The sequence below is a fragment of the Mus caroli genome, unplaced genomic scaffold, assembly GCF_978045245.1.
Source record: "Mus caroli unplaced genomic scaffold, Mus_caroli_1 scaffold_9, whole genome shotgun sequence".
In the NCBI taxonomy this organism is placed as follows: Eukaryota; Metazoa; Chordata; class Mammalia; order Rodentia; family Muridae; genus Mus; species Mus caroli.
In genome coordinates this window covers 85299826-85443464 of record NW_028227264.1, presented here as the reverse complement: position 1 = coordinate 85443464, position 143639 = coordinate 85299826, and the positions used below count along the sequence as shown (strand labels likewise).

Below are 143639 nucleotides of genomic sequence, written 5' to 3'. Positions count from 1 at the left end.
AGTACTACATGCATGTGATGCATACAGATCCATGCATGCAAACTACACATACACATAAAATATAAATAAAAGCTTTTAAAAACAATTTTCTAAAAGACATAGGGAGGAGAAGATCTGTTTTGGCTTCCAGGTCACAGTTCATATTGAGAGAAATCAGGAAAGAAACTTGACCAGGTACTTGACATAGTAACTATGGAAGAATGCTATTTGCAAACGTGCTCACTGACCCATGCTTAGCTAGCTTTCTCACACAGCCCAAAAACCACCTGTCCAGTGAATGATGCTGCTTACAGAGGCTGGAGCCTCCTGCATCTATCAACAAGCCAGGCACTTCTCCACAGACATGCTCAGGGACACCTCTGATCTGGACTGCCACGGACCCTCAACTGAGACAAGGGCTCTAGAACAGGAACTGCCTGACTTCTCAGCTAATTCTGGGAAATCTGAGGGGAAAACTGGAGTCTGGTCTATCCAGCTGTGGCTGACATGCCCCACAGAACACAGAGCAACCTGGGATGGAGGGAAGCTTATAAGCAGTGCATGCTCCCTGCTTCTTGCTAGAAGGCCTATCTAAGCCAAATACTTGTCTCTAGGAACCCCAATTTCTGTACCTAAGAAGAAGGACAATACTATGCACGATCTAGGCTAGCATCATGCACACACTGTAATGCCTGACTTCTGGTCTCACCATCTTTTAGTGACCCCGTGCTCAGCCAGCAGGCTTCAGGGCCAGCCCCAGACTCATTCCCTTGGGAGCTCCAGCCTTGACCATCTCAACCTTTTTGCTTTCTGTTTCAGCAAATCTCAGTCCCTGACTAACAGCCTCAGCACATCAGATACCTCCCATCGAGGGACCCCAAGTGAAGATGAGGCCAAGGCTGAGACAATCCGCAACCTGAGGAAGTCCTTCGCCAGTCTCTTCTCTGACTAGCCCCTATCCAGGCTGGAAGACAGGCAGGCAGGCAAGAAGACTCAATCACTGGAGCCTTTCTCTGGTTCCCTCCTTCTCAGCCTTGATTCCTAACAGAAATATGCTTCCTAGAGACGCAGAAACTGACGATCTACATCCATTCCCCCCTCCTTGACCATGACATTCCAATGCTGTCTGACTGAACGGTAGCCTTGAGAGCCCCTAGGTTCCTCAATACGAGCCCTCTAGACAGACAAGGCATCACTACATCTACCATATGCCTGCTCCCCTGCCGCCGGTACCAAGTGAGATGTCTGTGTGGCTTGTTTTTGCAGTCTTATTAGTATGTTGCTTGCCTTTGGGCAGAGGCCCCCTTCTAGGCCTTGACTCACCTTCATCAAATGCATACATTGTAGTCGGTCCTCAGCAACACAAGAGGCAATACTCTTTAATGGTGGTTTTGCAAACAGAAATAGGGAAGCCCAGCCTGGGAGCCCACTACTCACCTGAAGCTAACTAATGCCATCCTTGCTGGGAGTAGGCTGGCAAAGGCCCCCATCACAGCTGGCCCTCATGGTGACCTTGATGTCAATAGAAAGAAGCTAGATCCTATGCAACAAGTGGAACCTTTCAGACCAGGACAGAGGAAACCCCACAGAGCCAACAGCAGGAATCCAGAAGAGAGAGCTTGTGTTCCCAGGGGAGAGGGACACAGGAGGATTGTGCCTGTGTGACCTCACACAGAATCTGTTCTTTTTCATCCTTAAGGCTAGATGGGAACCCAGAGAAAGTGAATGGCTCCCTGTCACAGGATCAGAAGACACAGTGATGGTTCAACACCCTATCTGCTCTGAAAGAGGAGTTAGTAGGTCACTCAATTTATTGTGGGAGATCCTTTAAAAACAGGGTGTGTGGTTTTCTTTAGGAGCTACTGAAGCCTTTTGGAATTTCTTCCAGAAAAAGTTCCACTCTAACCTTGTTTTCGGCGTAGCCACAATGACTACGATGGTTTGCTGCAGAGCTAGGCAAAGTGGTCCTGATTCCCTTTTTAGTGGTCTTTCCCCTGTACCAGATGGCCTCCCAGGACCACATCACCAAGCACCTGGTGCTAGAAACATTGTAGGTGCCAGAAGCCGCCTCCTGGTCCCCAGACAGACCCAGAACATCAGAACAGAGCCATGTCCTCTCTCTATACAGCCCCTGTGGCCTCCTGAGGCGTGCCCTCGCTGCACTGTCTGAGGGAGGAAAGAGTTGTTAACTGAAGAAGCATCTGCTTATGCTTCAGTTCTGCATATGGCCTGGTGATCATCTGAAGCCTCCTTGGGTCTCCAGGAGCATAGAGGCCATCGCTATGATTTCTGGGGACTTTGTTTTCTTGAAACAATCTCACTCAGCAACTCAGGCTGGCATAGAATGTATTATGTAGCCCACACAAGTCTCAGACTCAGCGATTCTCCTGCTTTATCAGCCTCCCAAGTGCTGAAATTACATTTATGAACCACCACACCCAGCAAGCAATCCATCACTTTTGGGTCCTCCCAGCCCAGACATGAGTGGCAGAAACAAAGGGTAGAGACCCTGTCCTGCCTTGGATCACTTAGACCCCTGTATTTCTGCAGAATGCACCTTTCAGCTGGTTTCCAGCAGGGATCAGCTCAGTATAAAAAGTGGTAGCTTTGCCATTGGCTGCTAGAGATCCGGTTAGCCCTCAAGGTCATCCTCTTTCTCCTTACCTCTTCCCTCTCCCTCTTGATCAAGTCAGTGTTGAGAGCAAGCGTACTGGAATTATTTCAGAAGCCCTCCTTGGCCTCCCTTTCCATATCCTTGGTTTGGAGTGGTAAGTTGCAGCTGTGATGTAAGATCATGTAGGTCCAGTGACCGCTGAGGCCATCATTTGGAGCTGGACATACAGGACTTAGGCCTAATTGAAATTGACCAGAATCAACAGTAAATAGGCTGTGGTGTGAAGGTGTAGAGGCCCTCCCAGTACCAAGAAAGCCCGGCCTGTTTTATTGCTAACCTCCAGAAATTCAGTGTGAGGAAGACAGTCCCCAGGCATGGCCACACCCAGAGTGCCCACATCTCCCTCATTTTACTCAACTGCTCTCCTGTCGCAGGATGAGGCTGCAAAGGCTTCCGGAATGCTTCTGGAGGCTAATGGGGATGACCCAGCACGTGGTGAGACACATGGCACAACTGTCAGTGCATTCTCCTAGACACATCTGCTCCCTGGTAAGGGAAGAAGTCTTGAGGCCAGCACCCCCCAAGCCATGCTTTAGGTAGGTCAACCAAAGGAGAAAAAAGATCAGTCTGTGAGTCCGCAGAACGCTGCTTCTTCCTCCTGCCCCTCCCTCCCTCCTCTGCTCTTAGCTCTTGCACCTTTCTCTAGAGCCTCTGAAGAATGTGAGGGGAGACAGAAGGAAGGAGTGTGGTGTGGGAAGTAAGATTTGAAATAACAAAAGAGAGTCTGTGAAGTGAGCTCCACAGAAGAGGATGTGGATGCTAATGCCTGGCTAATGACCTGAATGAGTACATTAGGATGTAACATCCTAAAGCCCCATTACCTCATTTCGAACGGTAACTCTTTCTAGTTCCTGATATTTGCTTCAGTGACAGTCTGCTTCCCCACCAGACCCTGAGAAGCCAGGCCTTGCTCATGGGGCATGTGTGGAGGAAAATCAGAACACCAGCTGCACAGAAGCTCCTGACAATGACAGTTGAAGATGCTCCTGAAGCGCACTCCCATGCACACACACACACACACACACACATATACTGACAGACACAGAGATTAAAAACAGAGACAGACAGGCCGGCAGGCAGACACAAACAGACAGGCAGGCAGGCAGACAATGGACGGACAGACAGACAGGCAGACAGGAGAACTTTGCATTCTGAACAAGGGTGAGAGGCATCACAGAAAGCCACGCTTTGAGTGACTAAGAACACAGGGAACATAGGTGGCAGCCATCACTCTACAGCACTCTTAACCTTGTCTAAATGATAAAACAGCTCCTGACACACAGTGGAGTAAAAACCAACAGCAGGAAGTTTCTCAAAATGTAGGCCATGGCCCTGGACATAACTACTTATAAATGCCCAGAAAACTTTGCTTTACAGCACAGCACTGTGAACTTGTAGTTAGAGAACTCAGAGCCTGCAGTTGGATCAGCCCGCTGAGACTGGGCTGCATTCTGAAGCCCGGCTGGGAGGAATATATGTCAATCACCAGTCTTGCTAAGGACCCGCTCCTTTGACAGGCAAAACCAGTGGCTCCATAAATGACCATGTGGCCAAAATACTCTCATAGTCTGCCCTTTAAAATATCTCAGCAATCAATGACATCCCTCCAGGATCTCAACTACAGTAACACAAATGCCTTTCAAAATCTAAACCAGGCCAGGCATCCTGATTTTTACAACCATGCAAGTATGTCTACATCCATGATGCAACACTAAACTGTAGCCAGCACTTTTATCTAATTTCCAACTGGCCTGAGAATGAAAACAGAAGCCAAGAATATAGATACATGTCTGTCCAATGGAGCCCACATCTCTCTCCAATGGACTGTTTTTCCCACAGCCTAGTACATGTCGTTAACCCTCAGTAACTGTGACATTTAGAGGTAGAAAAGGGCAAAAGGAACAGGGTAGGGCCATTGTAAATAGAATCTTAAAGGTTTTATTTATTGGGTTCTGCTCTTTTACAATTTTGACCCAAACAATAGCATTTTCCTTCCAAGCTGACCTAATGAAGCCGAGACACAACAAAGACCTATTCAATTTGTACACAATGACCAGGGACTTCCAAACACGACCCCAAAAGACACCTCAAAACAGCCACAGCACACTTCCTCCAGACCTGTCCCATGATTAGATGATGCTGCATGGACTTTGGCTGGTGGCAAATCAACTTTCAAGGTACAGAATGCCCACACCATTTCTCTTTCCCCAAGGCTTCTGGGCTGCTGCGTCCACTGTAGCATGCACTTAGTCTATTCCTCAAGTATCAGATGTGGCAGTTCTTCAGTATAACTTTAAAAGAAAATCAACTGAAAACTCCATGTAATGGAATCGCCACTGCCTCCAGGAAGTTCTCATGTGAATATCCATAAAAGCAGCACCAGGGAGGTGAGCTGGCTGAGCACCTGGGGGCTGGCACAACAGCACCAGGGGTGCGAGCTGGCTGGGCACCTGGGGGCTGGCACAGGAGCTTGGAGCAGCTGCTCAGTGTCTGTTAGGTACTCAGGACTCTCTTTAGGTTACTCTCCTAGAAAATTAGGAAAATAATGACATGTATGTGACAGATTAAGATTGGAAAATGGATGGTTTCCTAAATTGAGGAACTCACCTGGAATTAAACAGAAATATAAGTAAAAAGAGAAAATAGAAAAAAAAAACCAACAACAAAACAAAACCACTACCAGACCCAGGAAAGGAAGCGGCCTTCTACAGGAGAGCCTCACAGACTATACTGATCAAATGTAGCGCGGCTTTGTAAACAAGGCCCCAGGGCCATGCGTGAGGACCAGCTCCCAGCAGCAGGCCCTTCTCTTCTGCCTCATAAAACGGCTTGGTGGTTCATTTAGTGTCTTGAGAAGTGGTGAACGGCTGCAGGTTAGTCACAGGCACCGGTTAAGCCAGCCTTGCAAGTACGTACAAGGGGTAACATAACTATCACCAGGACCAGTCCATTCCCTTCAAGAGAGCTTGCACATGCATCTCTAGGCTTCTTATCCCAGAGCCAAGTCAGCTGATAGAATTAACCTGGTGGCAGATGCTGTCCTAAACCACAGTAGCTGATTAAACTGTTTAATGTTTAGACTTTAATAGGAGGCAGCACTTTGGGCTTGATTGAAGACAAATGGGAAGGCTGGGTGACAAGCAAGCCAAACTCGTCTATTTAGGAGCATAAAAGACGCAGAACCTCTTTTGTGTTCCCACACCCAGGCTTCCTATGCAGATCTAACTGGTAGACCTAGAGAAGAAAGCAAAAACACCCAGAGGTGGTCATCAAGTCTTGAGAAGTTAAACACTTTTCATACCCAACATTTCCTTTTACTGTGGAGTATCAGAAAAACAAGGGTTAACAACTCGCATGGGATTTCCAATAGAGAAGAAAAGAAGTCATATCAAATCAAATCTTTAGGGTCTCGATAGATCGGTCAGTGTTTGCAGTACAAGCACAAGGACCTGCATTTGATTCTCAGAAGCCATGCTGAAAAGCCGGGCAGGACGGTGAGCACTTAGAATCTCAACCCTGGGAACATAAAGAGAGGTGGAGACTTGCCTAGCATACTGCAATACCCTTATCCATACAAGAATTTACAAAACGCCGCCAGCACTAGAGCACAGCAGAGCACCTATCTAGCTCTTCTCCAAGGCTCAAATAGGCAGATAGGAAGAAAACAGACCTTGGAACCAACTCTGAACAGAAGAAGGAGAAGGAATATCCAACTCTGCCAGTTAAGAATTACAGAGATATGTATGGCCTCAGCAACTGAGAGGAACTAGGAAAAAAGAGCTACAGAATTCAGGATTTTTACACAGGGAGTCACAAGTTGGAAAGGGTTCTTCCCAAGACTCAATTATTACCAGCCATGACAAATGGGCATTTTCCACTTACAGTGGCAAGGGAAGGAGAATCAAGATCCTATTACTAAAAAGTGACGACTGGAGAACTTAGGGGCCGAGAAAGATGTGAGGCCAATGCACTGGGGCTGCACCATTCTCAAGCACTTACCATGGGCTTCTAGGCTGTCCTGCTCCCGTTACAGTGCATGGAGATGACATCAACAAAGCCATGCAGTGAACAAGCTACTGCCAAGCCATGATCTCACTCAGTATCAGCAATACGTAAAGCTCCAAAGCCCAATGACAAGGATGCGTGCGAGACGTTCAAAGCTTCTCAATATAAAATTAACTGCTAGTCAAGAGGAAATGTTTTGAGGACTCTAATAAAAATTTTTGAGAGGTACCTAAGTTTAGGTTTAGAGCACTCTGCCAATTATCTTAAACTCAAGACTTGCAACATCTGCCAGTTAAGCCCAGTGAGGCTGACACCAGCACCATCAGAACCTCCCAGGGCCCATTTGGAAATGACTTATATTCTGAAAACTTGTATTTGGTGCTCTGGTCATCACTGCTTCCCATGCTAACATTCAGCCACACACACACACACACACACACAAACACACATGTACACATACACACATACTACATGGGGCAACCTAACATTCAGCCACAAAAACATGTTCTGAAATAGACTCTAGATCAATCAAAACTTCAGGGTGACCCCTTTAGCCACACTCAAATGAAGCCTATGGCATTCAGTGGACATTAAGACTGTCCTGTAGATCATAGAAACATAATGTTAAAGGTCACATCACCTCTGGCCTCTAGAATATCAAACAGAATTTTCTTCACTGTGATGCAAAGACTCAAAACACATGTAGCAAAGTCTCACTCGCATAGAGGACTCAAAATATCCCTGCAGCACATATTCCAAGCCATTTCCTAATATGCAAACAGGTTTTTAAAAACAGGAAGACATTGGCACTATTCCTATTTTCTGCAGATGCTAATAGCATTTTATTCCTGTGCAGCAGTTCCAATTTAAATGTGTCACTACAGCATGTTCCTATAGTTATTTGTATTAAGTGTTTGGGCTTTTTCTTGTTGTAGAATAAATAAATGTTGAATTTTGAGTATTTTAAGTCTAAAAATCATAATCTCCTAGCAAGAGGGGGCTGTCCTTGAACAAGCACATAAAGGACGTTGCTGTTAAGACTGTCTCTGATACCAAAACAGAAGGGGGAAGCTTAGGTGGTGATGTGTCTGTCAACCCAGTGGTCTTCGGAACCCTTGAAGTTCCTCACAGAACCCAGAAAGCTGCTAAGGAAAGGGTTGGGCTCACTGAGTTCAAGCGCACTAGTTCCACTTGTATCATGCTGTAAGGTGAGCTTTCACCCGACTGAGCACCAACGATAAAAACACACTTCCTATAATCAACCACCCTTCACACTGAGAAGCATCCTGATAATTTTCAAATACACAAATTCATGGTGTGACTAATGTTTTCCTACTAAATACATCCTTAACAAAAGTCAAGTCTGCCATACAATTTTTACTTTTATTAATATAACACAAAACATTATCAATACCACAATCTCCATCCCAGAGGTGAATCCAGAGTGGAGAGACCAGCAGTTGCCTATTCCCAAGCTGACCCCTCTTTGAGCAACCTTGTCCTTGGTGCCCACAGAACCAGAAACCAACAGCAGAGATCAGCATCCAAGGAAACAGCATCCAGTTTCCATAAAGTCTCCAAATTGGTCACAGGAATGGCAGCCGGCTGTCAGTTGACCTACCCCTGCCGGGTCTGAAGGGAAATCTGTTGTTGGGGATAGCTCTTCCTGGCAAGAGGGAGTGAGGTCCTGGAAGTGGGTCAACAGGATCAAAACGTGGTCTGAGTGGGTGGAACTGGCCAGGAAGCTCCCCAGGCCTTGGGATGAGTGAGGTGACTGGGTCTCCAACACTAGGCAGTATCGGCCTCTCATCATATTCACCACCAATGATTCCTGGAGGAAGCAGCGAGGTGGGAAGGTAGGCCCTGGGGTAGACGGGAATGGGACAAAATGGGATAGGGTGGGCTGATGGTAGGAACATTGCATGCCGCATCCTCTGAGCCTCTTTTCTTTGTATGTGCTTCTTTCTATACAACTGTAGAAAAAACCGGGGGGGGGGGGGCGGGAGGGGAGAGACACAAGATATGGTGAGCAGTGGAGGTCATCCCAAGCTCTAAGCTATGTCACTGCATAAAGTCATCTGCATTTCTCTTTCTCACACTCTATGCAAACACGGCAGACACATGATAGAACGGTTGCCAGCTTCTACCACATGGAGAGCCTGGACTCCAGATGCAGTGAGCTCTGATCTTTACTTTGCTGCACAGTGACTGTCTAATCTGAGGTATCAATAAGCCCAAAACAGGAAAACTCAGTGGCATATATTTTTAAGAAAAAAATCTAGCATTCCATGGCTAACACAGGCTTAGCTGAGCCTTTCTGGGCATGCAATTTAAGGGTTTGTTGAAAACATCATGTTATAAATAATATTCAGGTACAACAGGCACCTTCTTGTTTTTCATCCCTAGTAGATTGCAATTTAAAGCATGCATAAGTGGCCATTTAAAGGGCAGAACATAGACTAAAGAACAATACTGTACATTCTGCAAGCAGCTGAGGGCTTTCATTCAGTTATTTTTTTCTTGAGTCCTTCAACCCAAAGAGTTTTCCTCAGGCCTATCAGTGATTTTTATAGTCACATTCTGCAAATAAAACCATGTATCTTATTCTTTTCACAATGTAGAATGGTATTAGATTACCCAAACACAATAAGATTTTTGTGGGGAAAAAAAAAAAAACCACCTTGTTATACTTCAATGAAAAATGTATTGACTTTTCTTTGAAAGCAAGGACTAAGCCTAAAATTAAAGACATTTTCATTACCAATATTTAACAATAAATTTAATTTTAATTGACTTTATCATATCACTCTAAAAGTAAAAGGAACCTTTCAATCTTGACTCACTACTTATCTGAGTCACAAAGCATTAGTCTTCATATTTAAAAGTACCTACTTCTTTCCAATCTGTATCAGGACCTCTGACAGTACCATCTGAGAAAGTAAAACAAAATAGAAATTATTACAAACCACTTCATGCGTCCAATATCAAACAGTGCAGACATGGGCGTCTGTCCGCACCCACTGCACATCATTATTTCTACAGTGAGTCAAGTGCTCTTCACTGCTATGTGTACTGCTAATGGTAAGCAATGACCCTCAGGACACTGTGGGACAGCATGTGCCTTCTGCCCCAGGCTCATGAAGGTGTGCCAGCTGCTTCTAAGCTGTGTCTTGAGTTACACTAACCTGGCCAACAGCATCTCTAACTAACTGGATTACAGCCCACATTCATTCCTGAAATCAAACTGAGCAGACTTTCTTTTCTAGGTAGGTTACATATTTCCTGACCACCAAAGAGTATGAGCACACAAATGAAATGAGGAAAAAATTTAATCAACTTCAAATCTAATAACTGAGGGAAAAGCTGGCCAAGCCTTCTCTACAAGTTATTAACTAGCCTTGAAGTTAATGAAAACTCTAGCCCAGTAGTCCTCAGCCTGTAGGTCATGACCCCTTAGGGAGCTGAACAACCCTTTCACAGGGGTCCCCTAAGACCATCATCAGAAAACACAAATATATTATGATTCACAACTGTAGCACAATGACAGTTATGAAGTAGCAACAAAAATAATTTTATGGTGGTGGGGTCACCAGAACATGAGGATTGAGGATTAGGAAGGCTGAGAACCACTGTTCTAGCCCCATACAACTTTTACACAAAACAGCTGACTAAGGAGCTGTGATCCACTATTCGAAATGAACCAGACCAAAGGCATTTAAATGCACAGAGGAGGGGGCATTTGCTCCCCTTGTATGATTTTATACTATAGCCCGCCTTTTCTTGTCAGTTGTTCCATGTATGTTGATCACAATGTCTTTTTTTTTAGTTACTTGTCTGTAAGATAAAGTTTTCCTGGGAACACAGACTAACTTGAGACTAACTTACAGCAACCTTCCTGCCTCAGCCTCCCACATGCTGGGAATACAGGCATACACCATTCCTGGTTTATGCAAGGCTGGAGATGGAACCCAGGCTCCATATATGCTAGGCAACCACTCTACTATCTGAGCCACATCTCCAGCCCTGTCTTTTCTTTCCAACTATGATTTTCTTTTTGTATCACACTTGTTACCTACTGTCACAAAGTAACACCTTAAGTTTGGGATGTAAGGACAAAAAGCAAGGATCAAGGTCACCACCCAATTTTAAGACTACATGACTGACTCCATGATATTCTACTAAAAGGGGGCCTATCTGACAGATTTCCATAGCCAAAGTAGTACGTTAACTAACAGTATATGCACATTTTCATTACAATGTTTTTGACATGAAACACACAGAAAGTATGTTCAGCACAGTAAGTACCTACTTGAGACCACACACTCTTATTTCTACTATAGTTGTGTTGCTCTCTGCCTGTTTTATAAACGGATCCATCAAGTCAATTTCATGACCCACCCTACAGTTGAAAACACCAGCTTCAAAGATACCAGACGTCAGTACTAGCAAAGAAAAGCTCACAGCCAGGCTCTTCTGGCCTTGATCTGGAAATCGTGGTACACAAGGTCTAGCATCTCATCACTGCTGTAGTGACCACCAGTCACCACTGTGACCACCACAAGCAGCACACTGAGGGTGACACTAGTCCCAAGGCAGTGGGTAGCAGTGCAGTTCATTTAAGTCAGAGACAGAAAATGCTCGCTGGTCTTCTATTTTATATCCTGACATAATAGTTTATTGCAACTAAAGGGTTGTATTGCAGAAAATATGACCAAAAAAAAAGTACACAGATGGTGTTTGTGGCACAGGCCAGCATCAGAAAACCTAGAGCTTCTTTACTCAAAAGCTACTCCTTAGCAAGCTGCAGACTGGGGGACAGGGACATCCTTGTGGAGGAGGGGTGAGAGGAGATTATTATGGGATGTGGAACAGTCAGAGGGTGGACTGGGAGGGAGATAAAATCTGAAGTGTAAAAAGAAAAGATTAAATAAAAATTAAAAAAAAAAGAAAAACAAAACAAGCTGCAGACCAAAACAGTAAAGGAAAAAAAACATACAAAAGTATACTTAAAATTTTAGCCAGCTGAGTAACACCATGGCAACCATGACAAAGAGCCTTTTTTTCTCCCATCAACATGTCATTATGTCAATCACCTCGAAAATCCCGCAGATACAAACACCTCCACAGCAGTGGGTCATTTGAGGCAATGAGGAGGTCATGACAGACTGCAGACAGGGCCAGGACAGAATGAACGTCCAAAAGTCGGAAGATGCGTAGTTTCAGCTCCAGTGGAAGGACAACCAGCCCAAACACATCTGGAAGGTTCAGTACTAGAGGGAAAAGGAGCACCAGGAGTTACTGAGTAAGGAAGAACAGCACCAAAAGCTGTCACCACTGCTCTCTGAAAGGTGACAGGGCTGGACCATGGCTGTCTCTGTGACTGTACTTTCACCCACTACCATCACGCTTCACTTAACTCACTCTGGGCAACACACTGGACTTCAGCACGGACTCTTCTGAGAACCGGCACGTGGCTGGGCTCTGACACGGAAGCTCCTTATGCAGGTCACTCCGCCAAAGCAAACCCACATGCACACGCACATGACTAGAAATAAGTGCCTCACTATGACACACAGGGGAGAAAGCTGACTTATAAAAGGTCTTCTGAAAAATATGAAGCTTGCTGAATAACAATCTCACCATATAAGATAACCATAATAAAATCTAGTTCAAAGTTACTAATATTTAACATCACCAATGTAAAGATATCTAGTGCCCAATAAACGTTGCTTCCAAGCACTGAAGGCAGTAAAGCTGGAGAGAAGGCGCAGCCGTCAGGAGCACCACTGCTGCTCTTGCAGAGCATGCAGGCTTGTTTCCCTGCACCACATGTGCATCACCACCATCTGCAACTCCACCTGGCCTCTCCTGATCTCTGCCAGTGCTGCAAGCACACAGGGAACACACATATCTACAAGCAAATTACTCATACACATAATTGTGTGGGTTTTTCTTTCAATTTTTAAGATGCTTTAAAAAAAAAAAAAAAGATCCAGTTATGACTTAATAGATAAAGGTGCCTGCCATTCAGGCTGACCTGAGCTCAATTCTCTGGGATCATATAATGCAAAAAAGAACCAATTCTTACAAGTTGTCCTCTGACCTCCATACAAGTGTCCTGCATAGTGACCCAAATGCATATGTGAACACATGTTCACATACATGTATACATTCACACACTCACTCACACACAAATAAATATAATAAAAAACTTTAAGGAAGAACACTCATTTTACATGCTATATATATATATATATATACTTTTATTTACTGATCTGGCCTATTATGGGCCAGAAAGTGAGATACAAAACTGATTAAGACACATTCTTTACCTTCAAGTCACAACCTTACACTGAAAAGAAACCATGTCAGCCACTAAGGTACAGTGCAAACACTGCCATGGAAACAGGTGTGGCAGGGAAGCTGAGCCAGGAGGATCACAATGCAAGGCAAAGCCTGGGAATACATAGTGCAGGGACTTAAAAGCAGATTTTCAGTAGAAGGGAGAAAGACAAGTCAGATCTCTGCGTTAATGGGAACACTGCGCTCTGGCCACTCTTTCAGTCACTCAACAGTAACAGTTTACCCTATCTCCTCACCTTGCCGTGTGAAAGCCAGAAGAGGGTACACCAGCTGGTCTTTGAAGAGACGAGAGAGCTTCTTAAGATCTTTGTACACTTTGGCTGCGCTTTCCCCTAGAGTGTTTTTACAAAGTAGAAGTCAAAACCAAATAGAAAAACCTGGAGTGGCATCTGTCTTCCAATTCTGCCAAACAAAATCCAAGTGTTAAATATTCATGAGTAGCTCCTACACAGGATGGGAAACTGAAATCCTTAAAAGAGGAGGCGCAGTGCATGACTGACAAAAGTCAGTCTCAGGTGCAAAAATTAATGTCCCACTAAGAAGAAATAAACTCAAATACAGCTGAGAAGCTTCAGAGAAAAGGGCATCTGTACACACTACCAAGATTTACCAACTAGCTAACAGTCCGTTCTGGGCACTATTAGTGTAGAAATGCAGCATGAAGCCCAAGAAAGGGACAGCACCTATTACACAACAAACATGTATCAAAGCAGTGCCAGGCAGCTCTCCGGGTCTCTCACGTCAGCAGTTTCCTCCAAGAGAAACTGTACCACTTCACCCTTTCTAAAAACCTGGTAGAGTCTATCCTCAGTCCCAGGAGTGATGGGGCCAGAAGGATACAAACCGAACTGTGCCTGATCCAAAATACTCATGTTTAAAGTATCCACAATCACAGAATAGCCATCTGTGCTGGTTTAATGCCAACTTAACGTAAGCCACAGTAAGTTTAGAAAAGGGAACCCCGACTGAGAAAATGCCCCCATCAGACTGGCCTGTGGTGTATTTTCTTGATTGACATGGGGCCCAGCTCACTATGGGTAGTGTCACCCCTGGGGCTGAAACTATGGGACAAGCAAGAAAGCAGCATTCCTCTCTGGGCTCTGCATCAGTTCTTGCCTCCAGGTTACAGCCTTGAGTTCCTACCCTCACTTCCCTGGATGATGGATTACAAGCTATAAAATGAAATGAACAGTGAATGAAGTCTGTCTCCACCAGAGCCCAACTATTCTACCACAGAAGACCCTGATTACTCCAACATAGCCGAAGGATGAGAAAACGACCTTAAAACCAAATATACAGAGGTCCTTTAAGACAAAATGAATAAATCCTTTAAACAAATTCAAGAGAAAGCAAACAAACAACTGGAGGAAATAAATAATTTCCCCGAGGAAATCTAAGACAACGCAGACAGTGGAAGGAAAGGAGTAAAACTGCTCAAGACTAGAAAGAAGAATTAGAAGCAATAAAGAATATCAAATGAGTGCTCACTTCGGCAGCACATATACTAAAATTGGAATGATACAGAGAAGATTAGCATGGCCCCTGCGCAAGGATGACACCATTGCATACACTAGCAAGATTTTGCTGAAAGGACCCAGATATAGCTGTCTCTTGTGAGACTATGCCGGGGCCTAGCAAACACAGAAGTGGATGCTCACAGTCAGCTATTGGATGGATCACAGGGCCCCCAATGGAGGAGCTAGAGAAAGTATCCAAGGAGCTTAAGGGGTCTGCAACCCTATAGGTGGAACAACAATATGAACTAACCAGTACCCCCCAACCCCCCCGGAGCTCGTGTCTCTAGCTGCATATGAATCAGAAGATGACCTAGTCGGTCATCAATGGGAAGAGAGGCCTATTGGTCGTGCAGACTTTATGTGCCACAGTATAGGGGAACGCCAGGGCCAAGAGGTGGGAGTGGGTGGGGGACTTTTGGGATAGCATTGGAAGTATAAATGAAATAAATACCTAATAAAAAAAATAAGATTTAGTCCTAGGTGTCACAGGTATGTGACTATTCAAGGAGATGCAAAGGGGCATGGTGGGAAGCCACGGTGACTGCTGCACTTGTGCTTTGCAGATGGATCTGGAGTAGATCTCCATCTTCCTATTTCTGAAGCACAACTGCCCACAATTGTCTTTCCCAGGTGTTGCTATTGGTTCTGATACTTGGCTGCTAATCCACTTTGATGTCTAGAAAGGCACTCTTGACTTGTGTTCCCTTTCTACTGATGTTCTCACCTCTGTAGGGTTAGTGCTATAAACTTTATACCTCCTTTGGGGCTCTGGATTCCTCTTCCTGTCCTGGACCTCCTTATTTACTAATGTCTCATATAAGTCAGCAGAAGCCAAAGGAAAAAGATACAACCCTAAATAAATTTTAAAAAGAATATATATTCTCCTAAAAAAGAGAATATTTGTCTTAAGTTATAATTTTTTGCTAGAAATTAAACAGAATTCTTGATTGAAATCAATTTTGAGTTTCTTCTTCTAAATAAATATAACTAATGAAACCCAGTTAAATAAATCAGAGAAAGTTTAAAATATTAAAGCGTTACCCATGTGACCTGTTTGATAGTGATCAAGCAGCAGAACATAAGAAATGTAAATTTTATAGAAATCTGAACAGGAAATGCTCCACAGTTTTGTCTGTTGTGCTGCACTTTTTATCATCTGCAGAAGAATGTCTACAAGGAAGGAGCCCAAGTTCTAAGCATGTGCCTCTGTAGAGGTTGAAAACTGAAAACAAACAAACAAACAAACAAACGAATTCATCATAAGATTCCTATATACCTAAAAAAAGTTATGGATTCCTTTGGAGGACTTTTTTCTTTTATCCTCAATTGTTGGTCTGCAATTACTTCTGTTAATAGCAGCAACTGAGTAGACATGTTCAAAACAAACAAATAAAACAAAACAAAAACAAAACAAAATCCTTGGACTTGAACACTTCATGTATGTGTGACTGATTAAAATCTCCAACCTTAAAAAAAAAATCAAATGAGAGAATTCTGGAAATGAAAAATTTAGGAATGCTAATAGGAACTGAAGATGCAAGCATAACCAACAGAATATGAGACAGAAGAGAGAATCCAAGGATACATGGCTCAAAGAAAATGTTAAAAAACATTCCTAAGACAAAACATCCCAGAAATCTGGAACACTATGAAAAGACCAAACCTAACAATAACAGGAATAGAGGAAGGAGAAGAATCCCAGATCTACAGTGCAGAAAATATTTTCAATAAAATTGTAGAATTCAAAGAAGGAAATGTCTATAAAAGTAGGAGCATACAGAGCACCAAGTGGATTAGGCCAGAAAATAAAGTCCCCTTGCCACATAATAATGAAAACATTAAGCATACAGATCAAAGAAAGAATATTAAAAGTTACAAGGAAAAAAGACCAAGTAACATATAGAGGCAGGCCTATTAGAATTATGACTGACTTCTCAATGGAGATTCTAAAAGTCAGGAGGTCCTGAATAAATGTGCCTAAAAGACCAGAGATGCCAGCTCAGACTACTATACCCTGCTAAACTTTCAACCACCAGAGATGGAGGAAATAAGATACTCAATGATACAGCCAAATTTAAACAATATCTATATACAAATCCAACCTACAACAGGTGCTAGAAGGAAAACTTCCCCTCCTGAAAAGGTTAACTACACCCATGAAAACAAGAAGAAAAAAAAAAATCTCACACCAGCAAAATTTTAAAAAAAAAGCAAGTGTACATGCACGCACACATACACACACACACACACACACAAATATAACCACCACCAACAACAAAACAACAAAAGAAAAGAAATCAGTGATCATTGGTCATTGATCTCTCTCAATATCAATGGTCTCAATTTCTTCAATAAAAGACACAGACTAACAGAATGGATGTGAAAACAAGATCTCTGATCCTACTGCATCCAAGAAATAATACTTCAACATCAAGGAAAGATATTACCTCAGGTTAAGGGTTGGAAAATAATATACTAAATGGACCTAAGAAACAAGCCATTTTAATATCTAACAAAATACACTTCAAACCAAAAATAATCAAAAGAGATGGGGAAGGACACTATATACTCATCACAAAAGAAAAAAAAAAAATCCACCAAAATGACATTTCAGTTCTTAACATCTATGCCCAAACACAAAGGTAGCCAAGATTGTGAAAAGAAACACTACTACAGCTTAAATCATATATTGACCCTTACACACTAATAAGGAGTGACTTCAATAACCACACTTAAACCTGGACAATTTATCTAGACAAAAACCAAACAAAAATGTTGGAGTTAACAAATGTTATAAACCAAATAGATCTAACAGTTACAGACATTTCACCCAAACCCAAAAATTATACCTTCTTCTCAGCACCTCATGGAACTTTCTGCAAAATTTACCTCATACACAAAGCAAGTCTCAATAGACACAAGAAAACTGAAATAACTCCCTGCCATGAATCAGACCACCACGAGTTAATGATAACAACAACAGAAACAACATAAAGCTTACAAACTTGTGGACAACTCTCTACTGAATGAAAAATGGGTCAAGACAGAATGAAAAAAGAAAGTAAACACTTTCTAGAATTCATTTAAAAAAAAAAGTTGGATATCTCATATTAACAATTTAACAGCTCACCTAAAAAATCTAGTAAAAGCAAACACCCAAAGGGTTCTTTAAGAAAATCAGCAAAACAGACAAACCCTTATCCAAATAACTAAATGAGACAGAATAGCCAAGGTAATAAAATGAGAAACAAGAAGGAGAACATAATAGATACTGAGGAATTCCAAAGAATTATAAGGACATACTTTAAAAAGCTGTGTTCCATCAAGTTGGAAAATCTAAAAGAAATGGACAATTTTCTCCACAGGTACCACTTACCAAAGGTAAGTCAAGATCAGATAAATAATAAACCCCTAGTGAAATAAAAGAAGTCATTAAAAGTCTTCCAATCAAAAAGACCAACTTGCCAGTCAGTGGTGGCACACGCCTTTAATCCCAGCACTTGGGAGGCAGAGGCAGGCGGATTTCTGAGTTCGAGGCCAGCCTGGTTTACAGAGTGAGTTCCAGGACAGCCATGGATACACAGAGAAACCCTGTCTCAAAAAAAAAAACCAAAACACCAAAAAAAAAAAAACAAAAAAAAAACAAAAGGACCACTCCACATTAGACAGGGGACTAATAACCAAGATATATAAAGAACCCAAGAAACTAGATATCACAAAACCAAGTAATCTAATTTTAAAATGGGGCGCAGGCAATCAGGCATTTTGACACATACCTTTAATTCTAGCACTCAGGAGGCAGAAGCAGATGGATCTTGGAGTTCAAAGTCAGCCTGGTCTAAAAAGTGAATTCTAGGATAGCCAGGACTACATACATACATACATACATACATACATACATACATACATACATACATATTGGGGTACAGATCTAAATCAAGGATTGTTATTAAAGAAATCTCAAATGGCTGAGAAACACTTAAAGAAATGTTCAACATTCTTAGCCATCAGGGAAATGCAAGTCAAACCTACTTTGAGAATCTATCTTAGACCTGTCAAAATGGCTAAGATCAGTAACACTAGTGACAGCTCACTAGTGTGGAGCAAGGAGAGCACTCCTCCATTGCTGGTGGGAGCACAAACTTACCTAGCCACTACAGAAATCAATATGGCAGTTCCTCAGAGAACTATCTGCCTCAAGATCCAGCTACACCTCTCTTGGACATCTACCCAGAGGATGTTCCATCCTACAACAAAGACACTGTTCAACTATGTTCATTGTAGCTTTATTCATAAGAGCCAGAAACTAGAAATAACCTAGATGCTCATCTTCAAAAAAAACAGATAAAAAAAATGTGGTAAGTGCTCACTTCAGCAGCACATATACTAAAATTGGAACACTACAGAGATTAACACGGCCCCTATGCAAGTTTGACAGGCAAATCTGTGAAGCATTCTGTATTTTTGAAAATTGGGAATAGTTCTAACTCAAAACTCAGCTATACCACTCCTGTGAGTAAATCCAAAAGATGCCCCACCATGCCACAAGGACACTTGCTCAACTATGTTCATAGCAGCTTTATTCGTAAAAGTCAGAAACTGGAAACCTAGATGTCCCTCAGCCATGGAATAAATAAACATTTACACAATGGAGTATTACTGAACTATTAATAAGCAATGTCATCATGGAATTTGTAGGCAAATGGATGGAACTACAAAAGATCATCCTGAGTGAGGTAGCCCAGACCTAGAAAGACATCATGATATGTACTTGCTAATAAGTAGATATTAGCCATAAAGTACAGGATAACCATGTTACAATCTAGACACAAAGTAGTTAAGTAACAAGGAGGGCCCAAGGAAGGATGCTCGAATCTCACTGAGAAGGGGAATAAAATAGATATGGAGGTGGACAGAGGGAGGGATCTGGGTGGGAGAAGAGATGAGGAGGAAAGAGGTTCAAGTGTGGGGAGGATGGAGAGAGAGAGAACTGGAACTGCTGTTGGGGGCATCTCTGGGGTGAGCTGTTTCTAGCTGTTCCTCAGACAATGGAAACTCCCAGGAATCTATGAGGGTGCCCCCTAGCTAAGTCTACTAGCAACTGTGGATAAGGAACCTGAAAAGGCCACTCCTGTAACAGGCAAAAGGTCCAACTGAGGGACTTGGACACCAACCCAGCTACAAAACCTTTGACCTACAATTTGCCCTGCCTATAGTAAGTGCAGGGGTAAAGATGGAGCAGAAACTGAGGGAAAGAATAACCAATGACTGGCCCAGCCTGAGACCCATACCAAGAGAATGAGTTCACCCCTGACACTGTTCATGATACTCTGCTGTACTTGCAGACAGGAGCCTAACATGGCAGCCCTCTGAGAGGCTCCACTCAGCAGCTGATGGAAACAGATGCAGAGACCCACAGCCAAACAGTAGGTGGAGCTTGGGGAATCTTGTGGAAGAGGGGAAGGATTAAAGGAGCCAAAGAAGTCAAGGTCACCACAACTAACCCTACAAAACCAACTAACCTAGACCCATAGGGGCTCACAGAGACTGAGTCACTAACCACAGAGCATGTATAGAACAGACCTATGACCCCTACACATATGTAACAGATATGTAGCTTGGTCTTCATTTGGGACCCAGGGCTGTCTCTGATTCTGCTGCCTGCCTTTGGATCCCTTTTCCTTAGCTGGATTGCACTTATCTGCCTCAATAGGAGAAGATGCACCTAGTCCTACTGTAACGTTATATGCCAAGGCAGACTGGTAACCATGGGAGGCCTCCCCTCCTCTTTAGAGAAAGGGAGGAGAGGATGGGAAGTAAGGGGAGAGGGGGGACTGGAAGTGGAGGAGGGAGGGGAAGCTGCAACTAGGATGTAAAATAAATAAATTAATGGGGGAAAAAAGAAAATGCCATACCTTTACACATGAGTATTATTCAGCTGTTAAAAAAATGACATGAAATTTACAGGCAAATGGGTAGAACTAGAAAAAAATCATCCTGAGAGAGGTAATCCAGACCCAGAAAAACAATTGTGGTATGTATTTATATATAAATGGATATTAGCCATAAGTAAATGATAACCAAGCTATGATCAATAGACCCAGAGAGGTTAGGTACAGAGGAAGGGTCTAGGGGAGACACATGAAACTCCCGGGAAGGGGAAACTGGAGGCAGGCAGGGGACAGGAACAGGAGGATCTGGAGGGTACAGGGAGGGGAGATTGGGTAGAGGGAGAGAATACAGGACGAGAGATAGAACTGAGGAGCATCTGAGGGATGACATGAAAACTAGTGCATTGGAAACTTCTTATATGAAGATGTGAAGATGGTCCTAATAGAGTTCCCCTAATAACTGAGATAGGGAGTCTCAAAGTCTCATTACCAAACAAGGCTTCCAGTATCGAGACTGGGTTGCATTCAGTTGAGTTGTTAGCCAGGGTACTCCATAAAAACTCCCAAACAATCCAGAGTGTTCCTAAGACAATGATGGCTCTTTCTGAAAACAGACAGTGGGACTTCACTGCCAAGGACACCTCACACCTCACTGACCATGTAGAAACCGAGCTGTGCCTGCATGGAACCTTCACCTCTACCTTCCAGTGTTTATGGTATAGGAAGGAACTCTGCAGGCTGCCAAAAGAGAAGCAGAAACACCAGCCTGGCCACAAAACCTCTGCCCTATAATTCGTCCTGCTTACAAAATATGCTAGCGCAATGGTGGCATAGAACTTGTGTCTGATTTGACTTAAGGTCGACTCAAGGAGACAGAGCCAATACCTGACATTGTAACCAAGAACTCGAGACTAGAGAGCCCAGAGACCTAGAGTAAAACCAAATACTAGTAACCTTAAAAGTGAAAAAGAGTGTCAATAAAATCACTCCTAATGGTGTTTTGTTATACCAGAGAGGCTTCTTCCAGCAGCCGACGGGAACCGATAGAGACCCACAGGCAGACATGAGACAGAGAAAGCTAAATGAGATGTTACCATCAAATCCCTCCCCTCAGAGCTCAAGGCTGTTATCTCTTAGAAAGGGAGTAGACAGGAGGTAAGGTGGGGAACTTGGAAGAGTAGAGGAAAGGGAAACTAAAATCAAGATTATTATATGAGAAAAAATAGTTTCAATTTAAAAAAAAATCAGGGATAGCATTTGAAATGTAAATGAAGAAAATACCTAATATAAATAAATAAATAAATCATTTTGGGGACCTGGGGCAGAGGGATCAGGTGTAAGAGGGGGAGAGACGAAAATCGTCAGCAGGCAAAGAGGGCATCTCTAGGACATGCCAGAGATCTGGGATAGGGGAGGCTCCAGACAGTCTATGGGCGTGACACTAGCTAAGACTTCTAGCAGTGGGGGGATATGGATCCTGAAGTAGCCACCTCCTACAGCCAGGCAGGACTCCCAGTGGAGGGATAAGGACACCAATCCACTCACAAAACCTTCAACCCAAAATGTGTCCTGCCTACAAGCTGCATAGGGACAAAGACAAAGCAGAGGCAGAGGGAAAGGACAACCAATGGCTGATCCCAACTGAGACTGGCAAGAACCAATCTCTCTGACACTACGAATGATACTGTCCTGTTTACAGGGTCCTGGCATGGCTGTCCTCTGAAAGGCACTACTCAGCAGCTGCTGGAAATAGATGCAGAGACCCACGGCCAAACATTAGATGGAGCTTATGGAAGAGTTAGGATAAGGACTGAGGGACCTGAGGAGGATAGGGGCTCAGCAGGAAGACCAACAGAGTCAATTAACCTGGACCCTAGGGGGCTAACAAGAGACAGAACCACCAACCAAAGAGTGAGCATGGGCTGGACCTAGCCCCCCACCCCGTATGTAGCAAATGTGCAGCTTAGTCTTCATTAGGGTCCCTGAATCTGTTGCCTGCCTGGGGACCCCATTCCCTTAACTGGGCCACCTAGTCTTGCAGTGACTTGATGTCCCAGGGTGGGGTGATATCTGGGGGAGAGAAGGGGAGCCTCACCTTTCTCAGAGGAGAAGGGGGGTGAGTGTTAGGAGGAGCTGTGGGAAGGGGGATTGGGAAAAGGATGGGCTGATACTGGGATGTAAAGTAAATAAATCATGAAAAAATCAATTTGGTTCAAAGTGTTTTTTCAAATGTGAAAATCAATTTTCTTTAAATTTTTTTCTCTCAATAATGTTGTTCCTTTGTAAGGGAGGGAATTTTTACTTCTCTTACATTGTTGAAGCATGGTGGTATGTTTCATGTGTATATGGTGTCTGATTCGTGTCTAAGAATGATAGACACAACATAGTGTGTAGAGAAAAGTCACTTTCATAGAATTGCTCTTCAGATCTTCAATACATTTTTTTCTTTAAATTCCGTAACAAACAAATAAACAAGCAAAATCAAGCCAGTGCTTGACTAGGAACTTGGAAGAGTAACATGAGCTTCTGGGGCTAACCTCTGAGCCACAATAAAACTGACTTGCCAGTGAACTCAATACAAAAGTACTGCAGAAAACTACTCCACTAAAGCCTGTAAACTTTTCCAGAGAAAGAACTTCCTCCCTCCCTTCCATTTCTTTGTTCCATATTTAATAAAGAACAAGAATCTAAGCTAGACCTCTACATAAGGTTGTTTTTAAAAGTCAAATGATATACTCTACTGATTCCCTCAACTACTCTACTGAAATGCTTTAGCCTTATCTACAACTATTTCCTTATCTTTAGTAATATGAGCATAAAACCTGCTTTAGAGTATGAAATATTTACTCATGGCAAGCTCCTTCCTAGTACAAAGATAAATACGGTTCTGAGGAACTTTTAAGTTCTCTGATCATGACAGAAAACATATTACAGATTTATGAGTCCAGCACACATTCTCAATAGGGGCAAGATCACCCTAACAGTGGCAAAAACTGGTTCCTGGGGAATACAAATCTGAACCCTCAAAAAAGGTCACAGTATTGACACAGGGAGTATATTTGTGGTACTGAAATTCCACAGGAAAGACTGACTGTATGGCAAAGAATAAGGGGGCTAGGAGTCCTTAAAGGAGCGGCAGTAAGGAAATAGTAGGCTCACTAAAGAGTGGTCCAGGGCCAAGATGTGGATGAGCGTCCAGCCGGAGAGCACTGTAAGGACACGCTGTGCTGGCCCTCTTCCCAACAGCTTCCTGGGGCCTCATCTCCCTCTAAATTCACAAGAATCTATCTTCAGAGGAGCAGGCTGCATCAAACCAGACTTAACTCAGATGCTACTATCAGCACCATCCCTCCCCTCTGCTCAACACTCCTCTTACTATTTACCACAAGGACTAAAAAGACTGTACACACCCAGAACAAAACAGAAAAGAAAAGATCACTCTTTCTTCTCTCCACCCATCACTCCTGTAGACCACATGGTCTTTCACAATTAAGGTTTAAACAAAAATAGTAAAAAGAGAAACCTGACTTTTTTACTTCTATTAATAATTTTATGGGATATAGACAAAGCCATACTAAGAACCCAAATTTTAAGGAAATTCTAACATTAAATAGTAGCATTTATATTTAAAATATTCAAGTAGTTTTTCCTCTATTAATATTCAATAAACAACTACATTGAATTACTTGTAAGAAACATAGATCTTCTCTGTTAAACACACGTAGAAAGATCTCCATAGATAAACACAAGAAACCAGGAGGGAGCATGAAACATCAGTGGGACAAATGATGCCCAAGCGTTAGTTCTTAACAGTATGAACATTAACTCAGTGCTCAGAGACCTCACGAACTGTAAAAACCAAATTCAAACTGTAATCAAATCCTCTGCTCCACCCCCCCCCATTTATGTTTGCAGAGGGGACTCCCGGGGCCTTGTACATGCTAGGCAAATGCTACATCACTGAGCCCTAAACACCTGAATTCTTGGAAGCAATACTGCTTTGGAATTCGCTTTAATGTACTTAGAAACAGTCAGGCTTCGTGTTTCAGTGAGCCTCTCAAAAGCTTCCTTCCAAAAGTTAAGGCAGAGAGTTACATCACCTGGTTCTACTCCAGCAACGTAGGATCCTGGCTGCAGCTGCACTGACTTCACGTTTTTAATCCCACCGTTGACTTTTATTGTAGCTGTAAATAAACAAAAGAAAGATGGTAACTCGACCCGTCACGTCCTGAATGGATTCCCTTTTCCTTAGTGCAGGTCCTTTTCCTTACCTCTGTATACTATGGGTACATTATTCCAAACAAACTGCTCTGAGCCCATTCTTCCTCTCAAAGCACGGTCAAAAGGCTAAACCTGCCATGAAGGAATCAGCCTCAAACACCACCTTTTAAAGACTACAGTAAGTCTCTTCGTACAGAATCCACAAAGTATCACCAACAGCAGCTTATTAGTAATTGACAGATCTGCAACAAGGTCAGTAAGAAGCAGGCAAGCACAAAAGAGCATTATTTCTAATCAAGTCACTAAAACACGATGCATTTTTTTAAATCCTTGGCAATGGTCAAGCCTTGTTCATTAACAGGATCCTGCTAGTTTTCACAGCACCACTGCTTTCTGGACCCAAAAGACCAATATTCTTGACATCATCAGAGGGTTCAATTTTAGTTTTGCATACAAAGGCGTACTTCATCTCCGCTTATGAAAGAGCTAGCGATGGGCTCATGCACATGTGCCCAAGCCATGCCCTGGGTGAAGGAGAGATTTAAAGACACTGTTCCTTTTCAAAGGCTTAAGTCTGGTATCCCAGCTACTGGGAGAGCCTGCAAGGCATTGGTCTGCAAGCAATTAAAGCACAAAATACCGTAAATTAAAATCACCAAAATTCTTAGTGAAGAGAGGGTAGTGTATGCATATCATTAGGTACCTTTATATGCAACTGAGGTAAAACTCACCACCTCACGTTTGTTATTCTTCCCAGGTGTGATGTGGTCAATCAGGATGACTAGACAGAAACAGAAACCGCTGCCACTCTGGACACAAAATGCCAAACTACAAGCTACACAAACTAACTGTGAGAACTAACAGAGACACTACTCAGCCTCATGCTGTCAGTCACATCCTGACTAACGTGCAGTGTCACAGGCTGAATGCTCAGACAGTTAAGAGATTCAGGCAATTAAAAGGAAATGGGGGGGGGGGATTACATGAAAGGCCCAAAAATTATCTTCTAATTCTAAAATCAAAAATGCAATGTTAAAAAAATTTAAATGTAATGTTAGTGTTTAAAATAAATTTTAGTAGAAAACTGTTTTCTAACACTGGACCTCAATAACAACATCATCTCAACAAAACAAGTAGCTGAAGGACCCAGTGAAAACCCAACCCAGAGCAGCAAAGCAAGACAATCTGTTATACAAACACTACAGTCCACTTCAACTCACTAGCGTAAGTGTCTGAGAAGATCACCTCAGAAAGTAAAGTGTTAGTCCAGTTAGGTGGTACACACCCACAACACCAGAACTTGAGAGACAGAGACAGAAGAACCACAAGTTCAAGGCCAGCTTCAGCTACATAAAGAATTTGAGTTCAGTTTGGGCTATACAGACCCAATTTCAAAAGTATAAAAATAAAACAAAAGATCAGAATGAGATGTAAGATCCTGGTCACCCAAATGGATCTCCTACTGTGAGATCATGAGAACATTCCAGAAACCAGTGGTGGTTGGGAAAGACCTGTGTGACATCATGACTAACATGAAATGCAACCACAGGTTAAGATTTAAAGAAGTAAATAAAAGGAGACATTCACAGACATGCACAAAAGAACACTCTTCTAAGTTTCTACACAGTAAAACTCATTTTATTTCTATTACCACAGCTCTCACAGAACCAAGTGTTCAAAAAATGAGACATCGCAAAAAAGAGCTGAGGCTGGAGAGGTGGCTCAGCAGTTAGTTATAGGCACTGGCTGTTCTTACAGAGGAGCCTAGTTCAATTCCCAGCACCCACATGGCAGCTAGCAGCATCTGTAACACCAATCCCAGGGGATCTGACACCTCTTCTGGCTTCCACAGGCACTGCATGCATGTGATGATGCACAGACAGATAGGTAAAACACTCAAAACGTAAAATAAAAACAAACACTTAAAAGGAAAACAAGGGGGCTACCCTGAGAGTGAAGGGTGCTGTTCTAAACCAACATCCTCTCATTTGAAATCTTTCAGGCATATGTCATCAGTGGTATAGGAATTAAGTTGTGAACAACTCGGACAGCCACTCAAGTGGCTACAGAATGTTTAAAAAGAAACTACTTAATTCATAAGGCAGCAACCATGACTGCTCCGTCCCATTACCATTTATAATGATTAGGTTTCCCAAAGGCACACAGGTAAGCACGGCAAAGCCACCCTCGCAGAGAGGATGTGTGTACTGCAGTTTGTATACACCACTTGACTTCCATTTCTCAGGCATTGACACTGCTTTGGTTTCAGTCCCCTGAGGAATGAAATGAAAGGAAAAATAATGAAGAAAGGCGTTGTGTTGAAAAACCTGAAAATCAGTTACACCCCTAACTTACTGTCCAACATAGCCCCCTTAAGCCACTGACACGGCTCAGCAGATAAAGTGCTTTGTCACAGGAGCCTGATACTCAAGGTTGAGCCACAGAAAGGTGAAGGCAGAGGACCAACTCCACAGATCTCTGCTGACTGCCACACATGCTACATGGTATGCACACGTCCCACAGACACACATCACACACATTTTTATAAAGATGCATAGCCTCAACATAATATGCACATCATTAACACTGCAACTAAAGGAGGATAATATTTTTCTATCAAAATATTCACTTTAATAGATAAGATGACATCATAGAAATAAGGGTTAATTTTTCTCTTCTAAGGCTCACATTTTCTACCTAGCAAAGACATACCATTACTCAAGACTGCAGGGTGAATAGCACTTCCTTCATACAGCACTTTTTAGAAAAGTTATTTTCTAACATTTACTCACATTTCTATCACTGCATATTATGCTTTGTCAATTTACACTGTTATTTATAATATGCCATATTTGTCTGGTCTTTTGTGCTCCTTTGTGAACTCTGAGAAATGTGTGCACAGGCGTTCCCTGATCCTGGGTTACTCTCCACCTTTGTGTTCCATCCCATGGCCACAGGAAATGTGTACAGGCCAGCAGTGTAGGGGTCAGGCCAGAGTACACAAGAAGCTCAGCTCCATCCTCAGCTTACAAGTCAGAGTCTAGGCTCTAATACGGTCCCATGGATTCCCAGCTCTACTCTAACTCTTCTTCCAGAGTCCCTGGCACTCTGGATGTGCAAGTGTCTCTCCTAGAATTTACACATTATACTGTAATGGTCTAAATTCTTGTCTACTCTCAGACTAACAGTAACTTAGACAAAGACCTAAGACCAGGAACAGAAACAAGTCACTGCATTAGTAGATACTTAATAAACCCATGCTGAATGACGATAAGCAACCACAGCACAAGCCTATGAACACGAAACATTAGTCAGCATTCAGTCATACTCAGTCCACACTGCCACACTTTATCTTAATATTATAGTATATAACCTTGTGTCTTTTTTCCCCCTTTTGGACCAGTTGCCATTATCTCTGGGCAATACTAAATGCTAACAAGGGAAATGATGGAAAAAGTAGGAATGCTGGAAAGGGCACATTTACTGAGTACCTGTGACAACTCCTCACTGTGTCTGACACACTGTATTCAAGAACCAATCACATTTAGTAAAGGAAGATAGACTATCACAATGCCCTTGTGAAGCACCCAGGGAGACATCATGACTTAGTTAGGGCTTTACTGCTATGAACAGACACCATGACCAAGGCAACTCTTATAAGGACAGCATTTACTTGGGGCTGGCTCAGAGGTTCAGAGATTCAGTCCATTATCATCAAGACAGGAACATGGCAGCTACCAGGCAGGCAAGGTGCAGGAGGAGCTGAGAGTTCTACATCTTCATCTGAAAGCCGCTAAGAGAAGACTGGCTCCCATGTGGTTAGGAGGAAGGTCTCATTGCCCACTCCAACAGTGACACACTTCCTCCAACAAGGTCACACCTCCTAATAGTGCCACTCCTTGGGCCAAGCATATTCAAATCAGCACAGCTCCTAAGGTATTTGGGTTGCACTCACCTGAGGTATGTAGCCTGACTCGAGCATAAGGAGATGCACCAGCACTATCAAGGCATCACTGATGTTGGAGCAGCCGGCTGACTGGTACAGGGTCTCTAGAGAATGTGGTACCTGCCCATCCTCTGTTTCATTACAGAGCATTGGTTCCAATGGATGGAAACCAGAAACCTCTTCCATACTCATGGCATCCTGAATTGACTCAGCTTCAACATTTTGACTAGGCCCTTCCTAAAAAGGATGATAATAGATTCATTAATTTTACATAGGACATTTTATAAACTGAGCAGAGATTAGTGCTCAAAACAAAAGCCAGCATGAGGTTCAGATATAGAAAGCTCTTATAAATAAATGACACTGCAACCTACACCTCCGTCCTGAGTCCCACAACTCCAGGCTACAAACATGGAGCTCATCGGTAAGTCTCCATACACTTACTAAACAGTACCTAAATGTGCTATGCTCATAGCTCCAACCACTACCATGCCCAGATCTCTCTAAAGCTGTGCTTCCTGTGCCACTGGTACTTCAGACCCCATTGTGTGTCTCCTGACTTCCAGGAACAGCACCTCCTCAGAGTGCCTGCCTCTCCTTCTTGTCTCATATACACCATGTACTCCTGCCAGTTACCCAAAAGTTAAGGATCCAATCACATCTTATGTCCCAGTTGAAAACTCAGGATTTCCTCAAGTCAGGCAGTACTGTTTCCCACAATTGTACTTTAAGACTGTGTCCCTGAATGTTCTTAGAGAAAAATTGGTACAGAGTCAAGCAGAAAAACACTACATGCTATGTCTGCCTAATCCAACCCTCTACATTCACAGGATCCGGTAGTACCTTCTGAGAGGTCTAAAAATAGGAGTCATGTGTTCATTTAACGAAAACGCATTTGCCTTCTTCCTCACACTTAGCATCTTTGCTACACTTATTACAAATGCATAAAACAAGTTCTTCAGAGACAGGCAGTAGAGTGCAGGCCTAGAAAATTAAGTCCAGAAAATGTAGGCATGTAAGGCCGTTATCACCCCACTCCCTGACTTGTCATCTGTTCACTGTCTACCAGCCCTTTCCTGCCACTGCAAAATTCCCACTTTTTCAACAGACCCAAGGGATACCACCCACAGCCTTTATACACTTACCTCACCACACTGTATTGCTATTTTTCAGTTCACATATCTGCATCTCTCCATGACTGCACATTTGTGTAAAGTACAAGACTACACAGGCTGTCCATTTTGTAAAAGAACACACTACCTGCCACATGGTGCACATTCAGGGAAGGCTTGTGACCAACTGCCGAAGGATGACATTCTACACTTGCCTGGTTTTGTTTACCAGGTACTCTCTCATGTAACTTAAACAGAGAAGAGGACAACACCTTTCTATAAATAGTATAATTTTTAAGTCAAATAAATAAGTGACTAGTCAAGATAACCAGTTTATACAACTTTGAAATGAACCAGGTCCTTAGATTCACCATTAAGGCTTTTAAATATAAAAAATGCTTTAGTAAAGCTAAGTTGCTACATTGATTTTATTCAGAAAGCTTGTTTCCTAGTTTGTGCTCAACTCTTAATACTAAGTAATTTTTTTCTTTTTAGGATTGTATTTCCAAAAGAATCAGAGCAGAAGAATTTAAAGTTATATAGTATAAGGCAAGGTTGAAGGACTGGTATAGAGCCACAGCTGACATTTATCCTTTCAAAATCAGCAGAGCTAAAGCCTAATGGCTATAGAAAGGTCAAACTTGTTAACTGAACTCTAGGCAAGTGCAGTAACACACACCTATAATTCTTGTACTGGGGAAGCTAAGGCTGAAGAATTTTAGAGTTCAAGGTCAGTCTGAGCTATGTGACAAGATCCTGTTTCAAAAACACAAAACAAACAAACAAAAATTAAAATTTAAAAGACTACCTGAGCTATATGACAAGATCCTGTTTCAAAAACAAAAACAAACAAACAAACAAGCAAAAATTAAAATTTAAAAGACTACCTAAAAGATGTTACTGCTCAGCACTATATAGCTGTCCTGTGGGAGGCTCTGCCAAAGCCTGACCAATACAGATGCAAATAAATGCTTATAGCCAAACAGCTGACTGACACAGGGACCCCAATGGAGAAGTTAGGACAAGGACTGAAGGAGCTGAAGGGGTTTGCAACCCCATAGGAAGAACAATAATATCAACCAACCAGACTCCCCAAAGCTCCCAGGGACTAAACTACCAACCAAAGAGTACACATGAGGGGACCCATAGCTCCAGCTGCATAGGTAGCAGAGGACTGCCTTATGAGGCATCACTGGGAGGGGAGCCCCTTGGTCCTGTGGAGGCTCAATGACCCAGGATAGGTAGGGGAATGCTAGAGCCCTGAGGCAGGATTGGGTGGGCGGGTGGGGGCGCACCCTCAGAGGCAGAGGGGAAGGGGAGGGAGTAGAAGGTTAGTGGAGGGGAAACTGCGAAGGGTGATAACATTTGAAATATCAATAAATAAAATAACCAATAAAAAATTTTTTAAAACGATGCTACTGCTCAAAACATTTCTGATTTTCTTTGACCAAACAAAAAATATATTAAAAAGCAACATATCAAGTCTAAATTATGAAAATAATCTCTTCACTTTTCCCCATTATCCCTACTTTAGCCATTTATTACTTAGCTAGTAGCATGGGACAAAACGTGTAATTTTTAAAAAAGCATTACCCTAAACTGCTAACTACATACCCACTGAGGGCTTATCAAACCATATCCCTAAGTCCAAGAAGCACTGGTACCCTCTGATATGAGTGTTATCATCTTCCATGTGCAAGAACAGAAAAAAGCTAAGCATCACTTCTACGCAGTCCTGTACAGGCCACTGACAAAAAATAAAAGCAATTGGCTAAACTGCATTCCACGTCCTGTCAGGTCTGATACAGGTTATCCCTTGCTGTCATTAACAGTAACTCCCAAGAGCAATGAAATAAAACTAACCTATATTTAGTTACAAAATAAAATTCCTCTCCTCTGGTTTTGAGTCTTACCCATCCATTTATCTTCCTTTTCCACAGTTCCCTTCTATACTGAACTTGCAGGTCATATAGATTCAAGGACTGCAAGCTCAGTCACCCCAGCACGGTTTCATAGGCACCCCGTAAAAACCTTACAAGACAAACGGTATGCTCTGAGAACTGCTCTTAGAACTGGAATCACTACCTTCAGGCACTAGGAACTTCTCAAAAATTTCCAAAGAAAAATTAACAAGTTATCTCACACTGTTGAACTCCATCTTACTAGAGGATTTTTAGACCACTCCTAAGTAAAGAGCAGGCTCTTTTCCCCAGGTTTATCTCTGAAAGAGCCAGCCTGTCAGTAAATACAGACTCTGGAGTAAAGTTTAAGTACGCAGTCACATATGCTTATTCATCGCACACATTGCCCTATGAAGCAGAAACACACAAGAGATACAAGAATGATTTGAAAGACAAATTAAAATTACTGTATGTAGAAATTATTTTAACAATTTATAACCTATTAAGTATTTTAATAACCACCTATTCGGAATAGCTGCCTATTCTATGTCATGGATCAATGTTTAAGTCTTGCAAAAGAAATTAAATTGGGGTGATAAGAATATACAAAAACGGTTAAGAATGGTATATGTTGTCAGTATTGATTGTTTCATTCAAGGCCAGCCTGGTCTACACGCAAGTTCTAGGATAGCCAGGGCTGTTATACAGAGAAACCCTCTCTCAAAAAGTCTAAAACAAATAAAGAATCATTTCACAAAAAACATAAAACAATTAATTAGGGGCTGGAGAGTTGGCTCACTGGAAGGGCACTGGATGTTCTTATAAAAGTCCTGAGTTCAACTCCCAGCAACTACATGGTAGCTCACAACCATTAATAATGGCACCGGTGTGATGCTCTATTTTGACTATATACATAAATAAATAAATCTTAATAATAATGATGATAATAAGGAACTTACAAAGTAACAAAGATCACCATTGTGTGAGTATGAAAATGGAAGAATGGGAACAGTCAGGAATCTGTACTAACTAGAGACAGGAAAAGAACAGAAAGTGACCCTGGAGAGGTAGGGTGGGACAACTCTCAGAAAGCCTGGGTACAGGACAATAAGGGATTTTTCTCCTCTGTGAAATAACACAGAATAGAAAAATTAGCGTCAAAAGAGACAGAGCTAGTACAGAGCAAGAGAATGCCACAATGAAGATGCAGGAAGCAGACAGCCTGAAAAGTAGAGTGAAGAACAGACTGGCAGCCTGTGGTACAAGAAGTCACTAGGCACAGGAGACCAGTGGTCCTCTGAGGAGCAGAAGAGCTCCTATGTCGGGGACCATGCAAGTTAGAGTGCTAGCATATCATTAGTGCAGACATTCAACAGTTTAAAAAAAAAATGTTCAAGCAAGGCAGTGGTGGGCACACCTTTAATCCCAGTACTTGGGAGGCAGAGGCAGGCCGATCTCTGAGTTTGAGGCCAGCCTGGTCTACAGAGTGAGCAGCAGAGGAGAATAACCAGTACTACACAGAGAAATCCTGCCTTGACAAACCAACCCAAATCAAACCAAAAATGTTCACAAAGGGCACAGTCTACAGTTTACTGATGCTAGTCATGCTGACTGGTGTAGAATTCCTCTGAAGTAACAATATACCTTATCAATCACTCTATCCCATCTCTTCATCTTCAATACCCACCATACTGTCATCAGTCCAGGCATCAAATTGGGTGGCCTGTCCTTGGGATGACTCACTCCCTTGTTCATCTGGGATGTTAGTCTGACTTGAGGTCGCAGCCAAAGAAGGTTGGTCATTATCCTGGAGTGAGGAATGCTCTGTATCTGTAGATGAAGGTAAGTTAGGTGCCGGCATGTCATCTTCAAGAACCAAACATATCAAGTCCCCAGAAACAATCCCATATGAAGCCAAGGTCTCTTCGTCTCCAGTGAGGGCATCCTTGTTGTTCAATGTAATTGCAAATCGGGTATCAGAACTGCCAAGAAAGACGGATGAGCACAGTAAGAGCTACCTACCAATATTCCAAATAGTACATTTGGAATAAATTAAAGTACATGCTATGTTCCCAAAAGCACTATATAATATTAAAAAGAAAGAAAGAAAGAAAAAAGCAGGAGACAAAATTACTTGCTCTCATCAGATGCCTGGGTCATAGACTTCTAACTGAAACTTTAATAGCCAGGGAGGTGTATCAATAACCTACATTTTCACCAATTCTAAAGCATAGACCTTGCAGTACTTCAACATCTCTGAACATGAGCAGCTGCTTAAACCTAACCCATCAGTTTAATCCACAGCTTTGCTCCCAGCTTTCCATCGTGCTGGGGCTTCAAACTCCAGTGTCAGGCTGCTGCATCAAACGCTTCAGCCAACCCGCCAACCCCCAACCCCATTCATTTTTCTTAAGACACATCCATTTTCTTCTTACCAATTAAAGAGACATTACTGGAGTTAAAACTATTCCTACTCCTCAGGAAATAAGTTGCTCTGATGCTTGCAAAATGTTCTGATCAACAAGAAGCTGAAAACCTGCCAGGGGCCCAGGGACACACCATGTCAGCCTTGGCAGAAAGGGGACTCCCCAAGCAAACAATTCGTTCTGTAGATGGGATAAGGAGCAGTCTGTTTAACAGAAATGCCAGTTTTCCCTCCCACTTTTCTGAAGTGTTTTCCAAGGCCCTATTTTCTGTCATTTCAGGGGTCAGGTGATTTCACCAAAAATAATACAATTTTAGAAGCTTCAAACTTTAAATATATATATTAGCAATCTTTGATCTGCTTACTAGAAAATACTCTTTAAGAATAACAAATGTAGCCGGGCGTGGTGGCGCACGCCTTTAATCCCAGCACTCGGGAGGCAGAGGCAGGCGGATTTCTGAGTTCGAGGCCAGCCTGGTCTACAAAGTGAGTTCCAGGACAGCCAGAGCTATACAGAGAAACCCTGTCTCAAAAAAAAAAAAAAAAAAACAAAAAAAACAAAAAAAAAAGAATAACAAATGTGTCACATGAACACATTTTAAAGCTTCTCTTCTGTTCCCCGAATGAACAAAATTTCAGAGAAATGAGTTTACTTTCACAAGCTGAGGTTTAAATTCCATCCACCTAACCAACTGCAACTGTGAAAACAGCATGCAAGAGAAACTAACCTGAGCTCTTGGGTTTCCAACCCTTTCAAAACTGCCCCACGTAACCGAGAAGTAAGACAATTGGTAAATACCTTAAAAATTGAATTCTCAGCCGGGCGTGGTGGCGCACGCCTTTGATCCCAGCACTCGGGAGGCAGAGGCAGGCGGATTTCTGAGTTCGAGGCCAGCCTGGTCTACAAAGTGAGTTCCAGGACAGCCAGGACTATACAGAGAAACCCTGTCTCGAAAAAAAACCAAAAAAAAAAAAAAATTGAATTCTCAAAGTGTGAGGAGAGATAACTGTTATCAACATTGAAAACACTTGGTTTTACACCAATAAGTAACATGTGGGTAGGTCACCATTATATGGAAATAGATATAATATATAATATGGCAATATATTATTTTCTTTTAATATGGAAAAGGCTCTTTTTTTAATGGTTTGGCTAACATTATTATTTTATTAGACACGGTCTCACAATGTAACACTGGCTGGTCTGGAACTTGCTACGTAGACCAGGCTGATCTTGAACCCTGGCCTCTTCCTCCAGAGCGCTAGAATATAAGTGTAGCTCAGGCTCACTTAATGGGGGGATGGGAGCAGGGAGGAAGGGTGAAGAAATCTATTCAGGGTCTCACTTTGCTTAACTCCCTACAAATAAAGTGAAAAGGCTTATTTAAAATGCCAATTAATGGGAAAGGTTTTTCTTTGAAAAAAATTCCCTTTAAAAGCCCCAGAGCCCATCTTTTTAATTTTTTTTTTCTTCACTAGTTCAAATTTCTAGCTCAGCACTTGAAGTGGGTCGTCCATACAGTTATGTCTCTACGTCCTGAAACTATCTTCTGCAGAAACACAGACGCTTCATCTGCAACCCCATAAATTAGTAATAGAACCTAGTCCTTTTTCAACTTGCCATGAAACTGTAAGCTCTCTGGGGTCATGCCTCTATTCTTGAGAAAAAGCAACATCCTCACCCAGAGAATGCCCCCCGCTGACAGGCGTACTTCCTGAACCCTTACAGTGAGAAAGTGAGAAAGTTACGGTTAGGTGCAGTCTGCCACTTGCACGCTCAGCTGTTTTCAAAGTTACTGTAGCCTTGGGCAGTGGCACAAATTACAGTGACCTAGGGTGTCAAGACTTTTGTCACCTCGGGCATGATGCTTTTCCGATTTAACCACTGATCTATCCCAACCGCAGAGGTAAACTCAAGTTAACACCGGGAGATTTAACGCAAGCCAAGCTTCCCGAGTTTCCTTCCCGCCCTCGGGGCCTCGGCGACCGAAACCCCGGAAGTGACTACTCACCGGGGAGGACAGCGGCACCCGGGGGAGGCTGGGCCATGGTCTCCCGGAGCCGGACCCCGGCCAGCACCCAGCTGCCGAGCGTCACAGTCACAGGCGCCCAGTGCAGCTACACCCGGGAGGCCCGGGCCTCACGTGACCGCTCGAAGCGCGCCATCCCCCGATCCCCAAGACTGCGACGCGGCTCACCTGAACCCCAACGTGGGCAGCAGGACTTGGCTGAGGTGCGCGCGCAACTGCCCGAGCGTTGGCTCCGACTCCGGCACCTCGAGCGGCTGGGTCCGCTTCTGAAGCCGCACGCGCAGCTTCATGGCGAGAGTCGGACCGCAAGCTTCGGTCGGCCCTGGGAAGAAACCGAAAGCAAGAAGCTCCGGGCCTGCGCTCCGGAGGAATCCCCAGCGCTCGCCGCTCGGTCGACTACGCCCCCTAGAGCCTTCCGCTCGAGCGGAGGGCCGAGCGCCTGCGCTTCCCTATCGGTGGCTCGGCGCGCGACATCGCCACCTGGAGGCGAGGCGCGCACGGCGCAGGCGCTGGGTTTGCTTGGGCGCACTTGAGTCTCCAAGCTTCTGCTTCTGCTGGGGTGAGCGAGTTTGTTCCTTCCCTCCCAACAAGCAGAATCTTTAGCTCTGGAAGGAATGTTGCCAACAGTGTGGAGACATGACAGACGGCCCTAACCTGATGGCACTGGTTTTGCCTGCCCAGAAATGAACTGCTCTATCCCTGTCATTAGAGTGCTCGGACCTGCCTGAGAAATAATGTACACAGGTCCCCTGTGATGACTAAAGAAAGTTAATGTGGAGCCAGGGATCCCTTAAGGGCTGTTAGATGCCTGGGAGGTACTAGAGACCTGCAGGTGAGATAAGAATAGGATAATGGCTGTGAGGATAGTAACTGCTGCCTTTGCTTCTTTAAAACTATCGCTATGGGAAAGGGATGAAATGATCTTTTAATTACTATATAGCGGGAAGGTGAGAAACAACTGAGGAAAGTAAAACAGTTTTCCTGCCCAGCTTGTATTTCGTGGTTAGTTGTAATATACACCTTTCTGATGTCCAATTTAAAATCCCATCTTATCCTTAATCCCCCTTCCCTGTGGAATGCTGTTTGGGCTCTAAAGCTGCCTTCCTTCTGCTAGCAGTAAGAATCAACTCGTTTTAATATAAATTTGAATTAAGCCTAAGTCTTTGGTTTCTCCCAGTGGATTTGAAGGCCACAACAGTATAGCTCTTCACTTCTCACAATAAATCTTGATAAACCAGACTGCCTCCATCTCAGGCTTAAAAGCCATCTTATAGTAAAGACAAACTAGGTTTCTCAAGGATTGGGCTATGTCCCACCTGTAACCTTAACTACAAATGGCTCGGTACTGCCCTATGCCTTTATTTAAAAAGGCTATTATGGTGACCCTGTTATAACCACCTTGCAACCATGTCTTTGTTTCAAGAGGCTGTTATAACCAACTTGGTATGCTTATGTTCTGCTTCGGTAATACGTGCCTATTTGCCTGCCAAATCCTCATCTGGAAACCCCCTACTCCTGAACTATTAAAATCTTTCCTTACCTATGTCCAGCCCATGTACACATACCAAGAAAAGCTTGCATTAACTAGTTTGGCCATGGTGGTTTGAGGTTGATGGTCTTTCTCCTCGAATCTGTGGGACTGGTTATTTTTTTCTGTGGGATTAATAGCATTTACCACCTTTCTTCCTTGGCACTGCTCTTAGAAACTTGAAGCTGACGCCAACTCCTTTAGCTCCTTCATGTTACCACAAAATTTAAAGCAGCTTTTAGTTGTTACACAGTGCTTACTAACCTACATCAATAAACATTTGTTGGCCCACAGATTCTGTAGATTGGGAATTTGGGTATAGAGTGGTTAGGTAGTTCTGTCTCAGGGTCTCCTGCCAGAGCTGCCTGAAGACTTGACTACACATATCATCAACCAATTGGCCCCAGTCTTTCACAGATTTTTTTTTTCCAGAGATCTGCTTGAATGTCCACATAACATGATACTTGGATTCCCTGAGAGTAAGCAACCCAAGCATTACCAAGACAGAAACTGTGAAGTCTTTTACAACATAGCCTCAGAAGTTACATATTTATTTCTATCTTTTTTTTTTTGCTACAAGCCAACATTTTAGCATAAGAATATCAAACCAAAAGCATGAATACTGATAAATAAATCAGATCACTATTGGTTTGAGACTGGTTGTAATAGAAAACCAATTTTTATGAAAGGATATTCTTGAGCTGGGCAAAAAGTTTGAGACACATTCTAGAATACATGAGAAGCCATTGGAAAGTTGTGAGGGGGTCTCCAATATCACGGACTTTAGTTCTAAACAGTGGAAATTGACTCTGGGCAACTACCCAGGAAGGGGTGAATTAAAGGGATAATATATGGCCCAGCAGATTCCAGGAGGGACTGGAGAAAACTCATAACCACACCAAAGACCTGTCCTGATTCAGAAAATATCAAAGCTGGGTCTGGGGGAAATTGCTGTCACCACTGCTAGGGAAGACTGGGGAGTGATTGATCCTGTCTCTGCTCCCCTCAGATTCCTCGTGGGTTTTGCTCTGTCCTGCACCAACAAAATGACAAGCTTCCAAAAGATTCTATTTTCTCACCTTACTTCCCAATCAAGGGTTTATAGGGTGCCTTAGTCAGGATTTCTATTCCTGCACAAACATTATGACCAAGAAGCAAGTTGGGGAGGAAAGGGTTTATTTGGCTTACACTTCCATACTGCTGTTCATCACCAAAGGAAGTCAGGACTGGAACTCAAGCAGGTCAGGAAGCAGGAGCTGATGCAGAGGCCATGGAGGGATGTTCTTTACTGGCTTGCCTCCCCTGGCTTGCTCAGCCTACTCTCTTATAGAACCCAAGACTACCAGCCCAGGGATGGTCCCACCCACAAGGGGCCTTTCCCCCTTGATCACTAATTGAGAAAATGCCTTACAGTTGGATCTCATGGAGGCATTTCCTCAACTGAAGCTCCTTTCTCTGTGATAACTCCAGCTGTGTCAAGTTGACACACAAAACCAGCCAGTACATAGGGGTACAATCTGACTAAGGAATTTTGGGCCCCATACCTGAGTCCTCACTGCAAAAGAAACAAAATCAGAATCTGACTCCTTTTAAGGAACTTATTAGAATTTCCCCAGAAGCATAAGGAAGGTGTTCAAAATTTGAGAAGAAGCCATGAATTTGACAGATGTACTAGGGCCATGCTCTAATCTGAAGTGTATGACTTGTTTTAAAAAAAAAAAAAGGGGTTGGCGGGGAACTGTTGTGGTAAATCTCCAACTCAAATATGCCCCGGCAATGAAAACACAACTCAATTAATATGAATACATGTTGTGCGCCAAGATTGGGCAGATCTACCGCTACACTACCATCTTGCCCATAGAAGAGACCCCTTAGAACTTTCAGTTTCTCCAGGCCAAATCCTTCTGCTCCACTTTCCTGCTTTCCTCCTCCGCTCTCCACTCTTTCTCTCCCAAAACCTTCAGCTCCACCTTCCCCTCTCACTCTGCCCAATCGCTGGCTCTAGCCTTTATGTTATAAATTAAGGTGGGAAGAAGGTTTACAGGAAAGCACCAGAGTGCTGACTCATTCCTTGTTCGCAGCCCCAGGGGACACTTGTAGGGCTGCGGCATCATCTCAGGGGCCAGGGAGACTTGCTACGCTTCTGGCAGACTTGGATTTAATTCTCAGCACCCACAATGCTGCTCACAGCCATCTGTAACTCCAGCTCTAGAGGATCCAGATGCTTGCTTCTGGCCTTTATGGACACCAGGCAAGCCACATGGTCCACAGGCATGCAGGAAAAACACCTACAGACTTTTAAACTTTAAAATAGGGGATCTGTCCAACTCATTGTAGGTGGGGGTATCTGTATAGATTGTTTGGGCTTAGGTTGGGAATATAGTTCAATGGGTAAATATTAGTCTCAGGAAAACCCACATCCCAAGAGAGCAGGCCTACTAACTTGGTCCACAAGGACCATCTTGGCTCAGATGATGCTGGACTGTAGGATTTGCTGGCCAACTCCTTCAGCATTCCTCAGAAATTTGTGAAATGGGTCTGCTAAAAAGGAGTCATTTCCATTAACCTGCCCTTGACTCTGGCAAAAGGGACCAACTGACATATACCTGTATTTGTATATCAATGCCCATACAGGCCTTCTGGCCCATTCAGTCCCTATTCACACATATTGTTATGCATTGAAAAGCCCATACTAGCATCCTGGCCCCTTTCATCACTCTAAAATCATAGGCTGTTCCAGTTCATAGTTTCCCTCCCTTGAGCTACTCATCCCCCTTATAACTAGAATGGTTTTCCCATGCTCCACTACCCTAGCTCTAGCCATGCCCCGTCTGCTTTCTTCTCTCTGCTTCTGACTCTTGCAAATGCCTGTGGATCTCCTTTCTCTCTTACAATAAAAAGCCTTCCTCCTCATAATGGAGCAGACATTTGTGTGATTTCTTGGCTGTCCCTCTGATGACAGTAAAGTGCTTGCCACGGGGCTTGTCACAAAACCCCGTGCTTCATCAGCAACACCATGCAAGCTAAATATAGCGGTGCATGCCTTAGTCCCAGCACTTGGGAGAGGTGGGAGAATCAGGAGTTCAAGCTCACCCCTGGCTGCTTACTAAGCCCAAACCAATTTAGGTTACATGAGTCCTGATATAAGTAATAGCCAGGCATAGTGGTGCCTGCCTTTAACCACAGCACTCGGGAAGCAGAGGCTGAGCCATCTCTATGGCTTCAAGGCCAGCCTGATCTACATTCCAGACCAGCCAAGGAGAGCTCTTGTCTCATTCATAAATAAATAAAAAGCAGACACTGGCCACCAGGTTCTCCCAGCACCCATTAGCCCCTCCCTGTCACAGGGCCCTCATGGTTGGCATATCCCACCTCCTACATGAACTCTCCAGCCCAGGGGCTAGGCTGCTCTTCCCTATATAATCCAACCATTTTGGTTACCCACCCTCTTTGTATGTTTGGGCCTCCTGGCTGCTGCTTCTGGTTCCCCTGCGCCTCCCCCTCCCCCTTCCACATGGCACAGGTCAGTCTGATCACTGTCTACTCTGGCTATGTCCCTGTGTCTCCCATACATCCGCAATAAAGCCCCTCCTCCATAGTGAAAAGTAGTCATGCTTCCTCTTCCTTTTTCTTTCTTTCTTTCATTCAATAAATAAATTTGTTCTGTCTTAGTCTACATAGGGCATTTGTCTATTTCTTCATTCAATCACTTAGATTAGCATGAGCTTATAAATACTTACTTGACAGTTCGCATCATAGTCTAATACCAGTTCTTCATCACTGCTGCCGCTGCCCAGTGTTACCCACCGGAAGAGTCTTCCATTGGCTCTTGTATCCATTTTCCATCTCTGGATTTTTCCTTCATTGTTTTATTCAGTTCCATTTTCTAAGCATTTTCTTACTTTCTACAGCCATGAGGTGCTGTGGGTTAATTTTGTATGTTTCCTGCCCTAGCACCAAAACCAGCTGTTTGTTTTTCTAAGAATCCTTACCCACTGCCTTTTTTTTTTAATGTTATTTGAAACCAAGACCTGGGTGCTGATTATATTTATTGTTACTGAAGTGTCTTTGTTTCTAAGCCTTCCTAGCTGACTGAGCAAGGTATATCACATTTCCATAATGGAATATGTACTTCTATGCATCACCAGATATATCATTTTGATGGACCCGACTCTGACCCATTCACATATGAATCACAACCCACTCCTGCCTCAGCCAGTTCAGCACAACCTAAAACTCGGGAGTTTCTGGGAGAGGAGAACAGTGATTTGTGTAGAGAGACATGCAGTCTCTCTTGGTTTCCTTGACGTGAAGAGAGAACCACTTTATTTTATAATTCGGTGTATTGAAAGGGAAAGTCAGGGTTACTGGGAGTACCAGGCCTTCCCTAGAGCTTCAGGTTATAAGGACTAAGAACTAACTGTGACATTTTCCTTCCGGCTATCAAATTGCCCTACAGTTTTCCACAGAGATGAGGGGACACCAAGGCGAGTGTTTAACTAAGTCCCATGACTTAGTTAAACACTTGAATATGGGTTTGTCCCTGATAGAAGCTATACCAGCCTTCTGTATAGCAACATCCTCCCTTGATTGCCTCCAGCTTCCCAGTCCCACTATAAGACACCTAGCTACAATTATCTGCTACCTGTGTACTTCATTGCTGAGTTGCTTTGCTGTATATGCACACTGCCTTCAGAAATATTAACCCATACCCTATGCATGGACTAGACTACACAGTAGGTCTATAGATGTCATTGCCTTTAGACTTACACACTCCATTCCTTCCCACAGGTAAAGTCTATACCTTTTCCGCCAAAACTCTTCAGTTATGCTATTTCAAACATTTGCAACCTCCGAAACAAAGCATGGAAGAGAGATGGAGATGATGCCAACGGGCAAGGTCATCCTACCAGACTGCAGAGTCACTTATCTCTCTTAAGAGCCAAGCAAATTCCAGGCAGCTTCCTCCAGAAGTAATTTAAAACACAAATCTGTATTGCTCACACAAATTCAATTAGCTAGTGAGGAAACCAGATGGGTTACCAGGTAACAGCATTCTTCTCTCTACCTGGCCTTCCACATACCCTGAACTGTGGGTTGCCCTTCAGCAACCTTCCTAAAGCAATAGCATAAGAGATGCCTAGACGCATAGCACCCACATCCTGAATGTCAGCCCTGATGCCAAGCTTCACTTCAGCCTTGACCTCAATGTCTTCATCTGTAGCATGGAGATAGTATTTGTTCCTTGCATGGTTTTGGCGGGGGTTTAGGGAGTTCATATATGAAAAGCACCCAAAGCATAACAAATACATGATAAATATTAGGTCTCATTTTGAATACCCTTTATGTCTCCTTTGGGGGTTCCTTTTTAATCAGACTTCATTAGCACAAGTGCTGGAGAGACAAGGAACAAAGCTTGAAAATTGACTTTTGCCTCCAAACTGCCCCTCTGGCTCTCCCTTACCCCACATACATATACCATCCCTTCCCATCAAAGCAGTGTAATTTATCTTCAAGTCAAAGAAAAGGAAAAAAAAAAACTTGCAGTGTCTCCTTCTACATGGAAATATAGTTCCTTCCATAAGGAGACACAAACCATGTCCACTGAGCCTCAGACAGTCTCAGGGACAAACCAAAGCTTGCCTTGGGAACACAGTGAGTTTGGGAGACTTCCTTACAGAGCAGAAGTGAGGAGTTACTGGCGGGGAGCATGGGAAACCCCAAATCAGCCAACTGGAAAGCCAGCATGGATTATGGCTTCCCAGAGCTGCATAATGGAGTTCCTGCAATTAATTTTACCCAACTTGTATGTTCCACACCTCCTGAGAACCTAAGGTCAAAGGCAAGCAGAACAGAGCTACATATAAATGACCCACATGAACAGCTGGAATCTCAACTCAAGGTCCTGCAACTCTCCTCTCTGAGGGAACAGTCAACAGATTCGCTCCTGTAAGTGTGCACAGCTGACCTGATAAAAATGGTGGCTTTGCTCAGAGTATCAACTTCTACATGCTACACATTCTAGAAACCAGGAACTGGGGATGCTTTATTCCTTTCAAGTGGATCTTGGCATTTTTCTTTAACAAATAATTATTCTGCCTAGTTAATTATTATTTTTCATCTGGAGCTTTAATTAAAAATTACTCCTTGATCTGAAAAGGCCAAGTCCCTGTCAGTCATTAATAAATGAAATAAGTAATCTTGTGTTTTAGATTACAATCATGAATAGCCTGGATAAGCAGGAATTACTGGCAGGGTTTTTTTTTTTTCCAGTTAAATGTAGAAAACCAAAAAAAACAAAGTAATTGGGTGGGACAGTGTTGGCTTTTGTTATTTTCTTGGTAAACTTGGAAACTTTGCCTTAAAATGATTCCTTGAACAGAGGAGAAAACTAGCTTAGCAAATTTCAAATGTCCTTTCCAAAATCAATAAAACAAATCTTGCCCTTCCTTAGCCTATGATAAACTTGTCACCTATGATGTGAGAGCACATGATGTGTCTGTGATGAGCAAGGGGCCAGGCTGTGGAGCCAGGTCTGTGCCTTTGCCTGCGTCCCAGGAATTGAACTTAGGTCTCCAGGCAAGAACTGCCTGCCGAAATCATCTTTCCTGCCTCCTTTCATTTTTTAAGCTCCAATTCTTTGTGTCCCTCTTAAAAAACTATTCTACCTTTCATGTAAGCTATACAGTTGTTCCTATAAATGGTCCATTTCTTGAAATGTTTTTGAAGTTGCTCAAAAAGAGGAATGTCATGTTTTTTAGAAAGAATATATAAAGCTACACGCAAGGGCAGTGGTGGGCACACCTTTAATCCCAGCCCTTGGGAGGCAGACGCAGGTGGGTCGTTGAGTTCGAGATCAGCCTGATCTACAGAGTGAGTTCCAGGACAGCCAGAGATGCACAGATTTGGGAACCTGCATGGGATTTGGAGCCAATACCCTGTAGTCATGGAGGGATGACTGTAATCATGAAGACCAAATTAGCATAATTTTCAAGGAGGAGAGTTGGAATAAGAAAGGAACTATTGGTGCCATCCTGGGAAGATGCTAAAGAAAGCATAAATGTTTAGAGCTATTTTATGAATTTTTCAATATGATATATGACATCATCCATCTTCCAAATTCTTCATTTTTTTCTAATTCACCAAAAAGGGCCACAGTATAATTTGATATGCTTGTCTGTGTGCCACCTGGCATTATCTCCCATCATGCATCAAAGAAACCCATGCCCAGATGATGTCTTTCACTTCTGGGTAATGACTCAAAATCCATGCTTCCAGAGACCTCGTCACTGAACTCAAGCTACTCTCTCTCTCTTTCTCTCTCTCTCTCTCTCTCTCTCTCTCTCTCTCTCTCTCTCTCTCTCTCTCTCTCTCTCTCGCCCACCCCTCATCTCCATGACAACGCCTATCCCTGTGTCCATCCTCACACCACTCCCCTGGCTCACTTTTCTCAGTCCACCTCCACTGTTTCCCTTCAGTGGCTTCTAATAGCCAGAGCTCAAGCCACACATTACCTCCTCAGAGAGATCAGCCTGGACCATCCTGACAAAGTGAGCTGGCTTCCTGCAAGTACATCACTCTACCAATTAAAAGGTTACCTCACCAGCTACACTCCCTTATTTCCTTCACATATGTTACTCAGCTTTCCATCACTATAAGAAATTACCTGAGACAATTAAGTTATAAATAATAGAGGTTTCTTTGACTCACAGTTTTAAAGGTTCCAGTCTGTGACAGTTTGGCACCGTTGACTTGAGCCTGAGACAAGGCGGGAATTTGGGGTGGAAGAAAATTGCTTGCCTAGGATCAAGAGAACAAGAGAGCATTAAAAACGGGGTGGGGGATCTAAAGGTCCCACAGTCCCCTCCAACAGCATGCCTCCAATAACCTAAGGACCTCCTATGAGTTCCTACACTCAGATTCCACCATTTCCTCACAATGCCACAGTGACAAATCAGCCATTAATACCTGGGCCTTGGAGGGGACACTCAGCATCCAAACCACAGAACAGTACATGTCCAAGTCTGTGCAACTGTGCTCTGGTTGTCCATACTCACTTTGTTTCTGTCTGCTGGAAGATGCGTTGCGTGGTGGCCAATGTTCCTCTTGTCTTTTCTGCTAATGAGACCTTCACCCACAGTAAGCCCTTGATAAGTGTTTGCTGACTGAATAAGTAGGTTTATCTACAGTGACTGTCTCCAGGCCCATTCATGATGCCATTGACAAGGCCATTAAAACTGTATGGCTTTAATGGCATATTCTCGTGTTATCAGGGTTTCCTGTTGATGTACAGAGCCAGTTCACGTAGAACCTCATTTTGCTCAAAATTTTAAAAATCAAGTTAAGGAGATGAATAGAACTCAAGGTTTATTATTATTATTATTATTATTATTATTATTATCTCATTATTACATCCCATCTGCAGTTTCTCTTCCCTTCTCTCCTCCCAGTGCCTACCCCCAAACTTTCCTCTCCCCCAGAGCCACTCAGGGTATTTTTTTATGACAAAATTGCAACCGCGTCAATAGTAGGGATATGTAAAGTGAACATGTCTGCTGCCCTCTCTAGAGAAAATAAATATCCTGATTTGGCCCAAGCTATCCTTACTTTCATATTGAAAAATGACACAGTAATTCTATCATACCCAAGACAACTTCTAATGTACATAAAATATGACGTATCATGCAATCCAATCCCTGGTCATTCAGAATGCACTAACCAGCTAAGTGTGGGGGCACACAACTGTAGTCTTCACACTTGGTAAAGGATTGTGAATTTGAGGCCAGCCTAAGCTACACAGAGAGACCCATGGCAAGAAAGAAAAAACATAAATGCATTGGCTGAATCGTGTAAACCATGGATATAGAGGAGCTGATCACCACCTCCAGCCTGTGTCAAAGAAATGCTGGGGCAGGAAGTCATAGCATTCTGAAGAGGAGCAGCCGCATAGAGATGCCACCTGTGGTCCTGCCTTGAATGACAAAGATGCTAACTATGCCAGCCTGGTTATCAGCCACATGCTCTTACACTGAATCCCTTGATCTACCTCAAGTCCAAAAAAATATCCTATGCAGTGGTGGGGCCAGTCACTGCAGGCACCCTGGTGGGGCTATACTGTCCCAGAGCTGCTGCTGCTGTTGCTGCTGGTGCTGCTGCTGTTGCTGCTGCTGCTCTTCATTCTCTTCCTTTTCCTCCTCTTCTTCCTCCTCCTCTTCCTCCTCCTCCTCCTCTTCCTCTTCTTCCTCTTCCTCCTCATCTTTCAACTCAGTATTTCCATTTTTCCCATGGTACTGGGGATGAAACCCAGGGCCTGAGACATGCAACGTAATCACTCTATTACTTAGCTGCATCCTGAATCAATTCAATAAGAATTAAGGCCTCTGAGGCCTGGAGAGGTGGCTCAGTGGTTAAGGACACTGGGTGCTCTTCCAGGGAATGGCAGGTTCATTTCCCAGCGCCTACATGGCAGCTCACACCTGTCTGTAGCTCCTGTCCCAAGGGATTTGACACCTTCATACAGAGATACATTCAGGCATCAATGTATATAAAAAATAAACTAATTTTAAAAAGGAATTATCACCTTCTTAAAAAGTAGATCAGGCCAAGCGGTGGCACATGACTTTAATCCCAGCACTCGGGAGGCAGAGGCAGGCAGATCTCTGTGAGTTTGAGGCAAGCCTGGTCTACAGAGCAAGTTCTAGAACACCCAGAGCTAAAACAGAGAAACCCTGTCTTGGAAAAAATAAAAAGGACAGATCTGAAGTCTTTTCTTAGTCACTTTGGCAAAATAGCCAAATACTTTCATAAGTATGTTGTGTGTGTATTTGGCATGTTAACATGCATGTGTTATAAGACAGTAATGATTGCATAGGTAGCCTTGTCTGTTCATCTCAGGAGAGACTATAGTATTCATTCATGCCATTGGGTAATTGTAGTGAGGCAATTGTGTATCACATTTTGAAAGAGTCACCTGAAAAAAAAGTTCATGGCTGAGATGACTCAGACTTAATTACCTTGATGTTTCGGCTTCTGCGCTTAAGGAGCACAGCAGAGAACACTCCTGCTTCAAAGGTGAAGGGAACTGAAGGGACTCTCCAGCTTTGGACTCATCCTGCGCTTGAGGTAAGAATCCCAAACAAACTTCAGGTCTCTACTGGCCCAGGGCCTCGGGATGGGGACCTTCGATGCAGACATTCCAGATTTGACGCTTAGTAGTCAGCTGTCACGCATTCTGAATTCTTACTGACTAGGGATTTTCTGTGCTGGGTTCGTTTGTCATCCTGGTTCACCTGGAACCCTCCTAGGGAGGAGGTTTAGTGAAAACTGGGGTGCAGAAGAAGAGAGAAGAGTCAGTCTAGACTATACATCCACCTTGAATTGGTTCATAGTGACATGGACTTTGGGCTTTTGATTGCTTGATCGAGCCTCCATTTGAGAGAGGGATCTATCCTCCTCCTGTGCCTCAGTCATTGTGGTCAGGACTAAGCAGCCATTGTGATCCCTATGCTTTGGAGCTGTGTCTCAAATCACACCGGTGACCTAGATCCTGTCACCACAAAACTGCCCTCCCACTTGTCTGAACGGTTGAACTTGTCAGTGCTAAACTCCATGTTTGGAAAGGAACAACTTTGTAAGAAATTTCAGGGCTCTCTGGCCTTGGAAATCTTGCTATACCACACATGTAAAGATAGAGTCCCTTGAAAGATCTCCCAATTCTGCCCATATTCCAATATACTGGAATACCCTAGTGGAGACATCTTCAAACCCGCTGAACTCAAGTTTTCAATGGGTGCCTCTGTTTAGAATGCTGGCTGACTCCTTGCTCCCCTAATCAGGGTTTCCAGATCCATCTTGTTATTAATAGAAGTGGGAAGCTGAGCTGTGAGTCTCTAGAATGTTTTACACAGTTCTGGTGTTTTATTATTCCTGGTGTTTGGGACAGCCAGACCATTTAATCTAGGGGCGTTTTTCTCTCTGTGCATTGGCAAGGAAATGTTGCTGTGGAGGCTTTGAATCTTAGAAAGAAACAGTTCCTGAGAGGCAACAAAATAGGGAACTAGCTGGGAGGGCTTGTGAGCTGTCCTGGATGCTTTCCTAGAGCGGGCAGCTCACCCTGCCCTTACTTGTCAGACAAATTACTTAACCTTTCCGGAGTCATCAGCTCGTCTGACAGGGTTGCTATCCTCTGCCCATAAATCATAATCCTAGGCAAACAATTCAACTGAAAGTTATGGACAATCTGGCCCTTTCTACTGAGTAATTTCATTCTCTCATAAGACATCTGGAGGAAAAATATGTTTTTCTACACAGGATTTGAGTTCCTGGGTTGACATCAAAGTATGCCGATTCAGGCACTTGCCTTTAACCAAGGAGAGAAAATAGGTTTTTTTGTTTGTTTGTTTGTTTTGTATTGGTTTTTTTTTTTCCACCTCTGAAGGGGAACTTTAAACTCCATTTGTGCCCAAGAAAATATAAAAGAGGGGTGCTCAGAAATGCTTGAAAACTTCCTGGTGCTGGTTGGATTTCTCCACATTGAAGATGTCCCCCAGGAATTCTTACCTAAAAAAAAAAATCTCTAGATGAAAATGAAAACCTGGTATCTACCAACTCATTTGATGGGGAAAAAAGTCAATAATTCTAGAATTAGGAAGCAGAAGCAGAAGATATGATTCTCAGGTGCCTGTGGAACTAAATGAGTCTCTATTTCTGTGTGCCTCTTTTGTCCCCTTTTCTAGACCATCTCATGTAGTTAGGATCTTACTGAGGTCTTGTTACCTCAGTTTCAAACAGTTGAGTTGGTTCAGGCTTTTCTCGTCGCTTCTCTCTACTATGAAAAATAATTTGCTCTTTGACAAAAATCCCTCTGGTCCCCACTTCAGAGGGACATTTCCACTTCCAACCTTTGCCTCTAGTCATACTAATGTGGTCACCAACAGCATGGCCTCCCCATTTGGTAAAATGTGGAAATACTCTGTAGCAATTGGTAAACAGCCACTAATCTAAGGGCCTGGCATGTTCCTCTCACTGCCACTAGCCCATCCCTCTGGGCCCAATCTGCACTCCAGAATCCCTCATGTGTGTGTGTGGGTGTGTGTGTGTGTGTGTGTGTGTGTGTGTGTGTGGTTTAAATGTGAGTGTGTTTTCACCTTTGTGTGTATACATTGTAGAGGCAATAGGTTGGGTATTTCCTATCTCTCTCCACCTAATTGTTTGGGCAGAATCTCTCACTGATGGAGCTCACATCTCAGCTAGACCTGATCCTCGGGTCTCTACTCCATGCCCGACATCTATCTCCCCCTAAGCGCTGGGGTTACAAATGTACCCAGCCACATTTGGCTTTTATGTGGGTGCTGAGGATCCAAGCTCAGGTCCTCATGTTTGCACAGCAAGCATTTTACCCAATAGTCCATGTTTCCAGCTCTCCAGGAGCTCTTGACTGCCCTCTCTCCAGGACAATTATAGGATAAGAAAGGCTTAGAAGATCAGGAAGCCACAGGACCTGCCTCCATCCTGAGTACAGGATACTGTTACAACCTACCCTATATTCTGCTTCCCAAGATATGAAACCTTCACACCTGTTTATCCTTCCTTACATTTCCTCCAACCATCAGATAGCTCCTTGCTTGGCCAGGAGTCTGTCTCTCCTACTGAGTGTATCTCCATCAGCTGGGTCTCCCTTTCCTCATCATGGTGTCTCTTCTACTGAGTGAGTCTCCATCAGCTGGGACTCCCCTTCATCTCTTCCCTCTCTCAGCTCTGCTTCACAGGCTCCTCCTGGAGATCGCTCTGCAGAATCAAAACCAGCTGTGCAGGGCTGAAACATCACACTAGATTCACAAGGCCATACCAGTGTAAAATACCAAAATGCCTGAGACGACTAGTAAGGAGCCACTACTCTGTGCCCCACAGTGTCCCCAACTGCTCTGAACAGTCCTCCAAAATGCCCTATCCTCCCCATGACCCAGACCCAACTTTCTGGACCCTGCTACAAGACTGTACCCAACATCTGATTGGTTCCTGTACTCTACTAGTTTATAATGCTGTGCTAGTCATCCCTGCCATGAACTGTATAGCACAATCCAGTGTAAGATAAGAGCTATTGCTTCTTTTATTCACTCATAAACTCATTTTACCACACTGATCAATCACCCACTGTGTCCTAGATTTGGAGCCTCCAAACTATGTGCTTTCCTTCTGGTAGATGAAGCTGATGATTTTCAAAAAAATAAACACATATACATAAATAAATAAATAGACTTTCTCACCTATAGTTCAGAAAGAAATGACATGAGCTCCAGGAATTCAGAAAGGCCTTTGGAAAGAATGCTTGACACACACCTTCAGGGGGCTGTGAAGATGGCTCCAGTGGATAAAGCACTGCAAGTGTAAGGACCAGAGTTCAGATTTCCCAGAAGCTATGGGAAGACCAGGTAGGGGCTGGTGAGATGGCTCAGTGGATACAGGCACTTGCCACCAAACCTAAGGACTTGAGTTCAATCCCCAGAATGTACATGGTGGAAGGAGAACCAACTCCAATAACTTGTTCTCTGACCTACACACACGTACAGAGACACACAGACACACAGACACTCACATGTGTGACATTGTGTACTCACATTCGTGCACACCACATACACATACCCAAACAAATAAAAATAATAAACTGGACTTCCATGGAGCATAAGGTTTCTGCAGCCTAGATAAAGAAAACCATGAGCAGTGGTTTGGTTTGGTTTGGTTTGTCTTGTTCATTTGCTTATTTGTCTGTTTGTTTATGAGACTGGTTTCTCTGTGTACCTTTGGCTATCCTGGAACTTACTCTGTAGACTAGGCTGGCTTCTAACTCAGAGGTTTGCCTGTGTCTGCCTCCCAAAGTCCTGGGATTAAAGGCATGTGCTACCACCACCTGTCTATGAGCAGTAATATTTATTATTTGGGCACTGTTCACTTTTTTGGGGGCTTGTGGGTTCACTTTGGTTGGATATTACAAACATAGAGGAGGCTCCTGGGGGCCAGGTGAGAGATGCAAGCAGATCTGGGTAGGCCTGCACCTAAAATAGACTATAAAGATAAAAATAGACTGTCACAGGCGAATCAAGTCATTTTCTAATGCTCATGGCCCTCCAGTAAAATACTAATCTGAGCACAGGCCCACTGTGTGAGTTTGGTGGTCTATGCACTAGAGAAAACTAGTAATTCGAAGTTTAAGTGAGGTAGCCCAGACTCCCCTGAAGCTCGCACATCAGTGTGCTGATTTGCTAACATGCTCTCTCCACTGGCACCACTTGTGCTCTAAGAAGGGAGCACCTTTTACCATTTCACCCAAAGGTCCAAGAAAGAGGAACAATGGCCTGCTTGCCCCTTCTACCCTAAGCACACTGTTCTGTCCTTTAAAAGCAACTTTATAGGCAGTCTACTCATCTGCATCCTCATCTCCATCTCCACAATCTCACCTCTACAGCTACAAACTCTACGGATCAAACTTCTCGGGTGCCTTACCCAAGCCCCACCTTGCCCTCTACAATGGCCTGTTTCTCTTCACCAGGGCTGCTCCCAAGGGCTCAGTCTCTTCCAGTGCTTATCTGGTTGCACTCCTCCTTCTGTCCAAGCACAGAACTCTCAGAAATGTCTCTCTTTTGACCACCTTCCTTGACTTGGTTTAAATTCATGTGACTTTGCCTTTGTGAATTCAGCCATGACAGCTCATCCAAACTGTAAACACCCCAAACAAGAAGTAAGGCTTGTGCCGGTATTAACCACTTGGATGCCATTGAAATAAGTCTACACCACTGTTGCTATTGGCATCTGTCCTTTAAACCAACAAGAAAAATAGGTTGGCATTAATCCATGGCGCAGCATTAATTGAACAAGCAAACAATTGCTTACTTATACATTCCAAGCATGGGTGACATAACACTGAATACAATGTGTTTCTTTTCCTTGGAGAGTATGTTTGTCTCATCAAGATATTTCTGTATGACTACTGTGATCCAGGCATTGTACTAGACTCTGGAGCTACAGAAACAAAATGTTCCCTTAGTGAAGTAAGGACAGAGAAGTAAAGAGGCAATCACAATTCAGAGCCTTGAGCACCTCATACTAACTCTCAGGACAAAGGCATATATGATTCAATTCATAGCCTCGAGGAGACAATGACTCATTGTCCAGTCAATCCACCATTCAGTGTTTGCCCATTGCCTACCGTGTGACAGTTGCTGTCCCAAGTGCTGACACAATGAAGTCATTCCTTCCAACACAGAAGAAATGTCCAGAAAGGGGGAAACCCCAATAATCAATATTTAAATAATGATTAGATTATAACTTCTTTATCTAAGAATCACAGCTCCATATGAAGTCTCATAACTGATGGAACTGGGGAAAAAAATATAACAGGAAAAGGTATCTAAACACACAATCACCAAAAATTAATTCAAAAACTCATAATGAACCTAAAGTGTTTCTGGGAATGTATGCCAGTGTTCCCCTGTGTGATGTCACTGCAGCTATTGCTCTGTACAAATGGCATGTTCACTGCATAGGCTGTCACACTATACAACACCAACACTGGCTGCTGAAATACCTCAGCTCACACTAAAGACTATCTTGCAGTATGAACTTCCGTGTTCTTACTGTGCATACAAAGTTTCATCCGCTCATAGAAACACACTGGTCTATTTACAGAAAACAAAAACTTTTAATTGCATTTGTGTGTGTATGTGTATGTGTGTGTGTGCTGTGTGATGTGTTTTGGAACGGGGGGCACACAGGTGTCATCACATGTGTGGGACTCAGAAGACAACTTGTAGAGGTTAATTCTCTCCTTCTACCATGTGGGTCCCAGAGACAGAACCCAAGCCCCTTTACATGCTAAGCTATCTTGTAGGCCATTAAAAAGCAAGCTTTTAAGGCTTTTCTAGAATCATTACTCAGTATGTATCAAATTAATATATCTTTGGATTTTGTTGCATTAGAATGTTTGTTTTTTACATTATTATTTTAGAATGTTTAATTTTTGAAACTGTTATTTTTGTTGCTGATTTGAGTCTCATAAAAAACATTAAGTGAATTTTGGACTACGCATATTTCCAACAACTCTGTAATGGCCCTAAAAATACTTTTCATACTGTACTTATGCCAAGTAACAGTCTCTGCAGTGATGGTTTTTAAATCAAAATATTGATCCAGGCTGAAAAATTATTGAAGGTGTTCTATGTCCAACAGCATCAAATATACAATAATTTAATTCTTTATATAAAAATAAATACACTTATTCCTCTCAATGGTATGCAAATTTCCTTTTGTTGTTAACAAACAGTAAAATTATATATATTAAAGGCTGTTTTGTGTCCCTAGGGATTGAACCTCAGGCAAAAACTCAACCTTTCACCTCTGACCTCAGCCTCCCTCTGTTCTTGATTTATGATCAGTAAATATTGGCTTTGTATAGGTATTTTATAAGTCTAGCCAGAATAGAATTAAAATTTCTTGGGCAAAAAGGATTCTAGGTGGAATTTTTTCAAGAGGCAGTGTAGTAGATGATATACATGCTTTGAAGAAAAATTAATTTTGAGAAAGAGCATAGGAATTATCAGAGTCTCAGTGGAGGGTCTTGCTTTGCATAGAGTAGACAGGAAAGGCTCTCTGAGGTGGTGCTGGACATCCTAGAGAGGGTGAAAGCCCTGGGCATGAGTTCATCTAAGGAAGGCTGTGTGAGGCAGTGTAGAATAGAGACAGGCTATTCAGGGTGTTCAAGAAAGACCTAGTGAACTGGACAGGCCGGTATTCCCCAGTGTGCATCAGGAAGAGGTCAGTGAGGGAGCAGAGGCTGAGGAAGCCTTGATTCTAGTGAAATTTACACTGAGATGGAGTTGTGCTAGAGGGCTGTAACAGAGCCAGCCAGAGGGGCTGATGTGGTCCTACCTTCACATCCCCACTGACTACCCAGAAAGCAACAAATACTGAAGCAGGGAGACTAGAAAGGAGGTTATCAAAGACTTACTTGTGACGTGACATTGGCTTGAACCAGACACTAGCAAGAGGTCTATCTGCCTTCTAACCCAGCTAACAACCATAACATATATGTAGAGGGCCTGGTGCACACCCATGCAGGCCCTGTGCTTTCCTCTTCAGTCTCTGTGAGCTCATAGGAGCCCTGTTTAGTTGAGTCTGTGGGCCGTGTTCTCCTGGTGTCCTCCATTCCCTGACTCCTACAGTCTTTTCTCCTCCTCTTCCGTGGACTTTCCTGAGCTCTGAGGGGAGGGGCCAGATGGAGACCTCCAATTTAGACTTTCTCTCCCAATAAAACCTGTTGTGGATCTCTGCACCTGCTCCCATCCGCCACAGGAGAAAGCCTCTCTGATAACAACTGCACAAGGCACCAGTGTATGAATATAGCAGATGGTTTTGGTTTTGCCAGCCGTGTTTGGTTCTATCCTATGTTTCTTGGCTATCCAGACTCTCTTGGTTACCCAAGCACTGTCAGTCATGGGCTCCCATTCATGGTGTGGGTCTCAAATTAAATTAGATGTTAGTTGGTTCATTCTGAAAATTCTGTATCACAATTGCCCCCAACACAGCTTGCAAGCATGACAGAATGTAGGTTGAAGGTTTTGTGGCTGGGCTGGGGCCAGCAGGGTACCTTCCCACACTATGTTCAATGAGCTGTATGGAGGTTGTCCTCTGCAATGTGACCCTGCTGTCAGTTTTCAGAGAGCGACCCTCTGTCCTAACATCAGCCTGGGTTATTTGGGGGATCTCCACAGGACCCACTCAGGCAACAGCTCAACCAAATACAAGCCAGTCCACCACTGGAAGCCTTGTCTGGCTACAAAAGATGGCCAGCAGACCCTGCATCCTCCGTTACTAGGAGCCCTTATTAGAATCACCTTCATGGAGATTCCAGGAAGTTTACACTGCACTTGGTTTTCACACCGCTCCCCAAATGTCCCCCAATTCCCACTTTCTCTCCTTATACTGTCTTCCTCCATCCCTTCCCTAACCTGACACTTCCTGCTCCTGTCCCCACATCCACACATAAAATCTACTCTATTTCCCTTTCCCAGGGATATCCACGCTTCCCTTTGAGAGCCTCCTTTTAACTAACCTCTCTGAGTCTATGGATTGTAGTTTGATTATCATTTACCTAGCAGCTAATGTCCACTGATAAGTGAATACATACCATATGTGGCTTTTTGGGTCTTGGTTACCTCACTCAGGAAGAACCGTTTCTAGTTCCCCCATTCCTTTGCCAGAAAAATTCATGATGCCATTTTTAACAGCTAAGTAATAAATACTCCATTGTGTGAATATACCACGATTTCTTTATCCATTCTTGCATTGAGGAAAATCTAGGTTGTTTCCAGCTTCTGACTATTATGAATAAAGCTGCGGTGAACATGTTTGAGCAAGTGTCCCTGTGATATAATGGGGCATCTTTTGGGGATATGCCCAGGAGTGGTAAAGCTGGGTCTGAAAAACCACCATATTGATTTCCATAGTGGTTGTACAGGTTTGCACTCTTACCAGCAGTGGAGAAGACATTCCTCTTGCTCCACATCCTCACCAGTATGCCACTTGTGTTATAGGTGTTAGCCATTTTGACAGGTGTAAGATGGAATCTCAAAGCAATTTTAATCTGCATTTCCCTGATGGCTAAGGACGTTGAACATTTCCTTAAATGCTTCTCAGCCATTAGATATTTCTCTGTTAAGAATTCTAGGTTTAAAGCAGTACACCACTCTTAAATTGGCTTATTTAGTTCATTGATGTCTAGTTTCTTGAGTTTTTTTTTTAATATACTTTGGATATTCCTGTTGGATGTGGGGTTAGTGAAGATCCTTTCCCACTCTGTAGGCTGTTGTTTTGTCCTTTTGACGGTATCCTTTACCTTACAGAAGCTTATTAATTGTTTATCTTAGTGTCCAGGTTATTGCTGTTCTGTTCAGGAAGTTGTCTGCTGTGCCAATGCATCCAAAGCTGTCTCCCAGTTCCCCAGTTCTTTCCTAGCAGGTCTAGCATATCTGGTTTTATGTTGAGGTCTTTGATCCACTTGAACTTGAGTTTGTGCAGGGTGATAAATATGGGTCTGTTTGCATCCTTCTGCAGCAGGCATACAGCTTGACCAGTATTGTTTGCTGAAGATGCTGTTGTTTTTTCCAGTGTGTACTTCTAGCGTCTTTATTAAAAAAAAAAAAAAAAAAAGAGGTGTCCATAGGTGTATGGATTTGTCTGGGTCTTCAATTCGATTTTATTGACCAATGTGTCTTTTTTTATACTAATACCTTGTTGTTTTTATTACTGCTGCTCTGTAGTACAACTTGATCAGGGATGGTGAGACCTCTAACAGTTCTTTTATGGTTCAGGATCGTTTTAGCTACTCTGGGTTTTTTGTTTGTTTGTTTGTTTGTTTGTTTTGTTTTTTGTTTTTTTGGTTTTCCATATGAAGTCTAGAATTGTCCTTTCAAGGCCTGTAAAGAATTATGTTGAAATTTTGATGGGAATTGCTTTGACTCTGTAGATCGTTTGTGGTAGAACAGCCATTGTGCTCTGTTAATCCTACTAATCCATAAGCATGGGAAATCTTTCCATCTTCTGGAGGTCTTCTTTAATTTCTTTCTTCAAAGACTTCAGGTTTTTATCATACAAGTCTTTCATTTGCATGAATAGATTACCCCAAGATATTTTATACTATTTGAGGCTAATATGAAGGGTGTTATTTCCCCAATTTCTGTCTAAGTCTGTTTGCTGTTTATATATAGAAGAACTACTTTTTTAAAAATTAATCTTGTATCCAGCTACTTTGCTTGAAAGTGTTTATCAGCTGTAGGAGTTCCCTGGTTGAATTTTTAGGATCACTTAAGTATACTGCCATATCATCTGCAAATAATGATACTTTGGCTTCTTCCTTTCCAGTTTGTATCACCTTGATCTCAAGTGGCCTGTGGTTGAGCAGAGTGTCTGCCTGAGTTGGGATCTGGGAAACAGCAATGAGGGGGGAGAAGGGAAGCTGGGGGTGGAGGGGGCAATAGTCTGTGGGATCCACAGGAGGTATGGACAGGGAGAGGGGAGGCTACAAGTGATGTTCTGTTGCATCGATAGGGATGAACTTGTGGATTAGGTCTGGAAGAACAGAGCGCTGGTCATAGGGTTTTATCACAGCAATAAAACCCTGACTAAGATGCATTCATTTTACAAGTCTGAGCAGGGTATGTAATGAACTACGCATGCATGAAATGGCACAGTAAAAGATATTGTCACAGAGGAAACTGAAGGTGACCCAGGAGAATGATTTCACAAAGTAGACCATGGATGGGTGAGCAGAGTGCAGGAACTGGAACGGAGAATGTGCACGTGTGTGTGTGTGTGTGTGTGTGTGTGTGTGTGTGTGTGTGTGTGTTCACAGCAGGAAAGTTGAACAGAAGGCTCAAGGACCAGTAAAGCAATGAATAGCAAGCAGATGGTTCTGATTGGCCCATTTGGAGTACCACCGCTTAGAAGAGTAGAACAGCAGCTCAGAAATGCAGAGACAATGAAAGGAAATCTTTCTGGTTTATTCTGTTCTTCGGTTTGTTTTGAGACAGACTCTCAAGAACTTGCTAAAGAGCCAAGGTCGGCCTCAAACTCCTGACCTTCCTGCTTCAGCCTCCTAAAAGCTGAGATTACAGTGTGCACCACAATACCTGGCCTAAATGAGAGCTTGACTGCTGGCTTATATCAAGTCCTGTAGATAAAGGGGAGCTACCAATGGGCTTTAAGCAGATGAAAGTTTGCTTCATTGCCATAAGGCTATATGACTGACCTACATGTTCTAAAATGTATTTGATCTGCATCTCACCCTGGGGGCCCAGGATCCTTCTCGGGGTATCGCCCCATTGAAGCTAATTTATTGCATCATGTTCTAAGTGTGTGTGATCATACACACATCCAGCTCACCCTTAGCTCATGGACAACAAAGATGAAGAGTCATAGGCAGGTCATCTCTACATCTGCAATGTATTTTGCTACACATGACTTCTAAATGGATGCATAGGTGTGTCAGTAAATGGGAAAAGGCATAGATGGATAGGTAAAATTGAAGTCAGCAGTGAACATAAGAAAGCCTAGAAACAGTGGGTGGAATTGACGGATGAGGAAGTAAAAATGTTTAAAAGAACTCTAAATGTTGATTCACTGCAGATGCGGACAAAGCAGGTCCCAGTCCTCTGGGCATGCTTTCTCCTATGGAGTCTCTACATTGCCTCCTCCCAGACTGTCTACCCTGGAATCAAGGCGAGGATCACCCAGCGTGCACTAGACTATGGTGAGTCAGATGTCAGAAATAGGCATCTTGTAATAATAGTCTTAGAGTGGTCTTTCCACCTTGTAAGTTTTAACAGATATGAGGTCTACCTGCATAGATGTGTGTATCAGTTCTACCCTTTTTTTCAAGCCCAGCCTTGGGAAAGTAAAGTTTGTTCATCTGCAAGAATGGTGATGAGCAGTTGGTCCCTATGTCGTAAGTGGTAAGAGAACCAAAGGAGTTCACCTGTGGAAATGCAGGATGGAGCCATGGAGATAAGAAGGCACTGTAGTCAGAATGCTCTCAGCATCTACCATGCCAGGCTATGAATATGCTTCATGGGCCTTGAGTAGAAACTGTCCCAACAAGAGTCCTATGAAAAAGCTGATGTCATTTCACAGAAAGAGACTCTGCAATGTCAGGAGTCTCATACCTAAGAGGACTAAGGCAAAGTGCAAACTCAGGTTTCCATCTGTGGCAAAATACCTGAATAAAACAGCTTTTAAAAGAGAGAAAGAGAGAGATGCTTTGTCCCACAGTTCCAGAAGTTACAGCCCATGGTCCTGTTGCTTAATAGGCAATTCTATTGTTAATCCTAAACCGGTGATGAGGCACACCGCCCTGGCAGGGATTGTGCAGATAGAGCAAAGTTGGTTATCTCATGTCAGTTGAGAAGCAGAAAGAGAGGCAAAGATACAGACAATATATTTCCTCCAAGGACATTTCCTCAATGACTTCCTTCCTCTAACCCACTTCCTTAACTTCCCACCACTTCCCAATAACCCATTAAGTTGTGAATCCATCAATGAATTAACCCTCCAATGGAGCTAAAGCCCTCATTATCCAGGGCCACGCCTTCACCACATGAGTGTTGAAGAAATAGTTTTCTCTTTTTCCTTTTTTGTATAATTTATTCTATTTTAGTTTTTGAATACTGGGATTGGAGCCCAGGACCTCATACATAGAAAGCAAGCACTCTACCGACTGGTCTGTATCTCTAGCCGCTGGATATACCTTTTAAAAAAATGTTTTATTAGCCTATGTTAACTATATATAATTAATATAAAATCGCATGTTTCACTGTGACATTTTCATACATGTATGTAGTATATTTTGATTGTATTCACGCCTTTGTTACCCTCCCTTCCTGCCTTCTCAATGTCACTAATTCCCTTTCTTTTCCTACCTAGCCCTTATGTGTGAGTGCATGCCTGCCTGCCTGTGTGCACACATGTGTTCATGCATGCATGCTTGTGTGCTTGTATGCGTGTCGATCAAGGTTGGTCTCAGAAGCATGTATACCTTATCAGTGACAATACCACAGATAAGAATGTGTCTCCCTCACTCATCAACCATTAACTCTGTAAAAATCTCCAGGGGAGGGCGGAGCTCTCTGAGCCCTCCCACTTTTATTACAGCTGCCAACAGACCCAATCAGTGCATAGCTTATGTAGTTAATCATAGCTGCTATGAGTTCAAGAATATGAAGGCTACTTCCTGTCCAGAAGTCAGAGCTCCACACCTATTTCAGGTTCCTCCTCCAGCTCTTAGATTCTTCTCCTTCTTTTGTGATGTTCCATGAGCATTGGAAGCAGGTGATAGAGACATCCCATTTATGGCTGAGCATTCAACAGTCCCTTACTCTTGGTACTTTAATTAGTTATGAGTCTGAAGCCACTACTTACCACTTCAAAATAAAGATTTTTCTGACTAAGACTGACAGCAGCATTAATCGATGTGAATAAACATAGCTGTTTAGAAGGCCATTTGATAGGTATGACATGTTCATTTAACATGACAGCTTTCCCACTAGGGCCTATATCCTTCCCTGCCATGGGCTTTTGATCAGGTTTACAGTAGGACATAGAAACTATCCCCTATGGACCAACTAGTAAGTCCAATCAGAAAGTGGTTGGCTACCCCATAACAAGACTTGCCACTAATGCTCCAGTAGGCTCATCCTGCCTGCCTGATTGGTATTGTTTCACACAGGGTTCACAGTTGAGTAAAGCTGTTGGAAATTCACCCCAGCAGCCTGTGAGACACCTTCTGGCACTATGAAAACTAGCCAGCAGGGAAGAAGCTTCCAGTGAAATTCTAGTGTGGTTTCTGTATGTCTTGATCAACACATTTAGTATCTTCAGCAATAAGGTCTCGCTGTCTAGTTCTGTGGACACTTACAAACAGTAACAATAGTCAGAATGGCTTTGGAAAACTTGGTGACCTCTCCAACCAAACATGGGGAAATATTTCCAAACAGGTAGGTCTCACCCTACAACATATGCTTATAGTTCTGTTCCTGGGGCCTCAAAACCCTGTCTGACAACATTCACTGGCTATGGGGTCATGGGCAAGTCAGTGACTCATGCTGAGCCTAGGCTGATTCCATGTGGAGTTGGGGCAATGCCTATACCACTGAACTGATTTGAGACTTGAAGGAAAGAGCCCACACAGAATATGGACAGTCTTGACACATACAGGCCCTCCATACAAACTATTATCAACCATAGCAACAGTATGCCTCTATAATTTTACAGAACACAATTTTCTGTGCTGTTAAAAGCCACACTTGCTCCTTTGCCCAGGCTGAGCTCTCAGCTTAGCTCCAAGATCATGCTCCCACCAGCCCACGCTATCTCCTACCCTGGACTTGCCCGTTCCTTCTGGCTAGCTTGCCAAGCTGCCAACAAGCACCCAGGCTCCCCTCTTTCTCCTCCTGCCCACCTTAGCTCTGCAAATAGAAAACATTAAACAGTTATATTATTTTAAATAATAATGGCGAGGCAAAGAATTTTCTGCCCTGATTCTATCAGCCAGCTCCCTCCAACCTCCTTGGCCCCTGCTCATGGTGGAGGCTACAAACTTTAGGTGCTCCAAGACTTACATGACTGCAGCTTCCTCCTTGTTCCACAGCCTAGTCTGAATTCTCCTCCTTCCCTGAGTCCCTCCTCTTCCTCCTGGGACCCACCTTTTTCCTTTTGCACAGTAATTGGCTTCCACCTTTTTTTATTGACCCAATCAAGAACCTATTAGGGAATAAACGCATCCCTCTACATCTCACCTTTTATGTCAATAAAAACAAAACAAAAACCAAAAAACCCTCTTATCCCATGTATAAACTGAATGGTTAGTAATATCTCCAGGCTGCTTATCAAAGTAAATATAACGATAGTGATGCCCACCTCTCAGCTGCGTTAGGAAATGAGTGAGTTCACATGTACAAAGCACTGAGAACAAGATGCCTAGTAAATATCAGTAAGTGTCCCTTTCACATGTGTGAATAGATGCTTTCCGTGTCACAGATGAGGGAAGTGAGTGGCGCCGAGGCCAAGTTACACAAGATGAGTGTGTGTCACAAGTGTGTGGCAGTGCTGGGTTCAAGCCTGAGCTCTTCAATACTACCTTTGGTTCTTATCTTCACCTCCTTTGTACTGTGTCTTTACATCCCCATATTACAACTGCATCCACAGCATTTTATAGGATACTATCTCTTCCTCTTCTCCAGGGAGGATAGACCAACCAGGATGAACTTAAAGAGAGAATGGCAAGGTTAATGAATATTAACTTTTTAAATAACAGCTATAATTTATTGTGCGTGTGTGAGCATGCACACACACACACGCAGGCAGGTACATATGCCGTGGTGCACATGAGAAGGTCAGAAGACAACTTGTAGTAGCGTGTTCTACCGTGTGCATTCTGGGGGTCAAGCGCAGATCAACAGGTTTGGCAGTAAGCATCTTTACCTGGTGAGTTCTTCAGCCCTGGAAGTTACTTTATTGGGGTCTTTTCACCCAACAAGCTCAGAGCAAGGTGTTCTGTGAGTCTCCCATGCAAAGAAATCAGTAGACAAAACTGAAGCAGTGACTGGTCGCCTCTTCTGACTCAGGGGGTCTTTTGGAGAATCTGTGAATCCTTTAATCCTGCTCACTGTCTTTTACTGGAATCTCAGTGGCTCCCTGAGCCTCATGAACCTTTTGCCAAAACATCCGAGTTCAAAGAATCTGGAAAGAAAGTAGAAAATAACTATGAAGTTGAAATTGGCCACAACCCAGATTCTGAGCCAAATTGCTCAGAACTGGCTCCTAGCTCCTCAGAACCCATACTTTCTCAGGCAAAAATTGATAATGCTCATATCTACAAGACATGCCTGGCGATTACTGTAGCATCCTTTAAAGACTATTTTCATCGTTTCCATCACAACATTGGGCATGTAATGAAAACTTCTCACGGTAGCCCTGTGGTCTCAGGCAAGCTCCTGTGCCTCTCTTAAGACTGGAGTTTCCCTATGTGAAGCCAAGACTACACCTCTTTTGTGGGGAGGAGGCACGCTGCTTCCTTCTCTAGCATCAGGTCTTTCTCAATGCTGCATCTGTAGGGTTAAAGGTACTGTGTCACCGCCATCTTCCTTATGATCAACAAACACTTCTTGCATCCCTCACAGGTCTTCAAGTTGGGATGAAGGTACTGGAGCAATTGGCAAAGGAAATCGTCATCCCAGATTTGAACGGTTCTGAGTCTCTTAAATTTCTGAAGATTGACTATGTAAAGTACAACTTCTCAAAGTAAGAGAGTGGAGCATGTTGACTTATATCGTTAGGGGCTCAAAACCAATGGAGAAATCTATGGCAGCCCTAACTTAGTTATCTTTTTTTTTTTCAGTTTCATCTAAGTTCTGACTTCTATTCACAAGTTTGCCTCATAGCTCAATATAGCTAATACTGTGTCGACCACCTGATGTATATGTAGCTAAAAGGGGAAAAGTCTCTTAGAAGCTCAGTTCATTTAAGCTAATTTAACCTCAGCCACATTAATTTTCTCATCTTTGAGGTCTTGTATGGGGCTCTAAGCTAAGCACATTTCATCTATACAACTTAGTCACAAGCCCAGGGATGTTTGGGGAAGGGGAAATGGACATTTCAATGGTAACAAGGATCCAATAAGATTACAAAGGAGGGGGAGGATATGTTTGCAAACTTGAAATCAATCTCAAATGGGAGAGGAGAGCTTTCCTATGTAGTTATCTATCATTGCAATTTGCCATTTACCACAATGCTTTTTTGGTTGCCTTTTGCTCTAACACATTCAGTGATAATCTCCCTGATGTCAGCGACCACCTTTTATAAAATCACAAGGTGTCTTTGCTGCAAAAGAGATGGTACAGGAAATTTCCTTGCAAATTCCCTCACCTGCAGTAAACCAGCTGTTCAACCTGTGTTTATTGAGCAGCTACCTCACCAAGGTCTTTGTTCTAGTCACAAGGAATGTTATAGTGAATGTATGTGTAAGTCCTTGCCCATAACTTTCTGTTGAGATATATCCTTATGTATATATCTATAAGGATAATCATTGGACTACAATGATAACGACACAGCAGAAAAGTATGGGGAGCTATATAATAAGTGCTGAGAGAGATGAGGAGAAGTTGGTTGGTTGTTGGCATGTGTAGATACATCAATATAATTTCAAACCTATGCTGTCCAAACAATAGACAGTGATCATTCACAGTTACTGGACATTTGAAAAGTGACTTGAGTAACAGAGAAACTACATCTTATTTACTTAGTTTTACTTATTTTAACTCAAAAAGCTGACTCTTACCCAACCATAATGGTACATGCTTATAATTCCAGCACTATATAAACCAGGTGTGGTGGCACACACCTGTACTTGGGAGGTAGAGGCAGGAAAAGCAGCAGTTCGAGATTATCCTTAGTCATGTGTCAAATTTGAGGGCCAAAAGGGGACACACAAAAGACCAACAAATAAATGGATAGACAAGTTCAGCATTGCCAGTTGTCTGGGAGAACACATATCAATTCACTCCGAGGATCGCTCTTCACACCCCAGTTAACCTCTTCTGGAAACTCTCTAAGAGGCATGCCCAGAAGTTTGCCTCCCAGGTGATTCTAGATCATGTCAAACTGAAAGTCAACATTAACCATCACAGAATATATGGTCTTTCTGCCCAGTAATTTCACTTCTCAGCATCCTCCATGGAAAGGAAAGTATAGTCCACAAGTAAGATGTATGTTCCCTATGGCATCGTATATATGATGGAAATGGCCCAGAGAAGGATTTTGGAGTATTCTGTAGTAGTTATAAAGAATAGATTAGGTGAGTGTAATGGTTCACATCTTTAATCCCAGCACTCAGGAGGAAGAGGCAGGCAGAATTCTGTGAGTTCAAGGCCAGCCTGCTCTACATAGTGAGTTCCAGCACAGCCAGGGTTACATAGAGTCTGTCTCAGTTAAAGAGAGATAGAGAGAGAGAAAGAGAAAGAGAGACAGAGACAGAGACAGAGAAAGGCAGAAACAGAGAGAGACATAGACAGAGAGATAAAGCGAAAGGGGGAGAGAGAATGAGATAGACCTTATGAGTCAACTGAGCATATTTCTAAAGCCCACGAAATGAATCTCTGCCATTCTTTTCTCACAGTGGGACTGGGGTATATGGTAGAAGACAAGTCGGAGACCATGAATAGAAAAGAAAACAGCAGCCTCATTTATCAGCTAGCAAATGTGTGTTTAGACTTTTCCCATACTCAGTTCAGAGCAACCTTTCTCCTGTGCAGCACCTAGGTATGGGAGAAGTCATTTCAATGTTATCTTTTCATCCTTGCTGTGAGGGGCACTTCTTTTTGAACCATTGGCTGAAAGAAGGTAAGCACCTTGCTTAAAGTTGTACAACTAGTACTGTCCTTGACTCTGGGTCAAGCGCTCACTGTATAACCTGTAGTGGCATGACCCAGCAATTAGGAGGAGTCTGCAATCAGATTGCAGAGGGTTTCGGATCTGGTTCTACCACTTACAAGTGATTTTATAGGCCTTTCTTATCTTCTTGTATCTGAACCAGAGCTTGCACATGCACCAGGTTCCTACAGGGATACTGTGAGGGCCAAACAGCTACCGTGTAAAGTGGTTGCCAAGAGGCCAGGCAGTTGGGACTCACCCAAATCACAGTATGTAGTTTCTCACTTCATGGATTACAGGCAAACCCACTGCCTTACAGGTTCCTGGGATGACCTGTTTGACAGCTCAGGGAATCTTGCAAGAAATAAGCTCTACTCAGCAACTGACCTAGGGAAAGTGCTTGCCACTTATGGGCACCTGGAAGGAGAGCCTGATTCAAATCCCAGGCATCCATATAAAAAGCAGGCTGGACTCTGTAGAGCTGTATCCCAAGTACTGCAGGCACCGGAGGAAGGAGGACCGCTGACCTTCACTGGCCACCAGCCTATTTAAATCTCTGGTCTTCCACTCATGCCTTTCTCCTTCCAGGTGCCCCTTTGTGGCAAGCACTTTCCCTAGCTCAGGAGCTGAGTAGAGCTGATTTCCTGCAAGATTTCCTGAGCTGCCAAACAGGTCATCCTGGGAACCTGTAAGGTTTGCCTGTAATCCATGCGGATAGAAACTACATGCTCAACGACAAATTATTGTGATTTGGGTGATCCCCAACGGCCCGGCCTCCCAGTAACCGCTTTACATCGTAGTTCAGTTTGGCCCTCACAGTATCCCGGTAGGATTCTGGTGCTTGTGTAAGCTCCAGGTCAGATACAAGAAGATGGACCTAGGACGGAGCGTGATAGAACAGAACACCTGAGTCCTCTGGCCTCCGTATGCACACACTCGTGTATGCATAAAACACACACATACAAACATTTTTATGAGAAATAGGTTATTGGGTTATTTACAAATTTAGTTCTAAACGTGACTACTTCCTCCCTCAATTAGACTCAGGGGCTTCTTGCTAAGAGGACGCATGAGGATGTGGGCAGACACCCCACTAGAGAGCTGGGGGAGCTCTTCCTTTGAAGGAATTTGCAGTCTCAGAGCAGCTCCAGCCTTTCCTTTCTCACCTTGTTGATGTCCAGAAGCGATGCCCTTACTTTCCTGCCTCTTGTTTTACAGCATAAAAATCAATGCCTTCTCATTCCCAAATACCTCACTGGCCTTCGTACCTGGGGTAGGCATCAGAGCACTGAGCAACCATGGCACTGCCAACATCAGCACCAACTGGAGCGTCAAGGCTCCACTTTTGTGAGTATCCCACTGACGTCCACTACTGTTGAGGGGGGAATGGGGATAATTCGCTGCTGTTTTCTGTGTAAGCTTCTTTCTCTCTGTACCCATACTTTCTCGAGAGCTTTATCAAGTGAGAGTTGGCTCAGGAAATCCCTGCTTTTAAGGGAGGTGGCGGAAAGGTACCCTCTCATAGAAGAGCAACAGAACATTTAAGATTTCCTAAAGCTGGCCGTGGTGGTGCACGCCTTTAATCCCAGCACTTGGGAGGCAGAGGCAGGCAGATTTCTGAGTTCAAGGCCAGCCTGGTCTACAGAGTGAGTTCCAGGACAGCCAGGACTACACAGAGAAACCCTCGAAAAAACAAAAACAAACAAAACAAAAAGATTTCCTAAGAAATCTCAGGGCGTGGTGGTGCCACCTTTAGTCCCAGAACTAGGGAGGCAGAGCCAAGCAGATCTTTGTGTGCCCAAAGCCATCCTGGTCTACAAAGTGAGGATGGCCAGTAAGGGTCTATCTCAAAATAAATAGGTTAAATAAATAAATATTTAAAACTTCCTAAAAGCTAGAAGCTGGCTGGGAGAAATTTTTCTATATATTCCATATTTTCAGTCCACTGACCCACCCCAGATGTTTAGTGCATTTCCCCATATTCAGGGTCAACTGGTGGAAATGGAGCTTCCTGTCTCACACGGAGGTTGGAGGGTTGTGGTTAGCTTGAGCCGCACTCTTCTCCAATCAAAAGATCCCTGGGCCCTCAAATAAAAGAGAAGAGGTTGAAGTCAGGTGTGGTGCCTCAACACCTGTAATCCAAATAGTTGAGAGGCTGAGGCAAGAAAACTGCTGACCACTTGGGCTAATACTGAGTTCTTGACCATCTGGGTTACAGAATGAGATCACGTCTGAGAGAGTAGAAAAATAAAGAGGAGGAGGAGAGAGGGAGGAAGGGGAGGAAGGAAAGAGTAACAGAAAGAAAGAAGCTATTGGGTTGGAGAGATAGCCCAGTGGTTACGAGCACTGGCTGCTCTTGCAGAGAACCTGAGTTCAGTTCCCAGCACTCACATTGGAAGGTTCACAACTGCCTATAACTCTTGTTCCAGGGGTTCTGGTGCCTTCTTCTGACCTTCTTAGGCACCTGCGTGTGTGTGTGTGTATGTGTGTGTGTGTGAGAGAGAGAGAGAGAGAGAGAGAGAGAGAGAGAGAGAGAGAGAGAGAGAGAGGTTGAACTCAAAGTATACCTACAAACTAACTGCTGTAGACAAGTCTTTAGTCCAGTAAAAAAGTTTGGTCTGTCTTGATTGGCACCCAAAATAACATTCACTGGAGTACTCTACCACCATTTATTGAATGCCTGTATATCATTTTCCCAGTCTAATAGATTACAGATAAATAGCATGCCCCCCCATAACAACATAGATTCACATACTTCCTCACTTCTTTGATGATTTCACAGCCATGTGTTGGGGGATTATTCTGTGTAGGACCCCCTGCAGAGTCTAGAGTAATATTTGATGCATGGCCTCAAGGGCTCCCCACATGCTAAGCTCCCCTTACCCATGTACACCCCTCCTAGGTAAGGTGTTCACCCCTGGTTTTCCCTCTTGAAATGAATACTGTATGTAAATGGCGCTCGTCTTGTCTTAGCTACAACAACACCAGAGCACTGGGGATGACATGAACACAGTATCCCCCAGCTGTCCATGTCCACACTCACCACCTTGTTTATTCAGTAAGCATTCGTTCTGCACACAGTGCTCCTGAGTCTGTTGCAAGTGTTAAGGACCCTCATATGAGCATGGCAAAGACTTTGTCCTAAAGAGCTGAGAAGATCCATCTCCAGGCTGGAGAGATGGCTCAGCGATTAAGAGCACTGACTGCTCTTCTGAAGGTCCTGAGTTCAAATCCCAGCAGCCACATGGTGGCTCACAACCATCTGTAATGAGACCTGATGTCCTCTTCTGGTGTGTCAGACTTGGGCTCTCTCTTTCTCTCCGAGCAGCCGAGACTCAGGAGCTGCCAATCTGTTCCTCTCTGGAATCTACTTCACGGGCATTGTTGCCTTCACCCGTAATGACTTTGGTTACCCAGCTCTGGAACTCCAAGACTGCCACGTTCAAGTGAGCCATGCCCGAGTCTCATTTTTTGGAAGTCTCAGGTGAGTGACAGCAAAGTAGTGGAGAGGCCTAGCCCTGAGCTGGAGCTTCCAGCTGCCACTGGAGTCTGTTGGTCTCTGAGAAACTCCCTTTTTCATTTTTCCCCCAGTGCCCTGTATAACTCCTTTGCTGAGCCCATGGAGAAACCCATCCTAAAGAATTTAAATGAAATGGTGAGTGTTCAGAAGTTAGACAACCACTGTCAAATTGTATCAGCAGGCCTATCATACTTTAATAATTTTTATCATAATGTTTATTGAGCGCTATCCAAGACACTTTATACTATTCTAGGTGATTTAATAATTTCTCATTATTAATATTTTCATGCATTGTGGCAGGAGACACAGAAATGAATGAAACTACGTTTCCTTCTTCAAGTTTCCCACCCATAGTGTGGACAAGTATTTTGTTCCTAATGCAGGTCTGGCTAGTCCAGGAGCTGCTAAGAACAAAAGAAAGAAGAAACATTACTCAATCTAGAAGAAACAAACTCAGGCTTATAAAGCAATACCTGAACCAGGGTTTGAATTTAATACATGGTCACATGACAATGAGACTGAACTGAGGGGGTTTAAGGAATGGGAAATTTGTTTATTTAGGGAACTGGGCCTTGAAATATAGGTAAGACTTTGGTGGGTTGGGAATGGGTATTGGGGTGGCCGGTATTTCCAAGAAATAATTAAGAATAGATTTAAAAGGCAAAATAAGTTAGGTTGCCTTCTAAAATGCTAAATGTCCTGATTCCAGCAGTCAGGGCTTCAAGGAGGGAAGGGTGGAACTGGCCTTTTTACCTCTTTCTTCTTCTTACCATACCTACCCTGGATCTCATATTTGGGAGGGAATAAGGACAGGGATAAAGGGAGGTGGAAAAGAAAGATGGGGAGGGAGCCTGGCACTTCCATGATCCCAGTGCTTGACTCTGTGCCTGCTAGACAGCAGGCGTTTAATGATTAATGACTAAAGTCAGCATGTAGCTCAAAGCATGAAGCAGCTTGCCCAAGGAGACTGTAGCTGATCAAGGTGCCCTGAAGCTATGTGGCCTTCTTTTATGCCCATCTGACAGGTGGCAACTGCCAGTGAATAAGGTCCCTGAAAAGAAACTTGGAAATGGTGTTTTAAATGGAGTGTGGTCCATCGGCCCCCTTATAGCAGGCCAGTGGATATGAATTAAGGGTGAAGAGTATGGCTCAGTTGGTGGAGTACTCGTGTAGCACGCAAAGCCATGCGTTTGGTCCCCAGCCAGCTCCACAGTGTGGTTGAGCATACCTGTAATTCCAGCTCTTGGGAGGTGGAGACAGGAGACTCAGAAGTTCAAGGCCATTTACAGATACATAGTAAGTTGGAAACTAGCCTGAGCTCCATAATATCTTGTCTCAAAAAAGGCAGCAACAGAATTACCAAAATACAGAGTGTGAGCTAGGTAGTATTCTGTAGATTCTATCAGTTATCCTCACAACTTGAAGAGGGAAATCTAAAATTCATATCTGTGTTGCAGTCAGGAAGCTGAGGTCAGCGTGAAAGTAATTGCCCGTGTTTCCCACTTCCGGGCCTGGCTGCCTAGCCTCAGTAAAAACCACCATGCTCCATGAACGTTGGTGAGCACATGGCTGGCATATCTGTGTTTCCAACTTAATAGTTTCTCACTATAGTATATTTCACTGGCATCCACTCTTTCAGAAATACAAATCGAGACTGGGAATGTCTCTCAGTTAGTAAAGAGCTTGCCTGGTGTGTATGAAGTCCTAGATTTGATCCCTAGCACCACATAAACTGGATATGGTGAGGCCCACCTGGAACCATAGCAGGTGAAGGCAGAAGTATTATAAATTCAAGGTCATCTTAGACTATGTAGCAAATCTAAAGGTCAACGTGGGCTACATGAAACCACGTCTCAAGGAAAGGAGAGGGAGAGGGGTCAATAGAGTCTTAAATAGATCTCTAATCTTACGGTCTCTTCAGTTAGACCAGGTAAAAGTGAAGGTTTCAACTGAAGCCACCTCGGGCAGGACTCAGAGCTGCTGGTGCAATGGGAGGCAGGGGCACTCAGACAGGAATGACAGAGCTGGTGTGGGAGCAGGTTCCTCTGGTGTAACGCCAAGAGTGTGGACATAGCACATGCCGTAACATGTCTGGAAAGGAAAGCCAAGCTCTTTTATGGAGTTAAATGGGTGTGATTCCAGTTGCTACGAAACTCAGCCAGAACCCAGTGACATACTGCCTATACCTGTGGAGGCTGAAGCCAAGAGCATCAGCTAACTTAAAGGAACATTGTCGTGGCCACAGGGATAATGTCTCCCAAGCAGAAGGCTTGTTTTCAATATGGTAACATAAGTTTTCAAACATTCTTCTTTTGGCCCAGCTTTGTCCCATTGCCATCAGCCAAGTGGAACAGTTCAATGTCAACATCAGCGCACTGGAGGGTGAGTCTTGGACCTGACTTCCGGATGGGTCTCTGCCCAGCTTCAAACCTTACAGAGGTCTTTTTCCTAGGCAACAGCCCATTTGTCACCCACTCTTATTTTTTTCTTTTCTGCCTGAAAATGAGAGTTCCAGGACTCCGTATAGGATAATGGATAATCCTTGTCACAGCACATGTACTCCTTGGTCACTAGGCAGCTTTGCTACTGCAGCAAAGATTGGTTCATGGAGATATGAAGGGGAGCTAGGGAGAGAAACTCGCCCTGGCTCTAATCCAAGCCATGGTGCTAAATCCAGCTTCTTGAGCAGGTTATCTGCCTAGCCTTCTCTAACCCCTTCTGGGGTTGCCTTCAGTGTGTATCAGGCCCACCCATAAGTACTCCTTCTGCCTCCCTTCTCACACCTTGGCTCTGCCCACACTCTATGGAGAAGAGCCTCCTCTCTGTCTCCATTCATTCCTGTAGCAGACCTTTACTGAGCTCCCATGTCTACACCAGCACTTTTCTGGTGTCCACAGACTTCCTAACCATCTACCTTTGCTTGTCCTTTTCATTTCTCTTTTTCTAAAGACTCGGCTTAAGAGACCCTCCCTCCCATGCCCCACAGCAAGGCCTCCTCTTTGCATGCTACTTTATACTTTTTGCATCCCGTCCATGTGTTCGCCCACAGTGTACGGAGCACTTAGAATGGCCTGAACACTGATCTTGGTGCCTGAGATACACAAAGCCTAGGAAACAGAAAACCCACCTTCATGGGATGAATGGGAGAGAGCAGTAAGCAATTGAGTAAAAGCTGTACTGGGGAAATTAAGAGTGATAAGAGGAAGAAACAAGGGAGGGGCTGAAGAGGAGTCTCTGTTTTAGATAATGTGATTAGGACATGCAGGGGACAAAAAAGGACAAACCCAAAGGAACTGGGGAGTGAGTTTTCCCTAACCTGGGTTGTCTTGGTCCTTTTTCTATGGCTGTGATAGAATACCAGAGGCTAGGTGGGTTTATCAACAATAGAAAGGTATTTGTCTCATGGTCCTGGAGGCTGAAACGTCTAAGATTAAGGAGTTCCATCTGGTGAGGGTTTCCATGGCAAGTCACAGCATGGCAGAAGGACAAATGAGTGCACACAAGACAGAAAAGAAATCAAAGCAAATTTGGAACAAACCTACTCTCAGGTCCACTATCCAGTCATAGACTATTCCAGAGACCATTTCCTCATGGCCTAGTCACCTCTTAAAGTCCCACTTCCCAATACCCATTATATTGGTAATTAAATGTAAGTGTGAGTTTTAGAGGGATACTCAAATCATAGCCTGCATGAAGAACAGTCAGGTAGAGTAGATCATATGCTCAAAGGTCATGAGGCAGGAATGTGCTGAACATTGGAGAGACTATGAGACCATGATAGAACCAGAAGAAGGGCATGGCTGAGGGGAGTTCAAGAAATGCGTTTGTCAGAGAGGAGCCTAGCATAACTGTCCTTGAGATGCTCCACGCAACAGCTGACTGAAACAGATCAGAGACCCACAGGCAAAACATTAGATGGAGCTCGGGAATATTGTGAAAGAATGGCGGGAAAGATTGAGGGACCAGAGGGCATAGGGACTCTACAAGAAGACCAACTAACCTGGACCCTTGGGACCTACCAGAGTCTGAACCACCAACCAAAGAGAATACAAGGGCTGGACCTAGCCCCTCCCCTGCATAGGATGTGCAGCTTAGTTTTCAGGCAGGTCTCACAAAAACTGGAGCAGGGGCTGTCCCTGACTTTGTTGACTATCAATCCTGTTGTCCTAACTGGGTTCCCTTGTCTAGTCTCAGCTGAAGATGTACCTAGACTTGCAGTGACTTGATGTGCCAGGGTGGGTTGGTACCCAGGAGGCACCTACAGCCTTTTCAGAGGAGAAGAGGAGGTGATGATGGGAGGGGCTATGTGAAGGGGGACTAGGAGGTGGCAGTCTGTAATTGGGATGTAAAGAGAATAAATAAATTAACGGGTAAAATAAATGAGTTTGCAGGTGGGGGAGGAAGTAGTTAGACTTGTCAGGCATCTGGGGACACTGTAAAGTCTAACTCTTAATTTGAGACCGTTGCTCTGGTGTCCTGGATAATAACAGACAGGAAGGAGGAGTGAGGGGCAGCAGAAAAACCATTTCATACAGTAGAGCAATGATCCCCACAAGCAAGGACTGCAGCTAGCCTGGCAGAGTGACAGAGAGAGATGTGTTCCTAATCTGGACATACCTTTCCAGCAGACAACAGTAATGGCCAACAGATCAAATGTGGGTTAAGGGAGTGTTCAGGAATGACCCGAGGTCACCCTGCCCCAGAAGAAAGCTTTGTGGTCAGATCATCAGGTCAGCTTCAGGAACCTTCTTCCTGTACTAGGTTATAATTTCCTGGTCATATGTCTGTCCCCTCCTTCTCCAGACTCTGAGTTTCTGGGAGCTGGGAGCTTTACTCTAACACCAGGCATGGGCCAATAAATACTGAATCAATGAAGGGATAAAAGGAAATAGGCAGTGAGACAGAGGATGGATAGAAAGGAAGTGAGTGGATCAGAAGGAAGGATAGGGAAGAATGTCGAGACACAAGAACTGTGCTGTGTACCTTCCTCCCCAAACCTCAATGCCTTTACTGTAAGGAATCCCGATCCCGAACCCTTCATAGGGGGGTGATGAGATCTGATTAGATTGGGCACTTTTAAAGCATTTAAAAAGCTGTACTTAGGGCTGGAGACTAAGAGCTGGCTGTTCTTACAGAGATCTCAGGTTCTGTTCTCAGCATCTACATCTGGTATCACAAAACCACCTGTGAATCCAGTTCAGGAATTCTGACAGCCTCTTCTTGCCTTTGTGTGTGGCTCCTGCACACACGCGATACACCTACAGACAAGCAGGCACTCACATACACATGAGTTAAAGCGAACTGTACAAACTTTGAAAGCCATAGTGACGTAGGATAGCACTGTTTTTACTAATGTGGCAATCCACTTCCCCTCCCCCTGCTTCTCATCCTCACCTATGGCACAAACCAAACATGATATGAAAGAAGGTATTCTTTCCTGGTATTCTGGTGATCCTTGGGTACCTTCCTCTAGATCCTGGAAGGAGTCTTCAGACCACAGAGAACAGAGTACGCAGCAAAGCTGGTTTCCCAAGCCAAATCATAGCCCGTGTGTAGCACTGATACCATCTCAGGTGTGAAATCTTTCCTCCCAGGGACTCAGCGTACCTTGGCATCCCTTGGCATCCATCCAGTGCCAAAGGGAACCTCTCTGATGATGACTGGATAAGGCCTGATCTATGAGTATATCTAAATATCATTGAGAGTCATTTTATTGCTACTATTTGTTAGACCAGTAATGTTTGGCTTTACCCTAGGTCTCTGGGCTACTTAGCCTGATTCTTGGTTACTCAAGCAATGTCAGGTATTGGCTCTGACTCCATGAGTTGACCTTAAATCAAATCAGACATTGGTTGGCTATTCCCACTATGCCACCATTGCCCTAGCATATTTTGTAAGCAGGACAAATTTTAGGTCAAAGATTTTGAGGCCAAGTTGGTGTTTGGGTTTTTCTTTTGGCAGCCTACAGTGTTCCTTCCTGCTCCATAAACACTAGAACGTGAAGGTTCCATGTAGCCACAGCTCAATTTCTCCATGTTCAATGAGTTGTGCAGGTGTTGTCCTCAACAACAGGGTCCTGCATCCTGTCACTGTCTTAGGAACAGCTTGGGTGGGTTGGGGTTTCTATGGAACCCTCTTGACCAACAATTCAACTGAATGCAGCCCAGTCCCACCACTGGAAGCCTCACTCAGTGACAAGATGGCCACTTGAGACTCCATATCCCAGTTATTAGGGGAAGTCATTAGGATCACCTTCATATGTTTTAGGGAGTTTCTTTCTTTCTTTCTTTCTTTTTTCTTTTTTCTTTTGGATTTTTTTGAGACAGGGTTTCTCTGGATAGCCTTGGCTGTCCTGGAACTCAGTTTGTAGACCAGGCTGGCCTCGAACTCAGAAATCCGCCTGCCTCTGCCTCCCAAGTGCTGGGATTAAAGGCGTGCGCCACCACGCCCAGCTAGGGAGTTTCTAATGCACTAGTTTTCATGTCATCCCTCATACTCCCCTCAATTTCATCTTTCTCTCCCCCATTCTCTCCTTCTACTCCCCTCTGGCTGCACACCAGACATTCCTGTTCCCATCCCCACATGCCCCATTCACTTGTAAAACCTATTCTATTTCTTCCTCCCATGGAAGCCCATGTGTACACCCTAGACCCTTCCTGTGTATCTAACCTCTCTGGGTCTACTGACTGTAGCATGGCTATTATACACTTAACAGCCAATATTCCCATATAAGCAAATACATACCATGTTTATCTTTCTGGCTTACCTCACTCAGGATGATATTTTTATAGTTCCATCCATTTGCCTACATTATTTCATGATGTCATCTTTAACAGCTGAGTAAATACTCCATTGTGTAAATATGTGTACTCTATTCTGATTATCTGTTCTGTTGAGGGACATCTAGGTTCTGGATATTATGGAAAAAAAAAACACAATGAACATGGTTGAATAAGTGTCCTTGTCATAGGATGGAAGATCCTTTAGGTATATGGCCAAGAGTGGGATAGCTGGGTCTTGACGTAGATTGGTTCCAAGTTCTCTGAGGAACAGCAATATTGATTTTCATACAATTACTTTACAAATTGGCTGTACGTGGTTTTTTCTCCTACCAACAAAGGCTTGTTCTGCTTGCTTCACATCTTTGTCACTTGTGTTATTAATCTTAGTCATTCTGACAGATGTAAGACAGAATCTTAAAATAGTTTTGATTTGCATTTTCCTAATAGCTATGGATGTTGAACATCTTCCAGTGTTTCTCAGCCATTAGAGATTCCTTTACTGACAATTATTCTTTTTAGATCTATATCACATTTTTAAAGAGACAGGTGAAGTCCTGGCTGTCCTGTAACTCACTTTGTAGACAAGGCTGGCTTCAAACTCAGAGATTCATCTGCCTTTGCCTCCTGAGTGCTGGGATTAAAGGCATGCGCCATAATGCCCTGATACCTCTACTCCATTTTAAAATTAGATTATTTGTTTTTTGTAATTCTCATTTATTGAGTTCTTTATATATCTGGGATATTAGTCCTCTCTCAAATGTGGAGTAGATTAAAAAAAAAACAAAAAACTTTTTCCATTCTGTAAGCTGCCACTTGGTCCGATTAACAGTGTCCTTTGCTTTACAGAAGTTTTTCAGTTTCATGAGGTCCCATTTATTAATTGTTGATCTAAGTGTTGATCACCAATGGTGTTCTGTTTAGAAAATCATTTTCTGTGCCAATGCATTCAAGGCTGTTGCCCACTTTCTTTTCTGTCAGGTTCAGTGAATCTGATTTTACATTGAAGACTTTGATTCACTTAGACTTGAGTTTTGTGCAGGGCTTTATGATAAAAATGGATCTATTTTTGCATTCTTCTACATGCAGACATCCAGTTTGACCAGCACCGTTTGTTGAAGATGCTTTCTTTTATTCCCTTGTGTATTTCTGGCTTCTTTACCAAAAACCAGGTGTCCATAGGTGTGGCTATTTATATCTGGGTTTTCAATTCAATTCCATTGATCAACGTGTTTGTTTTTATGCTGTAGTCAGTAATTTAAGTATGATATTCTCGTCTGTTCTGTTCTAGCTCCCAAATAACTAACAGAAAGACCTACTAAGTTTATTAGCAAGCTTTAAGCACTATGACTGGGCAGATCTTCATCTATTCTAATTCTCTAAGCTATCTATTTCCCAGTCGAAGGCCTTGTGTTGCTAGCAGTGTGCATCTCACTCTGTCTCACTCTGCCCCATGTGTCTTCATGTCTGCTCTCTCATTGCAACCTCATGGCAAATCCCTTGGCAACCTGCTCATCATGTCTCCACCTGGAGCCTCTCCCTCCTTTCTTCATGTTCCTTCTCTAACTTCTCCCTTTACCTGGGACCCCTAGCTAGGATCAGAAGTCCAACCTGCCAATATCCTCTGTCCAACTATAGGCTGATCAGTTCTTGATTAACCAATCAGAGATAATTGGGGAGCATTCTTTACACAACATTGATACAGGAGATGGTTCAATAATTATAATGATGCTAGTGTCTGGACTGTAACCAAGTCTCTGGGTAGAGAAATCAGCAACGAAATATACAGTACACAAGGCCAACCCCCAACATGATGCCAATACCGTGCAGTTTGTATTACTGTAGCTCTGTAGTACAACGTAAAAGCAAGGATGGTGAGACCTCCAGGAGCTCTTTTATTGTTCAGGATTGTTTTAGCTATCGTGGGTTGTTTGTTTTTCCATATGAAGTTGAGGATTGTCCTTTCCAGGTCTATAAAGAATTGTACTGGAATTTTGATGAGAATAGCTTTGAATCTGTAGATTGCTTTTGGTCGAATGGCCATTATACTATGTTAATCCTACTGATCCAGGAGCATGGGAGATCTTTCCATTTTATGATGTTTTCTATTATTTCTTTCTTCAGAGATGAAGTTTTATTTTCTGGGGTTTTTTTGTTTTTTGTTTTTTTTTCGAGACAGGGTTTCTCTGTATAGCCCTGGCTGTCCTGGAACTCACTTTGTAGACCAGGCTGACCTTGAAATTCGCCTGCCTCTGCCTTCCAAGTGCTGGGATTAAAGGCGTGCGCCACCACGCCCGGCTCAGAGATGAAGTTTTTATCATACAAGTTTTTCACTTGTCTGGTTAGAGTTACCTCAAGATGTTTTATATTATTTGAGACTATTGTAAAGGATGTTATTTCCTTGATTTCTTTTTTGGTTCATTTGTAATTTATATGTAGGAGGGCTACTGATTTTTTTAAAGTTAATCTTGTATCCAGCCACTTTGCTGAAAGTGTTTATCCCATGTAGTAGCTCCCTGGTGGAAATTTTGCAAATAACAATACTTTGACATCTTTCCTTCCATTTGTACCCCCTTGATCTCCCTCAGTTTTCTTCTTGCTCTGGGTAAGACTTCAAGTATTTTATTGAATAGATATGGCGAGAATGGACAGCCTTGCCTTGTCCCTGATTTTAGTGGAATTGCTTTGAGTTTCTCTCCATTTAATTTGATGTTGGCTATAGGTTTAATGTAAGCTGCCTTTATTAGGCTTAGGTATGGCCCTTGTATCCCTGATCTCTCCGTGACTTTTATCATGAAGGAGTGCTGGATTTTGTCAAAGGTCTTTTCTTCATCTACTGAGATGATCATGTGTTTTTTAATCACTGAGTTTCTTTATATGGTGGGTTATTTATTATTTTTATTCCTGCATTTCTGGAATGAAGCCTACTTGATCATAGTGGGTGATCTTTTTTGGTGTGTGGGTACCTACCACCACCTGGCAACTTGAGGGTCAACTCACACTCTGACTACCACACACATTTATATGTATATAATTAACTAGTTGATGAATTAATTAATGTAAAAATTTAAACAGAACCACATGGGCTGGAAAAGTGGCTCAGTGGGAAAAGCGCTTGCCACACAAGCCTCACAACCTGAGTTCAATCCCCAAAACCCATGTAAAGATAGAGGGGGAAATCCGTCCCTAAAGTTGTCCTCTGACCTCCACACGTGCACTGTAATGTGTGTGCTGCCACAATCATACTCATCACACACACACAAATAATAATAATAATAATAAAAAATTTTAAAAAATAGAAAAGAATCACATGCATTGTGTGCATGAAAGTTTTTGTGAACACATGCTTAATAAAAACATGTGCCAAAATTTTGCTAATGTTTCCCAATAGTTGAGAACATTTGAAGCATTTACTTTTTTTTCTTCTGACTTATCTCTTCTTCCTGAGTTCTCAAATGTAAATATGTTTCTTATGAAAAGGGGAGAATTGGTGTTGCAAACATTATTCATAGGTCAGGTTTTTCATGAACATAAACTTTCTTTTGTTTTCTTTCTTGGTCATTTAGTTCTAACCAAGATTGACAACTACACAGTGCTGGATTGTTCCCTGATCAGTCCTCCGGAAATCACCGAGAACCACCTTGACTTTAATTTGAAGGTAACTATTGCTCCAGAGCACCCAGCCGGCTATGGTGAATATTTAGAGGACGGACCATGTACAGAAGAAAAAGTGCATGTGTGCTCTTCAAGCAATTTCATTTCCTATAGCCCCTGCCGCATGTTTACACATGTGAGCTCTCTTGGCTGATCCTTTCTTGGTGTTTTTTTGTTTGTTTGTTTGTTTGTTTGTTTGTTTGTTTTTTTTATGTCTATCTTCTTGGTGAGAAGTAGCAAGAAGACATTTTGCTTCTTCCCTCCTGGAGAAGAGTCAAGGCTAGGAGCCTGTAAGATGAATGACCCGCATTTGTTAGCACTAACTTCCTGGTGCTAAGGAGATGCTCTGTTGGGAACCTACTAACTACACAAGCATGAGGACCTGGGCTCAGTCTCCTAAAGCCCACATGAGAAAGGACAGGCATAGTGGGGCACATGAAGCAGCGATGGAACAATCCCTAGGGCTTGCTGGCCAGAGCTGGGTGAATCCTCAAGCTCTGGGTTCACCGAGAGACCCTGACTCAAAAAAAATAAGCTGAGCTGGGCGTGGCGGCGCACACCTTTAATCCCAGCACTCAGGAGGCAAAGGCAGGCAGATTTCTGAGTTTGAGGCCAACCTAGTCTACAAAGTGAGTTCCAGGACAGCCAGGGCTATACAGAGAAACCCTGTCTCAAAAATAAAATAAAATAAAATAAAATAAAATAAAATAAAATAAAATAAAATAAATAAGCTGGAGAGTGATTTAGGAAGATATTCAACTCCAACCTCTGGGCTACACAAACACACACACAGAATATGCATGCACATACACACACGTGTACATGCACCCACAAATGCATATGAGCACGCCACATTCTCATGCATATTGAGGAATTTAGCACAATTAATAGATTGTACAAAGTAGCAGATTTCCCTGAGATTGCAGACCTCTACGGGAATCATAGTTATATAGAAATGTTTTTTACAGTCCTGGGAAAGCACCATTGTGCTTATGGTCAGTCTTATCCAAATTAATGTCACAGTCTTTTTTCTGAAACAGGATCTCCCTGTGTACCTAACTCTGGCTGTCCTGAAATTTACTGCATAGAGCAGGCTGATCCCAAACTCATAGACCTCTCTCTGTGTGTCTCTGCCTCCCAAATCCTGGCATTAAAGGCATATGCCACTATACCTAATATATTGCGGGGTTTTTAGAATAAAAATCGGTTTATATTTCCTTCATTCACAGTCTTTTAAATCAGTTAAGTCCTGTTCAGATAGAATATTTAAATAATACCCAAGACCTAATAAGACCAGGATTGAACATGTCTCAAAAATGCTTCATTAAGCCATTTAGACTCACTGTCTCTCCTGAGTACTTCTGTGGCTCCCCAGTTATTCAGCAGTCACATATTTTAAAGGTCCAGAGTTGGTCATCTAAAAGACTAGTTCATGAGATATACAGTTGTGAACCTTAGCTTACAGCACCACCTCCCTTTAGCTAGGAAAAAAATCCAGCTCAGAGCATCTCTGAGAGTGACAGATATTCGTAGACATGCTCCAAAGTCTCCTGAGCTCTGGGGCTGGAGAAATGGCTCCGCTATTGAGTGTACACACTGCTCTTCCGGAAGACTTGAGTTCTGTTTGCAGCCCCCACATCAAGTGGCTCATGGCTGACTGTAACTCCAGTTCCAGGAGATCCAATGCCTCTGACCTATAAGGGCGCCTGCACTCACATGCACATACAAAACACACATACATGTAATTTAAAATAAATCTTTTTGTTAAGCCCAGAGCTTTGGAGCACAGCTTTGGCCAAGGAGCCTAAAGACCTTGTCACGTTCTCAACCTTTACCAGGAAGCTTCTGGGATGTTCTTTATCCTGACTTAAGAGGTTCCAGTCTCTTTGTCTGCGGCATTCGTATTTTCACCTGATAGCTGGATTCCCTTCTGCTTCCCACAGGGTGCGTTCTACCCCCTGGAAAGCCTCGTGGACCCTCCCTTCACACCAGCTCCCTTCCAGCTCCCAGAAAGCAGAGATTCCATGCTCTACATTGGCATCTCTGAGTACTTCTTTAAGTCTGCAGCATTTGCTCACTATGTATCCGGGGCTCTTGGTACCACACTGTCCACCAGGGAGGTAAGTAAAGCCTTGGAATGGTGGTTGTGGTCATCATCTTTAACCGTGTGTGTGTGTGTGTGTGTGTGTGTGTGTGTGTGTGTGTGTGCAAGTCCCAACCTACTTCTGTGTGTTGGTTTTATCATCTGAGAAAGGGGGCTAAAAGTCCTACCCTCTTAGGGTAATAATGGTCACTAAAGGGTTCAAGCATATAAGGCTTCCAGAACAACCTCAGTACACAGTAAGTGCTCTACAACTGTTGCTTCTCCATTATATCAACATCATTATCATCACCACCACCATGATCACCATTAACACCAACACCACTGTCACCACCATCATCATCTCCACCACCATACCATAACCATCACCATCACCATCACCACCACCACCACCATCACCACCACCATCACCATCATCACTCCTTGCATTCTGCCCATATAAGGATTTCTTATTAGTTATCACAACTGATTTATACCATCAAGCAGTAATGCTACAGATACTCATTGATTTTCTCTGCCATGTGTCTCTCTTTTTATCACAATATCTCAGTTAGGGTTTCATTGCTGTGAAGAGACACCATGAACAAGGCAACTCTTACAATGGACAGTACTTAATTGGGGATGGCTTACAGTTTCAGGGGTTCAGTCCATTATCAACCGTGGGAATCATGGTGGCATGCAAGCAGACAGGATGCTGGAGAAGCCTAGAGTTCTACATCTTCATCCCCAGGCAGTAGAAGGAGACTGAAATTCCACACTGGGTGGAACTTGAGCATAGGAAACCTCAAAACCCACCCCTACAGTGACGTACTTCCTCCAACAAGGCCACACCTCCTAATAGTGCCACTCCCTAAGAGCCACACATTTAAACACATGAATCCATGGGGGCCAAACTTATTCAAGCCACCACACACAACACCACCCTTCTCTGACTAGTCAACAACAACAAAAAATACCCATTTTAAATCTTTATTTTCTGTGCATTGTAATCATACACACTGCTGTAAACCTTCCGTTCAGTGTGGCAAGGACAACAGCACCAGCTGCCTTAACCTTGAAAGAAATGCTTACCAGGTAAATTACTTAAGCAGCTTCTCTGAAAATAATAACAATAACTTGAGATTTACAGGTAATGACCGTAGAATGTTTGCATACAGATTGTGCATCTATGATACAGTGTTCTCCGGTGAAGAGGGGATTTCTCAAAAGGAATGTGACTTTGGGCAAGTCTGTTGCCTTTTCTGGGCCTCAGATTTCCTAAGGTTGTACTATAAAATAGGGTTACCTAAACATTTTGGGGCTTCACCTCTTCACAGTTCACATTAGCAAGGATTCTACATCTTATCAGAAGGATCTGCCCAGATAAAATCTTGCAGTGATGCAGTACTTTGTTTCTGTTTTAGATTTCCAACTATTTCAATCAAAATGCTCAAGGATTTGGCAGCGTGCTCTCCAAGGTGAGTGCTCCATCTGTGCCCCTCAGTACGCAGTGGCACTCCTGTTATTACTGAAGTCACTTCCATGACTCCCAGATTCTCCACGTTCTCTTTTAATCCAAGCATGAGTCAGTTCATCTTTCTTTTATTTTTTTTTCTTTTCCATTCCCTCTTCCTTTTCCTGTTTCTCTTCTCTTCCTTCCCTTCCTCTCCCTTCCTGCTCCCCCTTCTTCATTTCTTGACAGTGTCTTAATACATAACTCAGGTAAACTTGCAATTCTCCTGCTGCAGCCTCCCATACACTGGAATCATAGGTGTAGATGGCCATACTTTGCCATTTTTCCATCCTACAAGACTTTTTCTTTCTAATAAAACATCCAGAAATATTTGATACATAAAGCCCACTAAAATACAAGTAAAGCATTGTAAATTTATAAAATAACCAATCCACAAAGTCCCACCACCCTTAAAATAATCCATTTAAATATAGAAATGACTGGTTTGAATGAAAAATTTACTCCTTAAACCACTTTATTTGTTTGTTTGTTTGTTTGTTTTTTTATTGCCAAGGTTTCACCATGTAATCCAAGCTGATCTGGAACTCAATATTTAACCCAGGCTAGTCTTTAGGTTTTTGATCCTCCTGCCTCAGCATTTCAAGTACTAGAGTTACACATGACTTAAGCAAACAACCCTTACTGTTAGTCCTTCATAGCATCCCAGGTATCATAATTATGGACCCACAGGCTTCAATTTGTCTTAAAGACCGAGATGCTTCAGAGAAAGGCACTCAAGGCAGACAGATCTTGATCTGAACTTCAGTTCTACAATTTATTCTGCAAGAACTATGAGGAAAGCACTTATCCTTTCCACAACTCATGCTCCATTATAATACAGCACTACTGCCCAGAGGTAGTGACCTTCAACCCCAGCACTCAGGAGACAGAGGCAGGGGGACCTCTGTAAGTTCAAGACCAGCCTGGTCTACAAAGTGAGTTCCAGGACAGACTACACAGAGAAACCTTTTTTGAAAAACCAAAAGATAAATAGATAGATAGATGATAGATAGATAGATAGATAGATAGATAGATAGATAGATAGATAGATAGATAGAATAAGAGTAAACCAGCACTTGGAGTTTTATGAAGAGTAGAAAAGAGATGATAAAAGTTCCTGGTGTTGTGGCTGGCACAAAGAAAGTATTCAGCAAGTGCCAACTGTTGTGACAGTTGGGTTTTGCACGTTGTTAGCCTAGTAAAGAGGTGTTTTCTGTTCTAACTGCATGATGCAAGATTCACTTAGCACCAGTCACCCAGTTTGTGGATTCCCCTCATCAGCTCCTGACTCTCCATCTCTGTTTTTCTTCCTGAATGGGACAGATCGCGGAGATCTATGTCTTGTCCCAGCCGTTCATTCTGCAGATGATGGCCACAGGGCCTCCTATGGTCAACTTACAACGAAACAATTTCAGCCTGGAGTTCCCTGCTGCTGTCATCATGCTCACTCAACTGGATAACTCTACCATCCAGCCCATCGTCTCCATGGACTTCGTGAGTACAGGCAGGCAGCCTTTGGGAGTCCATCCTGTTTCTGCTGTGAACCATTCACCAACAGCCTCTTGATGTTTTAAGTAAATATGATTCTTAAATTAAGAGTGAGGATAGAGTAGATACTGAGGCTGTCTAAAAACAGACCCGCCAACCCATATATGGAAGTGGCTCTATATGCAGACAGAAGAGCTCACGGACCTGTGTGTAAAATATCTCACCAATATCTACTTCCCATGTTCTCTTTCACTTACATTAGAAAGCTGTAATCAAGTGTCCCTTAAGTGTAATCAAGTGACCAATTAAATGTCAAAGGAGTACATTGATGGTAAGCAAAATTACACACATGAATGAGAAGAGCCACTTGGAAAAAGCAAAACTAAAGAGGGCGCTGGGGCTGTAGCTCAGCGATAGACTGCTTACCTAGCATGTGCAAGGCCCTGGGTTTCATCCACAGCACTGCCAAAGATTAATTGAAAAGGGATTCTCAAAGAATAAACCTCTATACTTAGCTTCTTTCCCTGCAAGACAATATTTTCAGAGCCACTTATTTGTTTGGTTTTGAGACAGAATCTCCCTATGTAGCCCAAACTGGCCTTGAACTCCCTTCATTCTTCCTTCTCACCCTTTCAAATGCTATTTATACTCACACACTGCCCAGATGCAGAGAGTTCTTGCCAACATCCTTTGAATAAAAGGGGACTTTGGGCTCGTGATGTCTCCACTATAGGAGATTATACTTGTGGTCTAAATGGACAGCCACTCACCTCATTAACTAGGGCTTTCTCATCTTTAGGTTGCTAGTACCAGTGTTGGCCTGGCTATTTTGGGACAAAAACTGATCTGCTCCTTATCTTTGAACAGGTAAGATGAATTTGTTTGACTGTTGGAAACCTTGGTAACAAATTGGATAACATTCTCCAAAGACAAAGGGCCCATTGAGAAAACAAGTGCTTTAGCCTTGTGGGACTGTGAGTCAGTTTGGTACCCTGCCTCTCACAGAACAGATGACTTCAAAGGTTGGACTCAGTGAAAGAAAGTTGATTGCACTTCTGTTTTTCTGCTTTCTTCCCATGAAAGCAATGGTAAGATAAAATAGGGACAAGGTCATTGTAAAAATAATTCTATCAATGCCCATTCTGGTGATGACTAAAGTTCCTCTTGGTGACTCAAGAGAGAGTATATTGAATGGAGATATTGCAAGAAAAGGGGTTCATGAGAATATTTGGGTGCAGTATACATCTTTACAGATTATGGTATCAGGTTTAAAATCCCTTCTCATTGGTCTTATGGCTACAGTCAAGTCTTGCCTTAGTAAGGGTTAGTATTGCTGTGAGAAAACACCATAACCAAGAGCAATTTGAGGAGGAAAGGGTTTATTTGGCTTGCATATTCTACATTGCATTTCTGTTGAAGGAAGCTTATCCAGGAACTCAAACTGGGCAGGAACCAGGAAGTAGAGGCTAATGCAGAGGTCATGGAGGGGTGCTGCTTACTTGCTTGCTCCTCATGATTTGTTCAGCCTGCTTTCTTGCAGAACCCAGGACCACCAGCCAGAGTGCTACCACCAAAAATGGTCTGGGCCCTCCTACATCAATCACTAACTACATCAATCACACTCTACAGGTTTGATCTTACAGAGGCATCTACTCAGTTGAGGTCTCTTCCTCTCAGATAACTATAGCTTGTGTCAAGGTGGCAGAAAACTAACCAGCACCAGTCTATTAACCACTTCCACTTCAAGTCTCAGTTTGCTTATGTGTAGCATAGTGGAATTGGACTGATCTAGGACCCCTCAGACTCTAACAGCTGCATCCTGTAAGTAGAATACAGACTTTACAGGATCTTGGCCCATAACCTAGCTAGTCTCAGGGGAGGTGACAAAGTCTGAAGGGTCATTGCAGTTCCTACTACATACAGGTCACTCGCTGCATGCCATCTTCAAAGTCCATGATCACTGAAGTCATAAACTAGGTTACCTAAGGGAAATGTTTACAGAAAGGTTCACTAGCCCAGACTAAACTCATAGAAGAAGAAGAGGTAATAAAACAGTCAGAAAAGAACTGAGAAACTAACCAGAACTGTACAGGAGAAGGAGGACTAGAGTCCAGGAGCTAATAAAGTATGTCCTTTGGCAACAACAACAACAACAAAGAACTAAGAAACCAACAGGAGAAAGTCGGCCCACCACCCTAACTCTTTCAATAAAATCATGTTGAATAGAAAAATAATACAAGACTACATAAACACAGTAACCAATTGTGCAATGAAAAGCTTCATAACTAGGCAGGAAACTAGATCAGCCATCACCCCCTCAAAAAAAAATCAGGATCCAAGATTATGAGATTGGGAGATTAAAGTTTTTCACAAAAGTATTCATTATGCAATACTGTTTTACAAGAAGAGGAATCCAGTTGTAAAGGGAATCTGTAGAACAGGGTCACACATAGATATGGCTTCTTGAGGCATTACTCAAACTTGCCCGCCAAATACTACTGACTTTGCAGAAGGGTTCAAAGTTAATCCATCTGGAGTTCACCAGACTTAGGGACCAAGGACAATGCATGCAAGGAGCGTAAAAGAGCACCATGTTGTTATGATGGTGTACAGCTTAATCCCAGTGCTGAGGGGCAGAAATGGGCAGATCCGAAGGGCTTCCTGGCCAGCCAGATTGGCTGAAACAGTGATCCCCAAGGTCAGTTGGGGACCTTGTCTCAAACAAACAAATACAGAGTGATGGAGGAAGACATCTGACATGGAACTCTGGCTTTCACAGACACACATGGAGATGAGCAAATCACACACACACACACACACACACACACACACACCTATGCACACACACATGCATGTACAGGTTTAAAAAGTTGTGAATAATGTCAGAGTAGAAACTTAAGGGCTCTGAAGGTTGCTCTTACAGACGAGGCTGTATTAAATAAACTCAGGCTCTGAGCTGGCTTTGGGCAAGGATTGTGGGGTCATGCCTTACTTGGGCAAAGAGCCAGAGACTTAGCAAAGTTGCCCAGATTGGGCTGAAAGGCAGTCTTGTCCTCAGGGATGGGAGCAGCAGCCCCGCCTTCCACATCATTCCCCAGCCAACTCTTCCACTTTGGGGCTCTCAGCTGGACCATTCAGGCTGAGCTGGTTTGGTGTTTGGCTGATGTCACAGAGAGTCATCAGGAAAGGAAGGGCATGGGTGGAGATCTATGAGACAGACCTCAAAGGAGAAGAACCAGGCAACAATTCCGTGTCTCCAAATGTCCCAGCATACCATGGCCTTCTAACCAACCCCTGACTGAGCCACTTGGCATTGGTAGTGTAGATGTGAGAGGCAGAAACTCAAGGCAACCCAGCGGAGTGGGATTCTAGTGAGTTAGAGCGCATGCCTAGCTGGATTTAGGTCCCAGTACTGATATTTATCAGCTGTGTAGTCTCCGGCAAGTTCCTTAACCTGTTAAACAGGCATTCCAATACTCAGCCTCCCATTTCACCCCTACCTACGGCTCCTCTGTCTCACCCCTGGCAGGGGCTCGGGGAGACACCCTCTACTCCTCTTTATCGTTGAGCTTTAAATTCTGCCAGGTCCCAGCATGGCACTTGCTTTACTTCACTGAATTTTCTTTCTTTTCTTCTTCTCTCATATATTACATCTGACTGCAGTTTCCTCTCCCTCCTCTCCTCCCAGCCCCCTCTCCCCACCACCTCCCCCTCCCCCAGATTTACTCCTCCTCCAGTTCCCTTAAAAACAAAACAAAACAAAATAGCACTGGAGAGATGGCTCAGCAGTTAAGAGCACTGATTGTTCTTCTAGAGGTCCTTAGTTTAATTCCCAGCAACCACATGGTAGCTCACAACCATCTGTAATGGGATCCAATGCCCTCTCTCTTCTGGTGTGTCTGAAGACAGTGACAGTGTGCTCATATACATAAAATAAATAAATAAGTTGAAAAAAAATAAAAGAGCAGGCCTCCCAGGGTTATCCGCCAAAGATGGCTTAACACATTACAATACGACTAGGCACAAACCCTCATATCAAGGCTGAACGAAGCAACCCAGTAGGAGAAAAAGGATCCTGAGTGGGGAGCCCACACCTGACACTGCCTGAAGGGCCGGGAACCAAAGGCAGGACAACGCAGATGCTACGTGGCATCACGTAAATCCTACCACTGTTTCACGACCTGACACCAATGTGCAGTAAGTGTCTTGTAGGCAAAGTGAGCACCTGGAGGTGACGTGATGGTCACCGAGTTAGACAGCCTACTCTTGAGGCCACAGAGCTGTCCAATGGCTGGACCAGAACTTGAAACCTATTTCAGAGCCACGGGTGTTTAATTACATTGTAATCTTGCCTTTGGCATCGGAAAGAGTTAAGATGTAGGAAATAGCACTTAGATCTGGGACTTAGGAAATAAATATAGTTGTCTGAGGCAGAACACCCATGAACCTGGTGTCATGCGAAACTGGGAAGACATGGGACAGAGTGAGCTGCATGGAGGTGATACTAGGCCTCTCACTGATGCTCAAGTACAGAAAGGGAAGAAAGGAATGGACAGCCAGGAACACTGATAATGAACTTGACCTCTCTGCGAATGTCTAGTCGGAAGCTTGGTGTCTGGAGTCAGGCATATCTGCCTGTTACTTAGTGGATGTGTGAGCTGAAGCAAGCTATTCAAGCTTGAGTGTCAGCTTTCTCACTGGATAAGCATCACACTCGTGTATGCATCTTACACACAAGGAGAGCATCTTGCCTCTGCAGAGGCTGATGGATGAGTAGGTGGCAGGGTGGGGATGAAGGCCCTGACCCAAAGCCTAGCCAGTGCGGCCAGTCAGCTCATTCTCTCTTCCCATTCCAGGATCCAAGTTTGATCACCTAAGATGGGGAAACTGGTCCCACAAAGGCCTGACAGGTTAGAACGGCCTTCCAAGCTGTAGACTGGGCTCCCCACATCACAAGACAGATTCCTGCTGTTCTGACACAGAGCCTTTTGAGACAAACAGAATTGTGTTAGGAGGCATTGCTAGCACATAGTAGGTACTTTGTAGAGTCACAGGGCAAGTTAAATGATACTCTCTCCATAGCCAACTCAGGGAGCTCCAGGGTCACTGAGAGACCCTGTCTCCAAAAACAAGGTAGAGAATGATTGAGGAAGACACCCACCCTTGACCTCTAACCTTCACATGTGAGCGCACGTGTACATATATACACATACACATGCACACACATGTGAGAATGGGTATGTGCATACACAAAAGCCCCTTGACGTAATCAAATGTACATTATTGTTGATTCACGTAAAACAAAACAAAAGCCAGACAGTGGTGGCGCATGCCTTTAATCCCAGCACTCGGGAGGCAGAGGCAGATGGATTTCTAGTTTGAGGCCAGCTTGATTCACAGAGTGAGTTCCAGGACAGCCAGGGCTATACAGAGAAACCCTGTCTCGAAAAACCAAAACCAACCAACCAAAACAAAACAATTTTTCATTTTTGTATAATGAAAACTCTGGATATTCCCAAATTCCCTACCTATTATCATGATCAACACACACACACACACACACACGCACACACATGCCCTACAACTCTTCCCAAGCAACACAGTCAAAAAATACAAACATGGCTGATTATTAGCTCTTCTCAGAAGTTGGGCAGGTAAATATTTCCCAACATGGGCCCTCTGAACTCGGAACACATGTCCAGGTACGCCAAGTCTGCATTTTCCATTGTAAGGATGCTTTGGACTCTGGTAAAGGAAGAAACTCTAAATGGATCCTTCTCTGGAGAATTTCCAGTCTGCTGGAGGTACTAAGGTTAAGGCAGTGAGGAATCATTGCCTGTTAGTATTTCTCCCTGAAGAAACATGTAACTGGAGGTTAAACCTACAGCTGCTGGGGATCTTTTTGTGTTTCGTTTTTGGTTTTGTTTGGTTTAGTTTTAAGTTCCAGGGCAATTGTATTGGAGTTTAAAAGAAAGACCCTAGAACAGGCAAGCTGTAAATCTCAGCCACTGCCCAAGGAGGAAAAGAGAGAGCCAAGCTGTTTGATCTCGGCTAGAAGGTCAGCCCAGAAGCAGAAGCAGGGCAAAAAAAGGGGAAGAAGGGGTCAGAGAAGAGTGGGGGAGCCCAACACCTCGGGAGAGCACCACAGTCTGGCATTGAAGCTCTTCAGCTGTTGGTCCTAGTCCCCAAACCCCCAAGCCCCCTTCCCCAGCTTCCTAAAACATTGCTTTAGAATGCCTTAAACCTTAAAGGAACCCCCAATTCCAGCTAGTACTCCCTACCCATCTCTTTCTTTCTCTCTCTCTCTCTCTCTCTCTCTCTGTGTGTGTGTGTGTGTGTGTCTGTGTGTGTGGTGTGTGTGTGTCTGTGTGTGTGTGTCTATGTGTCTGTGTGTGTGGGTGCATGTGAGAGCATCTATTCAGTAAGTATTTCTTGAGCACCTATTTTGTGCCTTGTCCTAGAGAACAGAGAGAAGGACAATGATTCCTACCTAGTCTGGGGGAGGAACAAGTGATTAGTGGGTGCAAAGTATCATTCTAGAGGTGCACATGGACTGCTTTCCTCAAAGGACAACTTGTTTTGGCCCAAGATTCTCTTTCTCCACCATACAGACTGTCTTTCCCCACCACACAGACTGTCTTTCCCACTGCACAAACACATCAGTAAGTCCTAGCCCACACTGACTTCTCCCCCTTTTCACACAGTTTAAGAATTCCCGAGCAAAAAAACAAACAAACAAACAAAAAAAAAAAAAAAAAAAAAAAAACCAGCCGCGTCTAGGCTACTTTGTATCATCCTCTAGGAACTTAAACTCTGCTGCTGAGCATTCAGTGAGCGCTTAGGATGCTCTTGGCTGTCAGTCATCTCTACATACTGCAGCCCATCATCTTGCATCCTCAAAGCCTTCTAGAGTGAAGATCAAATTCCACAAGGTGGGGTCACCTAGTGTGGGCAGCCTCATCTGTCTCTCCAGCCCCATTTTCCTGTGCCCTCTCTGGGGCTCTGTTCCCTCCAAGGACCTCTGCCAGCCCCCCTTCCCTCTCCCTTCCAGTTTCCCTTTTAAACTCTGTCCATCCTGTTCCAGCTCAAAAAGTCTGTCTTTGGGAACTTTCCCCACATCTACAAAGCCAGCTCAAGTGGCTCTGTCATGTGACTCGAGGACTCCTTTCTTCCGGCCAGAGCATTTACCTCAATTTGTAGTTAAACTTTAATTGTTGGGATTTGTCAACAATGCTCCCCAACTTCCCACTAGGCTGTGGGGCTCCCTGAGAACTCTAGCTGGGTCGGATTGTTCCCACAGTCATCTCTAGCACCTTCCCCTGAACTGACACGTGCTAGGTGCTCAAGAAACATCTTCCCAATAGGCCAAGCAAGCCATGCTTAGAGCTGAGATACTCTGAGATACGTACTCAACATACACTCTTAGAGATAGAATCACTAAGACTAGATCTCACCCATCAGGACTGAAACAGAAACAGGAGGACATAGGGCATTGAATAGTAGGACTGATTTTCCTTGTCTCCCCTGGGACTCGGTTGGAGGAGTGACCTCATTAGGACCCCTGCCCTTGACCTTACATCTTGGCTTTTGTTACACCGATTTCACCATATTGATCCAGGTCACAAACGGCCTCTCATTATGCTTAAGAGTTTACTCTGGTTTCCAACCCAGGTAATAAACTTTCTCTAAAACTTTTTAAGTGAGCTATATTCCCTGTGCACCTGCATGTGTGTATGTTGTGTTGCAAGGGATAGACCCCTGTGCCACAAGCATACTAAGTGGGCTTTGTCACTGTGCCTCACCCCTAGCCCAAGAGAGAATATTGTTTTCACGGAAGGGTCCTTTGATCTCGATTCCTTCTCAGTCACTTTTTGTCCCCTGGCAGTTGGAGTTTGCTCCAAGTAGCAGCTGATGGCCAAATAGAAGATAGTTCGAAGACTGAAGTCGGGCGCCACCTAGTGGTCTGAGTTGGGATTGTCTTTTTCAGAACCAGGGCAGTAGTTTTGTCCTACCACAGTGTCTCTGCAGCTAGAGACAAGAATTCCCTAGGAAAGGAAGCTGTGAGCATGTCAGAGGAGGTTAAGGTGGCCCTAGGAAAAAGGCAGAGTATAGTTCAAGTGCTTCCCACGCCTGCGCTCTCATAGCAGGTGCTCCCGAGGCGGCTGCACACGCAGACGCAGACAGGTCGAGAAAGAAAGGAGTCTTACAACAGTGTTCCAACATGATTTCCACATGAGAGTAGACTGCGGGCTCAGGGGAGGCACCTCCCTCCTACCTACTCAACAGAGCCTTTTAAAATGCCCAGAGGATCCTCCAAGATCAGTGCCAGGGACGTCATCTCTGCTCTGTGCCACACTTAAGGTTTGCAGTATTTCTTGTGAGGTGGAAACTATCTCAAACCTAATTTCTACTAGCACAATAGTACTTGATAATCACTTGATGCCTCCATGAAGATCTGTGTTTTAACTGCAGTCACAGAAAGATTCTCAGAAGAGGTAGCAGAGAAGATATTCAAAAGAACTGACCAGGCTAAGCAATATGGTTTAGCCGGTAAAGGCGCTTTCGGTGAGAGCCTGACAACCTGAGTTCAATCCCTGGGACTCATGGTGGAAGGAGAGAGCCAGTTCCTAAAAGCTGACTTCCAACCTCCAAACACACACACACACACTCTCACACACACACTCACGCACACACATTCACACACACACACTTACACACACACACTTACACACACACACTCACACACACACACATTCACACACACACACACTCACACACACACACTCACACACACACTCACGCACACACACACACTCACACACACACACACACTCACACACACACATTCACACACACACTCACACACACACACTCACGCACACTCACGCGCACACACACACACACTCACACACACATTCACACACACACTTACACACACACTCACACACACACACACACACTCACGCACACACACACACACACATTAATAATAAATACGAACAATAATAATTATGATGAATTGTAAAAAGTAAAGGTTAGCCAATCAAAATGAAAGAAAGGGGGTCCAGTCCTAAAACAGAAAACATTCTGAGTAAAGCAGAGAATCCAAAACATCATGAAATGTGTCAGGAAAGGAACTATCTCTCAGGTGACGTTTGGAGACTCCAGCCTAAAGTACATCACATGTAACCAAATGCAACCAAGAGAAAATGCCTCTGACTATGGACAGGGTTAAATTGCAGTGACCATGGGCTATAATGTTATTTTAGGTGGATATGTATTGTTTTTTCTGTGTGCATTTTTTCTATGTATTTGGTGCCAATACCTTTTTAAACCTTAGTTCAGTGATGCTTGGTGAAACATAAAACATCACATTTTATAGTTCCAGGTGAATGAATATAAAATTCAAGATGCAAAAAAATCTATAGTTGATACGGAGGAGGCAAATGGGTGCCAAGGTAGAAGGAAGTCTCTGGTGCCGGGTAAGCAGCTTGGACTTTACTGCAGGCATTAAAAAGTTTTGGTCAGGGGAGTGTCTTCATCAGACACATCCATACTACAGCTTACCCTGGGTGTGGCACAGAAGATGGACTGCAGAAGATCAAGGTAGAGATGGGCAGATTCAGGAGAAAGTGGAAATAGAAATGAGGCTCAGACCTGAGCAGTTGTGATCCAGCGAAAGCTAAGGAACAGGGAAATGTATGGACATCAGGAGAACTGGGCTCTAGCCAGGTGTACTGCACAGGGCTCCAATCCCAGCACTCAGGAGGCTGAGGAGTTCAGAGCCAACCTTGGCTACATAAAAAGATCTTGACTCAAGGTGGAGAGGTAGGTCCTGAGTTCTTATCCTACATTTACCATTTATTCATTTTTGACTGCAGTTTTCTAGCCTGCACAATGAAGTGGTCTCCCCCACCAATTGCAAGATCTTCCTATGACCCTCACTAGTGGATAGAAATGTGAAGCCTGTACCTTGGGAAGAGGCTTTAAGAGAACTGGAAGAGAGACCCTCTGCCATCTTGCTATTTGACAGGGAATAGCAAGGAAGTTATGTGCTGGCCTTTGGCATTTCTGCTCACCGTGGCAATGAGTCCCACTTGCGCAGTGCAGTAGGACACAGTAGGTACCCAGGCCGCACCTTTTACGTGCATTATCTCGGTCAGTTTTCACACGCGCGCACGCGCGCGCGCGCGCGCGCACACACACACACACACGCGCGCACACACACGCGCGCACACACACACACACACCTATTTCACTGTTCAGCAAACAGAGACGTAGAGAAAGTCATCAGATCCGCAGAGTGTGCAATGATGCTTTGCCTTCCAGACCGTCAACTGTTACGGTTCACACAGAGGCCAGAGCACATTGGGGTGGGGGGTGGGGATAGTGTCACCACAAGACAGATCCAAGCCTTCTGCTTGGTCCTAGTCTGCTTCCTAAGGAGCACATTACAAGGGTGAAAGAAGCGCCGTAGACTCTATGACCTTCCAAGCCCGACTGTGGATCTTTTGTTTGTTTTTGTAGTATTAGCTTGCTAGGTAGCCCAGGTTGACACAGAATTCCTAATCCTGCTTTGGGCTCCTGAGTGCTGGGTTTAGAAGTGTTCACTGTCATGCCTGGCTACGTACACAGTTTTCAGTAGTGATTTGTCTTTAATCTTTAAAAAAATTAACATTGAAAATTAAAATAAATCTACTTTTGTTGTATTGCTTCTTACTATTTTGTTGTTATTGTTTTGTTTTGTTTTGTTTTGTTTTGTTTTGTTTTGTTTTGTTTTGTTTTGTTTTGTGTTTTTCTTTTTTGAGGCAAGGTTTCTCTGTGTAGCCCTGGCTGTCCTGGAACTCACTCTGTAGACCAGGGTGACCTTGAATTTAGAGATCCACCTGCCTCTGCCTCCCAAGTGCTGGGATTAAAGGCGTGTGCCACCACGCCTGGCTTCTTTGGATCCCCTGGAACTAAAGTTACAAATGGCTGTGACTCACCATGTGAGTGATGGGGAATCGAACCCTGGTCCTCTGCAAGAGCAACAACTGTTCTTAACTCTTAACTGCTGAACATCTATCCACCCCCATGAATCTACCTTCCTTTAACCTCCTCCTGTTTCCTTTCAGATTCCGCCTCTCTTTGCCAGAGAACAGCCAACGAGATGTTAAGGTAGGAACGCAAGCTCTCAGGGTACCCCGAGAGAGGCATGAGAACCAGAATTCCGTTGTGCTGTAGCCCGTGCATGTTGCTGTCCATGGTTTCTCCACAGTTCTAAGTTTTAGCTTTGGAATTTATTGTTCATTTATTTCATTGTTTTTACAGCACAGGGGATTGAACCTGGGGCCTTTATGTTACTCATCTATTTATAATTTAATCCCCTGAGCTTAGCACTATACTTTTACTCATATTATGGGGCTTTGAGAAGAACTGTAAAGACTGCGTGTGATGCTAGAAAAACGGACATTCTCATGGGGGTTGTTTCCAAGCTAAAATGGCCCTCTTGAGTTAAACTTAAGCTTCAGAATTTCCTAATTAAGTTCATTCTTCAAAGGCATTAAGCCCGCATCCTGCTTGGGAGTAGATACCCTGTATGGGCTATTTTTCTGTTGCTGTGATAAAATACCATGGCCAAAAGCAACTTATAGAGGAGAGGATTTGTTTGGGCTTATGGTTTCACAGTGGCAGGCATGTCCTGATCTAATAGCAGGAACAGGAAGTGGCTGATCACTTTTCCAAGCACACACAGGAAGCAGAGTAAAATAGGGTGAAGCTATAAACTCTTAACTCCCACTCCCAGTGATACAATTCAACTCCAGCAAGGTTTAAAGGGTTCTATAACCTCCCCCCAGCCCCCAACAGTGCCACCCTCTGGTGACCAAATGCTCAAATGCATGAGCCTGTGGGAGACATTTCTCATGCAAATATTCCTACAGACACAAACTTGGAATGTCCATACTCTTAGAGGTCAGAAAACTCAGCCGGGTCCAGGACTTTCTGTGTTCACAAACAGTGCTATCACAGAGGGTGTGAGCACATGGCTTTCCATGTCAGGTTTCCTGGGGGACACTCTGCCTAGTGCATGCTCACACACTGGACTGTCATTCTTACTGTCCTTCTTTCCATTAGAACTTCTCACTGAGCACAGCAGTGTTTGAGACACATGTCACCCTTGTGGCAGCAGCAACAACAACAAAAACCCCACTATTGGAAACCCGGTTTAGAATATATTTGAGTATGTGTATGCTTTTGCAGAGTTGGGGCTGCAAATAGTGAACCAATATATAGTACATGAGTGAAAATAATAGAGAAAAACAACTGAATAGGCATTTGGAGCAGGGGTGGAGGTAGGAATCACTCGGGATTGCAGAGAGGATCTGCTGAAGCCAGATTCACTCAGAGCATTGGCAGCATGGTAAGCGGTAGGTAGTAAGTAGAGATGACCATTGTTTCTCCATTTGTGATAACTGATTGTGTGTCTCCGTCAAAGGATCATAATAAGCACAACAGCTTCATAGATTAAGTCTGAGGCCAAACTGCAAGAGTGAAGTCTGCCTAGCACTTACTGGCTGTGTGCTCTTACACCAGTTAGCTTCTCATGAGGTAGTGCAGGGGACTGAATGAATTGTCACCACATCCAAGAGAAAGGTGGTGGTAGTAAGACAGGACCAGGCCTGGGGATGTTCCAAGTTCAAGACACATGTTCCTTTTTAGGGAGGGTCCTGAGATTAGGTATCAGGGGCAGTATAGCCCATAAGCTAGAACTTAGGACATACCTCTCAGGCAAGCTTCTGATGTTTGAAAAGGCAGTATCAAAGTCAAGTGTGGTGATGCACACCTGTAATCCCAGCAAAATGCTTAATGTTGATAAGACAATGTGCTGACCATGGCATTTCAGAAAAAAAAATGGCAATGGTTTGTGGCTAGCACTTACATGGTATTAATTTGTCTAGTTATGACAACCACCCTGTAAGATGCTACTGCTGATAACGATGGTGGTGGTGGTGATCATGATGATAATGACGATGATATCTACAATTATTGTCTTCATCTTAGAATTGATGGAATTAACAATTATTGTCTTCATCTTAGAGTTGAGACGCCAGGAGATTGAATAATGCTTCTAATATCACAAAATAACTGGGGAGAAATAAAACAAAAAGGATAAGCCTAGACAGGCTGTCTTCAGGGTGGCCAAAAACGTTTTATTGATCCAGCTGTGGTAGCAAACACCTGTAGTCCCAGCATTGGGAAAGGCTAAATCTATTGATTTAGCAAAATCTACTGAGCATAGTTCAGGAGCCAACCTAGACTACACAAGGACTCCCAAGTAAGTCTAAGTTTTGTGAGACCCTATCCCAGCAAACAAATCAAGAAGTATTCACTAAGTAAGTTGCTGTTCTAGGTCCACTGACTTCTTCAAGATTTAATTTTGTATGTTTGCATGTTGTGCCCATAAAATCCAGAAAAGAGTATCAGAACCCCTGGAGCTGGAAATAGAGACACCTATGAGCTACCTGACATGGGTGATAAGCACTGGATATCTGTCCCCTGCAAGAGCAATATGTGCTCTTAACCACTGAGATATCTCTTCAACTTTAATTTACATTTAAAACCTGGATCTTTCCAGAAAGCAACACTGCCTAGAATAGCCAAATACTAGGCTTTATTGAAGATAAAGGGGGTATTTTAGTTATGTCTAGGTTCAGGGTATGATGCAGTGCAATGGGAGGCCTGTGGCTGGGATTCCTAGTTAAACACAGGGAAGGCTAATAACTGGGGAGCCTCTTAGCTCTCCACAGTTTTACCTGGTCTGTACCTAAACTACTCCATGCACTACTATCTTGGCTCTCTGTTCGCTATCACCGGTATAGAAGGAACCAGAAGTGTTGTCCCTGCGGGGAGGAAGGAACCTGGTGGCACTGCTTTCCAGAAAGCATCATGTTCCTCCAGGGAAGCTCTGGTCATGGCTTTCTATCCAGCTGAATTCCAGAGACTGGCCCCAGCCGAGGTCTGCTGTTCCCAGGGATCCTTAACTTGGCACTGATACAGTCCCCCTTTGCATTCTAGGTTGTGAGATTTGAGAATATCCTGTCTTCCATTCTTCACTTCGGCGTCCTCCCACTGGCCAACAGTAAGGGTTTCTTTTAAAAAAAAAAAAATGAGACTCTGGTATTGGTGGCGCTTTGGGTTTTGTTTGGAACGTTTACCCTGATGCCTGCATGTTTAGAGTGCCATTGTGAATTTGGGTCAGAGACAGAACTTTACCATGTACAGCATTAAGAGCTGAAGGAACAAGTTTCCAAGTTTATGCTTGTTAGCAGCAAGATCTACAAATGCAGCAAGAAAGACTAACTTGGCTTGAGTTAAAGAGATAAAGCTTCTGCCTCCTCCAGGCCAACTAGAAATGATATTATTCTCTGTCTTAGTTATGGTTTTCTTTGTTATGAAGAGACACCATGACCAAGGCAACTCTTATAAACGACAACACTTTGTTGGGACTGGCTTACAGGTTCAGAGATTCAGTCATTTATCATCATGGCAGGAAGCATGGTAGCATCCAGGCAGGCATGGTGCTGGAGGACTTGAGAGTTCTCCATCTTGATAAGGCTGTAGCCAGGAGAGATTGTCTAATAGGCAGCCAGGAGGATGGTCTCAAAGCCCACCCCCACAGTGACACACTTCCTCCAACAAGGCCACACCTCCTAATAGTGCCACTTCCTGGGCCAAGCATATTCAAACCACAACAGGGATGGAAGTAAAAAATGACACTGAAGTTATCCTCTGGCCTCCACACATACTATATACATATACATACACACACACACACACACACATATACATACATATATATACACACATATGTATATGTATACATTTGTATGTATATATGTATATTGTATATATATATATCTTTTATGAATATGTAGAAAATAAAAGGCATAGTCAGGCAAGGCTAGTACTTAAATGAGAGAAAACAGAAAGTGTTTTGTTTTGTTCCAGTATCCAAATATATATAATTACAGGTACTTTTAAAAATTAATTACCTTACATCTCTTTTTCTACATTGTAGCAAAACTGCAGCAAGGATTTCCTCTTCCCAACCCCTACAATATCTCATTCATCAATTCAGATATTGAAGTTCTTGAGGTAAGACTCCGAATCTCTTCTTCACTATTTATTTTCACAGTAGAACAACCTTCCTGTTTTGTTTATTACCTATTTTTAAAAAGATTTATTTATCTTATTTCACATGGATATGTGTGTACATGAGTCTATGGATTTATGCCACACTTATACTGGTTCCACATCAGATCTCCTGGAACCGAAGTTACAGGCAATCATGAGGCACATAATGTAGGTGCTGGTCCAGGTCCTCTGTAAGGACAGTGAGTTCTCTTACCACGAAGCCTTCTCCTTTCCCTCATTGTGCTTTATTCTGCTTACCATGCCATGGAATTTCATAAACAAAACACCCAGCTATTACAACTTATAAATAACAATGAAAAATGTAAGAGTCAGGCTAAGTCTAGCTTCACTCTGAGGGCACATTTAATCACCCCTCAGTATAAGGAAAGTAAGTTTTAAAATGCTTTATTTCACCAGATATGAATTTCATTTTATGAGTGAAGAAAGTAGACCCAAGTAAGTGTAGTGTCTTGCGTAGAAAGGAAAATGGGTGATATATTAGTCATTTCTCTTGTTGCGGTGGCTAAATGCCTGACAAAATACAACGTAGAATAGGAGAGAAAGTGGGTTTTTTAAATTGTTGTTGGTTTTGTTGGAGTTTTAGGTTTGTTGTTGTTTGTGTTGGTGTTTTTGTTTTGTTTTGTTTTTGTGTTTTTGCTTTTGGCTTATAGCTCAAAAGGATACAGTCCACCACAGCAGGGAAAAAGTGTGGCAAGAGAAACATCAGATGCCTGGTTCCATTTCCTAGAAGTCAGGAAGCAGTGTACAGGAAATAGACCAAGCCATAAAACCTGAAGACATGCCCCACTGACCCACTTCCTTCAGCAAGATTTCACCTCCTAGGCTCCACAACTTTCCAAAGTAGTGTCACGTGCTGGTGGCCAAGTTTCTAAACACATGAGGCTGAGGAATGTTTTGCATTGAAACCATGACAGCTAAGTACTTTATTGGTTCTTTGATACTTTCAGCCAAAGGAACTTCAGGGCCTTCCCCTGAAGACAATCCTTAGGATGCGACCTATTGAAGGCTACTTTCTGGGAGATTCTAACTAACTGCATAGCACTGCTGCCTCTTCTCTGTGTTTTGTTTTTTGTAGTTTGGGAAAATACAAATATATTTCTACTTTCAGAAAGCATCTCCCACCTGCACACTAGTGGACACTTCCTCATAGCTCCCAGACTCCCTCTTTTTCACTCCCCACTACCAATGTCATATCTAGGGACAGTAACCCAGCATGGCCACTTCTTGCACCAGTGGCCCTCACATAGGGATTGGGAAAAGTTTGATGCTTTAGGGCCTAGCAAAGAAACTTTCCTCTCTCATGCAAACCCAGATATGGCCTTAATTTAAAATTGTCTTCATTCTGCCTTCCTCTCAGGGCTACCTTCTGGTTTCTAGTGACCTGGCACATGACACATCCTCAAAGCCACAGCCAAATCTGAACAGCTGGGGGGATCTGAACCTAGTACATAGACCATGGAGAGAACAACCAACCCATTGATGGCCTGCTCACAATACACCCCAGGAAGTAAACAGCCTTCAGTCCCCCAGAAACCAGAAACCTGGAAGATGAAGACCGTGCATCCTGGATATTAAAGCCCTTGTGGAAAAGGTCTCCTTCTGGAGCCCTGAGAGACCTAGATAGAGTAAGGCCGACAGTTAAAATGATGAACAGGAACAAGGTAGTGGGAGTGGGGTCTGTGTATGTGAGCATATGTAAGCACATTGTGTGCCTGTGTTTAGCATTTGTGGGAAAGAGTAAGGCATGTGGATCCAACCAGGTGGTAAGGTTGTAAGGAACTTGTCTATATTTGCATTGGTAGGTGTGTGTGTGTGTGTGTGTGTGTGTCTGTGTGTGTGCCTCTGTGTGTGTGTCTCTGTGTGTGTGTGTCTGTGTGTGTGCCTCTGTGTGTGTGTCTCTGTGTGTGTGTGTCTCTGTGTGTGTCTCTGTGTTTGTGTGTGTGTGTGTGTGTCTGTGTTTGTGTCTCTGTCTGTGTGTGTGCATGTGTGTGTCAGTGTGTCTGTGTGTGTGTGTGTAAGACTATGTCTGCTCTTTAGAGACTTTCTACTTTCCTTGGACTTTGTGTTTTATGTTTACTATGACTATCCTGTGCTTAATTAAAATTGTTTTCTAACGATGTCAGTATCTGTGTGTGAAAGCTCCTGTCCTGAATTTATTTTAATAAAATATGACAGAAAAATGGAAAAGACTTAATTTTTTAAAACTTCGGCAAAGACTGAAGTTCTACAAACACCAACACTAAAAGGGAGCCAAGAGCCCCTTAAATCTTTCCTATGGTTGTCCTGTGTCATTTGTTTATGTTTGTGGATGTGTCCTTTCAGTGTTTGGATGAAATGAGGGCTGGAGAGATGGCTCAGCGGTTAAGAACATTGACTGCTCTCCCAGAGGTCCTGAGTTCAATAACCAGCCACCACATGGTGGCTCACAACCATCTGTAATGGGTTCTGATGTCCTCTTCTGGTGTGCCTGAAGTCAGCTACAGTGTACTCACATAAATAAAATAAATAAATCTTTTTTTAAAAAAGATTGCCTGAAATGGTAGTGCAGCTTATTAAACCTAGGCAGTTCACAGTTGACATTAGTGTCATTAATCAGCAGGGTGAGACTGGACAGGGGAACAGGAGAGTGGGATGGCCAGGATGGATATGTAAAAATGAACAGAAACCTCACCCTTTGCTTAACTCCTTAGGTTACTGGGGAGATAGAAGAGGACTGTATAAGTACTTAACATCCTGGTCTAGTTACTCCTCCAGTTTCATTTCTGTGACCTTCAGAGCCACTATGAATAATTATGATCCCATTTCATAGAAGTGAAAACAGAGGAATGTATCACACAAAGGTGGTAATGGCATAGGTGGAAACTGAGCCCAAGTCTTCCTGATTGCTATGGTGGTGTTTTTCACAGGGTAGGACTATCCTGCAAATCACTGCCAGCTTTCTTATCCCAAGAGCAAGAGTCAACTAAGTTTAAAGGTACAACCACAGGACACAGTCCAAGCAAAGCTATGGAACACAGTGATCCCTGAAAGCGGGATTTATTCATCTTTGTAGGGCATTGCTGGCCAGAGCAGATTTCCTTCACAAGCATTTGTAGAAATAAATGATACAGTGCGGTGATAATGCTTCTTCTGGATGTTCTTTTTGTAATGGAGTGTTTGTTGTACATCTTCAATTTCATTCTGATACATTGCAAACGTCATTAGTATTTTATCTTGCTCAGCTGTTTCACTAATAGGGGCATGAAGTCCAAACTGTATGTTCTATATAGCAGTTGACCTGATCCAGAGTGAAGAGGTTTCAGGAGCAGCTCAAAAACATTCTTAAGGCAGCATGTCTTCAATAGCAGCAGTCAGGAGACATTGGCAAGGGTATCTGTGAGAGTTCGAGGCCAACCAGGATACATAGGCTCACCGAGGCTAAGTATGGAGACCTTACTTTTAAAGAGGGGGAGGGGAGGGAGGGAGAGAGAAAGGAGGAGGGGGAAGGAAGGAAGGAAGGAAGGAGAGAGAGAGAGAGAGAGAGAGGGGGGGGGGAAGAAAGAAAGGGAGAAAGAAAGAAAGAGGGAAAGAAAGAGGAAAGAAAAAGAAAGAGGAAAGGAAGAAAGAAAGAAAGAAAGAAAGAAAGAAAGAAAGAGGAAAGAAAGAAAGAAAGAAAGAAAGAAAGAAAGAAAGAAAGAAAGAAAGAAAGAAAGAAAGAAAGAAAGAAAGAAAGAAAGAAAGAAAGAAAGAAAGGAGAGAGGGGGGAAGTGGGGGGGCGGAAAGTCCAAGTGAAGACTAGTGCTGTAATTCATTGTAACGACATGATCAGGACTCGCGCGAAGAGTTTTGAGCCTCGGCGCTTGCCATCTTCCCTCCCGGAGCGGAGCCAGTCGCGCCTGCGCCCTGAGAGGCAGCGCTGCGAGGAGCGGGTGGACTGCGGGGTGGCTTCTGTTTCTAAGCATAGCCGGGAGCTATCGCTAGCCTCGCCGCCACCATGAGTCGTAACTACAACGATGAGCTACAGTTCTTGGACAAGATCAATAAAAACTGCTGGAGGATCAAGAAGGGCTTTGTGCCCAACATGCAGGTGAGTTGGGGCAGCGGCCTTGGAAGCTGCAGGCCGCGACTCCGCCGCGAACCGGCGGCCTCCGCCCAGCGCCGGGCGGGCCGACCCCTGCGGGGTTCCAGGTCTCCCTCCCGGGCAGACCGCACGCGCCAGGTCCACACACACGGGGACAGACGGACGCAGCGCGAGGGCTCACGCGTGTTTTCCCTACGCACCGTCAGACACGGTGTGTTCCTGGTCTTCCGAGATTTCAGTGGACTTTCCCAAGTTGGCACCGCCAGCTTGGAACTCCGTTCCTCTTGAGTCCTGGTATTTAGTTAACGTTTACAGATGGCATTCTCCAAACTTAACTGGGTTTTAATGTAACGACAATCGGCAAGATTCGGGCTTTTAATATGCTCTTGGCGGAGGACCCCCGGGTTGGTGGGTAACTTATCTGTACCCATCTAGGAAGACAACCCTGACTTCGTATCGAGTCCACTTCTCTCAGCCTGCACGATGTGTTTCAGCTGAAGGCTTGGGAGCCAGAGACCAGGATCTGAAACCCTGGGCCTGCTGTCTCCACCACCGTGTGTACTCGAAAGTTCTGATAAAAGTTGAGGAAGAAAACACTTGTGAGGTTTTGGCACATGTGTTAAGTGACACGGTCTCTTAAATGCCATGAGAATGCAATAAAGATTTGCAGTCCTTTGTCTTAGTAAAAAGTTTCTGATGGCTCGGGCCTATAATCCCTGGAGACTGGGAAATGGAAGATCCATTCAGGACTGGTTACACAGAGAAAACCTTGCACCACTTTGCAAGGTACTAGGGAGAAACAGTCCACAGCAGTGAAATAGTATTTTCCTTTGTTGTGTGGAAGAAGGGAAGGCTGGTTGGTAGAGTCACTTGCTAATTTATTAAGTGACACATGAAAATTGTACATTATATCCATGTGTGTGTGTGTATAATATATATATATATAATATACATTATATATATATAATATATAATGTTACATACACACACACACATATATATACATATATATATGATGCTTTTTATAATGCGTAAGTTATATAATAGCAAAATCATGGTAGACATATCACTTCAGAAATTTGTGAGCAGTTTTTCCATTTTGAAGATAGTTGATTAGATTTTATTGATTGGACATTCCAAATTTAAACTCAGATCTAAAATGCTCAAAGATCCTTTTAGTTTGTGACTGGAAGTTTTCCTCTTAAAAGAAGTAGTGTGGCAGCGTCATGCAGAATGAAGCACTGTGTGCAGTATATACGTTCTATGCACTGGGCGTGTACTTGAGGAACTTGGGTTCAGACAACGCATTTTGCTTTTTTTTTTTTTTTTTTTTTTGTATCAGGTTGAAGGAGTGTTTTATGTGAATGATGCTCTGGAAAAACTAATGTTTGAGGAATTAAGGAATGCCTGTCGAGGTGGTGGTAAGTACACTAGAGGTAGAGTTTTCCCTGTTCCCTGAATAAAGAGGAACTCAACCAGTGTGAGACATTTTTAAGGAGTGATCTAGACTTGAATCAAAGCACCTATATATTTGTGATCACATGTTGGGGCACACTGCTGTATAAAGGTTTGGAGCTCAGGGCTTGTTCTCAGATAACTGCACACACTAATAGCACGCACTGCTGTTCATCCTGCACTCACTGCGTGTCAGGCACCTCATTAGATACTCAATACTGATTGTTCATGTCATGTTTGTAATAACTAAAAAGGGAGATATTGTCTGTCTTTTGTAGAATTCCAAAATGCAGTGAGTGTAAGTGACTTTTAACTTGTCCTTGGTCACAGCTTCATAGTGACAGAGCCAGAATTCAAATCTCAAAGTGCCTAATTTTCAAACCAGTCCTTTTTTGGGGGGGGGGGGGAGCACTTCTCAGATACATTTATTAATGCCACACTGTATAGGGTCTTAGGTAAGTCTACAGCAATGTTCCATGTTCCCATCTAACACAGCCTGCTTAGGTTTAGCTGGGTTAGCACCGTTCATCTTGAGTGGAATCAGAAGCAGTTAGTGATGGCCCAGGGCAGCTGCAGAACTGGAGCCTTCCAGCGCTTTACTTCTTTTATCAGCACTCCTGATCGTATAAGGGATGAAGGTCACTGATCCCATTTCTACCCAGATTTCCTGGTAAACCTGGGTACAGGAGGGTCTCATGGGGACCCACACATTCTTTTTTTTTTTTTTTTTTTTTTTTTTTTTGAGACAGGGTTTCTCTTTATAGCCCTGGCTGTCCTGGAACTCAGTTTGTAGACCAGGCTGGCCTCGAACTCAGAAATCCGCCTGCCTCTGCCTCCCGAGTGCTGGGATTAAAGGCGAGAAGCATCTCAGTAAGAGCAAGGCTACAGGCCACACCAGGTTCCACAGCTGCTGGGCAAAAAGCAAAACCAGTAGTCTTAACTGGTTACCAGCTTTAGTGAGCATGAGGATTAATGCCTATTTCACATGGCTGCAGGGCGGCTTAGAGATAAAGGTGTAATGCTCTAAAGTGACACTCTAAACTGGTAGTGGGATAGAATCTTTTAGCCCTTTTCATTTTTTTTAGATTAGCAAAATAAATCCTTTCTTCCTTGCTTGACTAAGTTCACTTATGTTAAATGGCACTGCTGAAGGCTTTGGCTGTGGCCCAGTGAGTAGAGTGCCAGCTGTGTAAACATGAAGACCTGAGGTGGGAGCCCTGGCACCTGTGTAAAAGCCAGGTTCAAGGGTCCCTCTGTGATCTCAGCCCTGGATGGGGAGGGAGACGAGGCAGCTCTCCAGAGCTTGCTGCTCAGTTGATTTAATCAATAATTGAGGCCCAGATTCAGTAAGAGACCCTGTCTCAAAAAAACAAGGTGGACAGCTAGAGAAAGGGCTTAAAGGGAAAAGAACTTGTTACATGAGCCTCAAGACATGACTGCAGCTCCTAGAACACAAGTAAAGACAGGAGGATAGAGCTGGCTCCACAAAGCTGTCTCTGACCTCCCTGTGTACGCACACATACTGTGAGTAGATCCTAGGGGAGACTCCACAGACATGCACACACCCAATATATTTTTTAAAGGAACTGCAGGTGGTTGGGCAAGCTGGACTCGTCCTCCAACCCATTGCTTGGGTTCCCTAGCTCTTCCCTTTGCCCTTCTTTGTCACTTAGAGTAACACCACTGCTGATTTGGTTTAGTTCTGCTTTGGAACAGTCTTGATCCCCTGAGACTGGAGTTAGAGATGGCTAGAGATGGCTGTGAGCTGCCATCCTCTGTAAAAGCAACCAGTACACCTAACCATTGAACAGTCTCTCTCCACTGTTAATATTCTTAATAGCTAGTGTGAGTTACTGAAAGAGTACTTTTTTTTTTAAGATTTATTTATTTTATGTATGTGAGTACACTGTAGCTGTCTTCAGACACACCAGAAGAGGGCATCAGAACTCATTACACATAGTTGTGAGCCACCATGTAGTGTTTGGGAATTGAACTCAGGACCTTCAGAAGAGCAGTCAATGCTCTTAACTGCTGAGCCATCTCTTCAGCCTGAAAGAGTACGTTTTATCCTGCCAGCATAAAGGTTAAGAGTTAATGTTTCCTGTCCCTACTTCATTTGCCGCCAGCTTCCTGGCACACAGAGTGCTGGCAGGCATGTCAAAGTGTCCTGTGCTTCCTGTGACTGGGCTTTTGTCTTGAAGGTCTCTCCCCACTTCCATTTCAACCATCCCTCCCCACTCACTAATCATAGCTACTGCCTCTTCATGTATGTAACTACTGTTGAAAATCAAATGTGTCATGTTTCTAAGACTGAGGTTTTCCCCCCAGGTGTTGGTGGCTTTCTGCCAGCCATGAAGCAGATTGGCAATGTGGCAGCCCTCCCTGGAATAGTTCATGTGAGTCAGAGTCAACCTTAATCATTTATATTGTCTAAAGTTTATTGAAAGAATGAAGGGCTCCAGCTGACAGACACTGGTGTCATTTAGACTATGACCTTTAACCGTAGCAGTAACCTTGGAGCTAAGAACTGAATCCGGAAGGCATCTTAGTCTCTAGAATCTAAGCATTTGTGAACCTGTATGGCAAGATTTAAATCTTGCCATTGTGGGCATTATTCCCTCCCCAGTACACCTTTCTAGGTTCTACTGTGACTCTATACAACTGGGGAGGAGATGAAGAGAAAGAAAGGACCACCTGCCTCGCTATCTAGCACTGCTGGAGCAATGACAAGACAGTAAATAGTGTGGAAGTAGATGTTGTAAATGGGCCTCTACTACCGTAGCTTCAGACTTCACATTCAGAGGAGAGAGTTGAGAATGGGTCCATCTGCCAGACTTTCATGAGGCTTCTTAATGCTACTTAAAATGCTGGGGGGGGGGGGGGGGGGCCCTGCTGATAAAAGATGCGGCTTGTTGACCTCACCGTATTTCACCTCTTTTCTGTTTGGCATGCCAATCCTTCACTCTGCCACAGATGTATGAAATATTCTGTATTAATTTTATCAAATACATTTCATTTATGAAATCCCTTGTGGTCTATAGCTAAGCCCTTGCAAAACCACAGTTTGCCAGTGTCTTAAGACAGTTTCAGTAGGTAGCAGCACCTTTACTTAACGTGTGACTCCTATAGCGTGCTACTCAGAGCCTTTTCTGTGGGTAGTCAGACTTCATGATAAGATGTCCTTGGCTGTATTCAGCTTTGTGAATAGGAGTCTGTAGATGAATGGCCCACCAAAAAAGATTCAGAATTGCTGGGGACCAGCTCCAGCGGCAAGGTCCAGGTCCTGAGAAGGGGAAAGGATGTCAGCAAAAGTGAAGATACTGACCACCTGTTGACTTTCAAACAGGTGGCCCGGAATAGTTCAAGCCATCTTTATTTATATAATTACAGTCCTGCTTGCCCGAACAGTGACATCATTGGTTAGTTTATTAAAGAAATCATAACATCAGCATTATAAAAGCTCTGTTATTACAAAAGGCTTCCAATAGTTTCCGTTCCTCCTCCTCCCCTGCCAGTGGTCAATCCCCCCAAACTTATTTTGCACTACAAAGCACAATTCCAGCAAGCCAAAAATAACTGTCTGGCCAAGCATGTCCTGTAGACATGAGCACATACCCAGCTCGTAGCAAATGCGGTTACAGTTACACAAGGCAAGAGACAATTAAACACGTGTGGGTATAAGCCCCATCATCAAATAGCATCCCTCTGTCGTGACACTTTTTTTTTTAATTTATATTTTTATTAGATATTTTCCTCGTTTACATTTTCAATGCTATCCCAAAAGTCCCCCATACCCACCCCCCCAACCCCCTACCCACCCACTCCCCCTTTTTGGCCCTGGGGTTCCCCTGTACTGGGGCATATAAAGTTTGCAAGTCCAATGGGCCTCTCTTTGCAGTGATGGCCGACTAGGCCATCTTTTGATACATATGCAGCTAGAGACAAGAGCTCCGGGGTACTGGTTAGTTCATATTGTTGTTCCACCTATACGGTTGCAGTTCCCTTTAGCTCCTTGGGTAATTTCTCTAGCTCCTCCATTGGGGGCCATGTGATCCATCCAATAGCTGACTGTGATCATCCACTTCTGTGTTTGCTAGGCCCCGGCATAGTCTCACAAGAGACAGCTATATCTGGGTCCTTTCAGCAAAATCTTGCTAGTGTATGCAATGGTGTCAGCATTTGGAAGCTGATTATGGGATGGATCCCTGCATATGGCAATCACTAGATGGTCCATCCTTTCGTCACAGCTCCAAATTTTGTCTCTGTAACTCCTTCCATGGGTGTTTTGTTCCCATTTCTAAGAAGGGGCAAAGTGTCCACACTTTGGTCTTCGTTCTTGAATTTCATGCATTTAGCAAATTGTATCTTATATCTTGGGTATCCTAAGTTTCTGGGCTAACATCCACTTATCAGTGAGTACATATTGTGCGAGTTCATTTGTGATTGGGTTACCTCACTCAGGATGATGCCCTCCAGGTCCATCCATTTGCCTAGGAATTTCATAAATTCATTTTTTTAATAGCTGAGTAGTACTCCATTGTGTAAATGTACCACATTTTCTGTATCCATTCCTCTGTTGAGGGGCATCTGGGTTCTTTCCAGCTTCTGGCTATTATAAATAAGGCTACTATGAACACAGTGGAGCATGTTTCCTTCTTACCGGTTGGGACATCTTCTGGATATATGCCCAGGAGAGGTATTGCTGGATCCTCCGGTAGTACTATGTCCAATTTTCTGAGGAACCGCCAGACTGATTTGCAGAGTGGTTGTACAAGCTTGCAATCCCACCAACAATGGAGGAGTGTTCCTCTTTCTCCACATCCTCGCCAGCATCTGCTGTCACCTGAATTTTTGATCTTAGCCATTCTGACTGGAGTGAAGTGGAATCTCAGGGTTGTTTTGATTTGCATTTCCCTGATGATTAAGGATGTTGAACATTTTTTCAGGTGCTTCTCAGCCATTCGGTATTCCTCAGGTGAGAATTCTTTGTTCAGTTCTGAGCCCCATTTTTTAATGGGGTTATTTAATTTTCTGGAGTCCACCTTCTTGAGTTCTTTATATATATTGGATATTAGTGCCCTATCCGATTTGGGATAGGTAAAGATCCTTTCCCAATCTGTTGGTGGTCTCTTTGTCTTATTGATGGTGTCTTTTGCCTTGCAGAAGCTTTGCAATTTTATGAGGTCCCATTTATCGATTCTCGATCTTACAGCACAAGCCATTGCTGTTCTATTCAGGAATTTTTCCCCTGTACCCATATCTTCGAGGCTTTTCCCTACTTTCTCCTCTATAAATTTCAGTATCTCTGGTTTTATGTGGAGTTCCTTAATCCACTTAGATTTGACCTTAGTACAAGGAGATAGAAATGGATCAATTTACATTTTTCTACATGATAACCGCCAGTTGTGCCAGCACCATTTGTTGAAAATGCTGTCTTTTTTCCACTGGATGGTTTTAGCTCCCTTGTCAAAGATCAAGTGACCATAGGTGTGTGGGTTCATCTCTGGGTCTTCAATTTTGTTCCATTGGTCTACTTGTCTGTCACTATACCAATACCATGCAGTTTTTATCACAATTGCTCTGTAGTACAGCTTTAGGTCCGGCATGGTGATTCCACCAGAGGTTCTTTTATCCTTGAGAAGAGTTTTTGCTATCCTAGGTTTTTTGTTATTCCAGATGAATCTGCTGATTGCCCTTTCTAATTCGTTGAAGAATTGAGTTGGAATTTTGATGGGGATTGCATTGAATCTGTAGATTGCTTTTGGCAAGATAGCCATTTTTACAATGTTGATCCTGCCAATCCATGAGCATGGGAGATCTTTCCATCTTCTGAGATCTTCTTTAATTTCTTTCTTCAGAGACTTGAAGTTTTTATTATACAGATCTTTCACTTCCTTAGTTAGAGTCACACCAAGGTATTTTATATTATTTGTGACTATTGAGAAGGGTGTTGGTGACACTTTTTTAATTGCAGATAAAGACGTGCTCTTTATACCAAGAAACCTCTCCCGATATGCAACTTACAGTTTTTGATACCACCTTTCTAATAACCATTTTCAAGTCTCTATTGATCAGATAGAACTTCCCTATTTTCTAAGTCTCTGTTGATCAGACATAGCTTCCTCAGAACAGCTATGCAAACAGGACCCACTGCTCTCCACGACTGCCCCAGACATGTACCAAAATACCCAGGATTAATGGTCACATTTTCTGGATTGACAGAAGCAGAGGGTGGAGAGATGGGTTTTACTCCTCAAAAGAGTATTGAGGAAAACAGAATCATCTACACGGCTTTTTGCCCTTGACTGACAAAGTGAATCTAGATTTTGCTGTGCATGTAGACAACATAGAACTCAAGGAGAGCTTGTAGCATATTCGATAGGTACTAAGCATAGAGGCCACCAAATTTACCACAGGTCCTTGGCAAGTGGGAAGGGGTCTCCATGGGCCTTGCCACGGCAGAGTCCCATCAGTGGGGCACTCAGAAGCTGTTCCCTGCTGATGCTGCATGGCCACTGCCACAGAATCAAGGACGGGCCCCTCAGGCAGCTCGGGTGCAGAGTGCAACTGCTGTGCTTCATGTCTCTTTCTCTTGCAGCGGTCTATCGGGCTTCCTGATGTCCATTCAGGCTATGGGTTTGCCATAGGGAACATGGCTGCCTTTGATATGAATGACCCTGAGGCCGTTGTATCCCCAGGTAAGGTCCCTTTTGCCTTCTGCTGTTACGCCATGGCTCTCTGTGTTGCGTGGCCTTTCTGAGACGGTGGGTTTGTGTGCATTTCTCAGTCTCATTGTGTTCTTGAGGTCTTTTGTTCCACATTAAACTTAGTTATGGACATTGGGCTGTTAAAATATCAGTCAAACCACTTATTGAAAACTTTGGAGACTTTTGTCAGATGTCAGCCAGTATCAGACACTGGCTACAAAAGAAACACTTCTCTGGCTTCCCTGTGTGACCACTTGTGTATACCACAGAAGTTGAGAAAAGGAGATGCACACTGTTGGTGAGACTGGATTGATGAAGCCATTGTAGAGAATGGTTCATGGAAATTCTTTTAAAAAATTAAAAACTAAAACGTTATATGACTCAGCCATGCCTTTTCTGGGTATATATCTAGAGGAACTGAAATCATTATTTCAAAGTGATATCTGCATTAGTATGTTTACTGTAGCATTAATTCACAGTAGACAAGCTAGGGGAACAGCCCAGATGTTGGTTATGGGATGAGTAGGTAGAGGCCGTGAGAGGGGAATCTTATTCAACTTGAAGAAAGGAGAGCCTGCCCATTCGGAATAGCATGGGTGACCTATGAGCAAAATAATCTCCACAAACAATGACAGATAGCACAGCTCACTCACATAGAGAATGGTGCTTTTCAGAGTAGAGGGAAGGTGGACAGTGCTGGTTTGGGAGATGTCGGCTAAAGGATTCAGATTACAGATGAAAGTGAATTACAGTCCTGCAGACCTAATGTACAGTATGGTGGGTAGAGAAACAGTGACGTACTGTGTGCTTGAATCTGCTAAGACATCTGGTCTTGAGTTTTTTCCCCAGGGAAAAGGTGTGCTTGCATAAGTGATAGATATGTTAACTAGCTTAATTGTGCGATCACTTTACGGTATGTACGCATATTACTTCATATAAAAGTTGTTCCTTATCAGTTATCTCAGTAAAGCTGGGAGACATCGTTTTCAGAAATACTTGAATATAAAGATTTTCAATTACTGTTAATCTCATTCTTGGATGTAAGTATACTATAGCCCCTAATGTTCAGATTAGGAAAGAAGGAGGGCTGAAATATCTTCTTTTTTAATATATATGATGTTTCACCTGCATATATGTCTATGCACCATGTGTGTGCCTGGTGCCTGGGCAGGCCAAAGAGGACATAGCAGATCACTTGGGACAATGAGGTTGCAAGCTGCCTTGTAGGTGGTGGGAATCAAACTAGGGCCTCTGGAAAATAGCCAGTACTCTGCTCTTAGCCGCTGGACCATTTCTCAGGCCTTCCGGAATGTCTTTAAAAGTTAGAGAAAGAACAATTTAGACTAGAACAGGCAAAAAATTGGAAATCATTAGGAAAAAAATAATGAAGGTACACAGAAGTGAAGGTCACCAAAGCCAGAGGTTGTGTATTTGAGAAGACTAACAGAATTCGTCAGAGCCTGATGTGAGAAAGATACAGGGAGGCGTGTTCCTCCTTTTCATCTGTGTGCCATAGTCCCCACGGCCGGCAGAATACCTTAGTGTTTGTGTTACTTGCATGACTTTAGTGTGGGCACACTTGACTCAGCAGAGGGCCACTTGTAAGCCTACATTAAAACATGCTTGTCTTTGAACAATGAGGATCCTTTTAATTCTGTATTAATACTAAGAGACTTCAAGTAATGCTCTGATTTTGCTAATACTTGACTTCTGTATGTTGTAGGTGGAGTCGGATTTGATATTAACTGTGGTGTCCGCTTGCTAAGAACCAATTTAGATGAGAGCGATGTACAGCCTGTGAAGGAACAACTTGCCCAAGCTATGTTTGACCACATCCCTGTTGGGGTGGGATCAAAAGGTGTCATTCCAATGAATGCCAAGTAAGAGCACCAGTTCTGGGAAACGGAAAGGGGGTGGGGGAGCCACACGCTCTGAGCTTTGCCTCCAATTTAGACATTTCTCAGTCACTCGTTAAGAAGTGCAAATTAGTTGTCTTTTAAAGTGTCTGTCCCAGCTCATGTTCATTAGAACAGACCTTGAACTATACTTGTTGGAATACACCTGTAGTCCCAGCCTCTGAGGAGGCTGACGTGGTAGAATCATTTTAAGTCAAAAGTTGGAAGCCACCCTGGGCAGCATATAAGACTCTATCTAAAATTAAAAAGAAAAGGCCTGTGGCTAGAAAGATGACTCAGTGATTAAGACCACTGGCTGCTCTTCCAGAAGCCCAGGGTTCAATTCCCATCATGGGAAGCCACATGGCAGCTCACAACCATTTGTAACTCTAGCCCCAGGGCATCTGGCACTCTGTTCTGACTGTGGAAACTGCATGTATGTGGTGCACAGATATATGGTCGGGCAAAACTTCCACATACATAACAGTTGATCCATTTGAATCATGGTACTGAATATGTGCTTTCTTTACTAAGTAGTGCAGTAACACAGGCTAAATAAAGTGTTACTGTCTCTCAGGTACCTGTGGACAGTGCTACACACTGCTCATGCACAACAACACAACCATATACTTGGCAGAGATTTCACTACCTCAAACCTGCTGTGTACCCAGGCTGGCTTTGAACTTAGGGGCCCCTGTCTTAGCTAACCCTTGTAAATACTAGGGTTGCACATGTACCTTGTGGTATACTGTACACCGTGCACTACAAATACCTCGTGCTTAGTGTTTGTGCCCTTCAGCTTCAAAGTGCAGGTGCAGTAAGCCACACAATGGGTTGGTGAAGATAAACCTTAAAATGGAACCTGTGTCACTTGAGAAAATTCAAATACCTTCATTTTTTGGCTAATTTTTCATAAATTATTAGAAAAGACATAAAATCAAGGTGGGTAGTAATATATGATTAAGATTATAGCTTTTATTTGAATATTTAATTGTTCTCAGGAACTTCAGAATCAGAGGCACAAATATAATATAAAAAAATAATAATTAAAAAGTGTATCACAGGGACTGGTGATATAGCTCAGCTGGTAGAGTGTTTACCTAGTGTGCACAAAAACTAAGCACAGTGGTGTACTTGGTGGAGAGAGGCAGAAGTTTCTGAAGTTAGGATCATTCTTGGCCTCAGTGAGTTTAAGGCCAGCCTGAACTACATGAGAACCTGTTCTGGTTTATCTGTTTTTCAGTACAACAGACCATGAAATAAGTGAAACTAATCATTGTAATGACACTGTCACAATTTTAAATGGTAACCATGTGACTGCTTTCCTCAAAAAAAAAAAGAAAAGAAAAGAAAACTAGAAGGCTTAAGCTCTAGAACAAAACCTGGCACACAGGAAGGTAGTAATTGTCACGTAGTCCTGTGTGCTTTGAGATGTGTTTCTAACTGAGTTTTACTGTCCTTTACTAAGAAATGACTTGGGTTTCCTTACTCACCCCAGAGACTTGGAGGAGGCATTGGAGATGGGGGTGGACTGGTCCCTGAGGGAAGGCTATGCCTGGGCTGAAGACAAGGAGCACTGTGAGGAGTATGGAAGGATGCTGCAAGCCGACCCCAATAAGGTCTCACCCCGGGCAAAGAAAAGGGGCCTTCCTCAGGTAACTCACTCCGCAAGGGCAGTATGCTACTTCAGCTTTTGTAGAAGGAAGAAGTCTGAACCTTCTATTTAACAAACAAACAAAAGTTATCCTTGGAGAGTTTTTTATAGTACATCAAAAAGAACATAAAGGTGTTTGCTTGTGGATCATTTTTCTGAAAGGTTATGCAGAGCTTTCAAATATTCATGAAGAACTCTGAGTTACAAGTGAATCGGAGAAAAGTAGGATATGATTATGAGGTTTACAAACCATGTCACAATTTAGATTTTAAAAAATCGTTAGAAAAGAATGGAGGTAGTGAGATGCTCAGTGGGTGGGAAAGCAAGCCTCACTCACAGCTGAGCTCAGTCTCCGGAACACTCGTAATGGTGGAAAGAGAGAACTGACTCCAAAAATGTGAGCCCTGGCCTCTCGGTGCATGCTGCTGCACACAGACCCACACATCATACAACAGGAGTCATACAACAGTCTCTGTGACTTGGCGAGTGTTTCCTGGTACCTAACATGAAAAATGATGTATCAAAAATCATTTCAACCTGGGCTTATCTGAGAATCATCATTCTTCCTGGAATTTGGCCCATCTCAGTGGTACTTAAAACTTATGGATGGACTACTTAAAGCACGTGATATTCTAGACCTTTAGAGCAGTCCATATTATTTTTGAAACGTACTGATAAATTTAGAATTTTTTCCTTACATGAGACACTATATGGCTATTTTGTTGTTGCTTTGGTTTCACCTATTTGCTTTTAAGATATATGTATGTATGTATGTATGTTTTTAACTAGAATAGAAACTGTGTAATCAGACATTCTTGTATTTACAGTTGGGAACCCTGGGAGCAGGCAACCATTATGCAGAAATCCAGGTTGTAGATGAGATTTTCAATGAGTATGCCGCCAAGAAAATGGGCATCGACCATAAGGGACAGGTGTGTGTGATGATCCACAGTGGAAGCAGAGGCTTGGGCCACCAAGTAGCTACAGGTATTCTAGACCTGAATTTTTACTTGGAACTAAAATGTATGTTTTAGGGGGAACAAGACAAGAGAGCTAAATGAGCCATAGAAATAAATTGAATGGGTTTTTAACCTGTGGCTTTCTGAACTTATGACCCTGAAAAATGTCTTCATTGGACCTTAAGCTTTCTCATCTGAAAAAAAAAATGGGTATCATTGCTTCATCTAATATTGTTATGGAAGGTTAGTGAAATAGTGGATACAAAGCATGTAACTGCTGTGGCACTTACATTGTACACAGAAGTGTTGTACACAGAAAGCACTGGTAGTGCTAGCTCTGTTTAGCACTGTATTCACTGTGGGGGTCGGGGGAATGCTAGCTATCTTAGTAGTATATGGACTGTGGAGTTGAAGTAGATGCTCATTCAGTGAGCCTGTAATACTCAGCAAGGTTAGGAATTTTGGTGGATTGTGTTCTAAAGTAAGTACATCCTCACTCTGATGGATGGACCATGTTCATCAAGGAAAAGAAGGGAGTTGGAAAGATAGCTCAGTTAGGAAAGACCAAGGCAAGCCTGGTGATAGAAGTTCAGTCCCTCAACCCTAAAGAAGAAAAATGCTAGGCATGGTGGTGCGCACTTGTAGTCATAGTGCTGGCGAGGCAGAGACTGGCAAATGCATGGAACTCTGGCCAAGCAGCATAGCCTGATTGCCAAGCTCTGGGCCAGCAAGAGACGCTCTCTCATAAGAACAAGACACCCAAGGAACGACACTCAAGACTGACCATGGGCATCCACATGAGCACTCATTCCAAAAACTCCACCACCGAAGTCTTAGGGTTTCCATTGCTGTGAAAAGACACCATGACCAAGGACAGCATTTCATTGGGGCTGGCTCACAGGTTCTGAGGGTCAGTCTCTTATGGTGGGAAGCATGGCAGCATCCAGGCAGGCAGGGCCCAGGAGGAGCTGAGAGTTCTACATCTTGTTCCAAAGGCAAACAATAGAAGACTGGTTCCCATGTGGCTAGGAGGAAGGGAAGGTCTCAAAGCCTACCCCCACCATGGCACACTTACTACAAGGCCACGCCTCCTAATAGTGCCACTCCCCGAGCCAAGCATATTCATACCACCACAACCACTACTGATAAATAGTAATTGATAAAATATTGTAAGAAAGGCAACATAAATTTAATGTGTTTGAAAAATATTTAGAGATAGCTTCATAGACAAGACTCAAAGCTAGACCATGGGGTTTGAATAATAACACATAGACATTCAGAAAACGTAGCAAGACACAAGCAAGAAGTAGGGAAGTAGGTGTCTAAGTGACTTATAGGGATTAGTGAAGTGTGAGACAGTATACACACTTGAAAATTATAAACATTAATTCTATGTTAACTGTTAAGCTTTACAGTTTGATTTTATCCTGTAAGACTCAATCATTTGTGCCAGCCTGACCCTTGACTTTACTCTTAACAGCTATATGCAGTGTTGACTGTGGCTTTGATGTTCTCATGCATGCTTACTGTTAAGGCACTAAACGTGTTTAAGATGTGTTGTTCCACACTATGAGCTTGTCATTCAGGGGCTGAGCAGAAGTGGCCCAAACAGTGCAGTTAGTTAGAAGATAAATGTGTTACAAAGGGAGACCCTGTCTTTAAAAAAGAAACAAATTTATTTAAAGCCCATGATTGAAAAAAAAAAAAAAAAGGAACAAATTTATTTAAAAACCATGATGGTAACAAACTATATGCTGATTCCCTCACATGTTGGTAAGGGAGTGGCTAAAGCTGTGTTGCTGTTGTACACATCCCATTTCACGTTTCTAAAGGCACATGCTCTCTTTATGTCTCGCATAGCTATGTCACTATACTCAGAAGATTGTCAATAAATACCTTTTTATAAAAATTAATTTAAAGGCATTATTTATGTGTATATGTGCCTGCTGTCTCTATGTGTGCAATGTGTATACAGTGCTCAAGGAGGCAAGAAGAGGGTTTAGATTCCCTGGAACTGGAGTGAACAGACAATCGTGAGCTACCACGTGGATGAACCCAGGCCATCTATCTGCAAAGAGCAGCCAGTGCTATTAACTGCTGAGCTATCTTTCCAGCCCCAGTTATATCGTAATTGAGCAAATAGATGAATGCAGAAGCATACTTAGGGTTTTGTTTTGAATTTGAACGTTTACTTCTTTCTACAGTAAATCTGAATGATTTATTTAAGAGAAACCTACCTGGTCTGACGTATGGTTCTGTTGCAGATGCACTGGTAGCTATGGAAAAGGCCATGAAGAGAGACAAGATTATAGTCAATGACCGGCAGTTGGCTTGTGCTCGGATTGCATCCCCAGAGGGACAAGACTATCTAAAGGGAATGGCTGCAGCTGGAAACTATGCCTGGGTTAACCGCTCCTCTATGACCTTCTTAACCCGTCAGGTAAAGGAAAATTGCTCTCTTGAGTTAATCAGGAAGATAATAAGCATGGTTGGTTTTAGAAATGTACATTCTAGATGCTAGGGAATTCCCGTCTCTTAGGTGTCTTTGGCCAGGAGAGTACAGCCAGAATGACCTAATTTTGCCTTGAGCCTCAGCAAGAATGGAAATGCCATTCTCTGTGATTGAGAAGGCTCGGCAAGAATTGTCTGCAGGCAAGATCCGGAGCAGTGAGCAGCCTGTCTGCCTGAGGTGGACTCTATAGCAAGCACTGGTCTAAAGGGCAGTCTCTGTGCTTCCTATGAAGCCGAGTGACTGCTGTTTAGTACTCTGAAGTCCACCATTCACTAGCTGAAAGCAGTAAACTATGTCCCCAGAGCTAGAACTGGCTGCTTGTAATGGAAACTTCCCCTAGGCTTTTGCCAAAGTCTTCAACACAACCCCTGATGACCTGGACCTGCATGTGATCTATGATGTGTCTCACAATATCGCCAAAGTGGAGCAGCACGTGGTGGATGGGAAGGAACGGACGCTGCTGGTGCACAGGAAAGGATCCACCCGTGCTTTCCCGCCTCACCACCCCCTCATTGCTGTGGATTATCAAGTATGTGACCCTGCATTCATGTTTGAGGTCAGGAATAGAGAATTCTGATACAGGTTCAGTAAAGCAGGAAAACCCATGTAAAGAAAATCTCCTGTTCCCTGTGACAGCAGTGGTTCCTAGTCTCTGTGTCAGTGACACCCCATCTCATAGTGAGTGCTGTCTTATTGCTACACTAGGCATGTTTACTCCCCTGAGCTATATCTATGGCCTGGAGGTTATTGTACGGCCGACAAAGGTTCAACTGCAGTGGTTTTTTTTCCCTTACTCTCAGGGTTTTGCAGATGAGGAAACAGAAGTCCAGAGAGGGCTGGTGCCTTGCATGGATGAAAATCCTAACCATCCATCCCTCCAATTTGAGTATTTTCTGTACTACATTCAGTCTGTTCTTGACCCTTATAGTTTCCTTTTCTTTCTTTTCCCAAGGAGCCAAAAATCCCAAGTAATGCCTTATTATAGTTACAAGAGCATTGAGTTTAGAGGTTTAGGTTTCTTGTACAGTTCTGCAACACAAAAAATTTCAGGCATAAAAAGCATGTGCCTTTCTAAAATTTAATGTTGGTTTTGTGTACCCTCAGCTCACTGGACAACCAGTGCTTATTGGTGGCACCATGGGGACCTGTAGTTATGTTCTGACTGGCACTGAACAAGGCATGACCGAGACCTTTGGAACAACCTGTCATGGAGCGGTAAGGAGAATGAAAATTTGCTAAGAAATGCTCTGTCAGTTTAGCTATTGTGCTCTTGCTGAAAGCCTGGTAATCCTAGTTCCAGCCCAGCACGATCACATCTATAATCCCAGCACTCCTACAGCAAGATGGGAAGACTGGAGAGTCACCGGAAGCTCACATAGCAGGTGTCCTGGAGTTCTTCACAGCAGCAGAAACTAGAGACCCTGCCTCCACCAGGTGGAAGGAGAGAGTCCACTTCTGACCTCCACACACATGCCATGGCTTTTGTACATACATGTGCTCATGTCCATACACACTAACATAAAAGGGGAAAGATTAAGTATATAGTAGAATGTGATAATGGTGAGAATTTCTTTATCAAGGAAAAGGCATAGAATTCCAAGGGCTGAAACAACTACTGGAGTCAAGTGGAGTTTAGTTTGAAAATGCATAAACTGGTTTACTCCTGTCCTTGCTCCTTTGTCATTCTAGGGCCGTGCTTTGTCCAGAGCAAAATCACGTCGTAACTTAGATTTCCAAGATGTCTTAGACAAACTGGCAGACATGGGAATCGCAATCCGGGTTGCTTCACCCAAGCTGGTTATGGAGGAGGTGAGTGGCATCCTGAAAGTATTTACCAGAAAGCCTCAAGACTTATGCCTGTGGGCAGAGACTGGAGTTTCTGGTATCACAGAAGTGAGGTAGGGTTGGTTGTCAATGACTTCAGTTGGGGCGTTTGGGGTTTTATATTTGTTTTCTCACTTACTGCTGTTTTGAGAATTCCATCCACAGATATGATTTGTTTTTGTCATGCCCACTCACCCTCACCCTTGTGATTCCTCCTCATTACAAATATCCCATTGCTCACTGTCCCAGAGGAGGCCATCTCTTGAAACAATCCTCAGGCTCCTGTATTCAAGGATCACAAGTGTCAGCCACCACTCCTGGCTCTGATTTTGGCTTATCTCATTTTATTTTATATTGCCCTTTGTTTGGAGACTAAGTCTATTGCCAGCTAGATCTATTTTTTTTTTTTTTTTTTTTTTTGGTTTTTTTGAGACAGGGTTTCTCTGTGTAGCCCTGGCTGTCCTGGAACTCATTCTGTAGACCAGGCTGGCCTCGAACTCAGAAATCCACCTGCCTCTGCCTCCCAAGTGCTGGGATTAAAGGCGTGCGCCACCACGCCCGGCTAGATCTATTTTATAATGTTTAAAAGTAGGTTGTAAGGGCTTGGTTGAAGGAGAAAACTTACTCTTTCAAATTGTCTCCAACCTCCACGTGTGCAGTGTGTATGTGCCACACACAGACAATAGAATTTAATGGGGGGAAAATGCTTTTGTCTTTTTGGGTTTTTGTTGTTGTTGTTGGTTTTTGCTTTTTAATTGTGTAGCCCTGGCTGTCCAGGAACTCCCTCTGTAGACCAGGCTAACCTCAAACTCAGAAAATTGCCTGCCTTTCCCTCAGCCTCCTGAGTGCTGGGATAAAGGTGTGTGCAACACCTCCTGCAACTGTAAAAACTTAGAATAAGTAGAAGTAGTTTAAGATGACCCATTGTAACCTTGATTCTGCACAGTTGCATGCTTACATTTCAATTTAGGACGAATTTGGAAAAGGAGAGAAACAATTTGTGTTTAGTTCACAGAGGAAAAATTGTATTTAAATGATCTGCATGAACTTAAGAGAAACCCAGTTATCCGACCCCTCCTTCATTTTGAAGAGCACTTACGTTTCCCTGATGCTGTTTTGAAGCGGAAGTTGTCAAATTTTCTTTGTCCCTTTAAAAAGGCAGCTCCTTCCGAGGTTCTTGGTGTCTCTTTCCTCGGTGCACCAGATGAGCGGCTTGGCTTCTGGTCGTTGTGTCTGCTCACACAGCTTCCCTTGGTTGCTGTAAACTGTTGTAAAGGCATAGTCATTCTTGAAGCTTTTGATAACTAGAAGTCTCAAGTAGAACGACTGGGTCAAACTTGGCTTTTTTGTTTTTTTGTTTGGTTTGGTTTGGTTTGGTTTGGTTTGGTTTGGTTTGGTTTGGTTTGGTTTGGTTTTGCTGTAACTTAATTTTTACATGTTTTGAGAGTAATTTGGGGTTGGAGGCTGGAGCCATGGCTCAGCTGTGAAGAGCATTTATTGTTCTTTCAGAGGACCTGGGTTCAATTCTCAGCAGCCACATGATTTTTCACATCTATTTATAACTCCAGTTCAGTTAACTCTGCCCTCTACAGGCACTAGACAGAGACATAAAACATACAGAACACTCCTACACACAATAAGTAAATCTAAAATATAATCACAATCTAAAAGGTAGTAACTGATTAATTTAAACAATGTGGGAAACACTAAGGACAAACAATGCGTGGGGGCCAGAAGACAGTTTAGTGGAGTCAAGTTTTTCATGCTGAAATGAGTTCCAGGGATCAAAGTTGGGTTACCAGGCTTGCACATTCCCCACTGAGCCATCTCACTGGCCTGGCATGCTGCATCCTTCCTCTCCGCTAGTGGTACCTGGAGCATTCATATAGATGGTCCACAGTCTGTGTTCTCCTTCTCTGGACTTGAAGGAGAAATAGCAGGGTCTGGGACAAATACTGTGGTTCCCAGTCTCCTCTCTGGGCACCCGTGTACCACTGGGAGTCAGGGCCACGGGTCTACCTTTCCCTCGGGGTGTCTGCACAACAGGCAGAGAGGGGAGGCAGATCCCCAGGTCTGTATGGGAGTGAGGGCTGAGTATACCACCCATGGGGGTGGAAGAGAAGGCCTTCCTCCACGGCTCATTTAAGATGAAGCCTTCTCTGTTGTAATCCTTAATGAAGAGACAATCCTTGCTTATTCATACTGGCTTATTTGATGGTGGATGTGAATGCATACCCTTTATTCAGGGTGAACCAGGGACTAAACCTTTGTGGAAGGGAATGCCAAGGAAGGGAAGCTCATTGGCTGAAGGCTTAGAGCTATCTAGATACCTCACTAGCATGGAGAAAAAAACTCCAGGTGTTTATGCTATGTGGCCCAGTGCTGGTGGTACTCAGTGGGGAGTCATGATTACATGTTGCAGAGCAGGTAGAAACAGGTAGAGAATGGCTCCACTCCTGCTGTTCTGAGATTCCCATGGTTTGAGTTCATTTAATCTTACCATTTCTTATGCCAGTATGGTATCAAGGACCCACATGCCTTACACTGGCCCCTGCTTCTAAATATACAATAATACATATATTTTTGAGAAATTAGAAAATGCAGATGAAAATGTAAGACCAAGTATTTATCTCATACCCCTTTCTAGCACTGAGTTTACTCATGTTTCTACCCTTTGCTTCCCCCCCCCCCCCCCCCAAGACAGGGTTTCTCTGTGTATCCCTGGCTGTCCTGGAACTCAGGCTGGCCTCATACTCAGAGATCCGCCTGCCTCTGCCTCCCAAGTACTGGGATTAAAGGTGTAAGCCACTATACCGGGCTAACTTTTGCTAATATAATGGGCAAAAATAACACCTGAGTATTTATTTCAAATAAAGCTTAATAGTTTGAAAGATTTCCTTTTGGTTGATTTTACAGTGTTCAATTCCTTCCCTGTAGGCACCAGAGTCCTATAAGAATGTGACAGATGTCGTGAACACCTGCCATGATGCTGGGATCAGCAAGAAAGCCATTAAACTGAGACCAATTGCTGTTATTAAAGGGTAGATCCAAGACTACCAAAGTGTCTGAGGTGCCCATGGACTGAAATTTCTAAGACATGAGACTCAAGGCCTGACAAGATCCGAATTGCAGAGCTGTTGCTGGGCGTGCCACCATGGGTGGTGGAGAGGCTGCTGTCACAGGGTTGGAAATTTAGCCTTCCAGGAGACATGTCTCTGATGGGAGCAGGGCAAATGAGCCTCTTCTTCCTTTGTCCCACAGGGGTTTGTGACTACCTATCAGGGTGTGGGAAGAGGCCCAGAAATGCCCTGCTTGGCCATACAAGTCTGTAATCACCAGAGTGGACTTCTTTATCCCAAGCTCTGTTTGTAGCCCAGAAGGTATCATGAAGAACATGCTATTAAATAGGTTTTTGAACGTTTCCTTTCTTCTCTTCCTGTGTCAGTTTTGTCTGCTCATCTGTGGAGCTCCTCTACAACAAGCAAACCTAGATTCCCTTCTCACAGAGAGCACCAAGCACCCAAAGTGTTTTAATCAAGACAGTAGACAAGGCACAGTGGGGTACGTTGAGGAAGCTATATGGTATGCCAAGGAATAGGGCAAAGGGGAAAATAACTCTCCACAGCCTTTCTGTCTTTCTTACCCAAGAACCAGGCAGAGAACCTGCAGCGCGGGGCCGGCTGTGACTCACTGGTGAGGCTGCCTGGCCAGCTTTGAATAATGCTTTACAGTGACACCATTAAAAAGTGGTTTTCAGTTTTATTGAACTATTATAAAGACACCAAGTGACCACAGCTGGTGATATTAACAGTTGCTTGATGTGGATATCTTTTGTCATCTTGTGAGATTTTGTGTTGTAGATGGTAACATCTTAAAGAAGCTTTCCATTGTGTCAGGGAAGGCTAGGCAGCCAGAGCTGGAGGCGGCTGGTCACACTGCCTTGCATTCAGGAAGCAGAGATGAATTCTGGTGTCCAGCTCATGTTCTTTTCACTCAGTTTCCAGCACATGGAGTGGGGCCATCCACATTCAGGGTGGGTCTTCCCATCTCACCCCAGTCTACACACTCCCTCACATGCATACTCAGGTTGTCTCCTAGATAATTCTAGATTCTATCATAGAGTAGGCTATGCTAACAGTCACAAGTGAGAAGGCTGTGCGTTTCCAGTCAGGCACTTTAACATATATGCATGGTTGGGCGGTCAAAGGACAACTTACAAATGTCGGTCCTCTTCCTATGTGGGTTTTGGGGATCAAACTCAGGTTGTCAGGCTTGGCAGCAAGTGACTAATACCCACTGAGTCATCCAGCCAGCCTTAGTGTCATCGTTGATTCCTGTGTCCCCGACCTTCGCCCAAGTCTTGTCAGTTCTATCTAATTCCTGGACATCTAGTCCTCCCCCCTTCCTTTAAAACCTATCTCATTCTTTACTTACCAGCTCTCAAAATAAAGCAGCCACATGCATCCTCTTTTCTTCTGATAACTGAGCTGCTTCTTGGAGAGCCAATACCCCATTCCAACTTTCAGTTTGTCTGTGAGCTAACCATACATAGGCTCATACCAGAACCCACAGATCATCTCTTCCAGTTCCTGACTTGAGGAAGTGACGCGTGGTAAGCAAATCCTGGGGGTTCTCTCCATCAAGAGCAAGGTGCTGTCTTCCCCCAGGGTTGCTAGGGTAGAATAAAGGACTGGTAACCCTGGTTAACAGCCACCTTGTTACAGGACCTCCCTGAGAATGGAAGGAACCCACATACAGGGCAGTGGTTGAGAAAGCATGAATCCAGTGCATGATAGGGGAACTCCTGGACTCATCTGTGCCAGAAATCAGCAAAGACCTGGACTTAGCAGTGTGTCTGTGAGAAGGAACCATCAGTGTGGTGCTGGCCTATTTGAAGCATAGAAGGATCACTGATGTTGCTGGAATTTCCAACCCCAATAACCCATATAAAAAACACAACTCAGTTATTATAAGATCTATGCCTAGGGCTGGAGAGATGGCTCAGTGGTTAAGAGCACTGACTGTTCTTCTGAAGGTCCCGAGTTCAAATCCCAGCAACCACATGGTGGCTCACAACCATCTGTAATTGAGATCTGATGCCCTCTTCTGGTGTGTCTGAAGACAGCTACATGGACTTAGATATAATAATGAATCTTTAGGCCAGAGGGAGTGGGGCCAGAGCGAGCAGAGGTCCTGAATTCAAATTCCCAGCAACCACATGAAGGCTCACAACCATCAGTAAAGTTACAGTGTACTCATACACATAAAATAAATCTTAAAAAAAAAAAAAAGATCTATGCCCAGATTGGGCAGATCTAACACTATACTAACTTATTCCCCAGCTATAAGACCCCTTGCTACTTGCAGTTTCACCTAGCCATGTGGATTGGAGCTCTCTCTTCTTCATCCTCTCTCCTCTTGTCCTCTTCTCTCTACCTGTCCCCACTCTCAAACTTCCACTCCCACCTTTCCCTTCCACTGCCTAATCATAGGCTCTAGCTTTCATTGACTAGTTAAAATGGGGAGAAGGTTCACACGAGATCACCTGAGTACATGGTACCCTGCTCATCGAGCAATCCCTCTTGAAGCAGAATTACCAACAGCATCAGGCCAACCCACATTTCCCCATTTTGTCTAATGAAAAGGCTTTTTCTCTTATAGTACCAAACAATATATAATAGGAACTATTTTGAAGCAATTTTGAAAATTATATATAAATTACACTTATAATGTCCAGTCCATTATACTTGGCAATCAAGATAAAAGTCTTTTATCACCTAGAAAGAAGCTGTGTTTGAGACCTGGATTGTTTTGGAGACTCCCCAAATGGTGGAGATGCCAGAGTAATGGGATACCTGACAAGGAGAGCTGCCAATAGGGAGTGGAATCAGACCAAAAGTAAGAAGTGTGTTGCAGTCATCAAACCTGGAAGGAGTTGAAGATATGAAGAACGCTTTGACATCAGACATGGAGATGCAGACTTTGGAGTTTGCCCAGCTGGATTTCAGTCTCGTTTTAATCCAGATTTTCCTCGCTATGTTCCCTTTCCTCCCTTTTGGAGTGGTAATGTGTATCCTCTGCCATCGTATGTTGGAGAATGTGATCTGCTTTTCTATTTTGATTTTACAAGGATGTGTTAGTTAGTATTTCTATTGCTGTGATAAAACACCATGACCAAAAATCAAGTTGGGGAGGAAGGGTTTGCTTATTCAGCTTATATTTCCAGATCACTATCCATCATTGGAAGAAGTCAGGACAGGAACTCAAACAGAGCAGAATCCTGCAGACAGGAGCTGATACAGAGCCCGTGAGGGTTGCTGCTTACTGGCTTGCTTCCCTGTGGCTTGCTTGGCCTACTCTTATAGAACCCAGGACCACCAGCTCAGGGATTGCACCACTCACCATGAAGTGGGTCCTTCCCCATTGACCACTAACTGAGAAAATGCCTCACAGCTGGATCTCATGGAGGCATTTCCTCAACTGAGGCTCCTTTCTCTCTGATGACTCTAGCTTGTGTCAAGTGGACACACAAAACCAGTACAAATGGTTACAATTAAAGGATTACCACAAGTCTCTGAAGAGACTGGATTTCTTAACAAGGTTGAGACTGTTACAGACTATGGGAACTTTTGAAACTGAACTAAATGCACTTTGAATTATGATTTGGCTACAAGTCTACGGGGGGAGGGGAGTGGAATGTGGTGGTTTGAATGAAAATGGTCCCCATAGAATCACAGCATGTGGCATTATTGGCGGTGTGGTATTGTTGGAATAGATGTTTCCTTGTTAGAAGTGTGCCATAGTGGACTTGCAAACTTTATATGCCCCAGTACAGGGGAACGCCAGGGCCAAAAAGTGGGAGTGGGTGGGTAGGAGGGTGGGGGGAGGGTATGGGGGACTTTTGGGATAGCATTGGAAATGTAAATGAGGAAAATACCTAATTTAAAAAAAAAAGAAGCCGGGCGTGGTGGCGCACGCCTTTAATCCCAGCACTCGGGAGGCAGAGGCAGGCGGATTTCTGAGTTCGAGGCCAGCCTGGTCTACAAAGTGAGCTCCAGGACAGCCAGAGCTATAAAGAGAAACCCTGTCTCGAAAAACCAAAAAAAAAAAAAATAAATAAATAAATAAAAATTAAAAAAAAGAAGAAGTGTGCCATAGGAGCCGAGCTTTTGATGTTTCATAAGCTCAAGCCAGGCCCAGTGTCAATCTCTCTTCCTGCTGCCCACCAATCCAGATGTAGAACTCTCAGCTACTTCTCTAGTACCATGTTGGCCTGCATGCTGCCATGCTTCTTGCCATGATGATAATGGACTAAGCCTCTGAACCTATGAGTCAGCCCCAACTAAATGTTGTCCTTTATAAGAGGCTACTATGGTCATGGAGTTTATTCCCAGCAATAAAACCCTAACTACAACAGTGTCATTAAGGTGAAACCTTGGACTTTGCACCAAGACAGTTGAAAAGATTTCCTGAAGGCAATACTCCACCCATCCAGAGCCCCAAGATGGAACAATGCAGACTCATCTAGAAGACTTTCATTTGAAAAGAGAATGAATGAACAAAGGTCTAAGGCTGTCTTAGTTAGGGTTTCCATTGCTGTGACTGTGAAGAGACACCATGACCACGACAACTCTTATATAAAGGACAACATTTAATTGTGGCTGGCTTACAGGTTCATAGGTTCAGTCCATTATCATCAAGGCAGGAGCATGGCAACTTCCAGAAAGACAAGGTGCTGGAGAAGGAGCTGAGAGTTCTAGATCTTGATCTAAAGACAGCCATGAAAAGACTGGCTTCCAGGCAGCTAGAAGGATCTCAAAACCCACCCCCAAAGTGACACACCTACTCCAAAAAGGCCACACCTTCTAGTAGTGCCACTCCTTGGGCCAAGCTTATTCAAACCACCACAAAAGCATTCTGCTCAAGTGAGGCTTTAACTGGTAAGTGTTTTTCCAGACTCAGCCTAGAAAGTATAGAATCAAAGCAGTTGTGGTCTAGAGTGGTCAGCCTACATCTCAAGTTGGAAGCAGAACTTGGTGTTATATATATGGTGCTTTTAATTTTTTTTAATTTAGATTCATTTTTTTTTTTTAGTGTTTTGCCTGCATTTGTATACACACACCATGTGCATGACTGGTGCCTACAAGGATCAGAAGAGGGCATTGGATCCCTTAGGGCTGGTGTAAGCTGCCATGTTCATGCTGTGAACTCAAGTCCTCTTGCAAGAGCAACAAACGGTGAACCCCACCCGTGCCATCTCTTCATTACCATGGGTGATGATGGTGTTGAAGACACACACACACACACACACACACACACACACACACGACTTACAGAGTCACAGAAGCTTATACCAAGGTTCCAGGAAGCCACCGAAGCCAAGCATCATAGTACAGTCACGTCCCTTGTGACATGATTTACTGTATGGGATATGCTTCAAGCTGTGAAGGTGAAGCCTAAGCCGAAGTGAACGCTCCAAGATCCTGGAGATACCAGAAATGTGAAACATTTACCAGTAAAAGCTGCAGGCTCTGAGTGGAGTTGGTCTAAGAGAGACACCAATGTGTTGCAGGCAGCAGAGCTGGAAGGCAGTTCTACCAAGCTTGTGAGAGCTCAGATGATGTCATGATGCTGCCCACATCCTGCGCATGGGGCAGAATAGTCAGGTGTTTGCTCTGCTGGGCTTCAGGCCTGCTTTGGTCTGATTTGTCCTCTTATGTATCCCTTCTTCTCTTAGAAAAGGAATACTTACTCTTTGCCATTGGATGTTAGAAATATATAGCATAAAAACTACTAATTTTAGCTGTGTGGTGGTGGCACACACCTGTAATCCTAACACTCAGGAGGCAGAGGTGGGTGATCTCTATGAGCTTGAGTTCCAGGAAAGCCTGGGCTACACAAAGAAACCCTTTCTCAAAAGACCAAAAATGAACCAAACAAAATAGGATCTCTTAGGTAAGAGAGTGACCTAAGACTCAGAAGGGTTTTTAACAGTGGTGGAATTGTTAGACTATTGAGTGCCTGAGACTGAATTTAGAGTACTTTACATAATAAGATGGCCATGGGCCAAAGCAGAATGCTATGGTTTGCATGTAAAACGTCCCCTAAAGGGCCATGTATTTGAACACTCAGTCCCTAGCTGATGAGGTTGAACAACTTTTGAGAAGTGGAGAATCAATGGAGGAAGCAGCTCCCTGGGGGTCAAGCCGTGAGATTTACAGCCTTGAATCACTTCCTGTCTTGTTTCTGCTTTACGATTTGCAGAAAGAAAAAAAAAAAGAACCATCAGGTGCAGCCTAACTCCCCTCACCTTGGAGCCACAGGCTTCTGTGCCTTCCCCATGTATAGCCCGCTCCAACCATAAGCCCAAATTAACCCCTCTTTTCTAAGTCTCCTCTGTTGGGTGTTTCTTGAAGCAATGAGCAAAATAACTAGGGCAGTCAGTTACTCTCTAAGCCTCAGGTTCTGCATCTTTAGAACAGAGGCGATATATCCATCCTTTCACACAGTTGTGAAAATCAGCTGAGGAGAGTACACAGAAGGGCTAGCCTGCTCTACAGTATAACCTCAGGAACTGCTAGCATATGGAATAATCTGCCTTCAATTGTTTTTTTACAAAGAAGGAGGAGGAAGAAGAAAAAGGAAAAAGAAGAAGTGGAAGAGGAGGAGGAGGAGGAAGAAGAAGAAAGTAAAATAAAAAAGAAAAGAAAAGATATAGCTGAAGATGAGAATGTGCCCTGGATTGTTCAATCCTCATTTGTTTAAACCTCTTGGAACTAGGTCAGATCATCTCCCAAGTCCCTGCTGAGAGTCCACATGTAGAATTCTGTGACTATCTTCCAGGGGTTAGGGAAATGAAAACCACCTTCAGGAGTGGCCCTCTCTAGGCCCGCTCTGAAAGCAAAAACCAGTTTGGAGAGTTCTGTTGTCTGGATGGACACCTTTCTGCTGCAGCTGCAGTTTCATTCTGGCTGCAGTTAATGACAGTGAGAAAGCCGACATGAAAGGATGACTGACAGGTCATCAAGCAAAGGACACAGCCAAGCAGCTATGAGATTAAACACCAGCCTCCCCACCCAGAGAGCCTACAAGGAAAGCACACATGCAACTCGGTGACAGCAACCAAAGGGCTGGAAGGGGCCTTAGTTGTCACGGGCCTGCCTGTAAAGGGACTATAAAGCAACTGCAGGCCCTCTGCTCTACCCCAGGAGGCAGTCTGTCTGTCTGCCATGGAATGAATGATGTACGATGGCTAACAGAGAAAAGTTAAAAGGGGATGTCTAGGGGCATCCTACCTGTAGCCATAACTGCAGTTGAGGATTCTGGGGACCCACATGTCTAACCAAAGTCTCATTTCCAGGGTGACAAATGGGATTACTATTCTTTTTGAAGACAGCAAAGATTACTTCAGGTGTTTTGAAGAAAACCTGTCTGAATGGAAACTTGAGAAAGTTTCTGGCAACGGCATCCCTTTAGGGACCGTGTGCTTCATTACCATGGGTCCTGGCACATTCCCATAAGCTTTTCCCAGGCCAGATGGGACCTGACTTTCAAATTCCAGGTAAGGCTTTGTCTCAGGTAGCTTAAACAGCAAACAGTTACTTCTCAACCCTGGAGGCCAAGAGTTCAAGATCAGGGTTCCTTCGTCTTTGCCCTCAGCAAGTGTGTGTCACAGCAGCTCTCAGGATATCATCTGGAGGAACACCTGGCTGCCATGAAGTATAACCAAGGGGGATTTCTAGGATCGGGAAAACCAAACCACCAGGGAAGACCTCAAAGGACATGGAAACCTCTCTTCTTTCACAAACCCTTTATCTCCAGAGCATAACATCCCACTCCATAAACAGTACCGGGGCTTGATTTTGTTCTTTTAGAAGACACACATGTATTTTTTGGCTCCATCCCAGAAAAAGGGAAAAGCAAAATTTGAAAGATCTCCTTCCTGGGGCCAGTGATATGGCTTAGTGGGTAAACTTGTCATGTAAGCCAGACTACCTGACTTCAACCCCTGAATCTACACAAAGGTGAAAGGAGAGAACAGAGGCCACGGGGCTTCTGTTAATCCAGGGCAAGAGTAAGGCCACCTGAGACTAATTTGAAGCAAGCTTGATTTTTATTAGGGTGTTCCCAAGAGCTGACCAGAGACTGCCTCCTAAATCAAAAAGAGAACAGTCCTGGGTTCATTTTTTTTAGAGAGCTTTTAAGGAATAAAATCATCCAGAGTAGTTGCAAAGAAGGCTTGCAGAAGACAATGAAGCAATTAGAAAGTAAAGAAAAAAATCTCAAAACAAACAAAACAACAACAACAACAACAACAACAAAAAAACCCTATCTATGACCATGTGGTTGCCAAGTAATTAGGGAGTGTTTAGGGAGGGTTTGAGCGGTCCCTAATACGAAGTTATAGGTTGGGGCAGGTCCAGTTTCAGGAAATAGACAAATTTATTTTTAACAGTACAGTATAGTGGCACCTGCTTTCAAAAAGGAGTCAGGTCGTTCCCACATGTGCATTGGGGCACTTGTGCCCATGTGTGCTTGATCGCATACACACCACACATACACACACAGTGATAAAAAACACAATATAACACAGAAGAAAGTTCTTATTCCAGTTGGTGTTCTTCCTATAAGGTATCAGGATGGTCCCAGAAAAATCGCGCTCCCCACCCCCACCCCAAGACTACTACATGATTGAGACAGGTTATTTCTCAATATTTCTCAATTGTTCTAAAAAAAAAAAAAGACTCCCCAAATCATTGTGTCAAACAAAGCAACATGAGGGTTCCCAGTGGTGTGGTGGATGGCTTTCTCAGCCCAGCAGGAAGGCACCATGAGAAATGTCTCCTTGGTCAGGCTTCACTTCCCATGGGCAGGCTTCATTTCCCAAGGGCAGGCTTCACTGAAGCCCCCATTTCTAACAACAGTCAGCCTTACAGATCAAAATGGAAGGTGGGAGGGGGGGGGAATAGCTGAATCAACCCAAAAGGTCCCAGGAACTTCCCAAAACTTTAGTTTTGTTTGGGACTGGGTCCCAATGTGTAGCCCAGACTGTTCTCAAACTCCCAGTCCTCCGGCCTCAGCCTCCTGATAGCTGGGATTATAAGGATCTACCTCCACTGCTTGGTTGACCCCAGCTCTCAGGAAAAAGGAATAGTTTGGCCATGAATCATCCTACAGTGTGTTTCTGCCTAGCCTGACACAGGAGCATCAGGTTATAAATTATAGCTATTAGCAATTACATGTTTTAAGGTGGATCCAACATACTAGGGATTGAGTCCTGTCCTCTAAAGCATTGAAGGTCAAATCCTAAAATAAGATAGTCACTCTACCCTTTAGAAACTCAGGCCAATACACCCATAGGGTACTCCTGGCTTTCTACACCATTTGAAAAATAGTACAAGACTTTCTCCAAACCACAAAACTGACTTAACATTTGTACCTTACACCTCCACATCTCCTGTGAAGTAGCAGGAAAGAAGATAACAACACTGTTATTGGCTAGCAAATAACAACGGAAGGGAGCGCTGGACAGGAGAAGGGAGCGCTGGACAGGAGAAAGTTGCCCTAGGCCTCAGAGCCAGGCAGACTAAGGATACAGCTTAGCCAAGCCTGGCAACAAGGCATAAAATCTCTTTTACCTCATTTTTTTTTAATATTTATTTTTATTTTATATGAATGCTTTGCTGGTATTATATAAAGCCACCATTTGTGTCCAGTGTCTATGAAATCCATAAGGGGACATCCAATCTCCTAAAACTGGAGTTACTGATGGTTGTGATCTACCATGGGGGTGCTGGGGACCAAACCCAGGTCCTCTGAAAGAGCAGCATGCACTCTTAACTACCAAACCATCTCCCCAGCCCCCTGCTTCTTAAAATAAAAAGGGGGTTGGTTTGTTTTTAGACAGTTTCTTTTTGTTTTGTTTTGGGGTTTTGTGGGCTTAAAGGCGTGTGCCACCACGCCCCCGCTGGACAGAGTTTCATCACGTGACACTGGCTATGTAGACCTCTCTGGCCTTTAGCAAGATCCTCCTACCTCTATTTCTCACGTGCAGGGCATAAAGGTGTGCACCACCACACCCAGCTCAAGAGCAAGGATACACTCTCTTAAATTTTAAGCAAAATACATGTAGCCCAGCCCACAAATATTTGAGAATCAAACAAGACAGAACTGAAAGAGTAACAGCGTTCTAGTAAGGAAAAGATAGGCGCTGAATAACGAACGGGGCGGGCCTCAAGGGGCCTTGTGAGGAGATGGCGCCTGGAGAATGCTCACCAAAGTCAGTGCTCCTCCACTCCATCCCTCTCAGCCCAAACTTCCTCTAAAGAAAGGGTAATTCATGAGATTAGAAGGTGAGTGTGGCTGGGGCATAGACCAGTGGGAGGGCACTTCCCTAGCATGTATTAAGCCTGTGGCTCAATTTCCACCACCACAGAAGGGGTAGATGGGTGGGGTCAGGAGCTTTAGAAATCAGTTTACCGTCAGATGTCAACAAGCATCTAGTGGTTTTACAGAATTCATAACTGTTTTGGTGAGGTAGAAGGAATGACCATAGATAAATATTCAACACGCTAGAAAGCTTTCAAAGACAAATGGCTCGGTCATGTAGCAAGTTCAACCCAACCCATAAGTCCATAGGCTCTCTCCATTCAGCTCAAATGCCAAAAGGCACCGTGCATATTTGCTTTCCATTTGTCAAGTCAGTGTCAAACACCAAAAGGCACTAAGCATACTTGCTTTTTTATTTTTTCCAACCAAAGGTTAGACGGGATGAGAACTGTACAGGGGAACACGTAGAGAAAGGGGCAAGAGAAACAGTGGGCAGAAACCGGGAGAGAAGATGGCCATTCAGAGCTCCTCCAAAAAGATCATTAACATCGCAGCACTTTACTACCTGCTAAAGTTTCCATCTATCTCTTGCCAACGAAGCAAGATAGGTCAAGCATTGTCCTTTTTAGCACGGCGACGTTCAGGTCCAGCAGATGCTCCACAGATGTCTTATAGAGTGTCAGCTCCGCCACCTTCACCCTCAGTGAGGTGTTGAGATTTCCAGTGCATTTCCCAATAGGAAGGAATGAGTGAAAATGTTCCTCTCGCGTGAAGGACTGTCGTGTGTGTGTGTGTGTGTGTGTGTGTGTGTGTGTGTGCGCGCGCGCGCGCGCGCGCAAGTGTGGTTTTCTTCTCTGGCTAAGGTTTCTTATAGTCCTTTGTGTTTTTAAAATCACCGCATAGATTTGAGATGGCCCTTCTGTGATTCAAAAATACGAGAAATGAGTTTCCTTAAGCATTTTTAAGCGGCAAGCTCGGAACTAATGAAGGTGAAAGGGGACAAAAAAAAAAACAAAAAACAAAAAAAAAAAAAACCTCTCTAAACATTCAATTACCTTTCTTTCCTAGATCTAGAAGCACTTAGTTGTTTTCTGGTTTTTGGCTTTGTTTTAAAGATCTAGGCCCGGAGAAGCAACCATGAAAGCCCGGTGGGCTAGGACGCTGCTAGCCACGCTCCTCAGACTCGCTGCAGGGCGAGGCCCCGGAGGACGCTTTGGACTCGCCATCGCTGTTGCAGTCCGGCCGGTGGCGCTCCAGCAGCTCCTGCAGTTGCTTGATGTAGCTGATGGCAGCGCGCAGCGTCTCCACCTTGCTGAGCCGCTGGCCCGCCAGCTCGCGGGGCAGGTGCTGGCGGAGGCGCGCGTAGCCCTCGTTCACACAGCGCACGCGCTGCCGCTCGCGCTCGTTGCGTTGGCGCAGAAAGGCGGGCTCGGCGACGCCCCCAAGCGGCAGGGACGAGTACGGCCGTCTCCGCGCGCAGTCCGCGGCATCCTGGCGCACCGAGACCCTGCAGGGCTCCCTCCGGGCCAGCGCGCCCAGCGGCGCTGTACGTAGCGCGGACGGCAGGGCAAGCAGTCCGGCCGATTTGCGTTTTTCCATTCTCTGCGAAAAAGCACGCAGATGACTCTCTCACCTTGAAGACGAGACTGGAAGCTGTCGTAGCGGAGATGCTGGTCCATCCAGACTTCCCGGTCTGTCTTTGGAGAAGTTTCTAGGTCCAGAAGTTAGGTACCTGAGCACACTTGGAGGGAACTTTGCATGATTTCCGAAGCAGGTTGCTCTCCTTGGGTCTTTATAAAGCTTCAGAGAAGAGGCAAAGATAGAGGACTCGCTTCATCTACGCTTGTATCCATGTGCTTCCTCTGATCTTAGTTTAAGAGTTAACATAGGGTCCCCAGCCTGGATAGACGGTCGCACTCTAAGCAGATTGATCTTTCAAAGCTGCCCAGTTGTTGTAATTCACTCCTGGGTCAGCAAGTGTGGCTATCCGGGAGCCCGAACTTGTTAGGGAATTGAGCAGAGAGCCTCCCCAGGCACTGGCTGATCCGCTGGCCAACAGAGCGAAAGTTTACTCCGGCGTTCTCCTTGAAAATCCAAACTTGACTGCCCTTTGTGGTTTCCGGCGTTCAGGTCTGATGGAAAGAGCTTTCAGCGTGTTTGCAAACATACCTCTGCTCTTTCATTTCTGGGGAGGTGGAGAAGAAGCGCTCATCAAAGGGAAGACTGCTCTCTTGTGGTTAGACGATGTGTCAAGTCCTCCTTGGACCTCCGGGGAAGCCCGAGGTTTTCTTCTGCGAAATAGAATCTTTAAAAACCAAATTAGACACTTTTCAAAGGAATCAAGAGCAAAATATATGTACTTTAGCATCGAATGTAAGGATCCGCACATTGTGTTCTAAGGTATGTTTAACGCGGGGCCCTTTGTGCTTCTGCTGCTCTGTAAAAACACATCAAAAGCCCGAACAGTAACAAACACTTTTAGCCAGTTATTTCTCGGAGTGCTTACTGTAAACACACCTTTAGTCCTGCCTCCCAACCTCTTCTAATCCCACTCAGGATATAACGATATCTTCCCGTAGCACAAAGTATTTTCCTATTGTACTCATCATTAAGTTTATTTCCTCCCTAGAGGACTGGAAAACAACATTTGAAAAGAAGAGAGCCCCAATCCCAAGGAGAAAGGATTTGGCTTTGAAGGCTTGCCTTTTTAACACTCAGCCCCCCAACCCCCCCCCCCCCCACCACCACCACACACACAAATGAATAATTAATCCATCTGTGCTGGTAAAGGGCTTTGAAGATGAAAGTGTCATTAAAAATCCAACTATACTGGTTAATGTCAAAGATTGTTATCGCATGGAAAAATCAGATTTCCTGTGCTGCAAACCAACACATTAAAGGCATCTTCTACTTGAAAAGTCCAACTTAAAAACGAGATGCAAAACCCCCTAAATTTACAACCAGACTTGACTCTTTTCTAGAAGCTGGGGTGTTGCCCTAACATGTTTTTTTTTTTTCTTTTTTTAAGGAGCCCTATGCTTCTATGTTTACTAAAGTTTACAGTCTAACTGATCAGCCTGAAGCAATTGGAAAAACATTTGCATAGAGGCAAATGAAATAGAAATAATTATTCCTTTTCAGTATCAGTTGTCCCATGTTAGATGTAGCTCCCTATGGGCTTATACTGGCAAGCAACTCCCTGTGACACCATGAATTCTTATGTCATCACTTTTGCAGGAGTTGAGAAAGCATTCCTATTCGCCAGGGTAGCCTCCCAGACCATGAGTTCCTTCATAGGGCCAGGTCAAAGATTTTGAACTTCCTTGCTAAGAATGACAAGAGAAAATGAGATAATTGAAAACGAACATGACATAGATCTGTTTTTATTTCTCGGGTTGACAACAAATAAAAGAGCCTGCAAGTGGGGGTGGGGGAAGAGGAAAAAAAAGAAAAAGCTTGCAAGTCAGGTGTGGGGGTTCACACCCTTTTATTCCAGCCCTGGAGAGACAGAGGCAGGCCAGCCTGGTTGACATAACAAGTTCTAAGCCAGTCAGGACTGTTTTTTATATTAAAATAAAATAAAAGCAGATAAAGGCTGACTAACAACTGCCCGTGTTAAGGACTTGCGGGAGGGTGGAAGCATAAATCACTCAAGTGTTTGGAGAAGGAATGATTATAATTCACAGCATATTTATTATGCCACCGCCTTTGATCCACAGAAAGAAATGCATCACTACAGGTTTATACGTAACTACAGACACACACCGAGCACAGCATTTGTAGTGAATTAAAAAGGAGACCAGGGCTGTGCCTGGGGCTGCTTACCTATATAATCGCAGATCTGTTGGGAGCCTTGGCAGGATGACTGCAAGTTCAAGGCCTGCATAATGCTACCTGTAGATGTGCATTCCGGGCTGACCATGTGGTGTTGGATAACCAGTTGGTGTGCTTTTCTCTGGGGAAGATTATGTCTCATCCTTAGTAGCCTATAGTTCCCTGGGGAGAGCTGGGGCTTCAGGGGCTTTCCCTGTCCACAGTAGTGTGTCTATTGCTGTTGCTTTCCCCTATAGACACAGTAGTGTGTATATTACTGTTTGCCCTTGTTCTGCTCATACTTAGACAGCTGTGTTAGCGAGTCTGACTTATGTGTTGAAGAATATATATGTTTATAATATCCATATATGTATGTTTCAACAATTAATAAAAAAGAGAGACCATAAATTTGAGAAAGATTGAGGAGGAGATATATATGGGAAGGTTTGGAGGGAGGGAAGGAAAGGGGGAATTGGTGTGACTATATTATAATCTCAAGAAAAATATAAAAGAAATAACTGCAATTTCAAAAGTAAAATAAATCTTAAAAAGAAAAGAATGTTCAAGGCCTGCCTGGGCTGCAGAGTGAGTCAAAGCCAGAGAGGGCAGCCTGTGAGACTGTGTCCCAAAGCCAGTCAGGGTGGCCTGTGAGACTGTGTCTAAAAAGACAAAATAAAAAGAGGATGGTGCGCCAGGCGTGGTGGCACACACCTTTAATCCCAGCACTTGGGAGGCAGAGGCAGGCAGATTTCTGAGTTCGAGGTCAGCCTGGTCTACAAAGTGAGTTCCAGGACAGCCAGGGCTATACAGAGAATCCCTGTCTCGAAAATAAAAATAAAAATAAAATAAAAATAAAAATAAAAAGAGGATGGTATATGATAGTGGTGCACACCTTTGCTCCCAGCACCCAGGAGGCATAGGCCAACCTGGTCTATGAGTGAGTTCCAGTACAGCCAAGGCTATCCTGTGTTGAAAAACAAGCAAACAAACAAAGAAACAAACAGTAAAGAGTTGGAGTTATCCTTAGGTTCTGTTCCAAGGCAGTAGGGTGAAGAGGACACAGGACACAGTCTGAACTCTTCTCCATAAGGAAAAGACTAATACAGATTTCATGTTATTATTAAAAGTAACATAGGCATTTTTACATATGCTATGTGTAAGTACTTACAGAAATATAAAAAATGTTTAACACAACAACGCAAAAACCAATGTTTGCAATAGAAACATGAAACAATTTTACATGATTTATTTATTTTTGTTTCTGCCTTTGAAACAGGATCTCATTCTGTAGCCCAGGCTGGCCTCTAATTCAAGCTCTTCCTGCCTCAGCCTCTTGACTGCTGGCATAACACCATGACAGGTGTCATCTATGCCTCTATGTGCTTGTGCAGACATGGAAAATGAAGTGGAAAGATGTATACTAAAATTTTGTTGTTGATTGCCTAGAGAGTACGTCACTGGGTATAGACGTGTGATCATTGTCCTTCATCGATCTCACTACTGTTCACTTATTACAAATATCATGTGCTTTATATTTTCAATCTAATGAAATAATAAAGAGGAAATGTACATAGCGCATAAATGATACACTGACTTGAGCCAGACCTACAGATTTATTATTAGTATTCAAGGCTATTGGACCAAGTTTCCTTATGAATTCTTTCTCTGGGTAATGTGGTATAGTTGTTTCCTGCACACTTGACATGTGCGGCACCATCATGAAGCAGAGAGGCGGAAGTGATCCCAAGAGACCTTGGCCACAGTAATGGCAAGAAAACATGAAGATCACACATCACTTAGCAAGGTCTATGGTGATGGGACAAACATCCCTTCTTAAAGAGGGAAGGAGTCACAAGAAATGCCTTTCAGATTCCATCAGAGCTGTAGAACATAAGTAGGCATGATAGCGTGTACCTGTAATCATGACATTTGGAAAAAAGATACAGGAAGATTAGGAGTTCAAAGCCAACCTTGGCTCTAGAGTGAGTTTAAGGCTAGTCTCAGCTGCATTGGATCCTGTCTCAAAGAAAAGAGGGTTAAAAAAATGCCTGAGAGTGTCAGTAAGACATTCCTACTGTACAGTTGCTCACAAGTTGCCCATGCTCCTGTAAGCAACAACAATAAAGTTACGTCTAAGTTGGGGTTCATGGAATCTTTCTTAGGTCTGTCTGCTCCTTCCCTATTTGAGGTAAATACATGTTTCATTTATGTTTTGCCAGGAAGGTTACAAAGCAGGGAGGAATATGTACAGGATTTATAAAACCATAGCAAAGCCAGCCACATGCTAACTTTACATCTGTTTTGATTTATAGTTTGTCTCCAACCTAAGATGTCTCACATCAGGCTGGTTTAAGAAGAAGAAGAAGGAAGAAGAAGGAAGAAGAAGGAAGAAGAAGGAAGAAGAAGGAAGAAGAAGGAAGAAGAAGGAAGAAGAGGAAGAAGAAGGAAGAAGAAGGAAGAAAGAAGGAAGAAAGAAGGAAGAAGAAGGAAGAAAGAAGAAGGAAGAAGAAGGAAGAAGAAGGAAGAAGAAGGAAGAAGAGGAAGAAGAAGGAAGAAGAAGGAAGAAAGAAGGAAGAAGAAGGAAGAAAGAAGAAGGAAGAAGAAGGAAGAAGAAGAAGAAGAAGAAGAAGAAGAAGAAGAAGAAGAAGAAGGAAGAAGAAGGAAGAAGAAGAAGAAGAAGAAGAAGAAGAAGAAGAAGAAGAAGAAGAAGAAGAAGAAGAAAAGGTGGTGTTAGGAAGGTCACAATGGCTGGTGGTCTAGATTGTTAGAATGGGAAGTTTAGAAAAAGCAAGGCAGCCCAAAGCATTAGTTAGGGACTTTAAAAACATACTTGGCATCATCTGAAAGAAAAAAGTCAAAATAGACTAAGATAAATAGGTCTTTCTGAGTCTGGCTTCAGAAAGATGGGCAAACCCAACCGAACTTCTTGGTGGTTCTGGTAGTAGGGGGTGCACCAAGGGACAGGAACTCTGGAAAGGCAGGGCACATCTTCTAAGGCGAACCAGCCTTCCTAGTAGTGGTCCCCTAGCCAGAACCCTTCCCTTAAAAGAAGAGACAAGGACCTGTCTCCACCTAGAGGTAGATTCCACTCTTTACAGCACTATTAGGTGTCCCATCTGGAATCATTGCAGCAACCCAGGACCTTCCCATAGCAGCCAAGTAATTGCTCAGGGGCAAAGACACCAGCTTCGCATCACACAGATGCTGCAGCTACCTGAACATCCATGATTCCTGCCCTTGGAGCCAGTGTTTCTTGTCACCATTCCACGAGAGGGGCATTTAGTGATGTCAGAGGGTCTCAAGGAGTCTCCACACTCAGGGAGGCCCAAAGCTATAATCTCTAATCCAGTATTTATATCTTCTTATCTAAATATAATTTGCCCATGAAGCAGTTGCTTTAATGTGGATGAAGTTGGCTAATGGTGTGAGGAGTTCAGGGCTCAGGAGGACAGACAAGAGGAAGTTAAGTGAAGGTCAGTTGCCATGTAGAAAGGAAAAGCTTTATTAATCTTTTTCCATACATTTACATTCTAATTTAGAGATCGTATTGTTTCCAACAACATTTAAAAAGCCATGATTATTTAGTAGTATTTATTAGTTTTTTCTGTTCTTTTTAAACATTAAAAAAAGTTAACCTTGTCTACAAAGACTTCCACATAGATATTTACAGATAGGGGAGATAGATAGAAAGGTAGATAGTCTGTGTGAGGGCACATACATCGGCAGATTGACCTCAGAGTCTCACAGTTGCTAGGCAAGCACTCTAGCACTGAGCTGCATCGCTAGCCCAGTAATTTTTTAAAAAAGTGTAGGTTTTAAAAAAATTTATTTATTTTTAAAAAATATTTATTATGTATGTAAGTACACTGTAACTGTCTTCAGACACACCAGAAGAGGGCATCAGATCTCATTACGGATGGTTGTGAGCCACCATGTGATTGCTGGGATCTGAATTCAGGACCTTCGAAAGAGCAGTCAGTGCTCTTAACCGCTGAGCCATCTCTCCAGCCTTGAAAAGTGTAGTTTTATTTATGCAGATGTGCATCTGTCTGTGTGAGTAAGTATGTGTGCCTCTGAGGTCAAAAGTGCATGTTGGACCTTCTTGAGCTGGAGATACAGAGGTTGTCAGCCACTGGACATGGGTGCCAGGAACCTATGTTGGGTCCTTTACAAGAGCAGTATATACTCTTAACCACTGAGACATCTATGTAACTCCTGTTAGTTTGCTTCTATGTGTGTGTATGTGCATGAGCACACATACCTGTACATGCATATGTGTTGTGCCATGCATTTGGAGTTCTGAGCACAACTTCTGAGTTGCTTCTCTCTATCCACTAAGAGAGTTCTAGGAACTGAAATTGTTAGGCTTGGAAGCAAGTGTCATTATCTGCTGAGCCATCTTGTAAACTATTTAAAATTAAAGAAAGTATTGTGTGGGTACATGATGTATATGGGCGCATGATGTGTGTGGGCACATGATGTGTGTGGGCACATGTACCATGGCACACATGTGGAGGTTAGAGGACAACTTTGTAGAGTTGACTCTCTCCTTTCATGAACTTTGGGTGGGTTCCAGGGATCAAAATTCAGATCATTAGGCTTATATAGAAAGTATCATTACATGCTGGGCTACATCTTCTGTAGCCCGGTGTGGTGGTTTGAATATGCTTGGCACAGGGAATGTCACTATTTGGAGGTGTAGCTTTGTTGGGAGTAGGTGTGTCACTGTGGGTGTGGCTTTAAGACATCCATTCTACCTGCTTAGAAGCCAGTATTCTCCTAGCAGCCTTCAGTTGAAGATGTAGAACTCTCAGCTCCTCCTGCACCATGCCTGCCTGGATGCTGCCATGTTCCCACCTTGATAATAATGGACTGAACCTCTGAACGGATAAGCCAGCCCTAATTAAATATTGTCTTTATAAAGACGCCACAGTCTGTCTAGAACTTACTATGTAAACCAGAATGACCTTGAACTTCTGACCCTCCTGCCTTAGTATCCTTAAGTATTGGTAGTACTCGTGTGCACCACTATGCCCCACCTTTTGCTTTTTAAATGCATTTTTACACATGACAAAACTCACCAATCTTTACTATTTGATCAATTTTTATAAACAGATACAGACATGTAACCATTATCCAAAATGGCCCCTCATGTCTGTCTTTCTATATAGGCAATTTCATCTCTTCACCTGTCACTAACTTCCAACATCCATCAGAGCTGTTAGTAAAGTCTTGGCCTTTTCTAGAATTTTATACATACTTGTAGTCTTTTGTGTCTGATGTTTTCTGCTCAGTGTAGAAAGCTTCTAGAGGTCTACCTACATGCAAATAGCTTGTTACTTTTTATTGCTGCCTAGGGCTCCACTACGGTGATTCAGTGCAACTCTTTATTGGTTGATGACAGATCATTAACAAAGTTGCAAGGAACTTAGTACATATGTCTTTGTACATACATACATACACACATGTATATGTTTCTGTATTGGGTAAATACTTAGGTATGATTAGTGAATTGTGGTGTATGGGATATTGCCATAAATAGACTGACAAGTTGGCAAAGAGGGTAAGGCTCTTTAGTCCCTGGTACCCACATGTGGGAAAGAGAGAAACGATTCCTTTAAGTTGTTCTCTAACCTCTTTT

General features: G+C 43.5%; 6 protein-coding genes and 2 non-coding genes across 11 annotated transcripts in view; 5 read left to right on the top strand and 3 right to left on the bottom strand.

Moving 5' to 3' along the window:
• Syn3 (synapsin III) overlaps window positions 1-1630 on the top strand; it is a 438182-nt gene extending 436552 nt beyond the window's left edge. For both annotated transcript variants that reach the window (XM_021173742.3, XM_029482726.2), the window contains exon 14: window positions 799-1630. In XM_021173742.3, the coding sequence (XP_021029401.1) occupies window positions 799-931 (133 nt within the window). In that variant the 3' untranslated portion in view covers window positions 932-1630. The remainder of the gene's footprint in view (window positions 1-798) is intronic.
• Window positions 1631-8022: 6392 nt separating this feature from the next.
• Window positions 8023-36483, bottom strand: Fbxo7 (F-box protein 7). Of its 3 annotated transcripts, none has more exons than XM_021173992.3 (9): window positions 36233-36483; window positions 33297-33591; window positions 28606-28833; window positions 26782-26923; window positions 24530-24613; window positions 13258-13353; window positions 11752-11928; window positions 9551-9588; window positions 8023-8631 (listed from the first exon to the last, which is right to left on the bottom strand). In XM_021173992.3, exons 1-9 carry the CDS (start codon window positions 36352-36354, stop codon window positions 8245-8247), a joined length of 1569 nt encoding a protein of 522 aa, XP_021029651.1. In that variant the 5' UTR covers window positions 36355-36483; the 3' UTR covers window positions 8023-8244. The 3 variants fall into 3 exon arrangements, with proteins under 3 accessions (XP_021029651.1, XP_029338585.1, XP_021029652.1); XM_029482725.2 differs by lacking the exon at window positions 36233-36483 and adding an exon at window positions 36047-36226 and having other exon boundaries at window positions 33297-33439; XM_021173993.3 differs by lacking the exon at window positions 36233-36483 and adding an exon at window positions 36047-36223.
• Window positions 14502-14604, top strand: LOC115032295 (U6 spliceosomal RNA). Its single transcript, XR_003837935.2, has one exon. It is a non-coding gene; the product is annotated as a U6 spliceosomal RNA (small nuclear RNA).
• On the top strand, window positions 18901-19004 carry LOC115032175 (U6 spliceosomal RNA). The gene has a single exon (XR_003837837.1). It is a non-coding gene; the product is annotated as a U6 spliceosomal RNA (small nuclear RNA).
• Window positions 36484-47609: 11126 nt separating the features above from the next.
• On the top strand, window positions 47610-102168 carry Bpifc (BPI fold containing family C). Its single transcript, XM_021175192.2, has 16 exons — window positions 47610-47714; window positions 58767-58890; window positions 63314-63434; window positions 66780-66908; window positions 68890-69045; window positions 69153-69216; window positions 71403-71463; window positions 79427-79518; window positions 81458-81634; window positions 83019-83072; window positions 84431-84601; window positions 85395-85462; window positions 95710-95752; window positions 98651-98714; window positions 99654-99730; window positions 101148-102168. Exons 1-16 carry the CDS (start codon window positions 47610-47612, stop codon window positions 101268-101270), a joined length of 1629 nt encoding a protein of 542 aa, XP_021030851.2. The 3' UTR covers window positions 101271-102168.
• Window positions 102169-103659: 1491 nt separating this feature from the next.
• On the top strand, window positions 103660-124277 carry Rtcb (RNA 2',3'-cyclic phosphate and 5'-OH ligase). The gene is made up of 12 exons (XM_021174368.3): window positions 103660-103856; window positions 105193-105271; window positions 107634-107701; window positions 111904-112003; window positions 113736-113892; window positions 115406-115562; window positions 116389-116548; window positions 118785-118960; window positions 119373-119561; window positions 120137-120247; window positions 120722-120841; window positions 123794-124277. The coding sequence occupies exons 1-12, from the start codon at window positions 103764-103766 to the stop codon at window positions 123899-123901; spliced, it is 1518 nt and encodes a 505-aa protein (XP_021030027.1). The 5' UTR covers window positions 103660-103763; the 3' UTR covers window positions 123902-124277.
• Window positions 105856-108152, bottom strand: LOC147002708 (ATP synthase subunit ATP5MPL, mitochondrial-like). Its single transcript, XM_085843074.1, has 2 exons — window positions 108141-108152; window positions 105856-106017 (listed from the first exon to the last, which is right to left on the bottom strand). Exons 1-2 carry the CDS (start codon window positions 108144-108146, stop codon window positions 105856-105858), a joined length of 168 nt encoding a protein of 55 aa, XP_085699200.1. The 5' UTR covers window positions 108147-108152.
• Window positions 124278-135228: 10951 nt separating the features above from the next.
• On the bottom strand, window positions 135229-135784 carry Ascl4 (achaete-scute family bHLH transcription factor 4). The gene has a single exon (XM_021174369.2). The coding sequence runs from the start codon at window positions 135782-135784 to the stop codon at window positions 135350-135352; it is 435 nt and encodes a 144-aa protein (XP_021030028.1). The 3' UTR covers window positions 135229-135349.
• Between the last annotated feature and the right edge of the window lie 7855 nt (window positions 135785-143639).

What these genes read in the sequence shown, in the direction of transcription:
- Fbxo7 (XM_021173992.3), bottom strand. Translation starts at nt 36,354, where the DNA reads ATGAAGCTGCGCGTGCGGCTTCAGAAGCGGACCCAGCCGCTCGAGGTG. An exon ending in CCTGGACTGATGACAGTATG is followed by an intron (nt 28,834 to 33,296) that starts GTGGGTATTGAA and finishes CATCCTTTTTAG; the next exon opens with GAAGGGCCTAGTCAAAATGT. An exon ending in AGTCAGGCTACATACCTCAG is followed by an intron (nt 26,924 to 28,605) that starts GTGAGTGCAACC and finishes TTCATTCCTCAG; the next exon opens with GGGACTGAAACCAAAGCAGT.
- Ascl4 (XM_021174369.2), bottom strand. Translation starts at nt 135,784, where the DNA reads ATGGAAAAACGCAAATCGGCCGGACTGCTTGCCCTGCCGTCCGCGCTA.
- Rtcb (XM_021174368.3), top strand. Translation starts at nt 103,764, where the DNA reads ATGAGTCGTAACTACAACGATGAGCTACAGTTCTTGGACAAGATCAAT. An exon ending in GAATGCCTGTCGAGGTGGTG is followed by an intron (nt 105,272 to 107,633) that starts GTAAGTACACTA and finishes TTTTCCCCCCAG; the next exon opens with GTGTTGGTGGCTTTCTGCCA. An exon ending in AGAAAAGGGGCCTTCCTCAG is followed by an intron (nt 115,563 to 116,388) that starts GTAACTCACTCC and finishes TTGTATTTACAG; the next exon opens with TTGGGAACCCTGGGAGCAGG.
- Bpifc (XM_021175192.2), top strand. Translation starts at nt 47,610, where the DNA reads ATGTTTCGGCTTCTGCGCTTAAGGAGCACAGCAGAGAACACTCCTGCT. An exon ending in TAAAGAATTTAAATGAAATG is followed by an intron (nt 69,217 to 71,402) that starts GTGAGTGTTCAG and finishes CTTTTGGCCCAG; the next exon opens with CTTTGTCCCATTGCCATCAG. An exon ending in CCACACTGTCCACCAGGGAG is followed by an intron (nt 81,635 to 83,018) that starts GTAAGTAAAGCC and finishes TTTCTGTTTTAG; the next exon opens with ATTTCCAACTATTTCAATCA.